Source organism: Nuphar pumila, chromosome 17, assembly GCF_984573655.1.
Source record: "Nuphar pumila chromosome 17, dmNupPumi1.hap1.1, whole genome shotgun sequence".
NCBI lineage: Eukaryota > Viridiplantae > Streptophyta > Magnoliopsida > Nymphaeales > Nymphaeaceae > Nuphar > Nuphar pumila.
This window is the reverse complement of record NC_143265.1, coordinates 27,494,675-27,634,888: the sequence shown is the minus strand read 5'-3', so window position 1 is coordinate 27,634,888 and position 140,214 is coordinate 27,494,675. Positions and strand designations below refer to the sequence as shown.

The window sequence follows — 140,214 nt, the reverse complement described above, 5'->3', positions numbered from 1 at the left end:
GTAACAAAGGGGCTATTTTCTTAGGTTAAATAATTGAAAATCAGTGGGAATCAAAAGGGTGACCCTTTAGTTTCCTAAAAAAAAATTCAAATCCATTTTAGGGCTAAATCCACATGAAAATTAGGCTCAAATAGGTCAAAACTAGCTTAGGATAGTTCTAAACATGTTTAGAAAGCCAAAAACTAGGATTGAACTGTGAAAATTGGCCGAAAAAGGGTCAGACTATTGTAAAAAAAAACTTTGGATGTCAACTTGTATAAAGTTATAATGTTTGAATTTAAATCTCATTTCTAGATTATATGATTTGTGTGAATATTTGAATTTAATGTATATACAATAAGTGAATTCCTAATTCTATAAATTTCTTAATGTATATGATTTGAATATACAATAGGTGATTTTTTTAATGTTATATATACAGTGATTTCTAGACGACATTTACACTTCATAGTGTGTGAATTAAAAGGCATTCATACAATGTGATGTGATGATAGGAAGGTCTGCACACAGTGATGTAAATATACTATATTATTTGTAGAATAGAGGACATTTGCACACTATGATGTGAGGATAAAGAGGTTTACATGATATTTATGTGAATGTATTTCATTATTTGTGTAAGATCGCGCACTTTTTTGTCCTTAGTCAATTCATGAGATTTTTGAAATTCGGCTAAGTCTGGTAGAAAAATTGTTTGAGGCTCGATTTTTAGACCAATGTCTTAGAATTTGGGTTTGACACAAGTCTCATCGACAAAGTCGAGGCGAGCCAATCGAAACGTAGTAAAGAGTTTTAATTTTGACTTTTAAATTCAAGCAAAATTTGAGCGAAATTCAGGTTATTTTTGGAAGAAATTCAAAATTTAGTATTCATGTAATATATTAGGATGTGTCTCAGAATTCTTTGCGCGATGGTATTTTACTTTTCTAAATTCAAGTTTCGGTTGGCCCAAAAATCACTTTTTTCTAAAATTTTAACAGTTTGTCGAAACGGATCCGAGATTGGATCAAACTAGATCCAAGGCCTATGATCCGATTTTTTATGGTTTCGGGTCCTATTTGGGTCCTACTTAAATCTGGTTTGGGTCCAAATTTGGATCCATTTTCGTTATGGGTTTGGGTTTAGATCTTGGATTCAGATCCAGATCCAAATCCATGCCCAATGTCTTCCCTAGCTTTAAATTCAATTTAAAGTTTTGTTTTGGGGTTAATTATGTTTATAAAGCCTCTAGGGTTAATTTGGCTATTTTTGGAAAGTTGTAAATAATTTTTATTAATTAAAAAATTAAAAATTAATTACATATTTGTTTAATTAATATCAATTCCGAAATTTAATTTCTAGGCTGAGTGGGACCCTCCAAAAGAGTCCCAATGCTTACCTAAAAGAGTTTAGGAAAGTTAAAATTGTTTTTTAAAGAAAAGGGTCAAATTAAGGAGTTTCAAAATTTTTGGAAACTAAGAGAGAGAGAGGGAGAGTTTCCACTTTTTTGGAAACTCTCTGTTAAGAGAGAGGGCTGGAGAAGGGGGAACGTCACCCCCTCTCCCACCCATTACTTAAAGGAAAAAAAACAATAAGGAAAGGAGAGAAAAGAAAGGGAGAGAGAAAGAGCGAGAGAATGAGAAGGAAGAAGAAGAGGTTGGAGGCTACTGTTGCTCAGCCAAGTTGCCTTCCACAACTCCTTTTCGTATTTTTCCTCGAAAGGTACAGGTACTTTTTCTTGAAACGGTTGAGAAATCAGGTGGATATGGATTTCATGCATTGTTCTTGATGGAAATCCATGGTGGAACAGTGGATCCATTATCCTACAATTTCATACGTCTATTTTTTTGTGTTTTCCCTTATTGTTTTTGTTCAAAAAAAAAATAACATATGTTTAATTTCATGGGTTCAACAGTTGGATGGCTACTCGGCTAACTGCCAGAGGCTGGCAGTGTAAGACAGGCCCAGCCGACCCAGTCGACTGGGTGCTGGCCTGTGACACGGGTAATACAAAAAAAAGTATATAATAATAAATATAAATAGTTTTTGATTTAACACTTATGTTGTTGTTTCCTGACAGCATACTGTGAACACCCCAAATTTTCCAAAAAATCTAAAAATTTCTTTTTTGCCCCTTGATCCCTTTTTTTGAATAAATCGAGTCAATTTTGATTCAAATTTTCCTTTATTTCTCGGATTCACTAAAATCCAGATCCAGTTTTTCTTTCTGACCTAATTTCTCATCCAAATCGGATATCCAGATCCAATTCTGATCCCGAATCTCTTATTATTCAACAAATTAAAAAATCAATTCTTTGAATTTTATTGGACGTTTTATCTGGATCCAACCATAATTTGAGATCCAAACCCAGTGTTTTCTAAAAATCTTGGATCCAGATCCATTTCGAGGTGCATTTTCTAAAATAAATCATGTTTTTCATAAAAACCTCATTTTAGAAAAATCTTAAAGTTTTAAAGCAAAATTTTTGTAAAAATATTTCAAAAAGCCTCGTTTGGATCCTATCTATAAAATCCCCATGTTTCCCATCTGCTTTTGGGGTTTTCTTCCAAAAATTCGAAAAATAAAATAAAAAAATATAGCTTACCCTTTGTCATAAATCCTCTTGTTCTAAATTGAAAGCCCCTTTTTGAAAAAACCCCTTTTCTAAAAACCTTTTTTTTTTAAATTCTGAAAAACGTGAGGGACTTCTTTCTAAATGGTCTTAACAGCCTTCCGTTATAAGAAGGAGCCGAAGGCTCCTCTCTCCTTCACCGTGTTTCACCCCTCCACCTTCTTCTTCTTCTTCTTTCGTCTCCTCTTTCTCTCTGCTCCCTTCTGAGTTACTGAAGAAGACTCCCCTTCTTCCCTCAGAGTTCCTGCTACAAAAGCCCGCTTCATCGACTGAAGCCGATCATCCCGGCAGAGGAACTACGGTAAGAGCCTCTCCCGCTGCTCTCTTCTTCCCCTCGGTTTTCTTTCATGAATTTCTGTCGTTTTATTCTTCCTTGTTTAAAATTAAGCATAATGGTAGAATCGATCTGTGTATGACAGTATCGGTCTACTCGTTGCCACATTAAAGGAACAATTAATTCCAATATATTTCTTTTCATCTTCTTCTGTATTTCACATTTTGTTACATTCCAATCCATGGTGGGCTCTATTTCAGATTTCCTTTCAGTATTTCAATTCATTGTTTGCATCAGAATTTAGTTCTATTTCTTTATTGCTTTTTTCTCTCTTTTTCCTTTTTCTTTCCTTTTGACAATCGGCTTACGCTTTAATGCTCAACTTTATGTTTACATTTTATTTTGGGGATTTTATCTACTAATGTTTTCTTATTGCTTTTCCTGTTAATCCTAACTATCTATCGCATTTTGATATCATTTCTTTTTTTTTCCTTTTTTTTCTCTTTCTTTTGTTCCACATCCATCGTTATATGGCATCACCTTCTGCTCCAGTTTTAGAATGAATGTTTTCAATTTAGCATCGTTGCTCATCTACTTTAATTTTAACTACATTCTTGCCTTTGGTATTTATTTATTTTTACAGATCTTTGATCATCTCAGACGTCTCTTACATTTTGGTTTCTCGTTTACCTTTGATTTTTGGTTTCAGATGACATTTGATTTATTCATTGTATCATGCTCAATTATATATATGTTACATGTAATTGTTCATTGCATTTGAGGCTGTCTTAGTTTGTCTTCTCGCTTGTTCTCATCCCTCATGTTTCTATGAATTTTATATTTATAATGCATCCTTTGTTTGCCATTATGTTTCTATTTCCTCACGGGTTTTTGTTTTGAATTAATCGTATCCTCCCTCTCATTTTGTCAACATTGGTTCAACATCATACGCTATTTTATTTTCACTTTGACATCTTCGGTTACAATCGTGCATCCATATGATTTAGTTTTTTGAATCCAGGCATTGCATCATAACTATGTGATCGTTCATATTTATGGTCTGTTCGTACTGACCCTGCATTGTATCATTCACCCTGATTGAGTTGTTTTACCTTTCGTTAGTCATGCCTCCATTTCTGGGTATAGAATGTTTACGGTTTGTATATTTTCATTTCCATCAACGATGCCATCAAAGCAGAGTCTGATTCAAATTCGATCTCTGTGGTATGTCTTGTATTACCTGCTACTGCCATGGTCCTACCCTATTTAACATTTTCACAACACACACCATCCCCCTGTAGCCCATCTCTATTTACTCAGTCCTCAGTTTTCTCTCTTTTAAGTTCATTTTATATGCACGGTAATGATCCATCCCCTTTGCATACCATGCATCCTATCTTCACCATCATGCCTTATACATCAGGCATCATCGATATATCCCTTATAACAATTCATTAAAATTTTCTATGACCATTTATGCATATTCCCTGTATCAACCAATGAATTTCCTGCTCATTGCTACATTCCCCTGCTGTAAATATACATTTCCTTCCCCTTTCATTTTCTGCTATCAACATTCATTGTGATTTGCTATGACATCTTACCCCATTCACTGTAATAGCCTGCTAAGATAAATATTCTTTTCTTTCTTTCTTTTTTTTGTGTGTAATATTATTTGTTTAGATCTAGTTATCTTTTTCCTATAATATTATTTGTTTAGATCCGGTTATCTTTTCCTGTAGTATTATTCGTTTAAATCTAGTTATCTTTCTCCTGTAATATTGTTTGTTTAAACCTAGTTATGAATCCTAGAAGTGCAGCAGAGTACCTATAAAATAGTTGATGGAATCTGATGCGTAGGCTAGCATGGTTCACCTAGGATGAATTAGTAGACTCATTTCACAGAAATTCTGGTGGATGACCTCGTGGGTGAATGAGCTTTAATATAAATTCTTTAGGGCAAGAACAGGATCAGACACAGGGTTCGATCAGAAGATCATGCAGAAGTTAAGTTGCCGAAGGCGGATCCAAAGAAGGTAATAAAAAAAAATGAAGGGTGGGGGAGATATTTGAGAAGGTTATATCCAAGTCCCTATTTTTTTTTTTAGTTTAGGGTATAGGAATGGTTGATCAAATATCTTGTAGAAAAGGAAGAAACTCAACTTAACTTCATTCAAGCTTCAGAAATTTTCTGTTGAACCTTGTTACCACTGGATGAAAGGTCAATCTCTTATAGCAATATATGTCCATTTTGAGGTTCACACCCACTGTATTCACCATGTTCCATCTATATTTAGCCGAATCCTTATGTTGTTCCAGTATATATTGCAGCAACAATACTGTTCTGCACTATATCCCTTCACATTGTACCAATGCCACCCATATTGCTAATACCAATTCCACCTCCTGCGAATTGCCAGTACCACCTAGCACTTGCATTTCTTTTATAAAAACCTCACACCTACAACCCATACCTTCAACTCATGGTTTCTCAGTTGAATTTCTGAATGATGGGATGACAACAGTAGGGAACAACATGCAATTAATGAATGGAGTTGTACACTCTGAGAGATTGTTTTGCTTAGGTAAATTCTCAGAAACCTCCATAGCAACAGTCTGATCACCCATGACAACAGGGTGATGGTTATGCATTTAGTGACACTGATATTTCTGGGTTTGGAATTCTTTTGAGATCTATAGAAAATGATCAAAATTCTCTCGGGCTCCAGTCTAATATAAAAGCAAACTCTATATTGCATCCTTAATCAGATCTGTAATCATTTTCACCCACCACTACAATATCTACTTCATACCTTTCATTTCCCTACACTGATATACACTCATATGCTCACCTGGACCTGCATCTCAACATTTCCATTACAATCCTGCCACCCATTTTGGGTTCCAACACCCTCTATACAACAACATAACCACATTCTCTCCTTATGATACCCTCCATTTACAGCAAAAACCTCATAGCCCATGAATGACCTTCCCTTGTTACACTGCAATATTGCATCTGTATTAGTTTTGCATTCCACTATTGTTATATCCACTTCATACCTATTTGTTGTCACACATCCATTTTTCCTGCGAAATCCACTATTCACCCATTTATACCTACCCTGTCACCTACAACTCTGCCTCCACCAGCACAATAGCTGCCCACTTCCAACCCATTCCAGCTACCAACAATACAGGGTATCTCCTTCATATCCACCTATGTATTAACTAACACCTTCCCTTGCCTCCACATCTGCCATCTGACGTCTCCAAACCATCCCGCTACATATCACTTGTGGCAACCTCCTGCACTCATTCACCGATGGCATTTATCCATTTGATCTGCACATACCTATTCCCTGCCCTATCCATTGCCACACTCCCATTTGTAACACATGACCACCATCATTCATTCACTGTTGCAACATCCAGCTGCAACCTGTGTGCTCCCTACAACCACCTACAACATACATATCATTTTTACCTCAGTTTACAACATATTTCTGTCACCCATTATAATATCATGTATAACCTACCATGTGCATTACCATACTTGTCTCTTCATTAAGATAGTATATGATACTTTATAATTCATCTTTTTTTTTTAGGATTTGATATATGCATTCAACAACCATTTTTTACCCCTAGCTTAGGATATCACATATTTTAGCATTCATTCCCTCAATAGTTTAGTTTATCACACTTACATTCCAATACATAGGCTTCTTCATCAAATGTGATACATCTCCATTAGCATGAATCATATGTATGAGTATCTCTTTGGTTGCATTTTCATTTCAAATGTGATATTTGGTGGAGTGCTTTCTACATACATCTTGAACTAACTTAATTTACATGGATTAAGTAGAAAGGTTATTTTTCTTCTTAGTTTAGGAATTTGGATTTCAATTCAATTTCAATGATGTAATAGCTAGACATCAATGAGAATGTTATATTTTAGTATTAGAATAGAATGTATGAGCATTGTAAATATCATAAATTGCTTGTTTCATACTATTCTTCTCTTATTTCTCAAAATCCATAATGGTGAAACATGAATGGCACGTGCACCATTCTAATAAAAGGTAATTAAATCCTAAGCAAATGATTCACATTGATGGCCATAGTCAAAATGTGAACAATGCTTAGGATTTTTATCTTTTATAGAATAACATTGGATCCCCACTGGATCTCTTTAAAAAAATCATCATATTTTCTAAAATTTTCTTCTTTTATCAGAGTTTAACTTGAAATTAACTTAAAACATATATCAATAGCTATAGTCAGAATATATTGAAAGTTAATTTCATTTTAAACTCTATAAAGGCACCAAAATGTATTTTATTCTTTATTTGAATTTAAATACAAATTATTTTATAATACATTTTATGACCATAGTCAAGAATATATTATATCTTCAATTTATTTTAATTCTCCTAAAGAATAAAATATACTTTTTAAATCCAATTTTTAAAATTCTTTAATTCATTTCATCATTTAGGATAGAATCACATCATATTTTCAAATTATTTCAAGTTATTTCCGAAGAATCCAAGTGATTTTGAGATAAACCTTCAAAATATCTTTTTCAAATCCTTTTTTAATCTCTATTTCTCAATTCAAATTCATATCTTTCAAATTCTATCTTAAAATTCTCATTCTTTTCACTCAAATTCTTTACTTTTCATCTTTAATTTCGAAAATTCATTTTCAAGTCTTGAAATTCAAATCGATTTTAAGATTCAATCAGGATCTCTGAAATCCAATCCCCTTTCAAAATTTCATCTGGATTTCTCAAATCCAAATCTGTCTTCATATTCCATCCTCATTTCAAGGTCCAAATCCATTTTTCAAAGTCCATTTTCAAATTCAATCAGGGTTTTTAAATTCAATTCCGTCTTCAAGCTCTATCTAGATTTCTTTAATCCAATTCAAATTTCAGATTCCATTTCCAAATTCAATTCTCAAATCTATTTTCAAAGTTTAAAATTCAATTTCAAAATTCATATTCAATCTCAATTTCAAATCCCATTCTTATTTTTAAATTTTATTTAAATCCTTATCTTCAATATTGAATCTTCCTTCTTCAAAAACAAGCTTAAAGCCATTTTCAAGTCTTTTGATCTCAGATATGACTCCAACTTCAGAATTTTGAGTTATCTGTCTCGAAACTCAAGTTTATTCTAAACTTCAAGTTTATATCCAAAAATTCAACTTTTCTAAGTCAATTCCAACCCTTTGAATCATTTCTTCAAGTATCTTCAAATCTATTTCAAAATGACTCAAAAAATTCTAAAAATTCTAAATTATTTTCTTAAAAGTATACATCTTTGCATTTGCATTGCACAAGCATGATTCTTTGTGCATTTTAGACTTAGAATAAATTCTTAGATAATATTTAAGCAAAGCAAAAGGCACAAGTTCGATCATTAGTTCGATTATCCCTGGTAAAGGCATCAGGAACGGTCGAACCTCGTACCGACGAGTGAATCCCGTCTCTTAGTTTTTCTGGCAAATTTCAAAAAACAGAGGCGAGTAATTTTCAAAATCTTTTCAAAAATTAAGGTCAAGTGAGACCTTCGCAAAAGAGTTTCTCTCTCTTCTTTCTTTTCTTTTCTCTTCTCTCTTCTTTTCTGCCTTTTATTTTCCCTTAAAAAAAGGAAATAGAGGTTAGAAAGGAAAAAGAGGAGGAAAAGAAAGAATGATACAAGAGGAAAAATTTTGCGATGATCACAGAAGTTGGCAACCGTGATGAAACCCGTCTTCGTCCAGGCAAATTTTTGCCTTTGCTTTGCATTGATATTGTCTAAGTCTTTATTCTACAAATGTCAGCTTCATTTTCATGCAAACCTTAGGATCCTAGACTTTGTCCTAGCTGACATAATGCATATAGGATTTAAGTATGGTTTGGTAGGACCATTTTGAGGAAAATTTCTTCATGCTCACTTAGACTTAGGTCTGAAATACAACTCTCCTCAACTCTAGGGATTGAATGCAAACAATGTATGCAAGTGTATGCTTCTCTTCATTTAAATTTTATCTCTTTAGGACTTGCATTAGAGCAATCTGATTTATTGCATGTTAAACATGTTTTCGAAAACATCCCTAACTATATTGTCCCGGTCTTCACGTTGTTGGACTGTCTCACTGAACCATAGTTCAGGAGAGAGCCTCACAACTGGACTACTTACTTGGGTAAACACCCCCCTACCACGTACTTAAGGGCCATAGTCTGAAGTATATCGGTAGGTGCTCAAGGATGTTGGAAAGCCATTACCTTAGAACCGGAGAAATATTTTTTTATGTCACGTACTTCGAGCTTCGGCTTGAGTATATTGGTGTACCTTGACTGGAATCAGATGATCTGAACCTTAGAGTTAGGATTAAAATCCTACAAGCCATTTCAAATATTGCACTTAGAGTTAGCTTTAGGTAGTGTTGTTTGTGCATCCTTGTTTGTACAACTGTAATTCTGTGATATTTATTATATTTCCTTATATTTTTCAAAGACCCTGAGTATGCTATTCAAAATCTCCTTTTTGTTTTCAAAATACAGGAGTATATTTTCGTTTCTTCTTCTGAATTCTTCAAATTCTTTTTTATCCTGCCTGCAATTCTTCAAGTTTTAAATCTTTGCCATCTATTTTTCAAAATTCTTTTTATCTTTCAATGTGTATTCTAAATTTTGTTCCTTACCCTATTTACAATAAAATCTCTTTTGTCAAGAGATGTCCTTTTCAAAAGTAGCATTTGTTCATATTCTAATTGTTTATTCTTTCTCATAGAAAAACAATGCGGTTGTCGCAAATTTTGGTGACAACTCAATCCCTCGTAATAAGATATTTTGTTGTCAGAATGTGATTTCTTCCTTTGCCAAAATTTCCTCCAAGGTCTTTTCTAAAATTCCCATTTTGCACTACAGAGAGCATTGGCATTGTCGATTGATTCAGGCAAGATCAAAGATCGCACCGCTCTAACCTCTCAGAATGGATTCTCAAAAGTTTGTCAAAGAGGGAGTTCAGGACAACAAGAATGAGATTGATCTCGCTATATATCGGTTATTCAAAAAGACGATGGTTGAGATATTATCTGAGCAAGTTGAAGTCAGTTTCGGAAAAGCTCCCACCGAAGAAGAGACACCTGTCACCTTCCCAATGAACAAACACAACAATAGCAGTGCAAGAAGTTCTAAAGCCAGTGGGGGCAGCAACCAAGGCAACCTGGGCAATCAAGGTAGCAACCTAGGAGAGTCTAAAGGCCAGAAGGGGAAATGTTGTGAAAGCCATGATGGACCTTTTCAATCTAGTCCTCAGCAAATGGGCAAGAAGCTGGATGGGCCAAAGTACAAAGATTGGAACAATGATCGAGATTTCACTCCTTTAGATGATCCACTCGACAAAGTTTTCGAATTCATGTTGTCAAACGGATCAGTCAGACTCCCAAAAGCCACCAGCCCTTTCACAATCATGGGAAAATTCAAAAACTAATTCTGCAGGTTCCATCGGGCAGCAGGTCATGATATTGATCATTGCTTTGTCTTCAAGAATATCGTTCAAGAGTGCCTTGATAAAAATCTCTTTGTTAAAAATGAAGAAGAAAAGTGTTCAGTCCCCCTAACCATGCATGCTCAGTCCAGCTCCCAGAAAGGGGTCAACACTCAGCAAAAATCATGCAAGCCAAAGAAGACAAAGCATGATAGTTGGGGTTATGATCGCGAGTTTACCCCTCTAGGTCAGTCAATCGAGGAGGTTTTCGGATACCTGCTTGTGAAAGATATGATCAAACCACCAAGGAGGGTTGATCCTTCTGTCACCATGGGGAAATGGAAAGATTGTTTCTGCAAATTCCTTCGAGCAAAGAGGCATGATACGGAACATTGCTTCGTCCTCAAAAATATTGTGCAGGACTATATTGATAAAGAGTTTTTGGTACCAGAAGAAGGACAGGAACAACATGCAGTCTTGATCGAGCCATTTCCGGACCACTCAAAGAATTGATCATGCCAAAGTTTTCTACTTTCGTCCATTTTTTGTCAATTATCTTGTAGGGGCAAGTTAGCCTTAGTCGGTTGCAATCTTTTGGTCATGTACTTGTAAATATTCAAGTTTTTGTTTTCAGTTTTTGCTTATCAATGAAATGTCAATTTTTTTCATATCTTTGGTGTTCAGTTTTTATTTCTTTCGCTATATTCGGGCATCTTTTATTGTTAAAATTACATTTACACTTCAAAAATCTTCTTTGCCATCAAATTCCTATTCTTTTCAGAATGAGGGACAATCCCGACATCATCCATGAGAAAAATGAAATTACCTATGAGGGTTTTTAAAAATCATGAAATTTTTTGCAAAATCTTCGTCATGATCACCAAAAGTTCAAAATTTTGGTCCAATCTTTTTCAAAATCAACCATCGCATTGATCTTCCTTTTCCAAAAATGGTCTCAAACCATTGCTTTCAAAAAATCGGCCCTCAAGTTGATCTCTCTTCAAAATCAACCGTGTTGATTCTTCTTCAAAGACCAGCTCTCGTGTTGATCATTCTTCAAAATCAACCTCGCAGTTGATCCTTTTCCTGAAAATGATTTTCTCATAAACATTCTCATCTCACTTTAAAGATCCTGTATGCAGGCAGGATCAGACAAACCCTTTTCCTCAATTTTTATCAAGTTTCCGTTTGCCAATCTTTATCAGTCTTATAAATTTTATCAATTTTTTGAATCTTTTTGATTTTTTATCAACTTTATTAATTTATCCTGACAATTTTTATTTTAACTACCCTTTTAGGTTAAGGGATAAACCTGATGCCTCTTTTTAATGAGGTATTCCTTTCCTTTTTTTATTTCCACAGGAAAATTATATAATAATAAAAAAAAATCTTATAAAGGAAGTTGTTGTTTTTGCTATGCAATAGGTTTTGACAGTGTACACAGGTCCAGATCGGACTTGTGCATACGCTGCCAGTCTCGGTATTGGATGAACCCAATATATATATATATATATATATATATATATACATGTAAACATAACAAATTTATTTAAGTTTTGTGCCATTCAGTTTTGACAACATACACAGGCCCGGACCGAGCCTGTGCACATGCTGTCAGACCCAACCAAGTGATTGGTCTGGTATGGAATGAAAAAAAAATTATTGTGCACATCCTATAAAGCATAAAATTTTATATATGAGCATTGTCTCAACGTGTGGGATGAACTATTTGATAAAACAACATATATTTATACAAATGCATATATGCACAGGGGCATGTTCAAAAGAGAAATACACATGACAATGTGTACATATGTTACTGGGCTGAGCTGGCTGTCAGACCAGCCGAGCCGGGCTCGGTTGGTCTAATAGGCCAAGCTCGAGTACCACGCGAGCCCAGCCGAGTGGTCGGCTGGGTGCGGGGCTGAACAGAACCAGTTGAGTGGTCGGTTGGGTGTGGATGTTCTTCAAAAAAATTTATATGGTATACAGTTGTATACACATATATTAAATTTTTCTTGGCAATCAAGCATGCTCATGTGATTCTGGACGGGCTGGGTTAGTCGGGCAATGTCGTGATGAAGTGAATGTTTTAACAGGTGGAATGCAAATTTATTATATGCAAAATTTTAATTTGACATATGCAGTGTTTTGGTTATGCAATAAATCATGTAAATTATGTGGTCATGCAAATACAGTGTGACTGATGTTTCATTTAACATGAACATGCATAATGAACGGGTTTGTTCACGTGCACACACGCTAAGGGAGTATGCATGGGCACAGATACATGTATATTGAAGTAAGAAATACACATGGCAAAGATGCATATGATTTGACAAATTACATGCTTATGAATGGCTTTGTTTTGCATGGATGGACATGCATTTGGCACATTGGTATGATGTTATGAATAACACATTACTTTGGTTTTGATATGTGATGCATCGATGGCCTAATGGATCAGCATCGGCCTGAAGAGCCATGGACTTGGTTGTTTTTTATATATATTTAATTACATCGCGTAAACCACACAAGTTGGTATTGCACACTACTACACTGTTCTTGTTGTCCTTGCGGGTTGGAGTCCCGTAAAGGTCCACACAGAGGTGGATGCGAGTTTTTATCTTTATTTTTGCACATGGTCTTGCAAAACTTAAACAATTGACTTTTAATAAAATATAATTATTAAGAACAGTGTAATATACGTTCTGGAATCTCCCGTCTGGAGAATGGAAATCTTAGAGTTTTGGTCTTGGGAAGACCGTGAGGATACAAAAACTCCGTGTGCTTTATTTTGTCCCCTGAACTCGATATTAAGGTTCCTTCTCCTGACCACGGTTTTGGAGAAAGTCCACCACTTTACCTGAAGGTGATGTGTTTTGACACAACTATTATTTTGGTATCAAGAAAGTGGCATATGTGGGCGTGGGGTGGCCCTTGTGTCCCCGACATTAGATGTGGATGTCTAATGTTCCGATGGTGATTCGGTCGAGAGCTAAGTTTGTAACTCAATAATAAAATACAAATTATGTGTTAAGCTACCCTGGAAACCTAACTTGACCTCGGAAATTATACTTATTTGGCGTATCCGCAGGCAATGATAATTAAAAAGAAGAACTTAAAGTTGTATGCATTTAATTGGGCATGCATATAAAAAAATGGAAACTTAAATAAAAGATAACAAAGGGATTCATGCATTACATAGAAATCATGTATTTTCTTGCTATGCATTAGATCATGCATATTTTAATTGTTCCCACAATAATTACATGATAGTGAATGTGTAATGTTTACTTTTTATTGCATGTTGAAGTTTTGTTAAATGCTACTGCTTTAATGTTTCTGCATGCTTAGCATTTATAACTGTTGCATAGAAAATTTCTTAAATGCTATAAAATGTTATGTTGCATTTCTCTCAAAATATTGCATGATATCTTATCTTAACCCCTTGTCTCACATGTTTTACTAAGAAGTAACTGTGCTCAGAATTTCGATTCTGACACCCTACTTTATTGGTTTTTTATAAAAACAAATGATTAGTGAAGTCGACAGCTACTGAGAGGGCACGAGGGCCACACTTAGTTTATGACAGCTCCACTAGTGGATAGAGTGGCTCTTTCTTTTTGTCTTTTAGTTCTACTGTTTTATTGTTTTTTTGTTTCAGTCAGTTACTACTTTAATTTCTGCTGAGTAGAGCATTGTCTATAGAATTGATTCTTGATTCATAAATAAAGTGGTTTCTTTTGGTTCTTGTGAATGATAATTATAAGTCCCTTTGTGGTGTTTGGTTATCAAGTTGGAATTAGAACTACAAGGACCCCGGGTCTCTAGGAAGTTTTTCGCACTAAAAAAAATCTGCATTTTTAAGGGGTATGAGTTGGGGTTGTTACAGGTTTGGTATCAGAACCACCACAAAAACTTACGATTTTATCATCTTTTAGTGTTAAATTTTTAGTTTTTGGTATGTGAGCCATGTCCTGAAGCGTCAACAAGTTGTGACTCATCCTCCAGAGCAGTCTTCTTCACTATTAAGGTTATTTTAATACTTTTATGTAAAGCATATGTGTTACGACAATGAATCCATACATGATACTTCAAGTACAAGGTTTTGATGATGAGCAAGTAGAATCAACTGCATTTCAGCTAAGGCTATGAAGAAATTGAAGAATTCGGTGAAGAATCTTTGAAGACTAGTGTGAAAATGTTTAATTCATTAAAACTCTTAGATTCTTGTAAGAGCCTTACTTAGAGTGCATATTTAGGTTGCATTTCACCTTAAAAGTCTTTAGAAAAAAAAACTTTTCTAAAAGAAACTCTTTTGAAAATCTTTTTAGAAAACTCTTTTCTTAAATTTTCATGTTTATTAGTCGACCAATAGACTTATCAGTCGACTAATCCTTTAGCGCCATTTTTTCTAAAAAATCATTCTTGTCAAATTAGTCGACCGAAGGTTTTATCAGTCGACTGGACAGAATGTCTGTTTTCTGGAAAATAAGCAGCAGTCGACTAATGGTTTTATCAGTCGACTGAACAGAACATGTGTTTTCTGAAAAATTTAGCAGCAGTCGACTAATGCTTTTTATCAGTCGACCGAAAAGAATGTTTGTTTTTCAGAAGTTTTTAGCAGCAGTCGACTAAAAGGTTTTTCAGTCTACTGATGATATTATCAGTCGACTAACTTTTCTCCAGTCGACTAAGTTTCAAAAGTTCAGTTTTTCAAACGGCTCGATTAACAGATCAGTCGACCGACGATAACTGTCAGTCTACTAATAACTAACTATTAGTCGACTAACTGATGTTTCAGTCGACTAATTTTGTCGTTTTCCTGAAACTTCAAAAAGGTGTGTCTTTTCTTTTTTCAAACGTTTTGATCGTTCGAAATGGACCATTTTGACACCCTTTCATACTCTCAACGTATAGAATCTTTTAACTATAAATATGAGTGCATTTTACACTCAAAAACAACAATTCAATCGATTTGAATCTTGCTTTTCACTCTTATTCAGTCAAGTATTGATTTTCTCACTCACGTGATATTTTCACTTCAGTTTTTCACTCAAATCACTTTGAGAGATAGTGAATTCGTGAGTAAAGTGTTTCAACAACCTCAAAAGCCAATTGCATCTCATTTGCATTCAAAAGGAAGGCTCATAGGTTGTATTATAAGTTGTTATTTCTTTTGTGTAAAAAGGACTCCTTGGTGTAAAGGAGTTGTTTGCTTTCAGTGGGATTGTTACTGAAAGTGGGACCGGTTATGGTCTGTGTGATCTTGTAGTTTACAAGGTTGATAGTAGAAAATCTCAAGCGGGTTTTGCTTGGGGACTGGATGTAGGTCGGGTTTGACCGAACCAGGATAAAATCTTGTGTTCTTTGTCTGTTTGCTTTGAGATTTGCAAAATCCTTCAATATTCCGCAGAAAGTTTTAAAAGCACTATTCACCCCCCCTCTATTGCTCGTTGCCTCGATCCTAGTGCACTTTCATTTGGTATTAGAGCACAGGTTTGCTATTACTTTGATTTGACCATCATCTAGCATGGCAACTACAACATCTCAGCACAAAGAAGGAAGCTCCTCTGTTCGACCTCCTCTCTTCGATGGAACAAACTATGGATACTGGAAAGTAAGAATGACAATATTCCTGTAATCCATGGATCTCGATATCTGGAGAGTTGTTTCAGAAAAGTACCAAACTCCATCAACTGATTTCAGCCGATGGACCGATGATGAAAAGAAGACTGCTTCACTTAATGCCAAGGCAATGAATGCCTTATATTGTGGCGTTGACAAGGTAGAGTTCAATCGCATCTCTCAATGCTCTATAGCAAATGAAATCTGGCATACTCTTCTCGTGACTCACGAAGGTACGTCAAAGGTAGAAGAATCTAATGAAGAAGTCGCCAACATGTGTTTTGTAGCACAAGAAGATTCGGTAAGTCAATCTGACTATGATGAGTTATTTGAAACATTTAATGATTTATATGCTAAATTTAAGAGTCTTAGTTCTAAAAATAAAGAGTTAAAAACTGAAAATTTAACTCTTGACTCTCAAAATAAAGTGTTACTTCAAAAAATAGAAGATCTCAAGAAGGAAAATTCTTGCCAAGCACTTGAGATAAAAGAAATTGGAGTTAGAACCAATCTCTTACAAAAAGAAATATCTAGTCTTAAAGAAAAGTCAAATGATCTTCTTTCTATAGTGACCAAATTCACAAATGGTCAAGAGAATCTAGAAAAACTTCTTGGTTCTCAAAGATGCTCGGTTAATAAAATCAGATTGGGATATAGCTTCTTTGATACTCAAAATAGACCAAACTATGTGGTGAAAAATCAAAAACATTATTCTCAACCTTTTGTTCATAAAACTAAATTTTCTAGTTCTAATAGAAATGCATCTAGAAATGATTATTCTAGAAATGTTTATAGAAAGAATATTTATTATCAAAGGAAACCAAAATCCAAATGGATATGGGTTCCTAAGACTAACTCTCATGGACCCGAAAATAGAAAGGGGTCAAATGCTCTGTTTTCTGATTTTGTTGTAGGTACACAACATAAGGAGCAAATGGATATTGGACAGCGGTTGTTCCAAACATATGACTGGAAGGCCGAAGTTATTTTCCACCCTCCAAAATAAGGATGGAAGAACCGTCACCGTTGGTGACAATAACAAGGGAAAAGTGATAGGTATTGGTAATATTGGTAATCCAAAATTTCCCTTGATAGAAAATGTTCTTTTAGTAGATGGTTTAATGCATAATTTAATATCTATTAGTCAATTATATGATAAAGGTTTTCATGTTTCTTTTGAAAATGATTTATGCTTAATTTCTGATTTTCAATCTAAAAAGATCATTTTTAAAGGTAAAAGAAAAAACAATGTGTATGAACTATATCTAGATGAATTACCCTATTTTAATGAAAAATGTCTTATTGTTTCAAATGAAATTCAATGGTTATGGCACAAGAGACTTGGACATGTTAATTTTAAAATTATTTCAAAATTATCCAAGAATGATCTTGTAAGAGGCCTACCTAGAATACCATATAAAAAGGATCACTTATGTGATGCTTGTCAAAAGGGTAAACAAATTAAGAGTTCTTTTAAAGCTAAAGATATAGTTTCAACAAAACGTCCTCTTGAACTTTTACATTTAGATCTATTTGGACCATCTAGAATTCAAAGTTTGAATGGTAGCAAAAATGATGCTTTTTCAGAATTTTCTAAACTTTGTAGAAAAATTACAAATGAAAAATCTATATCTATTATTAAAATTCGTAGTGATCATGGTGGTGAATTTGAAAATGAATCTTTTCTAAAGTTTTGTGATTTACATGGTATCTCTCACAACTTTGCTTTTCCTAGAGCGGCTCCACAAAATGGAGTTGTTGAAAGAAAGAATAGAACCTTGCAAGAATGTGCTAGAACCATGCATCAAGATAAAAATTTACCAAAATATTTTTGGGCTGAAGCAATTAATACAACATGTTATGTCTTAAATCGTGTTCTTATTCGACCAATTTTACATAAAACATGTTTTGAATTGTATTATGATCGTATACCAAAGATCTCATATTTCAAAATTTTTGGTAGTAAATGTTTCTTGTTAAATACCAAAGATAATCTTGATAAGTTTGATTCAAAATCAGATGAATCAATATTTCTTGGATATTCTTCTAGAAGTAAAGCATATCGTATTTTCAATAAAAGAACATCTTGTATTGAAGAATCTCTACATGTTGCATTTGATGAGAATTGTGAGCAGGTTATTTCTCTAAGCGAAGAAGAAGAAGCAATACTTCAAGAAGAACCCTTGATAGAGAGTACTTCTCAAGAAAATATTCCTCTTCAACCGGTTTGGAAAGAAGTTCCTAATCATCCACATGAACAAGTTATTGGTGAAATAAAGAGTGGTGTCCAAACTAGAAGGCAGTTAGAAAAATATATTGCAAATGTTGCTTTCATATCTAAATTAGAACCAAAGAATATCAATGAGGCATGTGATGATGAATTTTGGCTTTTAGCCATGTCTGAAGAACTTAACCAATTTACTAGGAATGATGTTTGGGATCTAGTTGATAGACCAAAGGATCATCCAGTAATTGGAACAAGATGGGTCTTCCAAAATAAGCTGGATGAAAATGGTGAAGTCATTCGTAACAAAGCAAGGCTAGTGGCACAAGGCTATAATCAAGAAGAAGGCATAGATTTTGATGAAACCTATGCACCAGTGGCTCGATTAGAGTCAATTCGTATGATGCTTGCTTTTGCTAGTTACATGAACTTCAAGTTATATCAAATTGATGTTAAGAGTGCATTCTTAAATGGACACATCAATGAAGAAGTTTATGTAGAGCAACCCCCAGGCTTTGAAAATGAGAAATATCCAGAAAAAGTCTATAAGTTGAAAAGAGCTCTGTATGGACTCAAACAAGCACCAAGAGCGTGGTATGAAAGACTACGAAATTTTCTAGAACAATCTGGTTTTTCCATTGGTCGGGTAGACTCCACTTTATTTATTAAACATTTTAATTCAGATATTCTTATTGTGCAAATTTATGTTGATGACATAATATTTGGTTCTACTAATGATTCTCTTTGTAAAGAATTTGCTAAGACTATGCAGGAAGAGTTTGAAATGAGCTTGATGGGCGAATTAAACTACTTTCTTGGACTTCAAATAAAGCAAACTGAAGAAGGAATCTTCATCAATCAGGCTAAGTATACAAAAGAACTTCTCAAGATATTTGGGATGGACTCATCGAAATCAAGAAGGAATCCTATAAGTACAACTACTTCTCTTGATAAAGATGAAAATGGTAAGAGTGTAGATACTAAGCTCTATAGAGGTATGATCGGATCTCTATTATACTTAACTGCTAGTCGACCTGATATTATGTTTAGTGTTTGTATGTGTGCAAGATTTCAAGCTAATCCAAAGGAATCTCATTTAACTACAGTAAAACAAATTCTTCGTTATTTGAAAGATACTTCAGATTTCGGTTTGTTTTACCCAAAATCATCTTCCTTTGATTTAGTTTCATATAGTGATGCAGATTTTGCAGGAAGTAAATCTGATCGCAAGAGTACTAGTGGAACTTGTCATTTCTTGGGAAATTCCTTAGTCTCTTGGTTTAGTAAAAAGCAAAATTCAGTATCACTCTCAACAACTGAAGCTGAATATATAGCGGCTAGTTTAGCATGTTCACAAGTACTTTGGATGAAACAAACCTTAAAAGATTTTGGTTTGAATTACTCCACAACAACTATTTATTGTGATAACACTAGTGCTATAAATCTTTCAAAAAATCCTATTTAGCACTCAAGAACTAAGCATATTGAAGTTAGACATCATTTTTTAAGAGATCATGTGTTAAAAGGAGATATTTCGTTAAATTTTATTTCTACTAAAGAACAACATGCCGATATCTTCACTAAACCTCTTAAAAATAAAGATTTTATGAGAATTAGGAGAGAACTAGGTATTTGCTCATTTTTGGATTTATAAAAATGCTGATTTTTGAACAAAATCTCAAAATCGCACTATATTAGTCGACCGATAAAATTCTAGTCGACTGGTGTTTTTATATTTTGGAATGTATCGCATCATATTAGTCGACCGATATAGTTCTAGTCGACTGATGATATTTTTTAAAAATAAGTCGCACTTTTTTAAGTCGACCGATAAAGTTTTAGTCGACTAAATTTTTTTTTAAAAAAAAAATTTAAGTGAAGGGACTCGACACCCCTTGGATTTGTTTTTAAACCTGTTTTTTTTTTTAAAAAAAAAAAGAGGCATCGTTTCACTTCGTACCTTTTTGTTTTTCTTAAAAACGAAACCCTTAAACCGAAAACCCCTCTTTCTTTTTTGCCTCTCTCTCTTCCGAAAAACCCTCGGAGTGTCGTTCGACTCCATCATCGCTGGGATTTTCTTACCGTAACAGGGAGACACCGGAATCTTCTGGCCGTGATCTTGAAACGCCGAAATCCTCTTGCAGTGACTGGCGCATCTTCAAAACACGCCGGAACTCTCTTGCCGTGTTTTAAAATAGAGATACGAGTTAAAAGTCTATTTCTGCTTATGCTATTTTTGCCCTTACTCTTTTTGATTCTGACAAAGGGGGAGAAAAAGATAAAGATAGCATTACTTTGAAATTGCAGGGAGATCTTGAGAAAAAGATGATAGCAATTACATTACAGGAGATCTTGCATGAGAAATGCAAAATTAAGAGAAAAAGAAAGCTTTGAATGAATGTATTTCTAAATGCATGAAAAAATGATGAATGAAAATGCAAACCAATCAATATGTGATATATGTGCTTTAAATGTGCTAACTTTTAATGTTTTGCAGCATATTGATAGGGGGAGTAAAATCTCCATCTATGCATCTAAAAAGTTTCATCTTTGATTAAGTTTGTCATCATCAAAAAGGGGGAGATTGTTACGACAATGAAGCCATACATGATACTTCAAGTACAAGGTTTTGATGATGAGCAAGTAGAATCAACTGCATTTCAGCTAAGGCTATAAAGAAATTGAAGAATTCGGTGAAGAATCCTTGAAGACTAGTGTGCAAATGTTTAATTCATTAAAAGTCTTAGATTCTTGTAAGAGCCTTACTTAGAGTGCATATTTAGGTTGCATTTCACCTTAAAAGTCTTTAGAAAAAAAAACTTTTCTAAAAGAAACTCTTTTGAAAATCTTTTTAGAAAACTCTTTTCTTAAATTTTCATGTTTATTAGTCGACCAATAGACTTATCAGTCGACTAATCCTTTAGCGCCATTTTTTCTAAAAAATCATTCTTGTCAAATTAGTCGACCGAAGGTTTTATCAGTCGACTGGACAGAATGTCTGTTTTCTGGAAAATAAGTAGCAGTCGACTAATGGTTTTATCAGTCGACTGAACAGAACATGTGTTTTCTGAAAAATTTAGCAGCAGTCGACTAATGCTTTTTATCAGTCGACCGAACAGAATATTTATTTTTCAGAAGTTTTTAGCAGCAGTCGACTAAAAGGTTTTTCAGTCTACTGATGATATTATCAGTCGACTAACTTTTCTCCAATCGACTAAGTTTCAAAAGTTCAGATTTTCAAACGGCTCGATTAACAGATCAGTCGACCGACGATAACTGTCAGTCTACTAATAACTAACTATTAGTCGACTAACTGATGTTTCAGTCGACTAATTTTTCCGTTTTCCTGAAACTTCAAAAAGGCGTGTCTTTTCTTTTTTCAAACGTTTTGATCGTTTGAAATGGACCGTTTTGACACCCTTGCATACTCTCAACGTATGGAATCTTTTAACTATAAATATGAGTGCATTTTACACTCAAAAACAATAATTCAATCGATTTGAATCTTGCTTTTCACTCTTATCCAGTCAAGTATTGATTTTCTCACTCACGTGATATTTTTACTTCAGTTTTTCACTCAAATCACTTTGAGAGATAGTGAATTCGTGAGTAGAGTGTTTCAACAACCTCAAAAGCCAATTGCATCTCATTTGCATTCAAAAGGAAGACTCATAGGTTGTATTGTAAGTTGTTATTTCTTTTGTGTAAAAAAAAGGACTCCTTGGTGTAAAGGAGTTGTTTGCTTTCAGTGGGATTGTTACTGAAAGTGGGACCGGTTATGGTTTGTGTGATCTTGTAGTTTACAATGTTGATAGTGGAAAATCTCAAGCGGGTTTTGCTTGGGGACTGGATGTAGGTCGGGTTTGACCGAACCAGGATAAAATCTTGTGTTCTTTGTGTGTTTGCTTTGAGATTTGCAAAATCCTTCAATATTCCGCAGAAAGTTTTAAAAGCACTATTCACCCCCCTCTAGTGCTTGTTGTCTCGATCCTAGTGCACTTTCAATATGAACTTTGTATGATTGATTGCATTCATAATTTAAATTTCTATTTAGTGTGAATTTAAAAGTCATAGTGTGATTGTATGAACGATTATTATTCGTGATCAACCCCAAGGGGGTAGGGTTTAACTTTGTGCAACAAATATGTGCATAGTAGATATCGTATTCATGCAAAGGTGCTTCATCTTCCACTAGTACTCCCACCAATCGGCAGGAGCAGAGAGATTTCATGATTAAAGCCATTCACACCCTGACTGAGACCATGACGACTTAGGCAACACAGATAGCACAGGCTCTGCAGGCGGCACAAGCAACTGCCCATGACCCTTTTATCGACGTTGTTTCGAACGCGGGCGGCATTTCCTTTGAAAGGTTCTTGAAGTTAGACCCACCAACTTTTGCAGGCAAGGCCGACCCAGAGGCAGCTAGAGCTGGGTCGAGGAGATCGAGAGAGAGTTTGATGTCCTACATGTTCCTGAGGACAAAAAGATACCTTTTGGCATGTATCGTCTGAAGGGCGATGCCAAGAAGTGGTGGGACAACCTACGAAGGGTGAAGTTCGTCGATATGGACGTGATTCCATGGGAGGTGTTCCGAGAGGAGTTCCTAGACACGTATTTTCTCTCTTACATCGAGAAGCAGATGCAACATAAGTTCCTCGACCTGACCCAGAGAAAAATGAGCCTGGTGGACTACACCACTAGATTTCGGAGCCTCGAGAGGTACTGCCTGAACCTATTCAAAAATGAGAATGCAAGGGCGATGAAGTATGTGTGTGGGCTGAAGGATGGGCTCTGGATACGAGTATTGGGAGGCCGACCCACTACACTGGTGGGCGCGATTGAGACTGCGGCGGTCCTGAATGAGGAATGGGAGAGGTTCAAGAGCGACTCGCAGAAGAAGGGTAGCAATGGGGGTAGTTCGGCTGGTGGTGCGAGGAAGAACCCACCCGCAGGTGGGAAGGAGCAAGGAGGCAAGAGGCAGCGAATCCAAGGGGGACGTTAGCAGGGACAACCTTAGTATGAGGAGTGACAACAGGAAAAGGCCCAGTCAGTATGTCACAAGTGCAGCAAGAACCATCCACTAGGTTTTTGCATGTTGCTTAAGGGGGTCTGCTATCAGTGCCAGCAGCCAAGGCACATTGCTACTTTCTGTCCAAACAAGATAGCGACTCAGGAAGGTCAGCAGTAGAAACAATCACCGCAGCAACAGTAGTGGCCTCAGCAGCAGGAAGATCAGTGAAGGACCAATGGCATAGTCTATGTCGTTACGACTTCTACGCAGAAGGATGAGACTGAACTGATCGAAGGTATCTTCTTGGTTACCGACCTTTAGGCACGTGTTATACTTGATTTTAGTACTACCCACACTTTTCAGACGTTCTAATTTCGGGGACAAAATTCTTTTAAGGGGTAGGGATGTAAGATCGCGTATTTTTTGTCCTTAGTCAATTCATGAGATTTTCAAAATTCAGCTGTCTGGTAGAAAAATCGTTTGAGGCTCAATTTTTAGACCAATGTCTTAGAGTTTGGGTTTGACACAAGTCTCATCGACAGGGTCAAGGTGAGCCAATCAAAACCTAGTAAAGAGTTTTAATTTATACTTTTAAATTCAAGCAAAATTCAAACAAAACCTGGGTTATTTTTTGACGAAATTTAGAATTTGGTAATCGTGTAATATATCATTGGATGTGTCTTGGAATTCTGAGCGCGGTGGTATTTTACTTTTCTAAATTCAAGTTCTGGTTGGCCCAAAAATCACATTTTTCTAAAATCTTAGCAGTTTGTCAAAACGTATCCGAGATTGGATCAGATTGGATCCAAGTCCTATGATCCAATTTTTTATGGTTTGGGGTCCTATTTGGGTCCTACTTAAATCTGGTTTGGGTCCAATTTTGGATCCAATTTCGTTATGGATATGGGATTGGATCTTGGATTCATATTTAGATCCAAATCCATGCCTGATGTCTTACCTAGCTTTAAATTCAATTTAAAGTTTTATTTTGGGGTTAATTATCTTTATAAAGCCTCTAGGATTAATTTGGTTATCTTTTGAAAAGTTGTAAATCATTTTTATTAATTAAATTTTTTTAAAATTAATTAAATGATTATTTAATTAATATCAATTCCAAAATTTAATTTATGGGCTGAGTGAGACTCTTTAAAAGAGTCCCTATGCTTACCGTAAAGAGTTTAGGAAAGTTAGAATTGTTATAAAAAAAAGGTCAAATTAAGGAGAGTCTTGGGGAGACTGTGAGGATACAAAAACTCTGTGTACTTTATTTTGTCTCATGAACCCGATATTGAGGTTTCTTCTTCTTGCCACAGTTTTAGGGAGAGTCTGTCACTTTACCTAGGGCTGGTATGTTTAGACACAAATGTTGTTTTGGTACCAAGAAAATGGCACATGTTTGCCACAGTTTTAGGGAGAGTCTGTCACTTTACCTAGGGCTGGTATGTTTAGACACAAATGTTGTTTTGGTACCAAGAAAATGGCACATGTGGGCGTGGGGTGTCCCTTGTGTCCCCGACATTAGATGTAGAGGTCTAATATTTCGAAGGTGATTCGATCGAGGGTTATATTTGTAACCTTATAATAAAATACAATTTGTGTGCTAAGCTACCTTGAGAACCTAACTTGACCTCAGGAATTATAACTGCTTGGTCTATCTGCAGGCAATGGTAATTAAAGAGGAACTTAAAGTTGTCCCCTGAACTCTTAGAGTTCTGGTCTTGGAAAGACCGTGAGGATACAAAAACTCCGTGTGCTTTATTTTGTCCCCTGAACTCGATATTGAGGTTCCTTCTCCTGACCACGGTTTTGGAGAAAGTCCACCACTTTACCTGGGTGTGATGTGTTTTGACACAACTATTATTTTGGTATCAAGAAAGTGGCATATGTGGGCGTGGGGTGTCCCTTGTGTCCCCTACATTAGATGTGAATGTCTAATGTTCCGATGGTGATTCGGTTGAGAGCTAAGTTTGTAACTCAGTAATAAAATACAAATTGTGTGCTAAGCTACCCTGAAAACCTAACTTGACCTCGGAGATTATACTTGTTTGGTGTATCCGCAGGCAATGATAATTAAAAAGAGGAACTTAAAGTTGTATGCATTTAATAGGGCATGCATATGAAAAAAAGAAACTTAAATGAAAGATAACAAAATAATTCATGCATTGCACATAAATCATGCATATTTTAATTATTCCCACAATCATTACATGATGGTGAGTGTGTAATGTTTATTTCTTATTGCATGTTGAAGTTTTGTTACTTGCTACTGCTTTAATGTTTCTGCATACTTAGCACTTATAAATGTTGCATGAAAAAATTCTTAAATGCTCTAAAATGTTATGTTGCATTTCCCTCAGAATATTGCATGATATTTTATCTTAAACCTTTGTCTTACTTGTTTCACTAAAAAGTAGTTGTACTCAGGATTTTGATTCTGACACCCTACTTTATTGGTTTTTCACAGGAACAGATGATCAGTGAAGTCGGCAGCTACTGGGAGGGCACGAGGGCCACACTTGGTTCTTGACAACTTCACTAGTGGAAAGAGTGACTCTTCCTTTTTGTCTTTTAGTTCTACTGTTCTTTTCAGTTTTTTTTGTTTCAGTCAATTGCTACTTTAATTTCTGTTGAGTAGAACATTGTCTTTGGGATTGATTCTTGATTCATAAATAAAGAGATTTGCTTTGGTTCTTGTGGATGATAATTGTAAGTCTCTTTATGGCGTTTGGCTATCCAGTTGGAATTGGTACTGTAAGGACCCAAGGTCTCTGAGAAGTTTTTCGCACTAAAAAAAAATCTGCATTTTCAAGGGGTATGAGTTGGGGTCCTTACAGGTTTGGTATCAAAGCCACCACAAAGACTTATGCCTTTATCATCTTTTAGTGTTAAATTTTAAGTTTTTGGTATGTGAGTCATGTCCTAAAGCGTCAACAAGTCGTGTCTCGTCCTCCACAGCAGTCTTCTTCACTGATAAGGTTATTTTAATACTTTTATTTAAAGCATATGAACTCTGTATGATTGATTGCAATTATAGTTTAAATTTTCATTTGGTGTGAGTTTAAAGTCTTACTGTGATTGTATGAACGATTATTGTTCGTGATCAACCCCAAGGGGGTAGGGTCAGTAAGGGTCTAATTTTGTGTGACAAATATGTGCATAGTAGATGTCGTATTCACGCAAAGGTGCTTCGTCTTCCACTAGTGCTCCTGCCAATTGACAGGAACAAAGATATTTCATGATGGAAGTCATTCACACCCTGACTGAGACCATGACGACTTAGGCGATGCAGACAACACAGGCTTTGTAGGCAGCACAGGCGACACAGGCTGCACAGGCAACTGCCTGTGACCCTCATGTCGACGTTGTTTTGAATGCTGGTTGCATTTCCTTTGAAAGGTTCTTAAAGTTAGACCCGCAACTTTTGTTGGCAAGGCCGACCAAGAGGCAGCCAAGAGCTGGGTCGAGGAGATCAAGAGAGCGTTTGATGTCTTACATGTACCCGAGGACAGGAAGACACCTTTTGGCACGTACCGTTTGAAGGGCGATGCCAAGAAGTGGTGGGACACCCTGCGAAGGGTGAAGTTCGCCGATAGAGATGTGATTCTGTGGGAGGTGTTCCGAGAGGAGTTCCTAGACACGTATTTTCTCTCTTACGCCAAGAGCAGATGCAACAGAAGTTCCTTGACCTGACCCAGAGAAACATGAGCCTGATGGACTACACCACTAGATTTCGGAGCCTCAAGAGGTACTGCCCAAACCTATTCAAAAATAAGAAGGCGAGAGCGATAAAGTATGTGCATGGGCTGAAGGATGGGCTCTAGGTATGAGTATTGGGAGGCCGACCCACTACACTGGCGGGCATGAATGAGACTGTGGCGGTCCTAAACGACAAATGGAAGAGGTTCAGGGGTGACTCGCAGAAGAAGGGTAGCAATGGGGGTAGTTCGGTTGGTGGTGCAAGGAAGAACCCACCCGCAGGTGGGAAGCTGTAGGGAGGCAAGAGGCAGCGGACCCAGGGGGACGTCAGCAGGGACAACCTCAGCATGAGAAGTGACAACAAGAAAAGGCTCAGTCAGTATGTTGCCAGTGTGGCAAAAACCATCCACTAGGTTTTTGCTCGTTGTTTAAGGGAGTCTGGTATCAGTGCCAGTAGCCAGAGCATATTGCTCCTTTCTGTCCAAACAAGCTAGTTGCTTAGGAAGGTCTGCAGTAGAAACAACCACCGCAGCAGTAACAGAGGCCTCAACAGCTACAAGGTCAGTGAAGGACCAATGGCAGAGTCTATGTCGTTACGACTTCTACGCAGGAGGATGAGACTGAACTGATCGAAGGTATCTTCTTGGTTACCGACCTTTAGGCTCGTGTTATACTTGATTTTTGTACTACCCACACTTTTTTTAGACGTTCTAATTTCGAGGAAGAAAATTTTTTAAGGGGTAAGGATGTAAGATCACGCATTTTTTGGTCCTTAGTCAATTCATGAGATTTTTGAAATTCGGCTGTCTGGTAGAAAAATCGTTTGAGGCTCGATTTTTAGACCAATATCTTAGAGTTTGGGTTTGACACAAGTCTCATCGACAAGTTCGAGACGAGCCAATCAAAACATAGTAAAGGATTTTAATTTCGATTGTTAAATTCAAGCAAAATTCTAGTGAAATTTAGGTTATTTTTGGGCAAAATTTGGAATTTGGTATTCGTGTAATATGTTGTTGGATGCGTCTCAAAATTCTGAGCGCGATGGTATTTTACTTTTCTAGATTCAAATTCTGGTTGGCCCAAAAATTATATTTTTCTAAAATTTTAGCAGTTTGTCGAAACAGATCCAGGATTGGATCAGACTGGATCCAATGCCTATGATCCAAATTTTTATGGTTTGGTGTCCTATTTGGGTCCTACTTAAATCTGGTTTGGGTCCAAATTTGGATACATTTTCGTTATGGGTATGGGTTTAGATCTTGGATTCAGATCTGGATCCAAATCCATGCCTAATGTCTTTCGTAGCTTTAAATTTAATTTAAAGTTTTATTTGGGGTTAATTATGTTTATAAAGCCACTATGGTTAATTTGGTCATTTTTGAAAGTTGTAAATATTTTTTATTAATTAAAAAAATTAAAAATTAATTACATAATTGTTTAATTAGTATCAATTCTGAAATTTAATTTCTGAGTTGAGTGGGACTCTCCAAAAGAGTCTCTATGCTTACCTAAAAGAGTTTAGGAAAGTTAGAATTGTTTAAAAAAAAAGGGTCAAATTAAGGAGTTCCAAAATTTTTGGAAACTAAGAGAGGGAGAATTTCCACCTTTTTGGAAACTCTCTCTCAAGAGAGAGGGTGGGAGAAGGGGGAATGTCACCCCCTCTCCCACCCATTACTTAACAAAAAAAAACAAGAAGGAAAGGAGAGAAAAGAAAGGGAGAGAGAAAGTCAGAGAGAGAGAGAGAAGGAGAAGGGAGAAGGAAGAAGGCGGAAGAAGAAGAGGTTGGAGGCCATTGTTGCTCAGCCAAGCTTCCTTCCAGCACCCCTTTTCGTATTTTTCCTCTAAAGGTACGTGTACTTTTTCTTGAAATGGATGAGAAATCGGGTGGATATGGATTCCATGCATTCTTCTTGATGAAAATCCATGGTGGAACAGTGGATCCACGATCCTACGATTTCATACAACTATTTTTTTATGTTTTCTTTTATTGTTTTTGTTCAAAAAAAAATAATATATGTTCAATTTCATGGGTTTAGCAGTTGGATGGCTGGCAGCCAGCCGAGTGTTACTCGGCTGACTGCCAAAGGCTGGCAGTGTGTGACAGGCCCAGCCGACCCAGTCAGCTGGGTGTTGTGCTCGTTTGGGGCAGCGCCATAGCAGGCCCAGTCGACCCAGTCGGCTGGGTGCTGGCCTGTGACACGGGTAATACAAAAAAAAAGTCTATAATAATAAATATAAATAGTTATTGATTTAACACTTATGTTGTTGTTTCCTTACAGCATACGCAGGCCCAAACTGGGTCTGTGTATATGTTGTTGGACCTAGCCGACTTGCTGGGCATGTTCTTTTCAAAGAAAAAAGGAAAATTTTCAAAGAAAAAAGGAAAATTATATAATAACAAAAAAAATCTTATAAAGGAAGTTGTTGTTTTTGCTGTGCAATAGGTTTTGACAGTGTACACAGGCCCAGATCGGACCTGTGCATATGCTGCCAGTCTCGGTATGGGATGAACCCAATATATATATATATATATATATATATATATATATATATATATATATATATATATATATATATATATATATATATATATATATATATATATATATATATATATATATATATACATGTAAACGTAACAAATTTATTTAAGTTTTGTGCCATTCAGTTTTGACAACATACACAGGCCCAGACCGAGCCTGTGCACATGTTGTCAGACCCAGCCAAGTGATTGGCCTGGTATGGAATGAAAAAAAAAAATTGTTGTGCACAACCTATAAAGCATAAAATTTTATATATGAGCATTGTCTCAACGTGTGGGATGAACTGTTTGATAAAACAACATATATTTATACAAATGCATATATGCACAGGGGCATGTTCAAAAGAGAAATACACATGACAATGTGTACATATGTTACTGGGCTGAGCTGGCTGTCAGACCAGCCGAGCCGGGCTCGGTTGGTCTGATAGGCCAAGCTCGAGTACCACGCGAGCCCAGCCGAGTGGTCGGTTGGGTGCGGGGCTGAACAGGCCTAGTCGAGTGGTCGGTTGGGTGTGGATGTTCTTCAAAAAATTTTATATGGTATACAGTTGTATACACATATACTAAATTTTTCTTGGCAATCAAGCATGCTCATGTGATTCTGGACGGGCTGGGTTAGCCGGGCAATGTCGTGATGAAGTGAGTGTTTTAACAGGTGGAATGCAAATTTATTATATGCAAAATTTTAATTTGACATATGCAGTGTTTTGGTTATGCAACAAATCATGTAAATTATGTGGTCATGCAAATACTATGTGATTGATGTTTCATTTAACATGAACATGCATAATGAACAGGTTTGTTCACGTGCACACACGCTCAAGGGAGTATGCATGGGCACATATACGTGTATATTGAAGTAAGAAATACACATGGCAAAGATGCATATGATTTGACAAATTACATGCTTATGAATGGCTTTGTTTTGCATGGATGCACATGCATTTGACACATTGGTATGGTGTTATGAATAACACATTACTTTGGTTTTGATATGTGATGCATCGATGGCCTAATGGATCATCATCGGCCTGAAGAGCCGTGGACTTGGTTGTTTTTTATATATATTTAATTACATCACTTAAACCACACAAGTTGGTATTGCACACTACTACACTGTTCTTGTTGTCCTTGCGGGCTGGAGTCCCGTAAGGGTCATCGCAGAGGTGGATGCGAGCTTTTATCTTTATTTTTGCATATGGTCTTGCAAAACTTAAACAATTGACTTTTAATAAAATATAATGATTAAGAACAATGTAATATACGTTCTGGAATCTCTCATCTGGAGAATGGAAATCTTAGTGTTCTGGTATTGGGAAGACCGTGAGAATACAAAAACTCTGTGTGCTTTATTTTGTCACATAAACCCGATATTCAGGTTTCTTTTCCTAGTCACGATTTTAGGGAGAGCCTGACACTTTACCTGGGAGTGGTGTATTTTGACACAGTTGTTATTTTGGTACCAAGAAAGTGACACATGTGGGGTGTCCCTTGTGTCATCGACATTAAATGTGAAGATCTAATATTTCAAAGGTGATTCGGTCGAGGACTAAGTTTGGAACCTTGTAATAAAATACAAATTGTGTGCTAAGCTACCCTGAGAACCTAACTTGACCTCAGAGATTGTACCTGTTTGGTGTATCCGCGGGCAATGATAATTAAAAAGAGGAACTTAAAGTTGTATGCATTTAATAGGGCGTGCATATGAAAAAAGGAAAATTTAAATTAAAGATAGGAAAAGGATTCATGTATTGCACAAAAATCATGCATTTTCCTGCTATGCATTAGATCATGCATTTTTCTGCTATGCATTAGATCATGCATATTTTAATTATTCCCACAATCATTACATGATGTTGAGTGTATAATGTTTACTTCTTATTGCATGTTGAAGTTTTGTTACTTGCTACTACTTTAATGTTTCTGCATACTTAGCACTTATAACCGTTGCATGAAAAAATTCTTAAATACTATAAAATATCATATTGCATTTTTTGCATAATATTGCATGATATCTTATCTTAACCCTTTGTCTCACCTCTTTCACTAAGAAGTAGTTGTGCTTAGGATTTTGATTTTGACAACCTACTTTATTGGTTTTTCACAGGAACAGATGACCAGTGAAGTCAGCAGCTACTGGGAGGGCACGTGGGCCACACTTGGTTCTTGACAGCTTCACTAGTGGACATAGTGGGTCTTTCTTTTTGTCTTTTAGTTCTACTGTTCTTTTTAGTTTTTTTGTTTCAATTAGTTGCTACTTTAATTTCTGTTGAGTAGAACATTGTCTCTGGAATTGATTTTTGATTCATAAATAAAGAAGTTTGCTTTGGTTCTTGTGGATGATAATTGTAAGTCTCTTTGTGGTGTTTGGCTATCCAGTTGAAATTATAAAATTGTTTTCTGTAGTATGTTGCATTATCCTGAAAAAAGATTATTAGTAAACAACTAACTATAACTTACATTAAAAGAATATATCAAAACAAGTCATATAAATATGTACTTGCATGAAATTAATTTTTTTATTTTTGTCCAAGTATTACATGTATAGTAGGATAAATATACCACAATCAAACTTGTAACAATCATATACCAAGTCTAGAATATATACATATACGAATTGAGTTAACAAACATATGCAAAGTAATTACCCATTTTCTTGTTGAGAAATAGCATTCATGAGATAGGTCATCTAATCAGTATAAGCATTGCAGCCAAACCACTCTGTAAAAAACTAACCTACAACCTAACATTAGACCTACTTAGCTGCATGAGAAAAATAAGAATATTATTAAGTAATGGTATCATACTAGATGTTTGATATTCTTATTTGCATGAGTAGTTGATTCAATATAATTGTACAACCTAAACTCCTCCACATTCATATCTATTTCTCAAACAACCTAGTGTTGATTATCCCAATTTAGAGGAATTAAGATCTACAACATAAATCGAGTTGAAGACGTATGCATGTAAAAAAATTTATGTATTCTAAACGTAAATGTAAATATGCAAAGTTATCCAACGGATACCTTGTCATATTCTTTGAAAGGATACAACAATTTGTGGCTCTCTAAGAAGGAACAAGCCCTATCTTGCATCGCTCTTGTCGACCATTTGATGTGAATAGTTGATGATAAGTAATTAGTTTCTATTAATTGGTAGCAAAATAGGACTATCACTTTATGTATGCACTGAGAAATAAGGGATAAGGTAAATGGTCTTTGGCAGCTCTTTTCCATCTGCTATGTTTTTTTGTGGATGTTTTTTTTATGGTAATATTGGGGTCTTTCTATAAATCTACGTAGATGCTACATAAAGTTATGTACGTGATACATTCATGTTACATTCATATGAATATACATATAAACTTAACAAATAAACAAGCAAAACTAACATTTATGTCCTTGCTCAACATAGTTTTCATGTACAAATCATGCTTGTTGGACTCTTCTTTTTGTTGTCGATCTTCCTCGTTCTCACAAACCTATTTTTAAAATCAATTAAAAATGAATATAAACATGTACATATCAACACCACTGGTCGTATACACACATAATGTGTTTCATTATACATGTTACCACAATTGGATTATTGCTTGGGGTAGAAATGGAGATGGGGGTTTGGTTTTTTTTTGCCATATTTATTATTGACATGTATACATCGTGAACTACCTAAGAAATACAAAGAAGACATAAGACATTCGAGCAGTTCATTAAAAAATTATAAATAAAAATATAAAAATAATTCATTCAACAACTCTTAACAAATACATATTTTGCAACAATAGGTACTCAAATATATCGTTATTTATGCTACCACTTGTTGTGTCCAACCTCACCACATACACTATATTTGTATTATACAACATCCATGTGTTTTGTTCTCCATCTCTTCACCTTAGGTTGCTCTGGTTTTTTAGTGACTTTTTGTTGATATACATGAATAAGAGTTTATAGAGCATTTTGTGGGACATTATCCACCACCAAAAGGAATAAAAATGTATTATATGGAGCTCGATACAATTAAATTCTGAAAAACTTATCGCAACAATCCTTTGGTAGCTTGCCCTCATACAAAATGCATGTGATCACATATTCACATGGAATCTCACTAATTTGTTACTCTTAATAAAAGCATAACTGCTTCTCAAGATCAATATTATAATTGTGAGATCTGTCAAAGGTTTTGTACCGATGTTAATGGAAATACACTACTTGCACACTTAGTTGTTATGCATTTCTTTTAAGTGTCGCTACTCTTTTATTTTACCTCAAGCACCACAATACCTGACATTTTCTGACTGATATTTTTTTCTCAAAAAGTTTCATTAGCATGAGACAAAGCATCTCAATAAGAGGCACTAGGGGTTTGTCATGTGTGAAAAGTACATAAATTGAAGCTTTTTGTTATATTAGACATTAAGCACCTATATCTTCTTACCAAAAAGTTATCGTTAGCCAAATGTTTTAGATCTACGTCGGTGGCAATATAATGATATGTAATTTCATTTTGCTCCTTAACTTTCGAAAGAAAATAATTACATTGTTGTCTTGTGGTTGCTTGAGTTACGCTCCACCAAAGTACACTAAGTGGTGAACCAAATTTCTTAGCAAAGTTCTCCATCAAGTTCTTAATGTAATATCCAACATGACATATAGGTCATGTGTGGGGGACAACATACTTTAGTCCTACATGCCTATTTGATATAACTGTCAATACTTCTCTATATGTAAACTTGTCAAAGTGTATGAGTTCTTCTTTTAGATGCTTAAAAAAACCATGCCAATAAATTCTTTAACTCCTTATATACAATTGCAAATGCTACTGGAAACATCTCACCACAATGATCAATATTATAGGCCAACAATAATATGCCCATGTGTTTTTCTTTTAGGATTGTGTTATCTACGATAATAACTGGAGTAAGGATGCACAACAAATCTAGTCGGCTCATGCTCATCTCGGTAAATCTTGGCTTAGGCTTGGCTCATCTTATAAATGTGCCAAGCTTGAACTAAGCTCTAAGGCTCGGCTGAGCAAATGAGCTGAGCTTAATCAGCCTACCAAGTTTTATAAGGATCGGCTCATATTTATATGTTATATAATATATATTAATTATATTAATATTGCTCCACCTATCCCTTCTCTCTCTCTCTCTCTCTCTTGAGTGCCATCCTCGCCCCTGTCCCACTTTCCCCTTTCTTGGTCTCTCTCTCTCTCTCTCTCTCTCTCTCTCTCTCTCTCTCTCTCTCTCTCTCTCTCTCTCTCTTCCCCTTTCCCCTTTCTCGCTTAGCTTCTCACTCCCTCTCTTCCATGATGAAGGCACGATGATGGAGGGTAGAGGAGTGTGATGATAGAGAAACATGGTTGAGGTGCTCTCTTTCTCTCTCTCTTGATCTTCCCTGTTGAGGGGAAGACTCTCTCTCTCTCTTTCTCATTCTTCTCGATTGAAAAGACAGAGGGGAAGACTCTCTCTTTCTCTCTCTTCCCCTCTTTCTTTTTCGTTCTTCCTGATTGAAGGGAGAGAGGGGGAAGGCTCTCTCTCTTCTTCTCTCTCCTTCTTGATCTTCCCGATTGAGGGGATACTGTGTGTGTGTCTGTTGAGCCACAGACTGGGCCTGGGTCAGCTCGATCCATTACACTTAGAAGTCAAAAGTGTGAAACATTGACCCGAGCTCGGCCTAGATGAGCTCAAGTCGATCCTATACATTTTTTTTGGCAAGCCAAGCTTGTACATGCCAAACTTGGCTCGAGCCTAGCTTGTGTGCATCCCTAATTTGGAGGGCACCCTTTAAAAAACCATCAATGCATGAACAAAATGATAAGAACATGTACTTAAATCAATCTTTCTTATTGATCTGAATATACCATGATGCTCCATGATTAGCCTTCATCAAATGATCCAAATAAGCGAGAAGCGATCTGAAAGACTCTTTGAATGAACCATATAGCTCTTCTATCATCCGTTCATGTCCACACATTGCTTGTGTGTAAGTAACCACTACACATTCCTTGCGACTGATGTCATTCATATTTTTCTTGAAGTCAACTTTGGGTTATTGTGCAGATGTTTGTAAATAACACCTGAAATCTACTTTAAAGATATATTTAGTAGAAGAGTGCCCAATAATCTTGCACATGTATGCTCACTTTTATATTTCTTCACTTGAAAGAACACTGCTTTGTACACCTTTGTGTAATGGATCTTTGAAAGGCAATCAACCATAGTGTGCAGGTTCTTTGTCACACATATAATAATGACTTTGTTACTACAACACTTCATAAATTTTGCTTTATAGTTATTCTTGATGCCATGATCTTTTAAAAGCTCACAGTAATGCTGAAGATTATTAAACCTTCAGTCGAAAACAATTTATCTATCATTTGAGCATGTTGTTGGCAACTATAAAGGTTCTCAATCATTAAGTTTTTCGTAATACAACTCATCATACAACTGAGATGCTTCTTCTTTAATGATTTTCAAATGCTATTCATTGTATAAGAATCTATTAAATGAAAACCTACTCAACCACATCTCATTAGTGTAAAAATATAAAACAGTTCTACTACCCAACAAATGCTCATATAGCTTATATAATATACCAAAGATTTGAGTTTACAATTGTCATTTATGCATAATTTTTATCCACTATTATTTGTCCCATGCCATCAGTGTCTTGGTCCGGCTTAGTCGACATGATATAGTCATTATCATCAATATCATCTAATTATTTATTGTCAACCTGCTACCACTAATTGATTATTCGATTACACAAACTAAATCAAAATTCATTGTATCTATCATTTCCTTTGCTTCTATGCATGCAATATTCCTGTATTTCAAAATTTCAAAATTAGTCATAAAAATAATACCTCCATCATCATACCTATATCTCAAGTATTAATTATAAAGTCCAATAACTTGTACCTAGTTATGTCATATGCTATGGAAGGATGCATGTCATCCAAATTACTATGATGAAGAACAATAGCATTGATTTTCTCATGTAGTTCTACATCCTCTCCAGTGATCTTCTTATCATGTACAACATCAAATTTTCATGAAAGGTCTTTATTACCTGCACATCAAACGTCTATATCCCTAATTGGTTTGAGCAACTGCATGCCTTCTATAAGCTTGAGCTCAATGTTTGAGACATCAATATCATTCATTGTTTAGGAAAATTGGATGTTCACCAAATGATAGATGGTTCCTGAGATAGATGCACTTTCTCCATATGATTTTTATCATTTTATTCATCAATAACTTTTTGTACATCACTTTCAATTACTTCTTGTTTAACTTTGCAAGCAACTAAGTAAACATTACTACTAAATAACATCGACTCTTTATTATCATTATCTAAAACATTTATCCATATATCTTAGGATACCTACTTTAGGATAATAATTATTGTGTTCTATGTGGGCCTAGGTTAGGTTTGAAGGCTTAGATGGGCTTGGTTAGGTCTAAGGTTAAGTCAAAAGTCAAATCGGGTAAATAGGCTTTAGGAAACTGATAGGTTTCAATAAAAATTTCGGTATGCCCAAACAGTGTGGAGAAAAAATCTCAAATTTAGAGAAATTATTCCAGACATCTTAAGAAAGACACATATCACTTTCCAAGGTCAGGCAATACCGGGACATGTTCATACAATTTTAGGAATGGGATATACACACAGGACAAGAGAAGGTCAAGCATGTTCTTGGTTGGGTTTAGGCTAGAGAAAGGGTTTGGTTTGACTTACCAGACTTGGGATAGGTTGGTTTGGGTCTACTCCAGGGTGAAAACTAGTTGAAAAGGGTATGGACTCCACAGAATGGTCTTGAGAATGCAGGGACTTCCTTTGGTTGGTGTAGTGCGCCTGTTGCAGGTGGACCATAGTTGTGGCCTTGGTCTACATCAATGAGCTTGACCACTGAGTTGGGTCAGTCACAAGCTCTGAAAAGAGATAAAAACATCCTTGGGAGAGAGAGATATGTGAGTTAGGGAAAGAAAAGAGAGAGAGGTTCACAATAATTTCCATTCATGCTTTTTAAATATATGGCCAAGCTTATATATAGGCTAATGTTTGCTTCTTAAAAACCACACATATATCAAGGAAAACATTAATTAAATAAAACTTGATTCAAATAAAACCTAAAACTAAGATAAAACCTAAATTCATTCTAAGATAAAACCTAGACTATCTCATAATATAGAGTCCTTTTGGTTTTCCAAGATTCACACTTACAAAGTGAACTTAAGAGGCTCTATAATTCCCATGGGGGAGCCTTCAAGAGGGCTACACATCCTTCTTAGAGACACTTAATGCTGGTGGGGGCGCCAAGGAGGTGGGGTCCACTAACTTTCAGGGTCTTTCTAGAAGGGATGTTCCACATGTGTGTCACGCTAATTTTAATGTTGAGATGAGGTTTCTTCCTAGGCATAGGTCCTACTTGGTAGAGGTGGCCACAATTCTGATGTGGTGTCTTAATGAAGGGTCCCACAGTTGGATGGAGCTTGGAGCTTAGATCTGGAGCAACACCAAATGGATCTGCTTCGAGTAATTGGTTTATTAGGTTTGGATTTGGGCTTGCAACACTCAGATCCACTTCAAGATCTTGGGACAATGGATGTTGATTGAGTTCCTCCACAATTGGGTATGCATCATCCCCTTCCCCTTAAAAATTGCCTAGTCCTCTAGGCATGGTCTCACCTCAAAGGTTGCAATCGAACCCCACGATTGAGCACACCCTCATATTCCTTGGCAGACTATCTTTCAACTTTTAGCACCACTCGACACCCATGTATTTTCCCACACACTAGTTGTCTGTGCATGTGAGCCTCTAGAGGCGGGAGCTCACTTTGTCGATGATGTATCCGAGGTTGGCTTCCACCTGGATCAAAGATAGTGAAGCATTTTATTCCAAACTCCAAGAGTTGGTTTCCATCCTGGGCAACTTCCAGTACCCAAGGGGTCACGCCTCCAAACCACCCCACTAAAAAGACTAGCTATGCATTGTGTAAATGCATCTTAAACAAAGCACCTCTCATTGTTTTCTCTAGTTTATAAACATGAGATGCCTTAGCAACAACCTCAACAAAAGTCTAACCATTAGTTGTAGTCCAAATTGTCATGTTCGGGTGTTGCACATAACGTGCAAAGGATGACTTATTTTGCAAGATTGGTTATGCTCAACTCTATTCACAATTTTCCCACTTTCTCATTATTGGAAACTTTGCACCAAGTGATATAGTTGAGCACATGTGAGGGGGGGGGGGGGGGGCTCTCATCATTCCCCTCTTCAATTTGTTGTAATTCACCATTATACAACTTGAAGAGGTTGGTGACAATATAGGGCACATGCAGACCAGTTGCATATGACAGTGCAATGTTGATGCTAAGAGCAACGGTTCTATGATAGGGTACACCTTCCCTAGCCAAACAAACCAAAGAGTGAAAGGTTGGATCGTTGAAGCCAGAACCCATGGAGCCATAATTTACTCTTGCCCTATATAAGGTAGTGTTTCTCATAGTTGTCTTCATATAGTCGGTGAAAACAAAAAAAGTTGTACAAGGTAAAGTTTCTCATGGCTATCTTCTGATCATGTACAACATCAATTATTTATGAAAGTTCTTTATTACCTATACATCAAACATCTATATCCCTAATTGGTTCATACAATTTCATGTCTTTCGCATGATTGAGCTCAATGTTTGAGATATCAATATCACTCATTGTTTGGGGCAATTGGATATTCGCCAAAGGATTGAGCTCAATAGATGATTCCTGAATCAACAATTTTTGGTACATCACATCCAACTACTTGTTTATCTTTGCGAACAACTAAGTAAACATCACCGCTAAATAACATTGACTCTGCATCATCATTGTCCAAAACATCTATCCATGTATCTTGTCTACCTACTTTAAGATAATAACTGTTGTGTTCCAGGTAGGCCTAGGTTAGGTTTGGGGGCTTAGATGGGCTTGCTTAGGTTTAAGGTTAAGTCAAAGGTCAAATCAAGTAAATAAGGTTCAGAAAAATGATAGGTTTCAGTAAAAAAAATTGGTATACCCAAACAGTGCAGAGAAAAAATTCCAAATTTGGATGGATGATTCTAGACATATTAAGAAAGGCACAGACCAATTTCCTAGGTCAGGCAATATTGAGACATGTCAGTACAGTTTTAAGAAAGGGATGGACACACAAGACAGGACAAGGTCAAATTAGGTTTGGTGACAGACACCCTCAGTTTGTAAAATTGATATCTCAATGCAGAGTTATGATAAAGTGAGGATTTTTTGAGGGCTCACACTAGTTATCCTAAAGAATCATGGGTCAAAATTTTAGACTTACAGGATTCATGACTTGGGTTGGTGATTTTTTAAAGTTAAGCTAAAATTAGAGTTTGATAGGTTTTCGGGTTAGGCAAAATTGGATCAAGTGGATTCTGGGTTGGGTTTGACTTACCAAACTTAGGCTAGGTTGGTAAGGGTCTAGACCTTGGTTGCGACCTTAGTCCACATCAATGAGCTTGACCACAAGGGTTTACCAATTGAGTTGGGTCAGGGACAAGCTAGAGAGAGAGATCCTTGAGGGAGACATGGATGTGAGTTAGGAAGAGAAAAGAGACAGAGGAAGAGAGATAGAGAGAGGTTCACATTAATTTCCATTCATGCTTTTCAAATACATGGCCAAGCTTATATATAGGCTAATATTGGCTTCTTAAAAGACACACATATGACAAAGACAACATTAATTAAATAAAACTTGATTCAAATAAAACCTAAATTCATTATTAGATAAAACCTAGTCTATCTCATAATATAGAGTCCTTTTGCTTTCCCAAGATTCACACTTAGAGAGGGAACTTAAGAGGCTGCATGACTCCCATGAGGGAGCCTTTAAGAGGGTTGCACATCCTTCTAGGAAGCACTTAATGCTGGTAAGGGTGCCAAGGAGGTGGGTGCACCTGCCTCCTACATTTTAGTCATTGCAAGGCCACCATTCATCATGGGAACAAGCATTAGGTGTAGTGCATAACGGGCATCGAAAATCTTACTTTGGAGGTCCTACATAAAGTCCTTCATAGGTTGGGGTTTCGAGCTCCCTGTAGAGCTCAAAGGCATGTTCTTGAGCATGGAAAAGTTGACGCCACTGGGGTTGCAACAATTTGCCACATCTCTATTGGGTTGCCGACCAGACGGGGTGTGCTCACGGTCTGATGTGCCTAGCCATTCTATTGGAAATGGTAACAGTGGTGCCACAGATTAAGCCACATTGATGCACGACTCAACCTCCTTTGTCTTCTTCTCAAGCGCAAAGGAAAGCGATGCCAAGAAAGGAGTCATTGTTGTTGACAGACATGTCAGTTAGATTTTACCTTGCGTGAGCCACTGAGCAGGGTTTAGGGCCTCCAAAGGCCATTGCCACATATGGCTTGTAGGGTTGCCATATGTGTCAAGGACTCTCACACACTACAAGATTGCATTTAAGCTACTTCCGGACGCCTTTCACTGATTTTCTCATCGTGTTGTGGCTTTGGTGTCAATTCATATGTCAAAATTTTGACACGCTTCTCAAGGACATATCCATCACTGGCAACAAGTCAGAGTTGCTTTCGTGCAACTTGGAGTTTTGTCGCATTTTCTGTAGTAGGTCCATCATTTGTTAGAAGCTTTCCATGAGTCCGAACATGAGGTTTCCCACACGAATCGGTTGGGGTTGCTCCTCTTCTTGGTAGTTTTGATTGCGAATGCGGAATTCATTTTTTAAAAAATTAAAGGATTGAGGATCGTTCACTCTGATACCATTTTTTATGTTTCAGATGGGCCTAGGTTAGGTTTGGGGCTTGAGTGGGCTAAGATAGGTCTAAGGTTAAGTCAAAGGTCAAATCGGGTAAACAAGGTTCAAGAAACTAACAGGTTTCGATAAAAAAATTGGTACTCCCAAATAGTGGAGAGAGAAAACCCCAAATTTGGAGGAATGATTTTAGACACCTTAGGAAGGCACAAAAAAAATCCAGGGTTAGGTGACACAACTACATGTCAGTATGGTTTTAATAATGTGATAGACATACATGACAGGACAAGGTCATATTGGGTTTAGGGACAGACACACCCGGTTTGTAAAATCGATATCTCAATACAGAGTCATAAAAAAAGTCAAGATTTTCATATGGTTTAAACTAGATATCCTAAGGAAGCTTGGGTCCAAATTTTAGACCCAAGGGATTCATGGTTTGGGCTGGACACATAGGACATTACAAGGTCATAATGAGTTTGGGAACAAACACACCTAGCTTGTAAAATTGATATCTCAATGTAGGGTTACAATAAAGTCGGTATTTTTGGAAGGCTCAAACTAGATAACCTAAAGAAATTTGGGTTCAAATTTTAGACCTAGGGGATTCACGATTTGGGTGGGTTGATTTTTGGAAGTTGGACTAAAATTAGGGCTTTATAAGATTCATGTTAGGTAGAATCGGGTCAAGCAAGTTTTGGGTCGTGTTTAGTCTAGAGAAAGGGTTTGATTTGACTTGCCATACTTAGGCTAGGTTGGTTTGAGTCTGCTACAGGGTCAAGGTTAGTTGGAAAGGGTGTGGGATCCACATAATGGTCTTGAAAACGCAGGGCCTTCTGCCAGTTGGGTGCAGTGCTCCTTTTGCAGGTGAACCTGGGTTGCGACCTTAGTCCATGTCAATGAGCTTGACCACAATGGTTTAGCTATTTAGTTGGGTCAAGGACAAGACTTGGAGAGAGAGAGAGGGACATGAGTTAGGGAGAGAGAAGAGAATAAGAGAGAGAGGTTCACTTTAATTTCCATTTATGCTTTTCAAATACATGGCCAAGCCTATATATAGACTAATGTTGGCATCTTAAAAGCCACACATATAAGAAGGATAACATTAATTAAATAAAACCTTATTCAAATAAAACCTAAAACTAAGTTAAAACCAAATTCTATTCTTACATAAAACCTAGACTATCTCATAATATAGTCTTTTTGGTTTCCCAAGATTCAAACTTAGATAGGGGACTTAGGAGGTTGCACGACTTTCATGGGGGAGCCATCAAGAGGGTTACACATTCTTTTTGGAGGCGCTTAATGCTGAGGGCACTAAGGAGGTAGGGCCCACTGGCTTTCAAGGTCTTTTGGGAAGGGATGTCCCACTTGTGGGTCCCACTCATTTTAATGTTGAGATGAGGTGGCATCCTAGGCATAGGTCTCACTTGGCTGAGGTGGTTGTAATGCTGATGTGGCATCCTAATAATGGATCCCACAACTGGATAGAGCTTAAAGCTTCGATATAGAGCAACACCAAATGGATCTGCTTCGAGTAATTGGTGTATCGGGTTTGGATTTGAACTTGCAATACTCAGACCCACTTCAGGATCTTGGGAAAACAAATGCGGATTGGGTTCCTCCATAATTGGGTTTGCATCAATAACTATAATGGAAGCTCAATAACTCTTATGTATATCCAGTTTTATGAGACATCAAAGCTATAAATTCTTTAAAGCTACCATTTTTGGAGACCAATGTGAATCTCCAAGTAGAGTAATCAATGATAAAGTAATGTACTTTAATTTTTTTCAAAAGTTATCATTAACTACCTACACCAACTACACAATATATCATCCATTTAATGAAAATAGCATGTGAGGAAAGGTTATTCATATACCCTTTATACATTCAATTAACAAAACTACCTACAACCACTTTGAAAACCAACTATCTACACTAACCACCTAACTCCTATTCAATTCTTGTGCACAAACAACCCAACCCCATCATACTAATTGAATGCATGTGGGCAGTCAACTCTGGCCTCATTACATCAAGACAAAACCATAAAATATTAAATAAAGGATAAGCAAACAAACATAAATCATCTACACCACCAACAAATATATATATATATATATATATATATATATATATATATATATATATATATATATATATATATATATATATGTGTGTGTGTGTGTGTGTGTGTGTGTGTGTGTGTGTGTGAAAAAACCTAAACATATTAAATCCCAAACAATAAATCTGGTGTCAAATATCAAAGAAAACACAGAAGAATATTCATAAAACATCCACAACAACCAAACAAACATACTACAAAGATATTAAATGATCGTATCTACAAAAAAAAAGTTCAAAATCAAATAAAACTATATATATTCTTTGCATGAAACTCACCTTTTGACCTACTGGAAAAAATGATGAGAAAGATATTACAACATCGTCAGAATAGAGTAAAAATATTTCATGAGAATCACAATAAGGGGAGAGAGAAAAGGGTTAGGTTTCTTTCCAGAAATAATTGAAAAAAATAACTTTATATATAAATAAGCAAGCATGTGAATGCACGCAAATTTGTATGCTAAAAATTTGTGCATGTCAACACATATTTGCAAATCTCATTGAAGAGAATTTCATCCAGGGAGATTCATGAGCACTCTTTGCAAAGGTCGTATATTATTTGCAAAAGTAGTATCATATTTACAATCTTCATATATGAGTGCGAATGTCAATGACATTTGCAAAAAATATATGTGAATGTCACCACGCATTTGCGGCCCTCCTTGAGGATCATTTACTTAAAGGAGATTCGCATGGTAACTCGCAAATGTCATACTATATATTAGGGGTGTCAACGGGCCTGGTTTACCCGAACTTGACCCGAACCAAACGCTATATGGTGCAGGCATGGTGATAAATAAGAAGATCCGATTAAGACCCACTCTGAACCTGAAGGTTTGATTAATACATGAACCTAGTAAAGTTTGTGAAATTTTATACCAAACCTAGACCCAACCCGAGTTTCAATTAAGACCGACAAATTTTCAATGTAAAAATGATAAAAAAAACAGTTTTTACCGAGTATGGTCTGGGTTTGGTTCATGTAGTTCTTATCAGGTTCGGGTATGGTTTTTCTTATAGTTGATCCATTTAAACCCGAGTCTGGACCCAATACCATACCCAAAAATCTAGTTCTACCTAGGTCTGAACCAAACCCGACCCATTGACAACCCTACTATATAAGCGAAGGTAGTATCTTTTTTGCAAAAATCGACCAAAGTGCAAAGGTCAAGGATATTTACAAACATTAATATGTGAATGTCACCACACATTTGTACACCTCCTTGAAGACCAATTACTTAAAAGAAATTTGCACGATAGCTCACAAATGTCATTTGTATATGCAAATTTTGTATGATATTTGCAAAGGTATGTACATTTCAATTACAAAAGTTCACAAATTTGGTTGTGCAAACTTTATGCAGTCTCCGAAATCACCGTGTGAATGTACTTTTTAGTGAAACGTTACAAGATTGAGACGTGTATATATATCGCACGAACCTCAAGATGTTTGCTCATGCAAAGAGTTTGCCAATTTGAGCATAGGGTGGATTTCAAAATTTTTAGGGCATTTCAAAAAACGTCATTTTTGTCATACAATAGGGTCATTTTCTACACACACACACGGTCATTTTCTACACACACACACACACACACACACACATATATATATATATATATATATATATATATATATATATATATATATATATATATATATATATATATATATATATATATATATATATATACAGACCCCTATCAATTGTACAATGATACCATTGAGATTTGAACTTGCAACATCCCAACACAAGGTGCACTAACTGCTCCTACCTGACCAGTGAAGCCCCTATTTTTTTTAAAGGAAAGATTCACCCAACACATTTCAACCTCATTTGTTTCATGCAACTTTCATGAAAAAGTGTTAAATTGGCAATCCTGATGTAATCATTTTCCACCAAAAATAAAATAAACATTAAATCATCAAGGTGAAAAAGTGTAAAGTTGGCATAAATAGGCTTCAGTTTTTACCATTACCTACCTGCCACTTTTTGTGTGTAAATCTTTCATATCTCTCCACTATAAAAGCTTTTGAAATTCATGCACAATTTCATCAAAAGCCTTTCCTTTACATGGGAATGAAACAAACAAAGCCAAGAATAGGTGATGAGTTATAGAAAGCAAAGCAAAGATTTCAATTTGGAAAATGTTTGCAGCACCGTCTAATGGCTACCTAAACAAAACACAAATTTGCATTAACAACAGATGCAACTCTACTAAATAGTGGCTCTAATTCAATCCCATCAAAAGCCTTGCTTCAAAGAAAGATTTACCCCACCTGTGAAATTCCCCGACAAATCCAAAATTTAATCTTCCATCTTCCGCTCTTAGTCAATGAATAGAATTGTCCAGAAATCTCACCAAACTATATTTGTGAAACCCGAATCAATAGACCCTTGGCTTGGAACCATAGTGACAATAAGAGTCAAGCTGCGGGCACACCAATTTGGTTTCCTAGATCTTTAATGTTCAATTTGATGGCATATTTATGCACCGCTTGACAACAAAACTTCCAAGTAAATTCGCCAGCTTAGGCATTACATGACAAATTTCATGTGGGAGTGGCATGTGAGGGCGCAGTTACTAGTATTTAGCAGCTCAACCAATAAATTCAGAAATTTTGGAATAGTATTTAAATTCCGATTTTTTTACGACTTACAATGCCTAGCAAAACCATACTCAAGCAGTACACTGTAGTACATTAAACCATGTAACGACATTCTCACACCAACTTAGCGACGGACCTTGAATATGCTGCAAACAGAATCATGAGATCAGAGGCAGATTTTGAGATCAATGAGCAAGTTACGGGCATGAACACCGACTGAAACGTTGTGCAACATAAAGCACAGAAAACCGTGGCATATGCCTTGAGAAAGATAACAACTCCTTGGCCTTTAGTATTAAAGACTGGTCCAACTATGTTCATGCTTTTTACAACCTGATCGTGAACTAAGATGGGAAATGATTCAAACACAAAACCAGTATATCTTAATGTGGAATCACTTGACCAGCCATAACATGTTCAGAGAAGGTACTTTTGGCTGTAGTGACCTGCTGTTTGAATTTAACTGATTTGCATGCTCCCCAACCAGCATCTATAGGTAGGGAAGCAATCAAAAAATTGGTTGGAGTTCCAACCCTGATCTGAACCAGATCCAACCCACATTGTAAAATCCATGCAATTTGTGTTGTATTTAGAACAGATATTTGGATTTTTTGAACACAAATATGATTAGGTCCAGGTTGGAATCCAATCTAACACGTCCTGTTTTACCCTTTCCATATGAATATCAACAGGTTTTACCCACTTTCAACAAATCCAGTATCAGCAGGGGCTCATATCAGATCTGAATCAAATCCAAATCCAACCCCCTGTTCAAAAAACAGATATAGTGTCAGGTCAAGTATGACCCAACCCATTTCCATCTCTATCAACGTGAGAGCATACCTTTTCCCTGAGGCATGATTTCTGAGGACGAAATAAACTACATGCCTACTAGGAATATTTGAACTAGGAACACTAGTTCAAATGAAAAATATTCAACCCCTGAAGAGGTAACATCATCTAAATTTCAGTGACCTAAAACTAAAGGCATAAAGAGAAAGTGATCTTTCCATTTATACTTATCAGATGTAGGCCAATAATGAAAATTACATCTTAGAATATTGGAGGAAAAAATACAGAATTTCCTCTACAAACGTTTGGAGGAAGTTTTACAATCAAATGATCAAACATCTTGGAAATAGGTTTTCATAGTTTATCTTATCCCTTGCTACTGTATTTGTGGTGATCGATTTCAGGGAAGCTATATTTAAAAAATTTCAAAGCCCACCAAGATTTGTTATTTGGTAAAAACCCATCAATAAATCATGACAGTATCATGGACATTCACAGTATTAGCTAATAATTAAGGATGACACAAACTTAATCTTGCATCTCTATAGCTTGTTGAGGAACTGGAAATACCGTGATAATTCAAAAATGAAAAAGAAATTAGGTGATGTAGACATGAGCAGATAGCTACTAAATCTTCACTCTCTTGTGGTGCCATGAAATGAATTATTAATATATTCTTGCAAGCAAACAGGTATGTTCTTCATAAGAAATGCAGAAAAGGCCAGCACTGAGGCATCAATTTCCACTTCCATTTGTTCATACACATAGAAAGCAGTAAATGTGAACACCAGACCTGAACCAGTTTTGCAAGAAATTAGGCTCGGAAAACTTTTTGTATAAATATATAATGATTACATGTGAACACTTACCTGCTCCAACCAAAGTCGAGAAAGACAACGAGAAAAGGACTTTTAGAAAGTATAGAGAGCCCATGACCTGTCATAAATAAAAACAACACCCCATGATTCAAATGGAAAGAGTTCAGAGTTCAATATGAATTCATATAGGAAAAATATATAGCATGATAGTATTGGTTTTACCTCTATAGTAGCCCAGTAAGAAAAATGAAGAAATCATCTATCCTTTTGTAGAAGATAAACATGACCATTTTTTCTAAATACTTTCTTGGTAAAGTTTTTGGTACCTACCGAGCATTGGACTTATAACAATTCAATGGACATCTGATCATCGTCTTGAGCTTAAAGTGCTTATTTGTCACTAAAAAATCAAATGTTCTTTGTAGTTCCCTTACAATTTCTAGACACCAAGTACTCAAATGGCAAAGTGTTAAGGACCCAAGATCCAAGATCTGTAACCGATAGGGCTGTATGTGTATCATGTGTTAATCTTGTTCAGTATGCTATTCTGTATGTTCATTAAGGGTATTCTGGTCATTTGGTCATCTGTACTGTATGTATTTTCAGATTTGTATAGGTGTATTTTTGTCAATATATATATATATATATATATATATATATATATATATATATATATATATATTGGAATGCAACAGTCGGTTGCACATGCAATCTAGTAGAAAACATCATTTTTTCACCTTTTTTGTAGATGTAACTTGTAGTCTGTGATCTAAAGTTTAGTAGAAAATTTTTGGATGTACAAAACCTGTTAGTGGCCTTTATTTCACCAGGTGTTGGCATAGGACCTCAAAAACCTGGAAGAAATCATGGTGGTTTTAGAGGAAGAGGACCTGATCTCCTTCTTACACCATTAGTGAGTTCCTAAATAATCATATGTCAAATGTGTCGTAGACAGGGAATTATTTCTATAAGTATTATTCTACATATTGTCTACTCAAGATGCAGCTCCTCCATGCTTTAGACCTCAAATGAGGTTGCCTTCTCAGCATGTGCAGCAGCCTACTCATCATATGCTGCAACCTAAACGTGTTTATATTAAGGTTATGCTAAAATACCCAATGAGATGAGCCTTTTCATATCGAATGTTAATAAATTCCACCCTCTTGGGTGTTGGAAGGAACCTTATCCTTGGATTGAAGCACCTTTTCCCATTTCATCTCTCTTCCCCTCTACCTTTCCTCTTCCCTCTCTCCCTTCTTAAGACCGGTCACAAACTAAGGTCCTAAAAATTCTAAGTATGCAACTTTTTTGTGTCGACTGAGTAGGGAGAGAAGACACTGGTTGCTGCACAAGGCTATGGGATCAAATATGAAACTTCTACCTCAACTCAATCTATCTTAATGCCGTGCTCTGTCACATTAGGATTTTGCATTTGTGCCCTTTTATTTTTCTGATCATAACCAATGCTTCTTTCATTACAGCAGGTTCCATCAAAAGCTATCTGAGTATTGCGGGTGACTTGTCTGGCTGTCAAGTGACAAACCCAAAATAAGGAGCATTGGTATAGCTGCCGCTAGCAGTTGGGGTTGAATATATGTTCTGGCCATCAGCATTTCTAGTAGAGTACAGAGGAATTGGGAGGTTGGAGAGCTGAGCTGGTGGGTGCTTCTTGAAATAGCACCTAGCAGCCCTCAGAGGCATCAAAAGCCCTGCTTGGCTAAATCGACCCTTCCAACAAAAGTGCTCAGACAGTTGAGCCCGTCATGCATAATGTTGCATGCACAATGGCGTTTCTTTGAACCATGATATAGCATCCCTTCCCCTATTAATGAGACCATATGTTGACTCCCTGGTAGACCACAATACAGCATTTTTCTCTGGCATTGAATCAGAAACCACCTTGGCTATGTCTATGTTCCAATATTTCACATACACATCAAAATCAGTAGTGCTAACTGCAACTTCCCCTTCAATACCTGTTCGGATCACGATACCAAGTGCCCATTTTCCTTGGTGTGGTGATGCAGGAAGGGTGCATGCTTCAAGAACACTGGCATGGTAGCTGAAGTGGGTCTCACATGACTCAAACTGCCTCTCTTTGAGGACATAGAGCACAGCATGGGCCTGCTGCAATGGGTGAATCTAGTGGTCAATGTGCTCCTGCTCTATACCTGAGTGATCTTAACAAGTTAACCATGATGACTTTGTAAGCTTCATCTTTCCACTTCAAATTGAGTAGCACCAAGGCCTCCACATGTCGCTCACTGTAAGCTAGATCAGATATATTGGAGTTCCATGAGATCTTGCCCCTCTCATGCACTTCATCACACACTTGGCATGAACTACCTCCAATAGAATTCAGTACATATCAGAATTCTATTGGTGTCAAACAGCCTGCTACGTTGCAACTATTTAGTGACCAACAACCAACCGAGTAGGTGCCCAATAGGGCCTCTTGCTGCTTAAGGTAGAAACAGGGCAGTGACATATTACAATAAACACATTGTTGGTGTGCTCCATGTAGCTCAGCAATTGGGTAACCAGGTTAGAACAGGACTCATTGGAAATTATACCTACATCAACCCTCACTTGGAACCAACCAAGAACCCTCTCATTGTTGCACCTGATAGAACACCTCTTGGAGGCAATAGGACACACACTTGGCATGCAACTTCGGCATCTCTACCTTTTACTTACAGATCCACAAAGGGTGTTATCGACTATCCTGTCAGATGCACACATACTCTTCAGAACCAGGGAACAGTGTTGCCTTCTGCATAACACATAGCCTAGAATAACACATTCTCTCTCAGCACTTATGAGTGTAATGTGGGTCTGCCTTTCTTCTAGAACCTCATTTGCATGAGGAAGACAGAAACTCCCAAAGGTTCCTCATTCGGTAACAAACTAGAATTGATGCCATGACTTGAACTAAAGGTTTCTGGTCTTGCCAAGTGGAGCCCCAAACCTCCTGGGTTGAAATCAACTAACGTTACATAGTTTGCTACTGCCACAACATCAAAGGATGCCATCCTAGTTCTATTGTCAACCTGACTGTGAAGCTGGTCAAAATTGCAGGGAACCTCCGGCTGTTTTGGGTGGTTTTTACCTTGATGCTGCTGTGAGGGTCTGAATATCGGTAAGAAGTATTGTTGACCAGTTATTGGTATGCCAGCCACTTTGTATCAAGTAGCCACAATCGGCGTCTTTCTAGGAACCACGCTAGATGCAGATGGAGTAGATCCGCTCAACCCAGAACAAGGCAGGTCATAGACCTAGTTGCAAACCGTTGAAGTTGTGCCGTGCTCGCAACCAGCATCTAGCATGCTGCTCAAGTGCAATACCAATGAACCGCACCTGAATCATCCATAGTCTCATCCTTCTTGGTCAGTGGTAGCTCATCCATTGGTTCTTGAATCTTCATTGATCAGGACATCATCTCCATGACTCTGAGGCAATCCATCAAGCATGTGGGAGTCATGACCTTCATGGAATAATTTGTGATTTCTGCAACCAAGGTATCAAGGCTCTCAAAGAGGGTGTCAATCTCTACTGCCTTCGACCCCTTAAGCAACCATTTCATCTCCTTCAAGGTGGAATCAATATCGTTTAGGCACATAGGCAACTTCCTTGAACTAAACTGGTTGCAGCCACCTCATTGAATATCTTGCACAAGCATGAGCTCAATTCATGGAGTGTGTCAATGAACTCACACCAATCTATGATCATTATTGCTAATCGCGATTTGTCCTCGCTTTGTACCAATTTTAGGCATCTATCTCCCACTCAATTCTAACAAGATAAAGAGCCACAAGGCCCACAACAAGATATGTCTAATGCAGAATATGGGATGTTTGATAATGAAGATGACTGATGTTATTTTGTATCTTTTGTCACAAAACTTGTGTAACGAAATTTATATTTAGTGGATTGTGATATTTATGTTCAGTTGAATGTTTAATAACACATCTATGTTTAATTACTCTTATTGCTTAAATTTATTTTGTTCTTGTATTCTGTAATTTTTTTTGAATTTTTTAGGATTTTTTAATTTCTTTTAGATTTTTTATTAAAAATGTGATTTTTTATTAAAAATGTGATTTTTTACAATAAGGTACATATCTTATTTTGAGCTCAGCTGATACGGGCTATGATGCGCTTTTTACAACCTTAGCTTGGAGGACGGTGAATATGAAAAAAGACTATTGGGTTGAGTTTGGCAGATTTTAGGGTCTTAAGGCAGATGACTTGAAGGATTGATACACTCAAGAGAGTGGTTCTGAATAATTCAGAACTGCTACGAGCTTTATTTGGTGCTTCTATTGTAAGAAGCTTGGTCACATGAAGAAGCCATGCCCTATATTGAGCAAAAAAAAAGTATGGGGCCTTCATAATCCCTTGTGTTGAAGATGCAGGAAAGCCTAAGAATACTTTGCCCATTGTGACCAGTGTGCATTGTATTCCTTCTGCAGGAGGCTTTTCAGATTCTTTGTCTATTGTTCAATCTAATACTTTAGAGGAGATTTATATTTTGTAGCATCAACGAGCAAGTCATATTTCTAGTTTCAGACTCCAGTATTTTGTTTCTTCTTATAGTTTTGGTGGTCTTAAAGTTTCTGTGTCAAATCATATGAAGGAGTGTAAGAGTAATAGGCTAGCAAAGAGTCATACCTTGCCCTTTGGGTCTAGGGAAATAGAGTCAGATAGAGCCTTTGATCTTGTTCATTCAGATATCGGGGTCCCTCACTAGTTTTGTCTAAAGGTGGTTCTGCCTATTTTGTCAGTTTTATTGATGATTCTATAAGAATTACTTAGATTTACTTTATGAAAAACAAAAGTGAATTATTTGAGATTTTCAAAAAGTTTGGTGCTATAATTAGAACTCAGTTTTCTGCTAGGGTTAGAATCCTTCGCTCAGATTAAAGGAGAGAATGTATTATGTATTTCAAAAAAAATGTAAGAGAAAGGGATTGTTCATCAAAAATCATGCCTGAGAAAAATGGAGTCGCAGAAAAGAAGAATAGACATATTCTAGAAACTATCGAGCCTCTCTTGTTTTCTAGTTATGTGCCTAAAATCTACTGAGCTGATGTTGTGTGTATGATAATCTGTTAGATTAATCACATGCCATCTGGAGTTCTTAAAGGTATCTCTCCCTATTAAAAATTGTAGGGTGTTGCACCCAATTAGAATTGTTGAGAAAATTTTGTTGCACTTGTTTTGTTTGATTACCTGAGCACTATAGAGATAAACTTTCACCTCAAGGTGTGAAATCTTGCTTCTTGGGTTTGTCTAATGGACACAAAGGTTATAAATGTTATGATTTGGTTGGAAAAAATATTTGGGTTTCTAGGCATCGGGTTTTTCATGAGCATACATCATATTCTTTTCGGCTTAAGGATGAGAAGGAGAGTGAAGTCGATTTTTCATTTTTGGTGTCATTTTCGGTAGAAGTGTTGATAGGAACAAACATTCAACTTGAGTCTCAAACTCCTGATAATAGGTTTGGCCAAACATATGATAGAAGATAAGAGGGTGTCCCTAGTATACCTTTCATACATCAAATTGAGCAGGAAGAAGCTAAGATTTTAGAAGCCAGTCCTGATTCTATTCTAGCTAATTATGAGCACATAGTACCAAATCCTACACCTTCCTCTCTTACTGAAATATGCCGTAGTTCTCGAAGGTAGGCCTTGGAGTGCACCACAAACATATTATACTCATGTCCCAATCCCCTAAGGGTCTCAGTGCATATGTCCTCATCAAATATGGGACTCTCAATGGCAGCTGGCTGGTCTGATATAAACTTAACCTTATTGAGGAAGTTGTGTGGGCTAGAATCACCTCTCTACAATGCCCCGAATTTTGCTTTCAAGTGGTATATCTTAGGTGTAGATATCTACTCGAAGCAGCTATGTAGAATCAGCCATACTCGCACACAGAAACTCCGGTGGGAATATGTAACAGTACTTCCTGGGACAAAGTGGCTGTAATAAAGGCAGCAACAGCCTAATCGCTCTTTCTCCAAGCTAAGAAATCTTGATTTCTGATTGACGAAGGCTCCCCTGGCTGATGAAAGGCACGATTTGTTTCTTCCAGGTAATGAAGTTATTCTCATTCAGCTTATCAGTGATCAGCTGACTGAGAAACAAAGAAGTGATGGGACTAGTTGAGGCCATGAGGAAGGAATTTGAGAACAAGATCTGAATAGAAGGGAGGCTGAAGCCAGAGACTGAGAATGGAACAAACTGAATCTGGAAACACTGCTGATTCCTGAGAATAGAAGGGTTTCTTTTCCTTTTTTTAAACAGGAATAGAACAGAGTCAGCAAGCCCCCCACCCCCTTTTTCTTTGAAAATCACGATCAGATCAGGTTTGTTGTGATATAGATAAGAAAGTAATGAGATTGAAAAAAGATAAAGAAAAAAAAGTTTAAAGGGAAAACAGGTTTGACGTGACCCCCTTTTTTTTTGGAATCACGCCTGGATCAGGATCTGATCTAACGTGATTTTTTTTTTATGAAATCACGCCTCGAGAAGAAAAGAAAGAATAAAGAAAGAAAGAAGGATGTTGAGAAAAGATTTTGGGAAGAAAGAGATTGAGAAGGAAGAGATTAAAACTAACCCGGAAAAGTCTGGAGCCTTGATCGAAATCAGCAGTCTTGATTCAATAGGGTTTTATCCTTGCCCTACTCTGATACCATGACAGAAATACGACTCTGGAATTTGTACCCTGCTACTTCATGTGAAAGAGAGAAGAGAAGAAAAGATTAGGCAGAAGAAGGGATGCTGCAAGGGTCGTGCCATCCTCTAGGCAGTGTTATTAAAAACGTGCCTCAAGGCGCAAAAAGTGTGCCTCACCTCAAGGCGAGGGCCTTTCTGCCTTGAGGCGCAAGTACAAGGCTTAAAGAGCCTGAGGCGTGCGCCTCATACGCCTTGAGGAGTACGCCTCATACGCCTTGAGGCGTATGCCTCGTGCGCCTCATACGCCTTGAGACCTACGCTTCGTGCGCCTCATACGCCTCGAGGCGTGCCTCAAGAAGAAGAAGAAGTTTCTCATCTTGTTAATGCTAATGTTAATTTTTATTTAATGAATGCTCATGTTTTATTTCTCAGATACTTACATAATTTTAGAAGAAGAAGAAGAAGAAATTTCGCATCTTGTTAATGCTAATGTTAATTTTTTATTTAATGAATGCTCATGTTTTATTTCTTAGATACATACATAGATCAAGTTGTTGCATTAATGTTATTTTTACACGTTAATCTCGTATTTTTTCAGTATTTGTTTGAGATTTTTTATTTCTTGTTAGTTGTTGCTTCATCAATAAAGAATTTTTTATTTATTTATAATTTTAGAAGAAGAAGAAGAAATTCTTCATCTTGTTAATGCTAATGTTAATTTTTTATTTAATGAATGCTCATGTTTTATTTCTTAGATACTTACATAGATCAAGTTGTTGCATTAATGTTATTTTTACATGTTATTCTCATATTTTTTCAGTATTTGTTTGAGATTTTTTATTTCTTGTTAGTTGTTGCTTCATCAATAAAGAATTTTTTATTTATTTATAATTTTAGAAGAAAAAAAATCAACTTTTTAATGCTAATGTTAATTTTTTATTTAATAAATGCTCATGTTTTATTTCTTAGATACTTACATAGATCAAGTTTTTTATTTAATAAATGCTCATGTTTTATTTCTTAGATACTTACATAGATCAAGTTGTTGCATTAATGTTATTTTTACATGTTAATCTCGTATTTTGTCAGTATTTGTTTGAGATTTTTTATTTCTTGTTAGTTGTTGCTTCATCAATAAATTTTTTTATTTATTTATAATTTTAGAAGAAGAAGAAGAAATTCCTCATCTTGTTAATGTTAATATTAATTTTTTATTTAATAAATGCTCATGTTTTATTTCTTAGATACTTACACAAATCAAGTTGTTAATGCTAATGTTAATTATGTTGACATGTCATCTCCATTAACAGATAATGCCTTCACATAAGAAATTATACATTTGATATTGTTAATGCTAATATGCATTTCATGGTTAATGTTAATTTTTTATTTAACGAATGCTCATGTTTTAACATACTTACATAGATCCAGTTGTTGCATTAATGTTATTTTTTTTACATGTTAATCTCATGTTTTTTCAATATTTATTTGAGATTTTCTATTTCTTGTTAGTTGTTGTTTCATCAATAAAGAATTTTTTATTTATTTATAATTTTAGATATTTTTTTATAGTTTTGTTTTAGGCTTACGCTTTACGCCTCGCCTCAGATTTTGGTCGAACGCCTCAACGCTTTTCACAACACTGACTCTAGGTCACGCCCAACATTATATAATAATGGTGGTGTACAAAAATGCCCCTGCACATAAAAGAAAATTACAGATATGAATTAATTTACAAATGTGACAAAAATACCCTCACACATTGATATATTCTTAATACATATTTTTAACAATATGGTGTGATGCTTTATAATGCAAACTCAGCTTATTTCAGTTTTGCAGATATTTAAGTTTTTAAACCTGCCAACTTGTTAAGAAAACTTGATAAGCCAGGATTATAGTGAACGGTCACCTTTCTGTAAAATTAAACCTGTGTTTTAATGTTTTATCAACAATTTTTATGAAAAATTCAGTTTGTTTTAATTTATTTTATTTTTTTATATTTAATTACATTTATTTTTAACAAGATTCTTAGATAAATGCACAATTTTTAAAAATTCAAAATATCCAGATAAAAGATGGCCTATAGTTTTTTTAAGCAATGTGTATATATATATATATATATATATATATATATATATCATAGCTGGCTCCTCTTATATAAGTTTTCTGGTTCTGCCCCTGCATGCCACTCAAGTTCTGTGAGGGTTGTAAAGTTCATTAGAAGATTTGTAATGTAAAATATTAACAAGACAAGTGCTAAAGCTGCTCATCACCTTCATAAAAGTAGTCCACTCATTTCCCTGGGCCATGTAACGCAACAAATGGATTCCTCTATTCCAATTGCTTGCTAACAGAACAAACAATGACTGGATTGTTGTAACTGAAACCTCAAAGCAAGAAGGCGTTATCTTTTGAACTGTGATGCCAAACCTGTTACAGTAAAAAATTCATTATGATGATTCAAAGGAATAGGTCTAAAAATCTCAAACTCAAAAGGTGAACTATGCCTAGCACACACATACTTTGAAAAATATAGCTTAAAGCTACAGATATGCAAAACTTTTTAAAGCATCAATGTGATTGACTGTTTATACCCAATAGTATGACAGACATCAATTTGATAGAGGATGCATGGGCTTTAAGCCCTTAATACATGAAGGAGATGGATGGCAGTAACACTACCTACATTGAGGAAGGGAGATAAGCATGGATGAGAAGGCCAATGAAAGCCAGTTGAAAAAGCTTGGCTGTAGATGAAATAAGAGTCCTTCCAGAAAGGAGAAACCAGTAAAATATAAAAAACAATGCAAGAATATGTATAAACGTCTTCTGCTCATCCCGCCATAATACTACGTCCGCAACTGCATCAGGAAAAAAAATGATTGCTCAAAAGCAAAGAACATGGGAAAAAAGAAGAGGTACTATGGACATTGCCACCTCACCTTCTCCACCACCAAGTAGTTTGTATGATTTTGATGGTTCAGAGAAATCTCGATGTTTTAACTGAGGCAAATCTGATACTAAAGGGGAGCATGGTTCAATAGTCAATGTGATACCTTCCTAGAACAACAGAAACAATAGCACAAGATGAAGAAAAAGTAAGAACTGCAACTTTTTAATTTTTAATTTGATGAAACATTTAAGATAAGCATCCATGAACTACATGAGTCAATACTATGAAACTTTGGGAAAGGGTGATTGAGTCTAGGTTGAGGAAGGTTGTCATGATATCGGAGAATCAATTTGGTTTTATGCCTGAAAGATCAACTATGGAAGCTATACATCTTCTTAGACAACTTATTGAGAGAAATAGAGAGAGGAACAAAGATTTGCATATGGTTTTTATTGATTTGGAGAAGGCATACGATAGAGTACCTAGGGACGTTCTCTGGTGGACAATGATGAAGAAAGGTGTTTCTCTCAAGTACATTAGTATAATTAAGGATATGTATGAAGGAGTAGTAACCAATGTCCGCACTTGTGGAGGGGTGACAATCAATTTTCCTATAACGGTTGGGTTACATCAAGGATCTGCTTTAAGTCATTTCCTATTTGCTATAGTGATGGATGAGCTTACGAGATCAATTCAAGAAAATGTACCGTGGTGTATGTTGTTTGTTGATGATAGAGTTGGGGTTAATGCTAAGTTAGAATTATGGAGACAGACATTGGAAGCAAGAGGTTTTAAGTTGAGTAAGAGTAAGACAGAATATATGGAATGTCGGTTTAGTAAGCAACGAAGTAGTGATGGGAGTGTAGTGAAGCTTGGTGAGCAAGAAATACCAGTGGATGATTTTTTCAAATATTTGGGATCTATCATTCAAAAGTATGGAGAAATTGATAGAGATGTAAATCATAGGATAAAGGTTGGGTGGATGAAATGGAAAAGTGCAACTGGAGTGTTGTGCGATCGTAGAATGCCATTGTGGTTGAAGGGAAAGTTTTATAGGATGACTATTAAGCCCGCTTTACTATATGGTACGGAATGTTGGGCTGTCAAGAGACATCATATTCAAAAAATGAGTGTAGCTGAGATGCGTATGCTTAGATGGATGTGTGGAAATACAATAAAAGATAAGATTCGGAATGAGGAGATACATAATAAGGTAGGCGTTGCACCCATTGAAAATAAGATGAGAGAGAATCGTTTATGGTGGTTTGGACATATTCGGCGAAGGCCTAATGATGCTCCAGTTAGAAGGATGGAGAAATGGGAAAATATATTAGTTAAAAGAGGTCGGGGTAGGCCTAGGAAGACTTGGATGGAGATGATAGGAAAGGATATGAATGCTTTGAACCTCACCGAGGACATGGCATTGGATAGAAATGATTGGAGAAGAAGGATTCATGTGGAAGACCCAGAATGATTTTCTTTGTTGGTTCATATCACCGACCCCAATTGTTTTGGGATGAAGGCGTAGTTGTTGTTGTTGTTGTTGTATCCATGAAATGCCCATCACCAGCTTTATTTTGTATTCCTGTCTATTTTTTCTTAGTAAACCTTTTTCTTGTACTGATTCATCAACTAATTGTCAAACACAAGATACCACCAGTCATGTTTCTCTATTAATTTTTCCTACAAATTCATCTTCCAAAAAGTAAGAGTCAACCATGTGAATTGTTCTTAGTTCTTACCTCCATGGTAACTATTGGTGAGTACCCGAGAAGCTTTTTTGCTTTGATACAATTGAAAGTTTTTGTGCAAGGTAGTTGATGAAAAGCTGAAAGAGAAAGACAGGAGGAACCGCTCATGTATCTAGCTAGCATGCAATCAAAATATTCAGCCAGCATGGTCATTAGCATTACAGGTTTAGCAGGGAGATGTATGCTGGGCCTGTAACAAATCATCAAAGTCAGCCAGAATGAAGCTTATGCAAGCTCATAGAACACCATTCAGTAAAGTAGCAATAATAAAATTAACAACCAACAACAAAAGTTTGCAACAATAAAAAATTCCACTCCAATTCAATGCCCATAAACTACGAAGAGGTTTCAGTGCTATATTTGAACACTACATTTACGGAATGTGTATCAGTATTTTAGTCTACCATTTGTATATAGGATTGTATGTAATGTTAATCATATGATGAAAATGATCACTCTTAACAAGTTGGGTTTCCAGGAAAGTCGCCATTTCCATCATCAAGATTAAACACATCCACATGGGTACAGATTCTTGATCTATATACGTTATAATAAAAGGACAGTGATACTAATTGGTAATTGATGAGAAAAATACCTAGATCAGATGGAAGAGGAAGCATGAAATATCAAAGTACAAGACAGAGACAACTACAGGGGGTTTTTGTAGTTGCCCAGATCACACGTATATTTTCTTTTCTTCCTTTTCTTTTCAGAAATTTCCAAATAAACCCATCTTTTACTCTATCGGAAAAACAAACCATGTATTTAAAAATAATATTTTAAGGCCATCTTTCTGAAGAAATAGACAAAGAAGCCTGAAGTTAATGTTACCAATAAAATGCATATGGAATGTTCACTCTATACCTGATATTTGAAAGTAGAACAATGTTTTCAAGAACGATGTTTTAGGGTCTCTCTTTTCAAAGAAATGATAAAGATTAGAAATCAATTTTACCATTAAGATGCATATGAAATGCCTATTCTACCCTTATTTCATGAAAGATTGTTTTACCCTTATGTTAGTATACAGCAAGGATAATTTGGCAAATTCACTATTGGTAGCTCACAGATAAACTATAACAACCCAAGTTAATCAGACTTAAGTCCATATTTGCTATTTCTTCAAAAGATGTCTCATAAAACATCACTTTTGAAAACATGGATCACTTTATAAAACACTGTAAAACTTAGTAGTCAAAAGCGCTAGTCGCGGCGCCTAGGCGCAAGCCCCCAGAAAGGCATAGTCGGTGCCTAGGCAGGACTAGTCGGCTTAGTTGGGACCAATAAAAAGACAAAATTAAATTACAATGCATTCTTAAAAATAATATAACATGCATATTCAACACAGTTTATGAAGCTAAACAACCAAAACTTTAAAAAAAAAAATCATGAATGAATCTAAATAATTAAAACATCATTACATTTATAACAGTCAACTTCATCTAAATGAATATTTGTTTAGTTGTGTCACCTACAGATAAATAAAAAAATAAAAACATTTAAAACACAATTATAAAAAACATAAAAATAAGAGAAAAAACTGAAGCACTTAAATATTTCAAAATACTGAAAAACAAAACATGATTATAATGTTTTTAAATATTATAAAAACAAATGTAAAATATTAACCTTGGTGTCTGATACGGTCCAAATTCTAGAGGACCTTGTTTCAGATCCATTGAAGACCCCGACCCAAACTCATTGGCCCAAATGTATCTAAGTATAGCGTACTTAGATCCATATGCAATATACCAAGCGATTTGAGTAGATCCAAGCATTAGTATGGAGCCAAATGTCGAAGACCCGAATCCAAGCTTCGAGGTCCAAGCAATTGATGAGGACCCATTCCTTGCAGATCTAAATCCAAGTTTTGTCCTTCAGAGAGGCCCACCACAAAGGTGCCACATCAACGTTTGCAGTATCCTGACCCATATAAGGCATTTGATTTTAGGCATTACTTCATTCTGCATTTGGGACCCGGAACTAGTTTGATGTTGAACAAAATAGAGCAAGAAAGAACCAGTCCTTTTTGGATGGACCCAGATCCAGGAGGCAATCAAGGACCAGCCAGCTATGTGGGGCTTGTTAAAATGTAATGTTGTTTATATATATATATATATATATATATATATATATATATATATATATATATATATATGGAGAGATACATTTACATATACATACACACATATATATATTCAAAACCCGATAAAGGGTATTTCGGTCATCTCTCATTTTTCACATATTCTCATTTGAGAATATGACTATATTTTTTTATTGCTTTTATTTTTTTTACCTTTTCTTTTTTCTTTTTTCTTTTTTCTTTTTTCTTTTTTCTTTTTTCTTTTTCCTTTTTTTGTTTTTTGTCTTTTGTAACATGGGGGGCCCTCAACATATACGTTGGAGCCCCCTCCAACGGTTATATCCAACGTATATGTTGGAGCCCCCCCCCACTCCTCCAACAATGTATATATAGGGGTGCTCCCCTTCTCATTTTTTTATGCTTTTGTAAAGCCCCTTTTGGAACCCAATATATTGAAGTTGATATTTTTTATGCTTTTGTGCATGTGTATCCGTGCCTTTGTGCACTTGTGAGAGTTCTCCTTTGTGCACACTTCGTGTTTCTAGCATTGTGTTGGACACAAAGTCTCATTTTATAGAGATTTTTACATGGTATCAGAGCAAGGTTGTTTGGAAAAAGAAAACCTTGTGGTTTCGCAATATCAAGTGCCTCGAAAAGCGTGCCTTCAACTTTTTTGTGATTGGCGTGAAGACTCTTATTCGTCCAATATTTTAGAAAATTACTACAATAAGTAAGATTTAAAATCTTATTGTGGTACGTATCCTTTTCTCGCATGTTACCTCTCTTATGGGTGAAAAAGACTCATTTCTCTCTTGGGTTTAAGCTTAATGGCTCCAGTTATCAGTATGGGCCATAAATATGGAAGCCCATATTAAAGAAAAAGAGCTTTGGGGTTACGTTCAAGGCTCAATTTCGGAATTGAAGCCTAAAATCACCTTGGTTGAAAGAGGGGAAATCAAAATTCTTGAGGGAGATGAATAAACCAAGGCTCTTGAAGAATATAGCAAAAAACACGAGTGGAAAATGAAGAACTTCAAAATCTTCTCATGGATCTTCTCCTCCGTTGAAACAAGAATCAATGCCAATATTATAAAATTTAAAAAAGCATCTCAAGCATGGGAGTACCTTGAAAATATGTACACTTCTAGGGACTTGTCCCATAAGTATTATCTCCAAAAGAGGGTGTTAACTCTTCTCCAAGGGAAAATGACTATAAGGGAGTATTTTGCCGAACTCTCTTCTATTTGGGATGAGCTTGCTATGCTCGAACCAAAGTGGAGTGGAAAGGCCATAAAGCTTCGTCATAAACAATTAGAAGAAAATCAATTTTTTAATTTTTTAAATGGGCTAAGGCCCAAGTTTGAGCAAATTAGATCTTCTCTTCTATCCTCCTTCACCTCTCATTCTCTACAAGACGTCATTACAAAATTAAGTGGAGAAGAAACTCGTATGGGCATTAGCAAGCAAAGTCCAAGTGTTCTTGCAATACCAACAAATCAAGAATAGTGTAATGGGGTGAATGTCGTTTCTAGACTCGGGAACAACTTGAGGACATATAAACCTCTTCATTTTAAAAATCAAAATCATGAATCCAATGGAGGACAAGGCGGAAGAAGGGACTATAGCAAAATTGTGTGTCACTTTTACAAAAAACCGAGACACATTAAATTGGTTTGTCCCAAATGGAAGAAATTATTGGCTATGGTGACCACATCCCAACCACAAAAAGAAAAAAGTATATCTACTTCCTCAAATGGAGCTCTCTCTAAATCAAATTATGGAAGCTCTTCAACCTCTTCTTAAAGGAGCCATTTCCGGTGCCGTCATATCTACTCCTTCCCCTCCAGGTAAAACTTTTTGGCTTTTAGACTCGGATGTTTCATTTCATATGTCTCCAAACATTTCTTCTCTTTCCGAATATTCTAAAAGTTTGTCACCATCTTTTGTTTCAACCGCGAATGGCACTTCTCTTAAAAATAAGGGGATTGGAAACTTTGAAACCCAAAAATTCTTTATTTTCAAAATTAGATTTATACCAAAATTAAATTTGAACTTACTTTCCGTCTCTCAACTCTCGGACCTTGGATGTGACATTTAATTCCCATCTAATAAGTGTTTAATACAGGATTACCGGTCCGGGAAGTTGATTGGGGAAGGCTCTAGAAAGGGAGACTTGTACTATGTGGACTCTCTTCAAATCCCTAAAACTCATTTTTGTAATGTGGTCCAACATAAAGACATAAATGTTTGACACAAAAGACTTGGTCATCCCAACATTACCAAGTTATCCTATTTGCATTTTATTAAAAATCTTTGTAAAAGTACTTTCTCTTGTAATGATTGTATTCTTGGAAAAATGAAAAGTATGCATTTTGAACAAAGATCTATGTTTACCACAAAACCTTTTGAAATTATTCATTCGGATGTTTGGGGACCGACACCCGTCATATCCAAGGAAGGTTTTGCCTATTATGTAATTTTTGTGAATGATTTTTCTCGATATTGTTGAATATATTTCCTTGAACATAAACATGAAGTTTTTTCATATTTTAAATCATATCTTATGATAATTAAGAATCAATTTAATAGTAATTTAAAGATATTTAGGACTAATTCATGAGGCGAATATCTTTCCAATGAATTTAAGAAATATCTTGAAGACTATGGTATTGTTCATCAAAGATCGTGTCCTAAGACCCCACAACAAAACGGGTTAGCTGAAAGGAAGCATAGGCATATCATTGAAACCACTAGAACTCTTCTTATATCCCAAAGCATTCCAAAAACTTTTTGGGCCGAGGCAGCTCTTGCACCTGTTTATCTTATTAATCGTCTTCCATCCAAAAATTTAGATAAAATTTCTTCTTTTGAGACTCTATATGGTAAAGAACCCGATTATAATAGATTGAGAATTTTTTGTTGTAAGTATTTTGTTCTTATAGATAAAAATGATAAAGTCTCACCAAAAGCCATTTCTTGTGCTTTTCTTGGCTATTCTGAAACCCAAAAAGGATTTCGATATTATGACACTAAAAATGATAAGTTATATGTCTCAAGAAATGTAACATTTTTAGAAAATGATAGTGGTTTTGAAAAGAATGAATCACACTTAGAAAATGCCGACTATTCCTTTTTATTTGATGATGATATCTCTAGTGATGATGAATTAACATATGATAGTGACAAAGAATTAGTTAAAAATAACAATGATTCTAATCATTCTACCTCTCAAGAAGAAAATATAACTAGAGACCCTATCACCTATACTCATAGAGATAGAAGTACTTTTAGAAGTGCTATTGAACAATACAGTGAACCTAGCGAATCTATCTACACACATGATACAAATCCTAGAAGAACCGAAAGAACTAGAAAAACTCCCTCTAGATTCGTTTCCTTTGATTCTTTCTCTCATAAATATCAGGGTTGTTTAAGTGTCATTCACTCATATTTTGAACAAAAAAACTTTGAAGAGGCCAAAAGATGTGTCGAATGGAGAGAAGCCATGGAGAGTGAACTCAAAGCGCTTAGAAAAGCTGACACTTGGGAATTTCAAACGTTTCTCAATGAAAAGAAAACTATAGGATGTTGATGGGTGTTCAAAGTCAAAACCAAGAGTGATGGATCTCTTGAGAGGTATAAAGATCGCTTAATAGCTAAAGGGTATAGTCAAGAATATGGAATTGACTATGAAGAGACATTTGCTCCAATAGCATGTATGGTTACTGTCAGATGTCTTATCACCATTGCTTCAATTAGAAAATGAAATATTTTTCAAATGGACGTCAAAAATGCCTTTTTAAAGAGATCTTAATGAAGAAGTCTATATGAATGCTCCACCTGGTATGAAAATTCCTAAAAAAAAAGTTATCCGCCTTTGTAAAGCTCTGTATGGTTTGAAATAAGCTCCCAAAGCTTGGCATGATAGGTTTAATAATGTAATGATAAAAAATGGTTTTACTTCATGTTGTACTGATATTGCATTATTTGTTAAGAAATCTGATACAGAGATTGTTATATTACTTTATATGTTGATGATATGTTAATAATAGGTGATGATACCAAAGGAATCAAGAGTATTAAATCTGTCTTGACTTCAAAATTTAAAATGTCAGGCTTAGGATTTCTGACATATTTTTGGGGAATTGAGGTTGTCTATTCTCACAGAGGTTGTTTTTTGTCTCAAACTAAACTTGCTTGTGAGATTCTTGACAGATCAGGAATCACAGATGACAAGGTCTGTGAAACTCCTGAAATAGTAGGTTCGAAGATGAAGATTGATGATGGGATTCTCCTAAAAGATCCCATACCTTACACGTAACTGGTTGGATCTTTAACATATCTCAATATTACGAGGCCTGACATCTCTCATGCAGTACATGTTGCTAGTCAATTTCAACATGCACCTACTACAGTTCATATGAGTGTCATTCTCCGCATCATCAGATACATAAAGGGTACAGTAAACAAAATGGTATTTCTATCTTCTTCTTCTAAATTGAATTTAATTGCTTATACTGACTCTGATTGGGGAGGTGACCCGAATAACCGTTACTCCACCACTGGTTTTTGCATCGTTTTAGGAGAATCTTTAATTTCTTGGAAATGCAAGAAACAACAAAAGGTCTCACTTTCATCCATAGAAGCCGAATATAGAGCCATGGCATTTACTACCATAAAGATCGTTTGGATTTGCAGTTTGCTGAAAGATATGAATATTCAAGTTCAAGGGCCCACAAAACTGCGTTGTGATAATAAAAGTGCAATCTACATTGTTAAAAATCATACATTTCATGAGCGCACGAAGCATATTGAGATGAACTCCCACTATGTTTATGAAGAATACTTAAGAAGAACCATAGACCTTCCATATGTTACATCAGAATACCAACTGGCAGACTTCTTCACCAAAGCTTTGTGCTCTCCAAAATTTAACTTCCTTCTTGGCAAACTTTCGGTTATGTCACCCTAAGTTTGAAGGGGGTGTTAAAATGTAATATTGTTTATATATATATATATATATATATATATATATATATATATATATATATATATATATATATATATTCAAAACCCGATAAAGGGTATTTCAGTCATCTCTCATTTTGCGCATATTCTCATTTGAGAATATGACTATTTTTTTATTTCTTTTACCTTTTCTTTTTCCTTTTTTTGTTTTTTGTCTTTTATAACATGGGGGGGCCCTCAACATATACGTTGGAGCCCCGTCCAATGGTTATATTTATAATCGTTGGAGGAGCCCCCCCACTCCTCCAACAATGTATATATAGGGGTGCTCCCCTTCTCATTTTTTTATGCTTTTGTAAAGCCCCTTTTGGGACCCAATATATTGAAGTTGATATTTTTTATGCTTTTGTGCATGTGTATCCGTGCCTTTGTGCACTTGTGAGAGTTCTCCTTTGTGCCTTTGTGCACACTTCGTGTTTCTAGCATTGTGTTTGTACACAAAGTCTCATTTTATAGAGATTTTTACAGGGCCCACTTGAGAGGTCGACCTCCCCCCTTGAGAGGAGCCTTGGTTGATGTAAGAAGAAAGTAAAGAGGGGCTGGAAATTGGTGTCCCTAATTTTGGCTCAATAAAGTCTTACCTATTCTTGGGTAAGGGCTTGGAAGGTGTTACCTAGTTTCTATGTCACAGGGATTCGGCTAGCAGGGTGCCGCACCCGCGTCGACGCGACTCGACGCGGGTGCGTGTGCGGGTGCGGCACCGGGTGCGGTCAACCCTATCCTGGGTGCGTTGACCGCACCCAGGATCATTTAAGTCCATTCTTGTTTTGGATTTTTTTTTAAAAAAAAAAAATTGCCCAAATGGGCTGCGAGATTTTTTAAAAAAAAAGTAATGCTGACATCTGACAACAGCTGTCTGTCAGCTGCTGACAGCAGCTATCAGCTGACAGACTGACCCCCTTTTTTATATAAATATATATATATATATATATATATTACATTTTTGCCCCTGCTGCACCCCCGCACCCGGGTTTTTTGGAAGTGCCGAATCCCCGCACCATGTGTTCAAGAAGTCTTTCTCTTCTTTTAGATTGCTTTTAAATTGTGTTGGGAACTTGTGGAGAGGTGTGAATACCTTCTCGACAACCTATATATAGTCATTGTAAGGAGCTTTGAGATCAAGAAATGGAATTGCTTTTGCCTCGCTCCTCTCTTAAAATTCTCTCTCTCTCTCTCTCTCTCTCTCTCTCTCTCTCTCTCTCTCTCTCTCTCTCTCTCTCTCTCCTTGGCCCCTAGGCCCTCTCTAACGTTGCACCCTCTCTGCAACCTTGTTGCATCAAGTTCAGACCCTCCTTGGTCTGTCTCTTGGTACTTGGCCCAGGCCAAGTGAAAGGTGAACCTGAGTTCGGTTGTGGCCGAACCTCTATTGCACCATCTTGCATCCAAACGATGCTCCATCAGACCTGTAGCAGACCTCCCCAAGGACCCCATATGAGTCCTAGTAAGTTGGACCATCCTTAGCCTTAGCCCAAACCCACGTTTGCAACCCCTAGACTCAAATCAGTTCCAAAACCCAACCTATTCTACATGCTGTGAAATGAAGAATTTGACCCAACTTCCCATAGTCAAATCTCCCTAACCTGGCCTCATTTACCTCTCAAATTTTAACCAAAGCTTCCCCTACGTGTCCCAAGCTACCCTCCAAAAATCAGCCTCAGATCATACCCCAGTAGTGAGATATTAATTTTCTACTAGAACCTACTAGGCCTAAAACCCAGTCATGTCACCCATTCTGAATTCCCTGATCCCAAGCCCATTCTCTCAAACCTGAATGAGTTTGGCTCTGCAATTTTTACAAAATCTTCCCTCACATGTCTAGAAGCTTCACCTAAAAAATCAGTCATTTTTGTTCAACCAATTAGGAGAAATCACCTTTTTCCTAAAACCTGTCAGACCCAAACAAAGCATGTTTTGACCTACCCGACCTAACCCAAACTCATTGTGGGCCCACTAGGAACGTAAGAGTGCCCCTCCTCCAACCTAGGTACTTGTTGTTGCGTGCCTGGTCCTATGTTCAAATTTTTGGGCAAGGAGTAGGCACAGTTAGGTCAAGGTCAAGGTCAACTCGGGTAGACAGGGTATGTGTTTCTGACAAGGTTTGGGAGGAAAATCAGAATACCTAAACAATGTTAAGATATAGTTAATATATATATATGTAAACCGAAATATCTCTTAGGGGTATTCCTGTCTTTTCACCAAATAGGCATCAGCCCCTAATGGGCTGACATTTTATCTTTTTGCTTTTGTATTGCGGTATGTGCGGGCAAGATATTCAACGACTTATTCCATTATCCTAAAGAAATTCAGTAAATTCATTTGATAGATACTCTCCCCCACCATCACATTGGAAATGTTGGATTTGATATGAGAATTGATTACAAACTAAGGCACAAAATGAGCGAAAAAGCTTCAACACTTCAAATTTGTGTTTCATAAAGTATATCCAAGTATATATCTGGAATAACTATCGATAAAAGTGACATAATAGCAGTTGCCCAATAAAAAAGATTGTGGGGCAGATCCCCAAACATCAGAATAAACAATTTAAAAAGGCACAGAAGCTCTTTTATTTATTGAGTAAAATGGAAGAACATGATTCTTACATAAATGGCAACTGAAACAAAGAGAAATATCAGACTCAATACTCAAACTAGACTCTGGAACAAGTCCACTAGACACAAGTCTCTCAATGAATGAACGATTACAATGACCCAAATGACGATGCCAGATTTCTAGCTTATTACACTGAGACAAACTAAAACAATCTTTAAATGACACTGGCTGAATTGGCTGTGGATTTATTGAAGCAGCATGAGCAGAAGGAGACTCCTTGAGGACATACATATTGTTAAATTATATACCTAATCATTCAATGTAATATATATATTTTATATATATAAAGTAATACATATACATATATTAATATATATGTATATGTATCTACTTATTATATATATAAAATATATATTTCTGTTTTGTTTAGCCGTAGGGGTAGAATAGTCTTTTTCTTCATTTTACGCACATTCAATTTATGAATGTGATTGTAATTTATTTTCGTTTTTCTTTTTCTTTTATTTTTTGTTTTTTGTTTTACTTTATGTAAAGTACCTTGGGGGGGCCACTAACATAGACGTTGGGCCCTCTCCAACGGTCACATTTGTGACCGTTGGAGGGGCTCCAACGTCTATGAGTGGAGCCCCTCCAAGGCCCCTCATGTGTTCTTATAAATAGGGGTTTCACCCCTTTGTATTTTTTAATGGCTTTGAGTCAAAGCCCAAGTTCTCAATAAATCAATTCCATTGTTTTTATGCCTTTGTGCATTTGTGAGTTATTTGTGAGTTGTGCCTTTGTGCACAAGTGTTCTTAAGTGTTCTTATTGTGCATTCGTGGTGGGTTTATTATCAAGAATATTAAGATCTTGATCCTAGTATCTTGGTGGAGATACTTTTACATGGTATCAAAGCCTCGTTGAAAAAGGAGGATAGAGCATCCCGCCACTTGTGAAGTACCTCGGTAATCGTGCCCTCAAGTAAGTGAAGTTTTGAAGTATATCATCTTCTTCGGGCGATATTTTAGAAGCAACTTTTGTCAAGAAAAGTTGGAAAAACTCTTAAGGAACACATTATTTTCTATCATCTTACCTCTCTAATGGGTGAAAAAGACTCCCACTTCTCTCTTGGGTTTAAACTTAGTGGTTCAAACTATCATGTTTGGGCCGGCAATATGGAAGCACATATCAAAGGGAAAGGCCTTTGGGGATGTTGAGAATAGGTGGTTTTAATTAGAGTTATCTTTCATTAAGGTGTTTTTTGTACTTTAGTTCTTTATAATGGGGCAGTATTGTAATTAGGTCTTTAAGCCTCTCTCTATTTAACATAGAGAGAAGCCCTAATCGTATTATGAGTTCTGAGGTTTTCTTTGCAGCCGTCTCTCTCTCTTCTCTCTCTTTCTCTCTTCTCTCTCTCTCTTCTCTATTTCTAGGGTTCAGGCCATCGTCTACATGGTATCAAAGCTGTACCGATCGTGGGAGCGTGATCGAGCGTGATCGTGGGAGCGTGATCGTGGGAGCGTGATCGAGTCTGATCAAGGCTCGATCGATCGTGGAGGCCATCAGATCGTGGACGCCACCAGATCTGTCAACAGATCTAATGAGTAAAAAGAAAAATACCTAATCAGGTCAGCGATAAAAATTTTTTTTTGGATCAGTTGACAGATCTGATCACGCAGTTGGTCGTGGATGCTTGCTGTGAGTTCGCAGCTTCTTGTCGTGGATGCTTGATGTGAGTTTGCAGCTTCTTGTTTTTATCATTTCATGACTGCCTACTGTCTCGGTTTCGTGGCTACCTGTTGGGAGTTGATTGTTGTTGGTATAATATACACTGAACATGTTGTGAGATATTGCTATAGTTGTTGTTGGGAGTCTGATTACTGTTGGTGATTTTGCATATGGTTGGGGGCCTGTTTTGTGTATCTTGATACCGTGGTTGTGTGGAGTTTGATTGGTGCTAGTACTCTTTGCACTGAAAATGTTTTGTGTATCTTGATATCGTGGCTGTGTGGAGTTTGATTGGTGCTGGTACTCTTTGCACTGAAAATGTTTTGTGTATCTTGATATCGTGGCTGTGTGGAGTTTGATTGGTGATATCGTGGCTGTGTGGAGTTTGATTGGTGCTGGTACTTCCTGCTTATTTTTTTTCCTCCAGCAATCCAACTCTTAGTGGTGTTGCTCGGGAAAAATTAATGACGTATTGTCAAACTGTATATGTCTGGGGAGCTGCCCCTGTTATGAAAAATTTTTCTGCATATGCAGAAGTCGTGTTAGTTGTGAATCACTGAAGTGCTAATTATCTGTCTGCTTGTGGGCTGCTGCTCACTACTGTAGTGGGGTTTTTTTTTATTATTGTTCGTAAGTGAACAACTGCTGGTTGGAATATCAGTTGGCGTGTGGGTATAACACGCGGGGTTTTTTCTTTTTGGATAGTGTGGAGACTGTCCAGTTTTTTTTCCTGCAGTATGGCTGAAACTTCGAAAGGTGATTCAAAATTGGAACAGATGGGAGAATATAAGGCATTTGCCAATCCCTTTTCGTACGGCTCGTCTGTGAGGTTAAATGAAACCAACTATGCCAGGTGGTCCAGAACATTTATGATGTCGGTATCTGGGCATCGTAGAAAACATATCTTGTTGGAAGATGGACCCACTGAAAAGGTGGGAAAATATGTTACTTGGGATGAAGATAATGACATAGTCATGTCATGGATTATGAATAGTGTCGAACCCCATATTGCAGATGGTTTAATTTATTATAATACCGCCAAACAGATGTGGGACAATCTTCGAGATACATACTCACAAGAAACTAATGTGAGTCATATCCTACAAGTCGAACAGGAAATATACAATTTACAGCAGGGAGATCAAACCTTGGCCCAGTACTATGCCTCCGTAAAAGCTGCTTTTGAAAGACTTAATGCTCACAGACCTCTCTGTTGTTCGAAACAAAAGGATCATCAAGAACAAACTATGGTTGCTAGGTTTCTTACAGGTTTATCTTCAGAATTTTCTGTTGCAAAAGTCCAAATGTTGACTGGGTCGGATGTGCCTACTCTTGCTGAGGCATATAACCGTCTAAGCAGACTTGCTATATCTCTTCCACATTCTCAGCCTGTGACTTAGTCTTCTGCCTTAGTTGTCTCATCTGGTTATGGACGTGGAAATCTTCAGAACATCAGAGGACGAGGTCGCGGGCGAGGTGTGGGAGGCAGAGGAAAGCTTCAATGTACATTCTGTGGAAAATCTGGACATTTAGAAGATCGTTGCTGGGATAAGCATGGCCGACCAACCTCATCTTCATCAAAGTCATATACTCCTAGGGTTAATACTACTTCTCTCGAGGCAACAAAGGCACAAGACAATATTTCTGCAAGTGACAGTAGTATAACCCTCAGTCGTGCTGAATATGATGAGCTGATAGCTCTTCGTCCTTTGAGCTCTACCTCTCCTGTTGCTGGTGTTGCCTATTCAACCGGAAATCTTCTTCATCCGACTGACAGTAAGTGGATTATTAATTCTGGTGCATCCAGGCATTTATGTGGAAATTCACTTGTTTTTTCAGATCTGAAGGATATTAAGGCTCAGCTTAGAGTCTCATTAGCCGATGGGAGTACCTCCCCGGTTGTTGGTCGGGGAAATATTTCTATATCCTCCTCATTACAGTTGAAAAATGCTCTTCATGCCCCAAAATTTCCTCAGAGTTTACTTTCTGTGAGTTGTCTTGTAAAAGAACAAAACTGTAGAGTAATATTTGATCCAATGGGTTGTCATTTTCAGGATTTGCTGACGGGGAAGAAGATTGGTGGCGGCTATGAAGAAAATGGAATCTACTACTTACATCATCCAATGGGTACTGTGCATGCAGCAATGGACCATTCATTTAGTCCTGTTCAGTGGCATCGTCGTCTTGGTCATCCTTCATTGTCAAAGCTTCGTTCGGTCTTTCCTCAGATTCCCTCCACCACATCATTTCAGTGTGAAGCATGTCAGCTGGGCAAGCATCATCGAAGTTCGTTCCCTTCGAGTCAGAGTCAGTCTAGTAATAAAGTCTTTGAACTTCTTCATGCAGATGTATGGGGTCCTAGTAAGATTCCTACTAGGACTCAGTGTCGATACTATCTAGTTATTGTTGATGATTTCTCTAAGTTATCATGGGTGTTTTTAATAAAGGAACGATCTGATGTTCCAAATATTATCAAATCTTTAATTCTTGAAATAAAGACTCAGTTTGAATCGAGTGTCAAGATTGTTCGCACTGATAATGCTCTCGAGTTTAAATCAAAAAGTCTGTTACAATTTTACCATGATAGTGGCATCCAACCCCAAACTTCCTGTGCCTATTCATCTCAACAAAATGGGGTGGCTGAGCGAAAACATCGTCACCTACTTGATATTGCCAGGACCATTATGATCCAATCAAATGTTCCTGCGTTATACTGGGGAGATGCAATTACAACTGCTTGCTATCTGATCAACCGCATGCCTTCCTCTTCTGTGGGTGATCAAATTCCAATTCATATCCTAAAACCCAATACCCCTCTTTTCTCCCTCTCGCCCAAAGTGTTTGGATGTGTTTGCTTTGTACACAAACTTGGCCCTGACCGTGATAAATTAGCTGCTCAAGCTACAAAGTGCATATTTATAGGTTATCTCAAAAATCAAAAGGGATATCGATGTTATGATCCTACTTCTCGCCGAGAGTATGTCAGTGCGGATGTGTCTTTCTTGGAATCCACTCCATATTACTCTAATACTGGTTCCCCGCTGCAGGTTGATCCAACTGAGTCTTGCCCATTACCTATACCCCCTTTTCCCTTGGAATTCGTGCCCTCATTCACGAACCACACTTCATCCTCTTCCAGATTTCATAATCCTCCATTGGTATATGTGCGTAGAGATCCACCTCCTCAAGTGCCTCCATCTTCTTTCCCTGAGGTAAGTTCTACTGACAATAATGATCTTCATGATGATGATAACAGGCCGATTGCTCTACGAAAGGGGACACGACAATGTACTTTATATCCCATGTCTCGTTTTGTCTCTGAAGCCCGAATTGGAAATCAGATGAAATCTTTTATTTCAGCTTTATCTGCTGAAGTTATTCCTCGGAACTATCAGCAGGCCGAGATTCATACTCACTGGAAGAGGGCTATGCAAGAAGAAATGGATGCCTTACTATCTCAGCATACTTGGGACCTAGTTGATTCCCCTGCAGATGCTGACATTGTTGGATGCAAATGGGTATATACGATAAAGTACAAATCTGATGGTTCCATTGAACGGTACAAGGCCAGATTAGTAGCCAAAGGGTATACTCAGACATATGGTATTGATTTCTTTGAAACTTTTTCTCCTGTTGCACGAATGGGTACCATTCGTCTTGTTCTCTCAGTAGCTGTGCAGCATGGTTGGAGCCTGTCTCAATTAGATGTGAAAAATGCATTTCTATATAGGGACCTATCTGAAACTGTTTACATGCAACAACCTCCAGGATTCGAGGTTGAGGGGGAGTGTCAGAAGGTGTGTAGATTGAAAAAGGCAATTTATGGCTTGAAACAAAGTCCTCGTGCATGGTTTCAGAAGTTGTTTGAAGTAATGTCAGGTTTTGGCTTTAATAGGTCAGCAGCAGATCATACACTATTCATAAAGAAAACTAGCTCTGGCATAGTTGTTATGGTGGTATATGTGGATGACATCATTCTTACAGGTGATGATGTGAAAGCTATTGAAGCCACAAAGGCTCATCTTCACAAACACTTTGTTACAAAAGACCTTGGTTCACTCAGGTATTTTCTGGGTATAGAAGTTGCCAGGAGCCGTGAAGGGATGGTCTTGTCTCAACGAAAGTATGTTCTTGACTTATTAAAGGAAACAGGAATGTTGGGAGCTAAACCAGCAAATATTCCCATGGACCATAAAGTTCAGTTGTTTGAAGAAGGGTCAAAACTGGTTGATAGCAAAAGTTATCGCTCCCTAGTTGGGAAACTACTGTATGTAACTGTGACCAGGCCAGATATTGCTTTAGCTGTGAGTAAAGTCAGTCAGTTTATGGACAAACCTACTGAGGTACACTGGAATGCAGCTATTATGATTCTCAGATATCTAAAATCTTCTTCTGGAAAGGGGTTATTGTTCAAGAAAGGTGGACCTCTGGATATAGTGGCCTATTCTGATGCTGACTATGCAGGATCTGTAGTAGATAGAAAATCTACCACAGGATTTTGTGTGTTCCTGGGAGACAACTTAATCTCTTGGAGAAGTAAGAAGCAAAATGTGGTTTCGAGGTCTAGTGCAGAATCAGAATATCGGGCAATGGCCCAAACAGCTGCTGAATTGATGTGGGTTCGTACTGTGCTTCTTGATCTCCAGGTGAAGGTTTCTTCTCCCATGACCATGATGTGCGATAACAAAGCTGCAACATATATAGCGAACAATCCTGTATTTCATGAGAGAACAAAGCACATTGAGGTTGATTGCCACTATGTAAGGGATATGGTTCAAGCGGGTCATATCACTACCCAATATCTAAAGTCGGAAGACCAAGTTGCAGATATGTTCACAAAACCTCTTGCCAGACCAAATTTTTTAAAATGTTGTGACAAGCTGAGCATGATCGATATCTATGCTCCAACTTGAGGGGGAGTGTTGAGAATAGGTGGTTTTAATTAGAGTTATCTTTCATTAAGGTGTTTTTTGTACTTTAGTTCTTTATAATGGGGCAGTATTGTAATTAGGTCTTTAAGCCTCTCTCTATTTAACATAGAGAGAGGCCCTAATCGTATTATGAGTTCTGAGGTTTTCTTTGCAGCCGTCTCTCTCTCTTTCTCTCTTCTCTCTCTCTCTTCTCTATTTCTAGGGTTCAGGCCATCGTCTACAGGGGATACGTTCAAGGTTCCATATCGGAACCCGAACCCAAACTTTCTATCATAGAGAAAGGGGATATTAAGATCCTTGAAGGTGAAGATAGACAAAAGGCTCTTGAAGAATATTCAAAAAAACATGATGAGTGGGAAATGAAGAACTTCAAAATTTTATCTTGGATTTTTTCATCCGTGGAAACCAAGATCAATGCCAACATCATTAAATTTAAAAGGGCCTCCGATGCGTGGTTGTACCTTGAGAAAATGTATACTTCAAGGGACCTATCTCACAAATATTATCTCCAAAAGAAAGCTTTGACTCTTCAACAAAATGATTTGTCGATTCGGGAATATTTTGCCGAATTATCATCTATTTGGGACGAACTTGCTATGCTCGAACCAAAATGGAGCGGAGAAGCTATTGAATTAAGACACAAGCAACTAGAGGAAGATCGTTTTTTTTATTTTTTAAATGGCCTTAGACCCGAATTTGAGCAAATTCGGTCCTCTCTCTTATCCGCTTTCACATCCCCTTCTATTGAAGATGTCATCACCAAGCTAAGTGGTGAGGAAACGCGTATGGGGATTAGTAAAAATAATCTGAGTATTCTTGCTACTCCTTCTCAAAGTGATTATGAAGGGGTTAATGTCGTGTCAAGACCCGGAAATAACTTGAAAACCTACAAACCTCCACATTTCAAGAATCAAGGGCAGGGAGGAAATAATGGATATGGGAAGAGAGACTATAGCAAATTAACTTGTCATTTTTGTAAAGAACCGGGGCATATCAAACCCTTTTGTCCTAAATGGAAGAAATTTCTTGCCGCGGCTTTAGCATCCCAATCAGAAGAACGACCTTCGTCATCAAATGAGTCTCTTTCGCTTCAACAAATTGTAGATGCTCTTCAACCTATTCTCAAAGGAGGCATTTCTGGAGCCGCCATGTCATCCTCATCCTCTCTCGGTAAGTCATCTTGGCTCCTTGATTCCGGTGCCTCATTTCATATGACTCCAAGTCCTTGTTTTCTCACTAATTATTCTAAAAATTCCCTTCCATCTTTTGTCTCAACGGCGGATGGAACACCTCTTGAAATTAAAGGAATGGGCAATTTTGAAAAACAAGACTTCTTTATCCCAAAAATTAGTCTTATACCCAAATTAAACTTAAATTTACTTTCCGTCTCTCAACTCTCGGACCATGGTTGCGATATAAGGTTTTCTTCTAATAAATGTTGGATACAGGATCGCCAGTCCGGGAAGTTGATTGGGGAAGGCTCTAGGAGAGGCGACCTCTACTATGTCGATTTTCTTAAAATTCCCAAGGATCAATTTTGTAATGTTGTTCAAAACAAAGATATTCATGTATGGCATAAGAGATTGGGTCATCCCAACATTGTTAAAATCTCTTATTTGCCCTTTATTAAGCATCTTTGTAATGAAAATTTTGTTTGTAATGAATGTATTCTTGGAAAAATGAAAAGTCTACCTTTTCCTCAAAGATCTATGTTTACAACAAGACCTTTTGAAATTGTTCACTCCGATGTATGGGGTCCGGCTCCGGTGATCTCTAAGGGAGGTTTCTCATACTATGTTATCTATGTGGATGATTTCACTAGGTTTAGTTGGATATATTTTCTTAAACATAAACATGAAGTCTTCTCAACTTTTAAAACATTTCATATGATGGTTTTAAATCAATTCAATGGAAAGTTAAAAATTCTTAGAACCGATTCGGGTGGCGAATATCTTTCCAATGAATTCAAAAGTTATCTTGAAAATTATGGAATTCTCCATCAAAAGTCTTGTCCTAAAACTCCCCAACAAAATGGGTTGGCGGAACGAAAACATAGGCATATTATTGAAACAACACGAACTTTGCTCATTTCACAAAATGTTCCAAAGAAACTTTGGGCAGAGGCCGCCCTTACTTCTGTCTATCTCATAAACAGACTCCCATCTAAAAACTTGAACAAAATTTCCCCATTTGAAAAATTATATGAAAAAGAACTTGATTATAGCAGGTTAAGGGTTTTTGGATGTAAATGTTTTGTCCTTACTGATAAAAATGACAAACTCTCTCCTAAGGCCATTCCTTGTGCCTTTCTTGGTTATTCTGAAACTCATAAAGGTTTTCGCTGTTATGATGTTAAGAGTAATAAACTATATGTTTCCAAAAATGTAAGTTTTTTGGAAAATGTTAGTGGTTTCGAAAAACTTGAAACCAATGACGAGAATATAGACTATTCTTTTCTGTTTGATTTATTAACTGAAGATGATGATACTAGTGATGATGAAACAAATCAAAATGACTTGAATAATAATGAAACTCATTCTGATCAACACATCAATGAAGAACATAGAGATCCTATAACCTACTCTCATAGAGATAGGAATACTTTTAGAAGTGCTCTCGAAAGATATGATAGTGAGTCTACTCCTTCAAGTGAAGGAAATCTTCGTAGGACCGAAAGATCAAGAAGACCCCCTTCTAGGTTCATCTCATATGAGTCCTTTTCACCAAAATATAGAGCCTGTCTAAGCGTCATTCACTCATACATAGAACCTAGGGATTTCGAGGAAGCACGAAAATGCCCGGAATGGATAATCGCTATGAATAATGAACTTGAAGCCCTAAAGAAAGCAAAGACCTGGGAGTTTCAAGACCTTCCTAAAGACAAGAAAGCAATTGGGTGTAGATGGGTGTTTAAAGTCAAAACTAAGAGTGATGGGTCTCTTGAGAGATATAAGGTCCGCTTAGTTGCAAAAGGATATGGTCAAAAATATGGGATTGATTATGAGGAGACTTTTGCCCCCGTTGCCCGGATGGTCACCGTCCGATGTCTTATAACCGTTGCTTCAATCAATAAATGGAACATCTATCAGATGGATGTTAAGAATGCCTTTTTAAACGGAGATCTAAACGAAGAAGTATATATGGATGCTCCTCCTAGAATGGAGTATCCTAAAGGAAAAGTGTTTCGTCTTCGGAAAGCACTCTATGGTTTGAAACAAGCTCCCAAGGCTTGGTATGATAGGTTTAACTCCGTTATGTTAGAAAATAATTTCTCTTCCTGCTTTACTGATACTGCTTTGTTTGTTAGAAAATCTAATGCAGGGATTGTTATCCTACTACTTTATGTGGATGACATGCTTATAACTGGGAGCGATTCTAAAGGGATTAAAAGCATAAAATCCATTTTAAAGGATAAGTTTGAAATGTCTGACTTAGGCTTCTTAACTTATTTTTTGGGTATTGAGGTAGCTTACTCTCATAGAGGATATTTTCTTTCTCAAACTAAGCTTGCATCCGAGATTATTGACAGGTCAGGTATTACAGATGATAAAGTTTGTGAAACTCCTGCTATAGTAGGAGATAAAATGAAGATTGATGATGGTGTTCCTCTCTCTGATCCTACTCCCTACAGGCAACTAGTAGGATCGTTGATGTACCTAAGTATCACCAGACCAGATATCTCACATGCGGTGCATACGGCAAGTCAATTTCAGCATGCACCAACTTCTGTTCACATGGGTGCTATCTTACGTGTCGTAAGATATCTAAAGCACACTATTAATAAGGGAGTTTTTCTGTCTTCTTCTTCTGAGTTAAGATTAATTGCTTATACTGACTCTGATTGGGGAGGTGACCCAAATAACCGTCACCCCACCACTGGTTTTTGTGTATTCTTAGGTGACTCATTAATCTCATGGAGATGTAAGAAGCAGCAAAAGGTGTCTCTATCATCAACTGAAGCGGAATATCGTGCCATGGCAACTACTACCATGGAAATGGTTTGGATTCATCAGTTGTTGGAAGACATGGGGATCACTATTGAAGGGCCTACTAAGCTTTGCTGTGACAACAAAAGTGCGATTTATATTGCTAAGAATCACACTTTTCATGAGCGGACCAAGCACATAGAGATGGATTGTCACTACGTTCGGGAAGCATACCTTAAAGGAATCATTGACCTTCCATATGTCACGTCCGAATATCAATTGGCGGACTTCTTCACTAAAGCCTTGTGTGCTCCGCGTTTCAACTTTCTTCTTAGCAAACTCTCGGTCATCCAGCCCTAGGTTTGAGGGGGGGGTGTTAAATTATATACCTAATCATTCAATGTAATATATATATTTTATATATATAAAGTAATACATATACATATATTAATATATATGTATATGTATCTACTTATTATATATATAAAATATATATTTCTGTTTTGTTTAGCCGTAGGGGTAGAATAGTCTTTTTCTTCATTTTACGCACATTCAATTTATGAATGTGATTGTAATTTATTTTCGTTTTTCTTTTTCTTTTATTTTTTGTTTTTTGTTTTACTTTATGTAAAGTACCTTGGGGGGGCCACTAACATAGACGTTGGGCCCTCTCCAACGGTCACATTTGTGACCGTTGGAGGGGCTCCAACGTCTATGAGTGGGGCCCCTCCAAGGCCCCTCATGTGTTCTTATAAATAGGGGTTTCACCCCTTTGTATTTTTTAATGGCTTTGAGTCAAAGCCCAAGTTCTCAATAAATCGATTCCATTGTTTTTATGCCTTTGTGCATTTGTGAGTTGTGCCTTTGTGCACAAGTGTTCTTAAGTGGTCTTATTGTGCATTCGTGGTGGGTTTATTATCAAGAATATTAAGATCTTGATCCTAGTATCTTGGTGGAGATACTTTTACACATATTTCCCTACCGTTCTCCTTTAACGAGCATCTTTTTCGTGAGAAGATCCTTGACATATACAGAATGAGTAAATTCGACAGAAGAATTATTATCATCGACAAGTTTAGAAACAGAAACAATATTTTTAACAATACTGGGTGAGTGATAAACATCAGATAAAAGAAGTGAAGAATTGGGGAGTGGAAGAAAAATGTTTCCCCCATGAGAGATAGGGAGGAGGGCACCATCTCCAATTTTAATACTAAATTTACCACGATAAGGAATGGGTTGTGAAATCTTACCAACATCACATGTGCAGCAGCCCCAGAGTCAATGTACCAAGTCCCCTGCTCAGTTTGCTTGAAACCTACATTCATCCCTTGATTATCCTCTAGTAGAAGGCCCAGCACCATTAAAAATCTGCCTCTATTTTGCGGATTATGCCAGCGATTTGCCTTAATGTGCCCCTTTTTATTACACAAAAAACACGTTGGTATCTGTCTATAAGATTGGTTCCCTGGGAATGAGTTGGGTGACATGTTAGGCGTGGAAAGTAATCCACAACCTCCTTGATTACCTCTTCCTTGTCCCCGTCCACCTTGAAAGCCTCCACGTCCACGTCCTGCCACCATGCCTGTGACAAGAACCTCATGATTGCTGGAATTTAAAGTCAACTCCTCACCTCTAATAGTAACTTCATACTGCAGTAGTTTCACGTGCATATCATCAAAGTTAGGCAATGAAGGAAGGCATAAAAGAGAAGTGACCAACATGTGATAGTCAGATCCAAGACCATTCGGTGTCTGTTGAACTTTCTCTTTGTCTGGAATAACACATCCCACTATCGCTAATTGGTCTGTGATGCTCTTGACTTTGTTCATGTATTTTGTAACCGATAAATTCTCTTTCTTCAAGAGTTGAAACTCTCTCTTTAAATGAAGAATCCTAGCCTCGAAAATTTGTGAATAGGTCTGCGCTAGTATATGCCACAGTTTCTAGCTGAACATTCATCTGGAATGGCCACTAATACCTCTTGAGAAAGTGTAGAGGTAATGTAAGCCACAACCCCCTGATCTTTTCTTTTCCATGTTGTAAACTCTGGATTGCAAACTAGTTTATTAGAAACCTCCCCTTTATCATCTTGCTCTTCCTGCAGGATGAACTCGGAAGGTGCATGAATTGTTCCAACGAGGTGACCAGAGAGGTCCAAACTACGAATTAAAGGCAAAACGTGCCTCTTCCAGGTCCAGAAATTGGAGTTATTTAATTTCTCAGATATGAGTTGACCAAAGAAACTGGATGGAAGTGATGGGGAATCCATGATGAAAAGGAACGAGTTGACTAAAGAGAAGAATGAGAAAACATGAGTTGATGAAAAAGAAAAGATTGATTAAAAGAGAGAGATAAGAGGAAAAAAAACTTTGGTTCAGTTGCTCAGCAATTCAATGACCCAGCAACACAGACAGACCTGCCTGGCCCTTTCTTTTTTTTTGCGGACAATCTTGATATAGTTCTTTAGAAATGCTTTGCAGTATCAACTTGTGCTTTGAGTTTTAGAAATATCATATCTAATCCAACAATATAGGTAAGAAAAAGAACAAATATGTTTTAATCTGGTTTAAAAAAAATCAGATGTAAAACAAGAGCAGAAGAGTGATCAGGGTTTAGAAAACTGATCGGATATGATCAGATTCAATTTTGACGTTGTGAAAGGAGAGAAAAATTGATTTGCTGCAATCAAATCTAATTCAATCTGCCTTCAGACGATAAGATCTCATCTGAATGATCAGATCCGACGTTAGGGAAGAGATTGGGTGGCGATCGAGATTCAAAAGAAACAAATATGATAAGATATGATCAGATTTGATTTGCCACTTCTGGAAGAAAAGGGAAAATCAGGCTAACGTGACCTGAATCGATATTGGGAAGAAAAAAAATGGAAAATAAAGAGTATGACAATTCTGATCAGACACAATCAGATTCAAATTGACGTTGAGAGGAGAAAAAATGACTGAAAAGAAAATGACCCAATATGATCAAATCGAATTTTTTTAAGAAATGAAAATAATAGAATCTGATTTAGAACAAGAGAAGAAAAAAGAGAAACTTGACCTGATCGTTAGACTTCGACCCGCTCTGATACCATATCAGAAATCACGCACTTGTATGTTCGGTTCTTCTATATCACTACTGGAAGGGAGAGAAGAGAGGAGGTAGCAACGAGTAGCACGATTCTCAATCAATTAGAATTGTGCCCTATTCCTTGATATATATATTGTACACTGATCGAATCGGGTTTGTGATTCTTCAGTCCAGACCCGATATTTCAGATATTATCTATCATGTGAGGATATAAGTATACGGGTCCAGATCTGGACCCGTATGTACATATACAATCTTAATAGGTTCAACTGGGGAAGGCCAGGGTTTCACGTTTTGGCTTGGGGAAGATAAGACTGTCAGAGACTCAGTATTGAGTATGCCAGATTGAGGTGGGCCTTGGCTGCAGCCTTGGTACACCGAAGTGAGCAAACCCCATAGAGATTAACACACCAAATGAGAGAAGGGACTAGCCCTTGAGAGAGAAAGACAAATCAAGGGTTAGGGACTCGTGAGAAGAGAGAAAGAGATAAAGAGAGAGAGAGAAACGATTTTAGAGAGAGAGTGATGTTAAATTATGTAATCAAACTTGTAATTTCGTATATATATTTTATATATATAAGGTAATACATATACATATATATAATATATGTATATGTATTTACCAATTATATATATAAAATATATATAGTCATAGTAAGGGTAGTTTAGGAATTTTACACATATTCTTTTTCAAGAATATGTTTTTTTTGTATTTTCTTTTTTCTTTTTCTTTTTGTATTTTTGCTTTTTGCATTTAATGCATTGTACATGCATTGGGAGGGGCCCAACCCACTAGTCGTTGGACCCCTCCAACGGTCACATTTGTGACCGTTGGAGGGGCTCCAACGACTATGTGGAGCCCCTCCCAAGGCCTCCTCCAAGCCCTATTTATATGGGCAGCTCCTCTTGTATTTCTTCAAGGGATTTGGGATTATAGCCCAACCTCTTTAGTGTTTATGAAACTTATGGGTGCAAGTGCACATTTGTGATTCGGTGTGTTGTGTTTGTTGTGCACAAGTGTTCTTGGGTGTGTATGTTCACACATTTATTCTTAAGGTTGTTGTGTTATCGACTAAAGTATCTTGTTGAAGATACTTTTACATGGTATCAGAGCCTCGTTGAAGAAGAAGAATTGTGACTCGCCTTCTTTTGCATTCCTCGGGAAGCGTGCCTTCAAGTTTTTTGAAATCAAAGAGGATCATCTTCTTCGAGCAATATTTTAGGAGCTTCTTTTGTCAAGAAAGACGCAAAAAGTAATTAAGGTACATACTATCTCTTGCTTTCTTTCCTCTCTAATGGGCGAAAAAGGCTCCCATTTCTCTCTTGGGTTTAAGCTTAATGGCTAAAACTATCATGTTTGGGCCGGTAATATGGAAGCCCATATTAAAGGAAAGGGGCTTTGGGGTTACGTTTATGGATCCATACCGGAACCGGAACCCAAAATTACCATTGTTGAAGGAGGTGATATTAAGATTCTTGAAGGGGATGAAAGACAAAAGGCCCTTGAAGAGTATTCTAAGAAACATGATGATTGGAAAATGAAGAACTTCAAGATATTATCTTGGATTTTCTCATCCGTTGAGACCAAGATAAATGCCAACATCATCAAATTTAAAAGGGCTTCCGAAGCTTGGGTATATCTTGAGAAAATGTACACCTCAAGAGATCTATCCCACAAGTACTTTCTTCAAAAGAGGGCTTTGACTCTCCAACAAAATGACATGACCATTCGGGAGTACTTTGCCGAATTATCCTCTATTTGGGACGAGCTCGCAATCCTTGAACCTAAATGGAGTGGTGAGGCTATCGAGTTAAGGCACAAACAACTTGAAGAAGACCGGTTCTTCAATTTTTTAAATGGCCTTAGACCCGAATTTGAACAAGTTCGGTCCTCTCTTCTCTCCGCCTTCACATCCCCCTCACTCGAAGATGTTATCACCAAGCTAAGTGGTGAAGAAACCCGTATGGGGATTGGCAAAAATAACCCTAGCATTCTTGTTACTTCTTCTACTCAAGAAGATGGTGAAATGGCTAATGCCGTGTCAAGACCGGGAAATAACATGAGGACCTATAGACATTTCAAGAATCAAGGTCAAGGAGGAAATGATCGGTATGGCAAAAGAGACTATAGCAAAGTAACTTGCTATCATTGTAAAGAACCCGGACATATCAAACCCTTGTGTCCTAAATGGAAGAAATTGATTGCAACGGCTATGGCATCTCAAGTTGAAGAAAGACCCCCTTTATCAAGTGAGTCTCTTTCTCTTCAACAAATCGTGGAAGCCCTACAACCTCTTCTCAAGGGAGGTACTTCCGGAGCCGCTATGTCATCCTCTTCCCCCGGTAAGACATCCTGGCTTTTAGATTCCGGGGCATCATTTCACATGACCCCTAGTTATTGCACTCTTTCAAATTTTTCTAAAAGTGCTTTTCCATCCTTTGTATCAACCGCGGACGGTACATCTCTTGAGATTAAAGGAATAGGTAATTTTGAAAAACAAGACTTCTTTGTTCCAAAAATTCGTTTTATCCCAAACCTTAACCTAAATCTTCTTTCTGTTTCCCAACTCTCGGACCATGGTTGCGATATAAAATTTTCTTCTAATAAATGTTGGATACAGGATCGCCAGTCCGGGAGATTGATTGGGGAAGGCTCTAGAAGAGGAGACCTCTACTACGTAGATTTTCTTCAAGTTCCCAAGAGTCAATTTTGCAACGTCGTCCAAAACAAAGACATTCATGTATGGCATAAGAGATTGGGTCATCCCAATATTGTTAAAATCTCGTACTTGCCTTTTGTTAAACATCTTTGTAAAAGTGACTTTTTGTGTAATGAATGCATTCTTGGGAAAATGAAATGTTTGCCCTTTCCTCAAAGATCCATGTTTACGACAAAACCATTTGAAATTGTCCATTCCGATGTATGGGGACCGGCTCCGGTAATGTCTAAAGGAGGTTTTTCATATTATGTAATCTTTGTGGATGACTATACTAGGTTTTGTTGGATCTATTTCCTTAAACATAAACATGAAGTTTTTTCAACCTTTAAAAATTTTCATATGATGATTTCAAATCAATTCAATGGATGTTTAAAAATTTTTAGGTCTGACTCTGGAGGAGAATACCTCTCAAATGAATTTAAGGGTTATCTTGAAAATTTTGGAATTCTTCACCAAAAATCATGTCCAAAAACCCCTCAACAAAATGGGTTAGCCGAACGAAAACACAGGCACATCATTGAAACAACTAGGACTTTGCTCATTTCTCAAAACATTCCAAAAAATCTTTGGGCTGAGGCAGCTCTTACCTCTGTCTATCTCATAAACCGACTTCCATCGAAAAATTTAAACAAAATTTCTCCCTTTGAAAAACTGTATGATAAAGAACCTGATTATAGCAGGTTAAGGGTCTTTGGGTGTAAGTGTTTTGTTCTTACTGATAAGAATGACAAACTTTCTCCAAAGGCCATTCCTTGTGCCTTTCTTGGCTATTCTGAAACCCAAAAGGGGTTTCGTTGTTATGATATCAAAAGTGATAAGTTGTATGTTTCCAGGAACGTGAGTTTTTTTGAAAATGTTAGTGGATTTGAAAGTTGTGACCCCCATAATGAAAATATGGATTACTCTTTTTTATTTGATTTACTGAATAAGGACAATGATACTAGTGATAATGAGTCAGATCAAGGTAACCCAAATGAACTTGAAACCGAGGAAAACATCTCCTTGTCTCCTTCGTCACATCAACCTATTAAATTACCTAGAGACCCTATCACCTACTCTCATAGAGATCAAAACAACTTTAGGAGTGCTCTTGACAGATATAATGATGCCAGTTCCAGTGCCTCTCAGAATGAAGTGATCCCTCGTAGAACTGAGAGAAGTAGAAGGCCTCCTTCTAGGTTCATTTCCTATTACTCTTTCTCACCAAGATATAGAGCCTGCCTTAGTGCCATCCACTCTTATATAGAACCTAAAAATTTTGAAAAAGCACGTAAATGCCCTGAATGGATTAATGCCATGGACAATGAACTTGAGGCTCTGAGAAGAGCCAAAACCTGGGAATTCCAAAATCTTCCTAAAGGCAAGAAAACAATAGGGTGCAGATGGGTTTTCAAAGTAAAAACTAAAAGTGATGGATCCCTTGAAAGGTATAAAGCTCGCTTGGTTGCAAAAGGATATAGTCAAGAATATGGTATTGACTATGAAGAAATTTTTGCTCCTGTAGCTCGTATGGTCACTGTTCGATGTCTTATAACCGTTGCCTCTATCAACAAATGGAACATCTATCAAATGGATGTGAAAAATGCCTTTTTAAATGGCGATTTAAGCGAAGAAGTCTACATGGATGCTCCTCCTGGAATGGAGACTCCTAAAGGAAAGGTGCTTCGTCTTCAGAAAGCACTCTATGGCCTAAAACAAGCTCCCAAGGCTTGGTATGATAGATTTAACTCTGTTATGATTGAGAATGGTTTTTCCTCTTGTTTTACTGACACTGCTCTATTTGTTAGAAAATCCAATGCAGGGATTGTTATTTTACTTCTGTATGTTGATGACATGCTCATCACTGGGAGTGATTCTAACGGGGTTAAAAGTATAAAATCTATCTTAAAAGATAAATTTGAAATGTCAGACTTGGGTTTTTTAACTTATTTTTTGGGAATTGAAGTGGCATACTCTCTTCGAGGATATTTCTTATCTCAAACTAAGCTTGCTTCTGAGATCATTGACAGGTCAGGTATTACAGATGAGAAGCTGTGTGAAACTCCTGCGGTAGTAGGAGCAAAGATGAAAATTGATGATGGAGTTCCCCTATTGGATCCTACACCTTATAGACAGCTTGTAGGGTCCCTGATGTATCTGAGTATTACCAGACCAGATATATCCCATGCAGTCCATACTGCAAGTCAATTTCAGCATGCGCCTACATCTGTTCACATGAGTGTCATCTTACGGGTCGTAAGATACATAAAGGGTACTCTAAATAAGGGAGTTTTTCTGTCCTCTTCCTCTGATTTAAAATTGATTGCTTATACTGACTCAGATTGGGGAGGTGACCCAAATAACCGTCACTCCACCACTGGTTTTTGTGTGTTCTTAGGAGACTCACTAATTTCGTGGAGATGCAAGAAGCAACAAAAGGTGTCGCTCTCCTCAACTGAAGCTGAATATCGTGCCATGGCCACTACTACCATGGAGATTGTTTGGATTCACCAACTGCTAGAAGACATGGGGATCAAAATTGAAGGACCCACCAAGCTATGCTGCGACAACAAAAGTGCAATCTACATTGCAAAGAACCACACCTTTCATGAGCGGACAAAACACATCGAAATGGACTGTCACTATGTTCGTGAAGCATATCTCCGAGGAGTTATCGACCTTCCTTATGTCACGTCCGAATATCAGTTGGCCGATTTCTTTACTAAAGCCCTGTGCGCTCCGCGGTTCAACTTCCTTCTTGGCAAACTATCGGTCATCTTGCCCTAAGTTTGAGGGGGGGTGTTAAATTATGTAATCAAACTTGTAATTTCGTATATATATTTTATATATATAAGGTAATACATATACATATATATAATATATGTATATGTATTTACCAATTATATATATAAAATATATATAGTCATAGTAAGGGTAGTTTAGGAATTTTACACATTCTTTTTCAAGAATATGTTTTTTTTGTATTTTCTTTTTTCTTTTTATTTTTGTATTTTTGCTTTTTGCATTTAATGCATTGTACATGCATTGGGAGGGGCCCAACCCACTAGTCGTTGGACCCCTCCAACGGTCACATTTGTGACCGTTGGAGGGGCTCCAACGACTATGTGGAGCCCCTCCCAAGGCCTCCTCCAAGCCCTATTTATATGGGCAGCTCCTCTTGTATTTCTTCAAGGGATTTGGGATTATAGCCCAACCTCTTTAGTGTTTATGAAACTTATGGGTGCAAGTGCACATTTGTGATTCGGTGTGTTGTGTTTGTTGTGCACAAGTGTTCTTGGGTGTGTATGTTCACACATTTATTCTTAAGGTTGTTGTGTTATCGACTAAAGTATCTTGTTGAAGATACTTTTACAAGTGAGAAGGAATTCATAATTCATTCATATTCTTCATGCTCTTCACAAGCTAAAACAAGGCTTTTATATATCGGCCAATAAGGGCACATAATGCCTTCACAAGTTACAAAACATAAAATAAATAAAATCCTAAATCTAGATAAATCTAAATAAGCTAAGACTAATTCTAGTTAAACCTTGAACACTTGGGCTATTTTTGGTTAAGCCTTATTTGGACCAAGCCAAAAATATATTCTTCTCCAAAATTAGTCCTCCTTGGACTTTCATTTTCCTTTTTTACAGAGGCACTTAAGACCCCTAAAATGACTTCCATGGTGTTCTAAAATTAGGTGGGGCGCCAATGAGGTGGGTCCCACTGAGTCTTCATGCCTAGAATTAGGAGGGGGCATCCCATGGGTGGGCCCCACAAGTTCCAGCCATAGTTGGCAAACCTGGCAAGTTGACTTGGGAATAGCCCGAGTTGACCTAGATCAGACCCCAATTGGGTCATGATTTAGGACTGCAGATCAAACCCATTAAATAAAAAATTTTATCATGTATTTTATTTTTTTAATGCATAATTCTTATATAAAGTCACTTGTGAAAAATCTAATATTGTTCATCGAAAAATGTTAATAATCATGGATAATTATATGTTTTTGTAACTTAGCGATTGATATATTAGCTTGAAGTTTAGTTATTTCCATGTCTTCTTCATGTGCTTACTCTATAAAATATAGAGTCCTGACTCATCAGAGTCACCAAGTCAACCCGCTGACTCGGTGACCCAGTAGGGGTCCGATCCGAGCCTGAGTCACGAGTTTGCCAACTATGGTCCCAGCACTTGGAGCATCAGAACTGGATTTGAGTCTTCAAGAATTGGATCCACATCACTTGCCTAAACACCTAGGCGGTAGACTTGTGCCTAGGTAGCTTAGGCAGCCTTGTCGCGAGCTTAGGTGGGATTTTAACTTCATGGCTGTAAAAGATGCATCCTTTTATGGAAAGTTTCCTTTACTTTTTTATTATTTCATTTCAAAACAAAGTTATTCCAGATGTTCCTGCAATAAACTCTGAACCAGAGTTACCGGAAGTGCCTAGGCAAAAAGGGAAGCGCTCTTCCCCGAAGCGCGCTTCGGAAGCGCGAAACGTCGCGCTTCCGAAGCGTGAGGGGAAGCGTCCCCCTTTTTTGGGAAGCACGCTTCCCTTTTATGGGAAGCGCTTCCCCCACGTTTCCCCCACGCTTCCCCCTCGCTTCCCCATTTTTTCCATTTTTTCGCTTCCCCCTCGCTTCCGGTTCGCTTCCTAGGTCGCTTCCGGTTCGCTTCCGAGACGGTTCGGAATTTTCTTCTAAGTGGTCCCACGCTTCCCCGCTTCCTAAATTTTTGAAAGTGCCTCGCTTCCCGCTCCCGCTCCCGCTTCCTCGACTGGTAACTCTGCTCTGAACTCATAGAAAAGTTGGCACAGTATGCTTTTTGCATTATTTTCCCCCACAATCATTCTTCTTATTCCTTGCTTAGACAACAGTTACCAGACCCAGAAAAACTTGAATGCATTTAATAATGCCAAATAAGAATCATGGAGAACTCACTGACTGCAGCCAACCAAATTTTCTTACCTATCACCTCCTCCTCTACCTTCAGCAGAGAAAGCGTGATAACATGTTTGCACTCCATTTCATTCATGCTAATCTTATTTATTGCTCACTCTATTCTGCCTATGGATGCACATTTCTTTTGTTACTTGACTAATTATTGTAGAAGCATATGCCGAAAACAAATGGCCTAATGCAGACATTTTCATAATTTACCTTTCATAACCTAAGCCTTCTAATACAAGAGCAATGAATTGCCAAAGTCTCATTGGTTCATCATTGGTTATGAAAAAGGCCTGAAAAATAAGTAAACAACCAAAACAATATTATGATCATTCGGTTTGCAAAAAATAGCACTATGAGAACTAAAAATATTGCTTACTACCTTTCCAGCCACATGAGTTGTGTCAGACCTCAGAGCTTGTTCAGCACAGATATGGGCATGGGCAACATTATCAACATATGTGAAATCCCACTTATTTTCACCATTCCCAATAATATACTGAGATAAGAACTTAAAAGTTACTTCACAGGAACTATATGAAATTCATATGATGGATTGCAATTGGGAACATATATGAAAGAGTCAGGAAATATCATTAAATTGAAAGCAGAAGACAGAGAAACTTTTAAGATGTTTCACAAGGGAGAAGAAGCGTATTTGCTCAGAAGCAGCAGCACCCACCCCACCACACACACACACACACACGAATGAAACACACAGACATGCATGCAGACACGTACACAGATATAGGCACAGGCATGCATGCACACGCACAGACACAAGCATGTGTGTACAATGCAAATACGCATGTATGCAAACAAACTAAATAAACAAACAAAAAAATCTATAGAGAGCTGAACAAACACATTACTATGAGTTTTACATAAAAATGCTTCACACCCATCTCCCTGTGAAAGCATTTTACTATGATTTTGATCCAGTAAGAAAGGCTCCTCCCATCACTCCTGGGAGTCTCTCTCTCTCTCTCTCTCTCTCTCTCTCTCTCTCTCTCTCTCTCTCTCTCTCTCTCTCTCTCTCAGACACACACACCAGGAGATGCCCGTTTTCCTCTCCCACTAGCCAAAAGGTGACAGGGCATCTTCTATGCTAGAATTCAAGGGTCCATCTCTCGTCATGAAGGCTATTGGTCAACATTTGAGGGCACCCATTTCACATAATGCTATGCTAAGGGGTTGTGACTAGTGAGGCTGGTAATTTAACTTTCAGGTTTTTGGGGAAGGGTGTGCTGTGAGGAGTAGCAGCAATAATAACACTGATGCAATTGGTGAAGATAATGGTGCTACTGATGGTGGTTTTGATGGGGGTGGACTGCATATCTCATACAAGTGGCTTTCCTGTGTTTAACAAACATTAAAAAGCATTTTCCTACCCCACGAAACAAACACAAAATGTAGCTTTCCTATTAAACAAACATGTGATGATTGCCTTTCTTTTCTCATGCCTGAAACAAATGGGCTCTTAGTCCTTACTCATACAATAAGAAAAAAAAAATCAAGACAACCTCCTAACTGATGGCTTGGCAGCTTCAAAAACCATTGTGACATCAAATAATTTCAAAGGCATGAAGAACATGCATCTTCAACATGACATAACCTGGCAAAATACTCATTTTTAAATCAACTAAATACATTAGTAGAACAGAATATTTATACAATATCACAGTCAAGATCATTTGTTTCTAATACAGGTAAAACAAAAGTAATTATCAACAACCTTCCATTTTGGCATAGGGATGTAAATGGTTCCGATTCGGATCGGATGTGGCCAATACCATATTCGAGTAATCAGATGTTGGCTAAACGGATTCGGATTTGGATGGTGAAAAGTTCATACCAGATCCACTTTTTTTACATGTAAACGGATTCGGATATCTGTCAAATTTGGATATTTGTTGGATTCAGTCGCAAAAAAAAAAACCATATTCGTATGGATTTGGCTTGCCAAAATGCAACTAAATGGAATCGGATTCGGTTGGATATCGGATAAAATCCGATTCACTAGCATCCCTCTACACGAATCACAATTTTCTTTTTCCTTTGTTTTTTAAGGTACAATCACAAATTCCTTCTTGCAACTTGCAAACAGTTTTTAGCCACTACAAAGTTTAAGGACAAAAAACAAAATCATGAAAAAATTGTAAGATGCACCATTTACAGAAATATGTATCCATAACAGCCAAGAAAACTAGAACTGGTTAAGAATTTAAATTTCAAGAGGATCTTTTACCAGTTACCACTAGCTGACATGTTAAAAACTAAAAAGCACTTACTAGTAAAAGACAATAACATAATAACTGATGATAAAAGTACCACATAAGCAAACAAAAGCACAGCTTTCCTAGATGACACCAAGCAATAGCTTAGGAAAAACAAAGATACCTTAGATCGGCCAGCTTTTGCTTCATTCACAATAAATGGAAGAAGGTACGGATCTCCATGTCCAAAGACATTGCTTGGACGCAGTGCACATGTCACTAGGCGTTCAGTATCATTTGCATGCAAGACCAGTGACTCTGCCTGAGCCTTTAAATCATTATGCATCTCTTCAAACTGTAAATATTGAGTATATTCAAAACCTAGACAAATTTCTAAAGACCAATAAAGAGAAACAAAAGATAATTGAATGCATAAATATGGATTAATTAGATGCTCCTGGAATGGAGGCATACTCTCGAAGCATATGGCAAGTGCTCATCCCCATTATCTATTTCATGTATACCATCAAACACCACATCTGCTGAACTGTTGTATATAAGCCGTTTTACTTTGCATTCTCTACAAGCACTAATGACATTCTTTGTACCTGAATAGGCAGTGACATGCATTTACTGAACATTAGGCCTAAAATCGTTAACAAGCAGTCTCATTCTACATGTTAGTTCCAGTTGAAATGCACATACCTTGAACAATGAGTTTATACTGAGACAGAAAATCATTGGAAGATGAGACCAATATATCCATGTGAAATACAATAGATGATCCTTCAAATGCTGCAAATTTTTTTGTCAGGAATTAGGTCTTTCAACAATCACTTTCAGATGCACTACAAATATATGTGACGAATAATCCACAGAGAAGTGAAAGATGATCATGTAACAGTTAAAAGCTAACTGCATGAAGTGGCACATCATAGAAAAAAATAATACTGCAAGAAAATGAAAAAACTTATTCAGAACCAAAAAATTGTACAAAAAAAAGAAAATAAATGTTTTAAGACAATGAGGATAACCATTTCAGTTTCTAAGAAATTACCACTTATAACAGTTTGGAGGTTTCAGGTAGAAAAACACATGCTAAGATGCACAGGCAGTAGCAACTTAACAAGTAAAGAAGATAAGAAGATAAGATTATGAAATATAGACCAGACAACCACTTCAATTGTTTATAAGTTACAAGATCTATCAACCCTTTCAATTGAAATTGAAATGGAAAAGTATGTAATATCATAGTTACTAAAAGCTCCTAAAAAACTCAGAAGCCTGCTTCCTGGGAAGCTTGCTTCAGAACAATAAAAGCATGTGTTTCTTTCATTTTTCAAAAATCTATGTGAAGTGCACGCCTCCCAATATGAAATAAAAAGTTTGCAGATGTTGAAAATGCACATATGTTAGAATAATCAATTTTCTTTTTTAAAGATGCATTCAACTAAAATCACAATTTTTATCTACCTTTTTTTTAATCCAAATCCTTACTACATCACAATTCTTATGCTTCATGCTTCTTGCATTATTAAGGCATTTTCTAAGGGCTCATATATTGTGTATAATATAGATAGTTATGGACTTACCTAGTGTTTGCATGCCACCAGTGTGTAATGCCATTTCATTACACTAAAAATGGCAGTTGAAAGTGCAGTAGGATCGAGGCAACGAGCACTAGAGCGGGGGTGAATAGTGCTTCTTAAAAAATCGTCTGCGGAATATTAACAGATTTTGCAATTTGAAAAGCAAATACACAAAGAACACAGTAATTTATCCTGGTTCGGTCTTTCCTGACCTACATCCAGTCCCCAAGCAAAACCCGCTTGAGATTTCCACTATCAACCTTGTGTAACTACAAGATCATACAGACCAAATCCGGTCTCACTTCCAGTAACACGCCTACTGAAAGCAAACAACTCCTTTAAACCAAGGAGTTCTTCCTTTTACAGAAAAATAAGTAACAACTTACAATACAACCTATGAGTCTTTCTTTTGAATGCAAATGAGATGCAATTGGCTTTTGAGGTTGTTGAAATACTCTACTCACGAATTCACTATCTCTCAAAGAAATTTGAGTGAAAAACTGAAGTGAAAAATATCAAGTGAGTGAGAAAATAAATACTTGAATGAATAGGAGTGAAAAGCAAGAAGTAATTCAATTGGATTTCATTGTTTTTGAGTGTAGAATGCACTCATATTTATAGTTAAAAGATTTCAAACTCTGAGGGTATGAAAGGGTGTCAAAACAATCCATTTTGAACGATCGAAACGTTTGAAAAACGAAAAGACACACCTTTTTGAAGTTTCAGGAAAAACGGCAAAATTAGTTGACTAGAACAGTAGTTAGTCAACTAATAGTTAGTTATTAGTATACTGACAATTATCGTCGGTCGACTGATCTGTTAATCGAGCCGTTTGAAAATCTGAACTTTTGAAACTTAGTCGACTAGAGATAAAATTAGTCGACTGATAATATCATCAGTAGACTAAAAAACATTTCAGTCGACTGCGGCTAAAATCTTCAGAAAAACATACATTATGTCTGGTCGACTGATAAAAGCCTTAGTCGACTGCTGCTAAATTTTCAAAAAACACATGTTCTGTCCAGTCGACTGCTGCTAATTTTCTAGAAAACAGACATTCTGTCCAGTCGACTGATAAAACCTTCGGTCGACTAATTTGACAAAAATGACTTTAGAAAATATGGCGCGAAAGGATTAGTCGACTGGTGAGTCTATTGGTCGACTAATAAACACGAAAATTTAAGAAAAGAGTTTTCTAAAAAGATTTTCATGAGGGGTTCTTTTAGAAAAGTTTTTCTAAAGACTTTTTTAGGTGAAATGTAATCTAAATATGCACTCTAAGTAAGGTTCTTACAAGAATCTAAGACTTTTAATGAATTAAACATTTGCACACTAGTCTTCAAAGATTCTTCATCGAATTCTTCAATGTCTTCATTGTCTTAACTGAAATGCAGTTGATTTCACTTGCTCATCATCAAGACCTTGTACTTGAAGTATCATGTACAGCTTTATTGTCGTAACAATCTCCCCATTTTTAATGATGACAAACTTAATCAAAGATGAAGCATTTAGATGCATAGATGGAGATTTTATTCCCCCTATCAATATGCTGCAAAACATTAAAAGTTAGCACATTTAAAGCACATACATCACATATTGATTGGTTTGTATTTCCATTCATCATTACTTCATGCATTTAAAAACTTTTTGTAACGACCCCAATCCAGACCCTTTAAAAATGCGGAATATTTTTTTTTTCTAAGAGTTGCGGAAACCTTCCCAGAGATCTGGGGTCTTCACAGTTCCACTTTCCATTGGATAGCCCAACCACCACAAACGAAGTTGCAATCATCATCCATATCAACCAACTAAAATTCTTTTATTAATGAGTAAGAAAATTTCAAAGATACAGTTTTATTCAACTGGAAATAAAGCGACAACTGGAAAGAAGCAAGAAGATGTAAGACAAAAGAAAGAGTCACTATGTCCTCTGCTGAAGCTGACAAGCGCAAGTATGACTCTCATCCATCCCCAGTAGCCAGTCCAGCCTCACAGTTCACCATGTCCTGTGAAAAACCAACAAAGTAGGGTGTCAGAACCGAAATTCTGAGCACAGCTACTTCTAAAGAAACCAGGTGAGAGAAAGAACATGGATAAGATTTCATGCAGTCATTTGAGTGAGTGCAAATATAAAATTTGCAACATTCAAATATCCATAACTACCAATAATTGCATATACTCACCAGTCAAGAACAGTAAAGCAGTGTCATATATCAATAATTAAATAATCAAACCTTTCAGCATGATTTCACAAAGTAAATCATATGCTACCACCAAATGATGTCATGATATCAAGAATGATTCAAACATGTATGATCTAATGCATAACAGAAAAATGCATGATTATGTGCAATGCATGATTTCTTCTGTTATCTTTCATTTAAGTTTCATCTTTCCATATGCATGCCCTATTAAATGCACACATCTTTAAGTTCCTCTTTTTAATTACCGTGGCCCGCGGATACACCAAACGGGTACAAACCCCGAGGTCAAGTAGGTTCCCAGGGTAGCTTAACACACAATTTGTATTTTATTACTGGGTTCCAACTTAGCCCTCGACCGATATCAGGAAACAACACCATCCATCGGAACATTAGACTTCCACATCTAATGTCGGGGACACAAGGGACACCCCACGCCCACAAGTGCCACTTCCTTGGTACAATAACAATAGTTGTGTCAAACACACCACTCCCGGGTAAAGTGGCAAACTCTCCCTAAAACCGTGGTCAGGAGAAAGAACCTCAATATCGGGTCCAGGGAACCAAATTACAGCACACGGAGTTTTTGTATCCTCACAGTCTCCCCAAAACCGGATATCCAAGATTCTCATACTCCAGATGAGATATCCCAGAATGTATATTACACTGTTCTTATTCTTTTTATTAAAGTTAATTCTTTTAAGTTTGCAACACCATATGCAAAAGTAAAGTGAAAAATCCGCATCCTCCCTTACGGGGACCCATTCGGGACTCCAGCCCGTATAAACCACTAGAACAGTGTGCCAAACCATCTTATGTGGTTTAAGTGATGCATTTAAAAATACAAATAAAAGAAAACCAAACCAACGGCTCTTCAGGCCGATGATGGTCCCATTTAGGCCATCAGTGCATCACATAATAAAACCAAATTAATGTTTCATTTATAACACTAGGCCAAAGTGCCAAAAGCATGTGCACTTATGAAAATCATAAACCCAAATATATATATATGCATGTCATTACTCATTCATATGCATTTCCACTATGTGAGTGTTACCTACATCACATATGGGCATTAACCAAATCCATGGTTTCTTTAAGTGTATGAGTGTACATGTACCATTTCAAGAAGAATTATCAATAACTGAATCATGCTCACATTCTTATCATGTATACACCTGTACCAAAGCAATACATTTTAACAAAAATCAACTATTTCCCATGTTACAAATTCTACAGCACAAACACCGATGCCCCAGTACCTTTAAACCCGTAAGCACACAACCATTAAGTTTAGATTTATCTTTAGATTTATCTTTAGATTTATCTTTAGATTTATCTTTAGATTTATCTTTAGATTTATCTTTCAATGTGCATAAATTATCAGCTCCAAATACCCACCTCGGGTATCTAATCCATATTGTCCATTCGGCAAGGCATGTGTCTAAATTTCTCATAAGCAATTAGAGAATTACAGCCCATTGATTCCTTAGAGTGTATGTCGTACCGATTACAAAAGTTTTTAAGAGCATGGTTATATACCCCTTCCTCAATACCCACACATATTCCAGAATTTACACATTTAAGCAGTCACAAACTATTTCAGAATGCAAGTATTTTACTAGGCAACTAATCTTTCAAGCGTACGGCTCATTCATACATTTGAAACAGTAAGACATGCATCATAGCAGGGTTTTGAATACAAGAGAAATGTAGTACAATATGCATTTGATTACCCAATACCATGTGCAGTTAATTTCAGAAACTTTTCTTCTTACAGTCTTAATAAATCCCTGACCTAAATGAATATATATATTTACATAGTTCTTTAACCATTACGTACAGGATTGTAAACACCCCAAATTTTCACCCCCATCCAGTGTTTGTCCATTTCATAAGTCATTACAGATCATTGCATGTATTCTGCATAGCATTGCATGTCATTGCATCTCATTTTCGAGATCCAGCACTCCTATTTCAAAACATTCAATCCAAATTTGAATTTTAAAGCTTTATTTCAAAATCAATTTCAAAACCTGGGTTTTTATTCAATACTCTGTCATTTTCCAACCCCAGGACTTTATATTTCGAAATATTTCCTCAGAAAACATTCTGGATTCATTTCAAATTCAAATTTTAATCGATTTCAATTCACAGATGAGACCCATTGAGGTGGTGTCGCTTCTGAATTCCTCTATTCATCAAATTTCTCAAATTTTTTAAAGTTTCAGTCCGATCAGGACTCTGTTTCAGAGTCCTAATCCGGTCAGGAGTCTGGTTTTTAAGTCTGTTTTACTTCCATTTTCAGTCTTTTTCGATTATTTTCAAAATTTAGGTCATTTTACATAGTCCAGTTAGTTCAGGATTCTATTTTAAAGTTCGGTTGAGTTAGGAGTCTAACTCTGACTGTGTTTTCTGACTTATTTCATCATTTCTTGATAAAATCTTTTGAAAATTCTTTCATTTGGCTTTTAAAATCTAAAATCTCAGAGTCCTAAGAGTTCATGACTCTAACCCGGAGTTCCAGTTCGCTTGAGACCCTATTTTCAAAGATTTTGAATTTCAAATATCGATTTTAACCCCTTTTCAAAGCCATTTTCAGTGTTTATTTCAAAATTTCTAAAACTCGATGTGGGCCCATTCAGTTGGCACCATATCCAGAGGAATTCTAATTCAGTTAGAACCCTATGCCATTTCAAAAATCCTAATTTTAAGATTACTTTTGAAAATCCTTTTGAAAATCCTTTTGAAAACTCCTTCAATTTCAAGTTTTAAAATCATCTTTTTGTAAAAACTCAAGTAGGGCCCACTCGGGGTGGTGCCATATTCGAGTCAGTCAGGGCTAGACTAGGGTTAGTTGATGTCTTGGTTAGTGTTAGAGGTTTAGAAGAGTCAAAACCATTTTTAAAAACTCATTTTTGAAAGTTAGTTTTTAAAACTAGTGTTTTTAAAGGTTTTTAAAGGTGTTTTAAAAACCCAATGTGAGAAAATGCCAAGTGGCACCACATTTGGGGATTTTCTAGGTTTAGCTAGGGGCTAATTAGGACTTAATTAGGATAATCTAGGCTAGGGTTAGTTAGGTAAACTCACACCAAAATCGCCCCCCTTAGAGAGTCCAAGATTTTCAAAAGTGTTAAAATTTAAACCTAATTTTTTTATTATAAATAGATGCATAAGGGGGGTCGATTTTTCCCATCTCTCTCCTATTGGATTCTTGGAGCTTCTCTCTCCTCTTCAGCCCTTCCTCCATTGCAGCAACCTCAAGGTAATTATTTTCTTTAATTTTTAGTTTTTATTTAATATTTTCCATTGTTTTAAGCATGATTTAGCCATTGGCACCATCACCTTCATGGATTAAACCATGGATTCAACCTCAAGAACCATCAAGAATCAGCAAGAACGATCCAAGAAGGTGATCTAACCCTGTTTTGGATGATTTACAGGGATTTTAATCCATTAGAATTGATTTTAATATGATTCTTTACATTATTAACCAATAAAATATATGATTTACCCTTTTAATGGGTTAAATCTATGTTTTAAAGGTGATGTCAAATTCCAGCCATTGATTCCCTGTTTTTATTTTATTTTCATGGTTTATTCATGTTTGTTTTACGTTCTACAGCATAGAAATAATTTTTATTTGCTGTTTTATGGTTTATTTTATTGATTTACATTAGTTAATGCATGGTTTTCCAAGTTTCTTAAATTTCTGTGTGTTTTAGGTTTAGAACAGTAAAGATAATGTTATTTCGAATTGAATTACTCATTGTTTATTTCTGATTTTTTTATATGTGATGCATGCATGAGTTATTGAGTTACTGTAGAAAAATCAGAGGTTTTGGATCTCGGGAACCCTGTCAAAAAAATCAGACATCAAATCGGGTTTTTAAAGCTTTAAAATCGTGGTTAAAATCAAGAAGGTAACTTGTTGTTATGATATTTCTCTCATCTTATATCCGATTTTAAATCTGTAAAGTGCTATGGATTCACATTGAGTAGATCTGTCTTCTGTGAAATTTTCGAATTTTTTGATCACTGTTTAGTATTTTTCCCCTTTCAGAGAATCTGTTTTTAAATTTAAAACTCGTTAGGGTTTACCAAAACCCTAATCAGACTTGTGTTAGTCATAAATCCCAAACCACAAATCCAATTTTAGATCTGTAAAAAGTGAGTATTGTTATTTTTCTGTCTACTGTTCACCACTAAAATTTCAGATTTAAAATCGGATCTCGGGAACCCTGTCAAAAAAATCAGACATCAAATCGGGTTTTTAAAGCTTTAAAATCGTGGTTAAAATCAAGAAGGTAACTTGTTGTTATGATATTTCTCTCATCTTATATCCGATTTTAAATCTGTAAAGTGCTATGGATTCACATTGAGTAGATCTGTCTTCTGTGAAATTTTCGAATTTTTTGATCACTGTTTAGTATTTTTCCCCTTTCAGAGAATCTGTTTTTAAATTTAAAACTCGTTAGGGTTTACCAAAACCCTAATCAGACTTGTGTTAGTCATAAATCCCAAACCACAAATCCAATTTTAGATCTGTAAAAAGTGAGTATTGTTATTTTTCTGTCTACTGTTCACCACTAAAATTTCAGATATTTTTGTTTAGGATTGCTATTTATGCCTGTATTTTCAATCTGAAGTAGTCGTTTTAATCCCTGTTAAAAGTGATATATTTTAGCGCAGATTGCCGGAACGGTTTCTCCCTAACCGGAGATGCTTTTTCCGATCTGTAAATTGGGAAATCTCTGTTTTCCTTCCTAGTTAGTCTCTGTAAAATTTCATAAATTTCCAGGGAGATTTGACCCCTGATTCGGGTCTTGGACTGAGAATGGTTGGTGAACTAGGTCAAAAATAGCATATTTTTAGGGTTTAATGCAATTTTCGGATTAATTTAATGTCAAAAAAATATTTTTATAATTCTAATTTGATATTAGGGTTATAACAAGTGTAGGTACCGAATTTGATGAATTTTGGAATCCATTTGATGTCTGAATTAATATAATTGCAAAACATGGCACCCGAAGAATTCCAAAACACTGCAAAAATCACAAAATTTGTGATATTTTTGGATTTTCGTGCATAAGCATATATTTTTAGGGTTTAATCATGTTCATAATCATATTAGGATGCTTTAGGTTTAATTTTGTGCTCATTTGATTTCATTTAGTGCATAAAACCTAAGTTTTTACCAAAATCTATTTCTAAAAACCCTGATTTCAAGGCCATAGTCTTGCTATCGGGGGCAATTTGGTCATTTGACCTAAATTTCGAAATCCCTAACCCTAATTTTCATATTTTTAAGCATGTCACATCATATTTAGCTTAGTTTATTCCATTCAAATTTCAAAACTTGCATTTTATCAAAATATCTTTCTAAAAACCCTAATTTCAAGGTCATAGTCTTGTTATTAGGGGTATTTTGGTCATTTTGACACCAATTTCAAAATTTCATATCTTCTCCTCCTTATTTATTCAATTTTATTTCATACTTTATCATTTTGATTTAAGGGAATCATGGCAAAAAGGCTTATATCTAGCAAAATCCCACAATTTCCTGATATTGTTGGATAAATCTAGAAAAGCTAACATATTTTCATTAACCAAGTTTTCTAGTTTTGCAGGTACATTGAAGACTTTATTTTTCATGTATTTAAATTTCAATAGTGATGTAATTTGTAATTAAACTTTGGAATAAGAATTTACATTTTCTGCTTAGCTTAGGTCGCATTGCATATAGTTTATTTTTATAATTTTAATGTGTGATGGATGATGATTCATGCATATTTTTACAAATTCACCATGGTCTACACGAATGGCACGTGCACTAGCTTCTATGAAGTTTATAAACTTGGTAAAATTTGTATTTATGGCCATAGTCAGAATACGAATGATACTTAGATTTATGATCTTCACATTAGCCACATTCAGCCTACACTCTGAGGCTAACTTCAAAATGCACTGCATTTCTCAAAAATACAAAAAGTATTTCTCAATTCCTCAAATCCATTCATTTCATGCATTTGCCAATTCCAATCTCAATTCAAAGAAGTTCATTTTCTCAAAATCTCCCAAGTCTTATAGCAAAATCGATTTTCCCAAAAGCATTGAATTTCAAAGAATATTTCAAGTGTTTCTCAAGTTCATAAACTTAATTTTCCAAAGTTATGCAGTCAATTTCAAAGTTTGAAGTTAGAATCTTTCTAAGTCTTATTCAAAAGAATATGGATTTGCCAATGATATTTCAAATATTTCCCAAGTTCCAAATTCAAATTCCCTAAGTTAGAATTTCAATTTCCAAGTTTGAATTCAGAGAAACCAAGTCTCTCATAATCGATTTTCACCAAATGTCAAGGATTCCTCAAAATCGATTTTTATTTCTCTCAGAAGTATATTTGAAATCCCAATTCACGATTTTCCAAGATTTACATTTCAATCGTTCAAAGCAAACATCATGTTTTCAAATGTGCATTTTCTGAAAATTTATAGCACATGCCTGATTCTTTGTGCATTTAGAAATTAGAATATGATTTAGACAAGTTGAATAGAGTAGAGCATAAGATTGATCCTTGGTTCAATTACCCCTGTTAAAGGTGGCAGGAACGGTTGAACCTCGTACCGACAGGCGAGTCCCATTCTACGGAATTTTCCCGCATTTTAAAAACGGAGGCGAGTTATTTTCAAAATCTTTTTCAAAGGTCAGTTTGATTTGCAAAAGTTAAAAATTTTTTGCGATGATAACAAGGATATCGCTACTTTCCAGCTACATTGATCATGGAATAATTAGGAGACTCATACTGGGCATAAGCCTGATTAGGACATATATATATTTTTTTTCAAAGCTAACAGGAACATCATTTAAGATTTCATTTGCTCAACAAAATTACAATACACCCGAAGCATAAGGTAGTGTAAAGGTAAAGAGTTCTGACTTAATTTCCTTAGATAGATATAGATGGCCATGATTCATTCGGCCAGAATAGGTGATTCTTTCTAGTACTACATGCTGATTTTATACACCTAACCTATTATGAACAGAGATCTGTACATGCGTACCGACCCTCGTTACCTCAACTAAAAACCCCATAACCATGTTGAATTAATTTCCAGCACTTTATTTCTTAACAGAGAATATCATAATATTATGATTAAAACCAAGAATTCGTTCTCGGATAATATAGCTGCCAAGTTTTCTTCCAAGTCTACCGAGAATCCCCACATCGTTAGATTTGGGGTTTTCTTGCATATCCCCCTTTTTGCAGAAAAAAAAAATCGAGATTTGTATACCCCTTTCACAATGGAAATCCGAAACCCCCAAATCATAGATTTGGGGTTTTAGGTTTAGGGTTGACATAAACCCCAAATCCTTCCCTCAAACCCACGCATGGAATCGAACCCATGTTCGATCCCTAACCCGAAATCCAAGAAGCACCGTACCTTTTTGGAGCTTTTCCGGCGATCCTTCCGGTGATCGGAGGTTGGAAACGCGAAACAGGACCGACTGGCGTCGCTTCTTGTTGTTGCCGTGACAGGGGAGCTCGTCGTGGCCTGTGGGTTGCCGCAGTTCACCGACGACTTCCAAATCCACCGGCGCGCACACACCGACTGAGAGAGAGAGAGAGACGAGGGAGAGAGATGGGGGACTGAGTGGAGAGAGAGGCGAGGGAGAGAGAACCCCTAACTCCCCTCCTCCTTTTATCGGCCCCCTCCATGCCGAGATGGGGGGGAGGTCGGTTACGCCCTGCGTAACCCCCCCCCCCCCTTTCCCCCTTTCCCCCTTTCCTTTCTGTTACGCACTATCGAGCAACCCTTATCGGGTTGCCCTTTTCTTTTAAGAGGGTTGTTACCTGGGGTGGGGCTCGGGTCCGAACCCGAGACCCGTAACCCGGCCCCAAGTCAACATGGATCCACAAGTTGGATCCAAATGGATACAACTGTGGATCCTCGGATAAATTTTAAAAACTTAAAAATTTTATTTATTTTGAATTTCACATTATACATAAAATTTTTAACCCCCATCAATATGGATCCGCAAGTTGGATCCAAGTGGATCCAACTGTGGATCCTCGAATTCGCTTAATATATATGTACATATATATATATATATATATGTATATTTCTATTTTATTACCAATATTAATATTATTTTAATATAACTCTATTATTTAAGCATAAATACCCCTCTATGGGTCTTGGATCCGAAACTGGATCCCAGGCCCAAATCACCCATATATCATAATATATTTAAAATAAATGCTTAAAATTATGGTTATTACACTTTTTCATAAATGCAATTTTCAATGCTTTCTTGTTCTCTTAATTTCGCATTTCTAATGCAAGATCTCCTGCAATTTCAATGTAATGCTATCTTTTATCTTTTTCTACCCCTTTGACATAATAAAAAAGAGTAAGGGCAGAAATAGCATAAGCAAAATGTAAATACATGTTTAAAATATTACAACCCATAAAGTATCAAAATTTAGTAAAGACAGAACATAAAGATCAGAAAAGTGAGTTGAGCAAGTCCTTGATTGAAGTAATCTCTTTCTGAATCAAAGATAGTTGTTGAGTCACATCTTCACGAAAAGTGCGTTGATGTAGCTCCAATGCTTCCAGTCGCTGCAAGACTTCATCATTGTCTTGACTTGTAGAAAATTTCTTTCTTTTTGCATGAGATGAAGGTGTCGCAGAAGGTGAAGGTTCAGAAATTGATGGTTCAGTAGGATCAGATGGTTCAGTTTGATCAACATTTAAAGGAGGCAGATATTTAATTTTCATTCTTTTAAAAATAGTTTGATCAAAGAACTGTTTTTGCTCAATATATTTTTCATTTGTTAAAGGAACTTTGAAATGTCTAAAAATACGAGTTAGAAGACATCCATAAGGAAGAAATGGTTTTTGTTTCCACAAATTTGTAAAATACACATTGGCCCAATTTACAGAAATATTTCCAAATAAAACATAAAGAGTCGTAGATAGATCTGTGGAATAATAATCAAAAGAACCAGTTTTAGGTAGAACATTGTGGGCAAAGATTCGTCCAGCAATGCGTGCACGAGTTTGAAGATTAGTATTTTTGAAAGGAGGGCAGTGAGGTGCACCTGAAAGAAGAATTTGTTCAAAAATTCTCTCATCATTCAGTTCAACAGTGTTGAAAAGAATGTCTGAAGATGGAATTTCTAGAATTTCTCCAAGTAGTTTGGAATCAAACTTGATTTCAACATCACGAACAAGAGAGGACAGAACTCCAGTTTCATGATCAATATGTAAATTTGTATAAAACAAGTGAATCAGAAAAGGATAGTGAAGGGTATCTGTACAGGCATCAAAAAGATGTGAAATTCCTGGAAATAATTCTCTTATTTTGTAACGAGAAAACAGGTGAAACAGTACATTTCGGCCTGGTAAAATAGGTAGTGTAGAAATCGATCCAAATGTATCATATAAAAGAGGATTTCGGAGTAATCTGAGAGAAAATCCATGTCTTGAAGAAGGTGTAGGAGGAGAAGAACCTAAACCTTTTGCAGATGCAGACTTCGAACGAGGCATGGTTAAAAAAAATTTACCAAAAAAAAATTTGGCTTCCAAACAACGTCCGGCAGAAGGAAAATGTTGTTCGGCGTTGTGAAACAGAAACAAAGGAAGATACGGTGGCTGACGGCGAGTGTGAAGGCTGCCACAAGGAGATTTCGGCAATGGCTGAAGATACACCGTCACGGCAAGAGTGTTCCGGCGTGATTTGAAGATGTGCCAGTTACTGCAAGAGGATTCTGGCGTTTCCCGGTCACGGCCAGAAGATTCCGGCGTCTCCCTGTCACAGCAAGAAAATCTTGGCGAGGATAGGATCAAACGGCACTCTGAGGGTTTTTCGGAAGAGAGAAAGGAAAGAGAGAGATAGAGGGTTTTCGTTTTAAGGGTTTCGTTTTTAAGAAAAACGAAAAGGTGTGAAAAATAAAATGAAATGATGCCTTTTTTTAAAAAAAAAAAATGGGTGTTAAAAAACCAAGGGGTATCGGGACCCTTCAGTTAAAATTTTAAAAAAAAAATTTAGTCGACTAAAACTTTATCGGTCGACTAAGAATGTGCGACTCATTCTAAACATCAGTCGACTAGAAATATATCGGTTGACTAATATGGTGTGATTCATTCTAAAATTTTAAAGCATCAGTCGACTAAAATTTTATTGGTCGACTAATATAATGTTATTTTTAGATTTTGTTCAAAAATCAGCATTTTTATAAATCCAAAAACGAGCAAATACCTAGTTCTCTCCTAATTCTCATAAAATCTTCATTTTTAAGAGGTTTAGTGAAGATATCGGCATGTTGTTCTTTAGTGGAAATAAAATTTAACGAAATATCTCCTTTTAACACATGATCTCTTAAGAAATGATGTCCAACTTCAATATGCTTAGTTCTTAAGTACTGAACAGGATTTTTAGAAAGATTTATAGTACTAGTGTTATCACAATAAATAATTGTCGTGGAGTAATTCAAACCAAAATCTTTTAAGGTCTGTTTTATCCATAGTACTTGTGAACACGCTAAACTAGCTGTTATATATTCTGCTTCAGTTGTTGAGAGTGACACTGAATTTTGCTTTTTACTAAACCAAGAGACTAAGGAATTTCCTAAGAAATGACAAGTTCCACTAGTCCTCTTACGATCAGATTTACTTCCCGCAAAATTTGCATCACTATATGAAACTAAATCAAAGGAAGATGATTTTGGGTAAAACAAACCTAAATCTGAAGTATATTTCAAATATCGAAGAATTTGTTTTACTGCAATTAAATGAGATTCATTTGGATTAGCTTTAAATCTTGCACACATACAAACACTAAACATAATATCAGGTCGACTAGCAGTTAAGTATAATAGAGATTCGATCATACCTCTGTAGAGCTTAGTATCTACACTTTTACCATTTTCATCTTTATCAAGAGAAGTAGTTATACTCATAGGATTCTTTCTTGATTTCGATGAGTCCATCCCAAATCTCTTGAGAAGTTCTTTTGTATACTTATCCTGATTGATGAATATTCCTTCTTCAGTTTGCTTTATTTGAAGTCCAAGAAAGTAGTTTAATTCGCCCATCAAGCTCATTTCAAACTCTTCATGCATAGCTTTAGCAAATTCTTTACAAAGAGAATCATCAGTAGAACCAAATATTATGTCATCAACATAAATTTGCACAATAAGAATATCTGAATTAAGATTTTTAATAAATAAAGTGGAGTCTACCCGACCAATGGAAAACCAGATTGTTCTAGAAAATTTCGTAGTCTTTCATACCACGCTCTTGGTGCTTGTTTAAGTCCGTACAAAGCTCTTTTTAATTTGTAGACTTTTTCTGGATATTTCTCATTTTCAAAGCCTGGAGGTTGCTCTACATAAACTTCTTCATTGATGTGTCTATTTAAGAATGCACTCTTAACATCAATTTGATATAACTTGAAGTTCATGTAACTAGCAAAAGAAAGCATCATTCGAATTGACTTTAATCGAGCCATTGGTGCATAGGTTTCATCAAAATTTATGCCTTCTTCTTGATTATAGCCTTGTGCTACTAGCCTTGCTTTGTTACGAATGACTTCACCATTTTCGTCCAGCTTATTTCGGAAGACCCATCTTATTCCAATTACCGGATGATCCTTTGGTCTATCAACTAGATCCCAAACATCATTCCTAGTAAATTGGTTAAGTTCTTCAGACATGGCCAAAAGCCAAAATTCATCATCACAAGCCTCAATGATATTCTTTGGTTCTATTTTAGATATGAAAGCAACATTTGCAATATATTTTTCTAATTGCCTTCTAGTTTGAACACCACTTTTTATTTGTCCAATAACTTGCTCATGTGGATGATTAGGAACTTCTTTCCAAACCGGTTGAAGAGGAATATTTTCTTGAGAAGTACTCTCTATCAAGGGTTCTTCTTGAAGTATTACTTCTTCTCCTTCGCTTAGAGGTATAACCTACTCACAATTCTCATCAAATGCAACATGTAAAGATTCTTCAATGCAAGATGTTCTTTTATTGAAAATACGATAAGCTTTACTTTTAGAAGAATATCCAAGAAATATTGATTCATCTGATTTTGAATCAAACTTATCAAGATTATCTTTGGTATTTAACAAGAAACATTTACTACCAAAAATTTTGAAATATAAGATCTTTGGTATACGATCATAATACAATCCAAAACATGTTTTATGTAAGATTGGTCGAATAAGAACACGGTTTAAAACATAACATGTTGTATTTATTGCTTCAGCCCAAAAGTATTTTGGTAAATTTTTATCTTGAAGCATAGTTCTAGCACATTCTTGCAAAGTTCTATTCTTTCTTTCAACAACTCCATTTTGTAGAGCCGCTCTAGGAAAAGCAAAGTTGTGAGATATACCATGTAAATCACAAAACTTTAGAAAAGATTCATTTTCAAATTCACCACCATGATCACTACGAATTTTAATTATAGATGTAGATTTTTCATGTGTAATTCTTCTACAAAGTTTGGAAAATTCAGAAAAAGCATCATTTTTGCTTTTTAGAAAAATCACCCATGTAAATCGAGAATAATCATCTACTATAACAAAAACATACTTGCTACCATTCAAACTTTGAATTCTAGATGGACCAAATAGATCTAAATATAAAAGTTCAAGAGGACGTTTTGTTGAAACTATATCAAAAAAGAACTCTTGATTTGTTTACCCCTTTGGCAAGCATCACATAAGTGATCTTTCTTATATGGTATTCTAGGTAGGCCTCTTACAAGATCATTCTTGGATAACTTGGAAATAATTTTAAAGTTAACATGTCCAAGTCTCTTGTGCCATAACCATTGAATTTCATTTGAAACAATAAGACATTTTTCATTAAAAGTGGGCAACTCATCTAGATATAGTTCATATTCTTTTACCTTTAAAAATGATCTTTTTAGATTGAAAATAAAAAATTAAGCATAAATCATTTTCAAAAGAAACATGAAAACCTTTATCACATAATTGACTAATAGATAATAAATTATGCATTAAACCATCTACTAAAAGAACATTTTCTATCAAGGGAAATTTTGGATTACCAATATTACCAATACCTATTACTTTTCCCTTGTTATTGTCACCAAAGGTGACGGTTCCTCCATCCTTATTTTGGAGGGTGGAAAATAACTCCGGCCTTCCAGTCATATGTTTGGAACAACCGGTGTCCAATATCCATTTGCTCCTTATTTTGTATACCTACAACAAAATTAGAAGAGAAAGCATTTGACCCCTTTCTATTTTCGGGTCCATGAGAGTTAGTCTTAGGAACCCATATCCATTTGGATTTTGGTTTCCTTTGATAATAAATATTCTTTCTATAAAAAGATTTAGCATTTCTAGAATAATCATGTCTAGGCTTATAAGCATTATAAGTTTCATGATTAGATACATTTCTAGAAAATTTAGCTCTTTGAACAAATGGTTAAGAATATTGACTTTGATTTTTCACCACATAGTTTGGTCTACTTTGAGTATCAAAGAAGCTATATCCCAATCCGGTTTTATAAAACGTGCATCTTTGAGAACCAAGAAGTCTTTATAGATTCTTTTTTCCATTTGTGAATTTGGTTACAATAGAAAGAAGATCATTTGATTTTTCTTTTAGACTAATTATTTCTTTTTGTAAAAGATTGGTTCTAATTCCAATTTCTTTTATCTCAAAAGCTTGGCAAGAGTTTTCCTTATTGAGATCTTCTATCTCTTGAAGTAACACTTTGTTTTGAGAGTCAAGAGTTAAATTTTCAGTTTTTAACTCCTTGTTTTTAGAACTTAGACTTTTAAATTTAGCATATAAATCATTAAATACTTCTAATAACTCATCATAGTCGAATTGACTTACCGAATCTTCTTGTGCTACAAAGCACATGTTGGTGACTTCTTCATTTAATTCTTCATCGGAAAAGGAGTCACTATCATCCCAACATGCTTGAAATGCCTTTTTCTTCTTGAATTGGTCCTTGGGATTGATTTTGAGAAGAGGACAATCTTTCTTGATATGTCCCGCCTTTTTGCAGTTAAAGCACTTGACTTCATTTGGATTGGAAAAATCCGCTTTCTTTACCTTTCTTTGAAATCTTCCCTTTTTTATGAATCTTCTGAATTGCCTTGTAATGAGGGCAATATCTTCATCTTCATCTTCTTCTGAATTTTCTGAGTCAGATGTAGCCTTAAAAGCAAGAGATTTCTTCTTAGGCTCTTCTTCTTGTCTGTCTTGAAGTTGGACCTCATATGTCATAAGGTTACCAACCAAATCTTCAAAAGTGAGAGTGTTAAGATCATTTGTTTCTTCAATAGCAGTGGTTTTTCTCTCTCATTCAGGAGTTAAACACCTTAGGATCTTTCTGACTAAATCCACTTGTGAATATTCTTTTCCAAGGGATTTCAGAGTGTTAGTTATATCGGTCATTCTTGTTACCATGTCCGATATAGATTCATTTTGCTTCATTTTAAACAATTCAAATTTATGAAATAAAGAAGCAATTTTGGATTCATTTACCTTTGACGTACCTTCGTGAGTCACGAGAAGAGTATGCCAGATTTCATTTGTTGTAGAGCATTGAGAAATGCGATTAAACTCTACCTTGTCAACGTCACAATATAATGCATTCATTGCCTTGGCATTTTGTGAAACAGACTTCTTTTCTTCATCGGTCCATCGGCTGAAATCAGTTGATGAAGTTTGGTATTTATCTGAAACAACAATCCAAATATCGAGATTCATGGATTGCAAGAATATTGTCATTCTCACTTTCCAATATCCATAGTTTGTTCCGTCAAAGAGATGAGGACGAACAGAGGAGCATCCTTCTTTGTGCTGAGATGTTGTAGTTGTCATGCTAGATGATGATCAAATCAAAATAATAGCAAACCTACTCTGATACCAAATGAAAGTGTAGTATGATCGAGGCAACGAGCACTAGAGAGGGGGGGTGAATAGTGCTTTTTAAAAAATCGTCTGCGGAATATTAACAGATTTTGCAATTTGAAAAGCAATCACACAAAGAACACAGTAATTTATCCTGGTTCGATCTTTCTCGACCTACATCCAGTCCCCAAGCAAAACCCGCTTGAGATTTCCACTATCAATCTTGTGTAACTACAAGATCATACAGACCAAATCCGGTCCCACTTTCAGTAACACGCCTACTGAAAGCAAACAACTCCTTTAAACCAAGGATTCCTTCCTTTTACAGAAAAATAAGTAACAACTTACAATACAACCTATGAGCTTTTCTTTTGAATGCAAATGAGATGCAATTGGCTTTTGAGGTTGTTGAAATACTCTACTCACGAATTCACTATCTCTCAAAGAAATTTGAGTGAAAAACTGAAGTGAAAAATATCAAGTGAGTGAAAAAATAAATACTTAAATGAATAGGAGTGAAAAGCAAGAAGTAATTCAATTGGATTTCATTGTTTTTTAGTGTAGAATGCACTCATATTTATAGTTAAAAGATTTCATACGTTGAGGGTATGAAAGGATGTCAAAATAGTCCATTTTGAACGATCAAAACGTTTGAAAAACGAAAAGACACGCCTTTTTGAAGTTTCAGGAAAAACGGCAAAATTAATCGACTGGAACAGTAGTTAGTCGACTAATAGTTAGTTATCAGTAGACTAACAGTTATCGTCGGTCGACTAATCTGTTAATCGAGCCGTTTGAAAATCTGAACTTTTGAAACTTAGTCGACTAGAGATAAAATTAGTCGACTGATAATATCATCAGTAGACTGAAAAACCTTTCAGTCGACTGCTGCTAAAATCTTCTGAAAAACATACATTATGTCTAGTCGACTGATAAAAGTCTTAGTCGACTGCTGCTAAATTTTCAGAAAACACATGTTCTGTGCAGTCAACTGATAAAACCATTAGTCGACTGCTGCTAATTTTCCAGAAAACAGACATTTTTGTCCAGTCGACTGATAAAACCTTCGGTCGACTAATTTGACAAAAATGACTTTTTAGAAAATATGGCGTGAAAGGATTAGTCGACTAGTGAGTCTATTGGTCGACTAATAAACACGGAAATTTAAGAAAAGAGTTTTCTAAAAAGATTTTCATGAGGGGTTCTTTTAAAAAAGTTTTTCTAAAGACTTTTTAGGTGAAATGCAATCTAAATATGCACTCTAAGTAAGGCGCTTACAAGAATCTAAGACTTTTAATGAATTAAACATTTGCACACTAGTCTTCAAAGATTCTTCATCGAATTCTTCAATGTCTTCATTGTCTTAACTGAAATGCAGTTGATTTCACTTGCTCATCATCAAAACCTTGTACTTGAAGTATCATGTACGGCTTTATTGTCGTAACAGCAGTTTCATAACAACCAGTGTTATTAAAAACGCGCCTCAAGGCGCAAAAAGCGCGCCTCGCCTCAAGGCGAGGGGCTTTATGCTTTGAAGCGCAAGGGTAAAGCGCAAAACCCCCGAGGCATGCGCCTCATAGGCCTTGAGGCGCACGCCTCATAGGCCTTGAGGCGCGCCTCAGGAAGAGGCGTATACGCCTCAATGCATTTGTTCAAATGAGGGTCAAAGCCCTCATTTGACCAAAAGTTAGGGCTTAAATAAACCGCCGTGACTCTAATGAGGGTGAAAACCCTCATTTTTTCTTACGCCTCTTTCTGTCTGGTTTTTTTTTCTCACAACAGTCACACTCTCTCGGCTCTCACAGCATTGTCTCTCTTGTGGTGGAGCCCCAAAACAGGTATGTTGTAACGACCCCAATCCAGACCCTTTAAAAATGCGGAATATTTTTTTTTCTAAGAGTTGCGGAAACCTTCCCAGAGATCTGGGGTCCTCACAGTTTCACTTTCCATTGGATAGCCTAACCACCACAAATGAAGTTGTAACTATCATCCATATCAACCAACTAAAACTCTTTTATTAATGAGTAAGAAAATTTCAAAGACAAGGTTTTCTTGAACTGAAAGTAAAGTAACAATTGCAGAAATTAAAAGAACTAAAAGACAAAAGAAAGAGCCACTATGTCCTCTACTGAAGCTGACAAGCCCAAGTATAACTCATCAATCCCCAGATGCATGTCCAACTTCACTGTTCACCATTTCCTGTGAAAAAAAAACAAAGTAGGGTGTCGGAACCGAAATTCTTAGCACAGCTACTTCTAAAGAAACCAGGTGAGAGAAAGAACATGGATAAGATTTCATGCAGTCATTTGAGTGAGTGCAGATATAAAATTTTCAACATTCAAATTATCCATAACTACCAATAATTGCATATACCCATCAGTCAAGAACAGTAAAACAGTACATATATCAGGAACTAAATAATTAAACCTTGCAGCATGATTTCAAGAAGTAAATCATATGCTACTACCAAATCATGTCATGATATCAAGAGTGATTCAAACATGTATGATCTAATGCATAACAGAAAAATGCATGATTATGTGCAAAGCATGATTTCTTCTGTTATCTTTCATTTAAGTTTCATCTTTCCATATGCATGCCCTATTAGATGCACACATCCTTAAGTTCCTCTTTTTAATTACAGTGGCCCGCGGATACACCAAACGGGTACAAACGCCGAGGTCAAGTAGGTTCCCAGGGTAGCTTAACATACAATTTGTAATTTATTACTAGGTTTTAACTTAGCCCTCGACCGATATCAGGAAACAGCACCGTTCATCGGAACATTAGACCTCCACATCTAATGCCGGGGACACAAAGGACACCCCACGCCCACAAGTGTCACTTCCTTAGTACCATAAAATCACAGTTGTGACTAACACACCACTCCCGGGTAAAGTGGCGGACTCGCCCTAAAACCGTGGTCAGGAGAAGAACCTCAATATCGGATTCAGGGGCAACAACGCATACGGAGTTTTTGTATCCTCACAGTCTCCCCAAGATCGGATATCTAAGATTCTCATACTCCAGATGAGATATCCCAGAATGTATATTACACTGTTCTTATTCATTATATTTTTAATTAAGTCAATTTCTTTAAGTTTGCCACACATATGCAAAAGTAAAGTGAAACCCCGCATCCTCCCTTGCAGGGACCCATTCGGGACTCCAGCCCGTATAAACCAGTAGAACAGTGTAGTAATGTGTCAAACCATCTTATGTGTTTCAAGTGATGCATTAAAAACATAAGTAACAGAAAACCAAACCCACGGCTCTCCAGGCCGATGATGGTCCAATTAAGCCATTGATGCATCACATCACAAAACCAAAATAGTGTTTCATTTATAACACTAAGCCAAAATGTCAAAAGCATATATATTCATGCAAATATAAACTCAAACATATGCATGGCATAATTCATTCATATGCATTTTCAACATGTGTGTGTTACCTACATCACATATGAGCATTAACCAAATCTATGTCTTCCTTTGAGTGTGTGAGTGTTCATGCACTACTTCACCTAATAAGTCAAGCGTACATGCTTACAACACTATCAATAACCGATCCATGATCACATTCATGATTTGACAACCCGTAGAGTGATATACTAAGATAACACTCCACATATTCACTGGGCAGAAGTGTAAGTTTCTGCATATGCTAGAGAAGTTGGTCGGGCTTACCAATCCCGAAATCCCATCCTTCTAGCTAAACAAAATATATAGTAAATTCAGTCCAGCCGACTACATATCAACCAATCACACTGAAATGCCATAGATTTTTAGGAAAGAAAAATACAGTTTGTATAATACCAGGGGCCGATGCCACAAAATGAATACACTCAGCTAAAGCAATAATTAAGATCCCTAATAATGTTAGATCTCTTTTTTTTTCATCAAGAATGTTTTTCCAAAACCGACTACTCATGGGAAACCCAAATCCAGTGTCTACCGAACACCCTAAGGTTTCAAACCTTGATCATTCATGTGATTCACAGGAATTTATTCTTAAAGTGTTCATGCTTTAATCTATGATATACAACTACGAAGATTTCACAGGATGATTTATACCCAAATTATGAATTTAAAACAGAATGGAACCTGTGATACATTTAACTCAACATCGATCTAGCATTTTATTATCTTAAACAGGTTGTTTAATTTAGAGGGTACACAATGCAGTTCCCAACAACCTGATTTGTAGTTTAAGTTCATCTTAAGAATCTGACTCTTATCATCATGAATATACCATCTCAAGGCACAAATGAAATTATTATATAAGACCAGAAATTTTAGATAAAGCCTGTCATGATAACAATTTCAAAATATAAGACTCTTAAGTTGTGGAAGCACCCACCCAATGCTTGGGCAGGACACTTTCCGAACCGGCTACCAGTCTGAAAATCTAAAATTTCTGAATGTAAGATCAGCAGTGTCATACCCGGTTTGAGCTTACACCATAGTTTTTATTCAGCTAGTAAGGTCTATGATTCAGAACAGTACCCAGACATCTGTAGACAGGGGGGGTCCCCTGCTAATCCTCATAACATTAAAATGAACAACATCTAAAGTGCATTATGTAAATGTTTTAGATTTAAAGCATGCAGAATGTATACTTAAAATATTTCAGGAACATAGGCTTAAGAGTGTCACTCTAGATCCCCAACTATCACCATTGCTCTCATGAACTGCAAATGAAACTAAGAGTTATTTTGATACAACTCATAACTGGTTGAGTCCAACCCTCAATACCTTAACACAACTCAGAAAAATCAGACTTCAGCAGACCCATGATAAAAGTGACACTTCACAGCCCTGAAGTTATGGTGAACTGAGCTGCTGATATGAGACTTTATCATACATACACAAAATTTAACCCAACTGTTGCAACTTAGTATAAAGCCCATGATCAAGACTACTGTAATCAAATGAAAACTGTAAAAAGATACTACACATAAAATAACTTAACGTTCATGGTTTTAATTCTATCAACATCCATGTACAGGAGAATCAAATTTATTTTACGAGAATCGTGTTTACCCCAAAATCGACAGATCAAACCCTAGATTAGGCTAATCAGGTGCTTCCATACTGATTCCCTAAATTAATACATGCCAAACCAAAAATCGGTGTAGAGCACGCATGTAAAATCAAGGATTTACATTGACAAGTTAAACCCTTATTGTTGTCCGAGTTAGGGCTTCCCCTATAACCCCTCACACGGAAAGATTTGAAACCCCCAATTCACCGATTTGGGGTTTTAGGTTTAGGGCTGATGTAAACCCCAAATCCTACCCTCAAACCCCCAGATGGAATCGAACCTATGTTCGATCCCTCACCCGAAATCCAAGAAGCACCGTACCTTTTTGAAGCTTTTCCGGCGATCGGAGGCTGCCGTGGCGGGAGTACCGAGCTGTTGTTAGCAGTGGCCTTCGATGGTGGCTGGTGGCCAAAGCTCCACTCACGGTTGTGACAGACAAAGCCCCTTGCTGGTTGTCGCAGCTTGCCGACGACCTCCTTTCCTCCGGCGCGCGCACACAGACAGAGAGAGGGACGGGGAGAGATGGGGGAAGAGAGAGATCGACTGAGTGAAGAGGGAAAACCCCTCTCCACTCCTCCTTTTATCGGCCCACCGAACCCTTTTCGCAAGTTGCAGGGTTGGTTACGCCCTGCGTAACCTTCTGTTACAGATTCTTGAAAACAAGAATCGTGCCCTAGGCACGATTCCTATTTTAACGCCCCTCCCCTCTTTTAAAAATTGAACTCGGGTCCGGGTCTGAGCCCGTGACCCGCGATACAGGATCCATTTCAAAACTGGTTCTGGTTCGCCCCTGCACAGCGGATCCTCAGTTGGATCCGGGTGGATCCAACTATGGGTTCGACCCCTATATACTAAAATTCATTTATTTTTCTTCTTATAAATACTATTAATTATTTATTTAATTAAAAATTACTATTATAAGTATAATTTGACGCCCCTTTGTGGGTTATTTATGGATTCTTTTATGGATCCGATAATGGATCCGAGGCCCAAATTTAGAAAAACACCTGTTATTTTCAAATAAATTTGAATAAATAATTATCAAAATTGAGGTCATTACATCCCTACCCCCTTAAAAGAATTTCATCCACGAAATTAGAATGTACTAAATGTGAGTAGTACTAAAATCAATTATCACACGAGTACTATGTCACAGGGATTCGGCTAGCAGGGTGCCGCACCCGCGTCGACGCGACTCGATGCGGGTGCGGGTGCGTGTGCGAGTGCGGCACCGGGTGCGGTCAACCCTATCCTGGGTGCGTTGACCGCACCCAAGATCATTTAAGTCCATTCTTGTTTTGGATTTTTTTTTTTTTTTAAAAATTGCCCAAATGGGCTGCGAAATTTTTTTAAAAAAAAGTAATGCTGACAGCTGACAGCAGCTGTCTGTCAGCTGCTGACCCCCTTTATATATATATATATATATATATATATATATATATATATATATATATATATATATATATATATATATATATATATATATATTTTACATTTTTGCCCCTACCGCACCCCCGCACCCGGGTTTTTTGGAAGTGCTGAATCCCCGCACCCGCACCCGCACCCGCACCCATGTGACATAGCACGAGTACTAACGATTGACAACTAAGAAGATACCTTAGACCAGATGAGTCTGATCGTCCTGAGTAGAAGTCGTAATGGCATAAACTCTCCCGTTAGTCTTCCGCTGACCCTGTTGCGGTTGAGGTATTTATTGTTGCTGCTACAGTTGTTGTTCTACCTGAGCTGCTGGCTTGTTCGGACAAAAAAGAGCAATGTGCCCTGGTTGTTGACACTGAAAGCAATTTCCTTTTAACAACGGGCAAAAACCTAGTGGATGGTTCTTGCCGCACCTACGACATGTTGGCGGGGCCTTTTCTTGCTGTTGCCCATTATAGGTCCGCTGTTTCTTGCCACCCTGAGTCTTTCCGCCTGTAGGTGGGTCCTTCCTCTTTCCGCCCGAAGCATCCCCTCCATTTGTGTCTCCCTTTTGTGATACGTTCCTAGACCTCTCCGAGTCCTTGGTCAGAACAGTGGCTGACTCGATAGCATCGGCCAAGGTAGGAGGTCGACCTGTCAGGACACGAGTTCGCAACCCATCCTTTAATCCGTGCACGAACTTTGACGCCCTAGCCTTCTCATTGTTGAAGAGGTTCGGACAATACTTCTCGAGACTCCGAAACTTGGTAGTGTAATCTACCAGACTCATGGTTTCTTGAGTCAGATCAAGGAACTCCCGTTGCATCTGTTCCTCGGCGTACGCAGGGAAATATGTGTCCAGAAACTCTTCCCTGAACGTCTCCTAGAGGATCTCGTCCCAATCGGCGTACTTCACCCTTCGCAGGGTGTCCCACCACTTCCCTTCAGACGGTACGTGCCAAAAGATGTTTTCCTGTCCTCAGGAACAGACAGGACATCGAACACTCGTTCCAACTCCTCAACCCAGTTCTCCGCTGCCTCTGGGTTTGTCTCTCCTGAAAAAGTTGGCGGATCCAACTTCAGGAACTTTTCGAAGAAAACGCCACCCGCGTTTGAAACAACATTGACAGGAGGGTCACGAGCTGCTGCTTGTGCGGCTGCCTGCGCAGCTGCCTGCACAGCTGCCTGCACAGCTGCCTGCGCAGCCTGGGCCGCTTGCGCCGTTTGTGCAGCCTGTGCCGCCTGGAGGTTCTGGGTCGCTTGCAGCGCCTGCGCTGTTTGTGTTGCCTGAGCCGTCATGGTCTCCGTCAAGGTGTGAATGGCTTCCATCATAAAGTCTCTTTGTTCTTGCCAGTTCGCGGGAGCAGCAGCAGAGGACGAAGCACCTCTATGGGTATAATGCGACATCTACAACGCACATCCTTTCTACAAATTAGACTCTTACTTATCCTATCCCCTTAGGGTTGATCACGAACAATAATCGTTCACGTAATCATACCAAGACTTATTAAGTTCATACCAATAGAATATTAAACTATAATTGCAATCAATCATACAAAGTTCACATACTTTAAGTAAAAGTATTAAATAACCTTACCAGTGAAAAGGACTGCTCTGGAGGACGAGTCACACTTGTCAAAGCTTCAGGACAGGGCTCATAAAAAATTTAATGCTCAAAAGATGATAAAATTGCAAGTCTTTGTGGTGGGCTCTGATACCAAACCTGTAACGACCCCAATCCAGACCCTTTAAAAATGCGGAATATTTTTTTTTCTAAGAGTTGCGGAAACCTTCCCAGAGATCTGGGGTACTCACAGTTCCACTTTTCATTGGATAGCCAACCACCACAAACGAAGTTGCAATTATCATTCATATCAACCAACTAAAACGCTTTTATTAATGAGTAAGAAAATTTCAAAGACAAGGTTTTCTTCAACTGAAAGTAAAGTAACAATTGTAGAAATTAAAAGAACTAAAAGACAAAAGAAAGAGCCACTATGTCCTCTACTGAAGTTGACAAGCCCAAGTATAACTCATCAATCCCCATATGCATGTCCAACTTCACTGTTCACCATTTCCTGTGAAAAAAAAACAAAGTAGGGTGTCAGAACCGAAATTCTAAGCACAGCTACTTTTAAAGAAACCAGGTGAGAGAAAGAACATGGATAAGATTTCATGCAGTCATTTGAGTGAGTGCAGATATAAAATTTTCAACATTCAAATTATCCATAACTACCAATAATTGCATATACCCATCAGTCAAGAACAGTAAAACAGTACATATATCAGGAACTAAATAATTAAACCTTGCAGCATGATTTCAAGAAGTAAATCATATGCTACTACCAAATCATGTCATGATATCAAGAGTGATTGAAACATGCATGATCTAATGCATAACAGAAAAATGCATGATTATGTGCAATGCATGATTTCTTCTGTTATCTTTCATTTAAGTTTCATCTTTCCATATGCATGCCCTATTAGATGCACACATCCTTAAGTTCCTCTTTTTAATTATAGTGGCCCGCGGATACACCAAACAGGTACAAACCCCGAGGTCAAGTAGGTTCTGTAATGAAAAGAGGCGGAAGCACCAATAGAGCAAAAGGGTCACTCTTTAAGAGTGACTACTAGAGCCAAGAACACAAACACCGAATGTGCACACACAAAACTCTCAAATATAGAAAATGACTAAAAGTCATAAGTTGGATTTATTGAAGAAAAGAAGAGAAGGGTGTAAAAACCCATACATACAAGAGGGGAAGACCTCCTCTATTTATAGAGGAGGGAAGCACTAAAAGGAACCACAAGGGGGGCTCCCTTGTAGTCGTTGGGAGCCCCAACGGTCAGAAATCTGACCGTTGGAGCCCCAACGACTACAAGTGTGGGACCCCCTTGTGGTCATTACAAAAAGGAAAAATAAAGAAAAAAGAAAAAGGAAAAATAAAGAAAAAAGAAAAAGGAAAAAGGGGAAAAAAGAAAAATAAAAAAAGGAAGGAAAAAGATACATATGTGGTTTTACAAGAATACCCCTATCAGGTATTTATCTAAATGAGAAATAGTATATATATACATATATGTATATATATACTTATATATATACGGATGTATATATATATAAGTATATATATATATATTTTAACACGCCCCCTCAAACTTTACGGGGAGAAGACCGAAAGTTTGCTAAGGAGGAACATAAATCGTGGAGTTGGAAGCGCTTTGGTGAAGAAGTCAGCTAGCTGATATTCTGAAGTAACATATGGTAATGAGATAGTCCCTCTGAGATATTCGTCTCGAACATAATGGCAATCCATCTCGATATGCTTTGTCCGTTCATGAAAGGTGTGATTGCTGGCAACGTATATCGCACTTTTGTTATCACAACAGAGCTTGGTAGGAGTGGAAATGAGGACGCCCATGTCAGCAAGGAGACTTTTGAGCCATACGATTTCCATAGTTGTCATCGCCATAGCCCGATACTCAGCTTCAGTAGATGATAAGGAGACCTTCTGTTGCTTCTTGCATCTCCACGAGATGAGGGATTCACCTAAAAAAATACAAAGACCCGTAATTGAGATACGATCATTGAGATTGCCTCCCCTGTCAGCATCAGTAAAAGCAGTCAATTCAAGAGATGAGGAAGAGGATAAGAAGAGTCCCTTTGAGATGGTATTTTTGATATATCGCACAATTCTCATTACGGCCGCCATATGAACCGTGGTAGGTGCGTGCTGGAACTGGCTCGCTGCATGAACCGCATGGGCTATGTCAGGACGGGTGATGGATAGATAGGTGAGGGATCCAATTAATTGACGGTAGGGAGTTGGATCTTCAAGAAGAACACCATCTTCAAGTCTAAGTTTCGCATTGATAACTTCGGGAGTCTCAACTTTCTTTTCATCAGATATTCCTGATTTGGTACAAATTTCAGCAGCTAACTTCATCTGAGATAAGATGTATCCACGTTCGGAATAAGCCACTTCAATTCCTAAAAAATATCGCAAATAACCAAGGTCAGACATATCAAAGGTATCTTTTAGCATAGACTTAACATCATTTACTCCCTTTTTGTCATTCCCAATAATGATCATATCATCAACATACAGCAGAAGCACAATAATGGAGTCACTTGTTCTTTTCACAAAAAGAGCAGTGTCAGTATAACAAGAAGAAAATCCTAAATTTATTAATACGTTACTAAACCTATCATACCAAGCTTTAGGTGCTTGCTTAAGACCATATAAAGCCTTTTTTAATTTCAAAATTTTTCCATTTAAATCCATACCCGAAGGTGGTTCCATATACACTTCTTCATTTAAATTACCATTCAAAAAGGCATTTTTGACATCAAGTTGAAAGATTGGCCATTTTTTAACTGCGGCTATAGCAATAAGAGCTCAAACACTAGTCATTCGAGCAACGGAGGCAAAGGTTTCATCATAATCTACCCCATACTCTTGGGCATATCCTTTGGCTACCAACCTAGCCTTATACCTTTCCAATGAACCATCACTCTTAGTTTTTACTTTAAAAACCCATCTACATCCGAAGGGTTTCTTGCCATTGGGAGGATCAATGATTTCCCAAGTTTGTGCCTTTTTAAGAGCATTAAGTTCAAGTTGCATAGCTTCATTCCAATGATCATATTGCTTAGCATCATTGTAATGAGATGGTTCATGAAAAGAGTGAAGAGCAAGTAGGCATGCTCGAAAGTTAGGCGAAAAAGAATCATAAGAAACAAATCTATTTGGTATTTTGGAAATCCGATTTGATCTTCTTTGAGAAGTCTCTTCAGTGAACTCATTTTGGGAAAAATTTTCAAGGGCACAAGGAGGATTCCTTTCATTCCTTCTAGAGTAGACTTGAATTTGTCTTGAAACATTTTCTTCTAAGTTTTGATCATCGTTTGGATGTTCAACAAGATCTTCACTAAGAGATTCATTAGGATCAATATGATCATCTATGATGTTTTCTTTAGGCAATAAGTCAAATAAGAATGAATAATCAATATTTTCATTCGGTTGGTGCGAAAAACCACTTTCCTCTTCAAGGAATGTGACATCTTTAGAGATATAAAGCTTGTTTTTAAGTATGTCAAAACATCGATACCCTTTTTGTTTTTCGCCATATCCCAAAAAAATACATTCAATAGCTCTAGGGGAAAGTTTATCATTCTTGTGAGTTAAAACAAAACATTTACATCCAAAAAATTCTTAGTCTTTTGTAATCGGGAGACATATTGTAAAGTTTTTCAAATGGAGAAAGATTTTTCAAAGAGGACGAAGGGGTTCTATTGATAAGATATGTAGAGGTTAGAACCGCTTCGGCCCAAAAGGATTTTGGAATGTTTCTTGAGATTAATAACGTTCTTGTAGTCTCTATTATGTGCCTATGCTTTCTTTCCGCAAGTCCATTTTGTTGCGGAGTGTTGGGACAAGAACGTTGGTGGAAAATTCCATTTTCTTTCAAATAGTTTTGAAAATCATTGGACATATATTCGCCTCCCGAATCGGATCTAAGAATAGATAAATTTCCCAAAAATTGGTTTTTGACCATTGCATGAAATTCTTTAAAGAAGGAGAAAACTTCGGATTTGCGACTTAGGAAGTAAATCCACGTGAATCGAGTAAAATCATCAATAAATACCACATAATACGAAAAACCTCCTTTAGACAAAATAGGGGAAGGTCCCCACACATCGGAATGAATAAGTTCAAATGGCCGAGTGGTAAAGTAACTTCTTTGTGGAAATGAAATAGCTTTAGATTTCCCAAAAATGCAATCTTTACAAGTCATGTAATTGTCTTTACAAGTATTGTTCAAAAACGGAAAAAGAGACATTTTTACAAAATTTGGATGGCCAAGTCTCTCATGCCATATTCCAATACTTTTGTCTTTTACAAGATTGCATGATGCCTTAGATGGGAGAGTCAAAAAATCCATAAAGTAGAGGTCACCCCTTCTATGGCCTTGCCCAATCAGCTTCCCTGACTGGAGATCCTGCACGGTGCAATCCTTAGGTGAGAAAGAGACTTGGCATCCATGATCGGTGATTTGAGATACGGAAAAAAGATTTAAATTTATTTTAGGAACGATTCTTACTTTAGGAACAAAGAAGTTTTTGAAATCAAGAGATCCAATACTTTCAATTTTTAGTGATGTACCATCGGCCGTTGAAACACAAGAAGATATAGGTTCGGAAAAAATATTTGAAAGAGAATTTTTATGAGATGTCATATGAAAAGAAGCACCGGAGTCTAGTATCCACATACCTGGAGGAGATGAAGAGTAGGCAATGGCGGCCCCGGATGTTGAAGGAGAAGTCTTGAGAAGATGTTGGAGAACTTCGGAGATGTGATTTAGAGTTTCTTTGATATCTCCTTCTTTGGTACTTTCTTCCTTCTTTGGAGAAGTTTCCCCAACCATGGCAACTTTTCCTTTGAGTTTTGGACAAGCCGGTCTAATGTGACCCAGTTCATTACAATAATGGCATATTATTCCCCTTCTAGGCCCATTGATATTTTTGTTAAAGTGGGGAGGTCTATATGCTTTAACATTTGATCCGGGCCTATTAACGGCCAAAACCTCATCATTCCTAATGCTCAAGCCAAGTCGAGTTTCTTCTTGACATACTTCGGCAAGAGCATCTTCAATAGGTAGGGCTTTGCTTCTATGGAGAAGAGATGCCCTAACTTGTTCAAATTCTGGGCGAAGTCCATGAAGGAATTGAAAAAAGTGCTCATTTTCAATTTGTTCCCTTCTCAGTTCAATATCTTGTGGAGCAACCCATTTGGGCTCAAGAAGGGCAAGTTCATCCCAAAGAGGGGTTAGAGAGCTAAAATAGTCTCGAACACTCATATCCATTTGTTTAGTGGAACGGATTTTTTCTTGACAAAAGAATTGTCGAGCAAGATCCTTTTGGGTATACATACCCTTAAGAAAAAACCAAGCCTCATTGGCCCTTCTAAACTTGGCAATATTAGCACAATTTTTTAGATCTACATTGTTCATAAACCATGCCAAAATTTTGGCATGGTTACTTTCCCAATCCTCGATTTTGGATTGATGTTCATTAATGGCTTTGATGCGATCATCGCCATCTAAAGCCTTTTCAACTTCATTTTCAATTTTGGTAAGAACAAGAGAGGGTTCGGGAGTAGTTCTCATAACAAAGCCCCAAAGTTTCTTACCTCTTAGATGATTTTCCATAGCGGAGGCCCACATGAGATAATTGGACCCATTTAGCTTGAAAGAAAGCTCCACTTTAGAGTCACGTTCCATCGGGACCAAATATTCTTTTTTTCTTCAAAACTTTGAGAGGCACGCTTTCCAAGATGACAAAAGAATAGCCCAATCACCAACCGAGCTCTGATACCATGTAATGAAAAGAGGCGGAAGCACCAATAGAGCAAAAGGGTCACTCTTTAAGAGTGACTATTAGAGCCAAGAACACAAACACCGAATGTGCACACACAAAACTCTCAAATATAGAAAATGACTAAAAGTCATAAGTTGGATTTATTGAAGAAAAGAAGAGAAGGGTGTAAAAACCCATACATACAAGAGGGGAAGACCTCCTCTATTTATAGAGGAGGGAAGCACTAAAAGGAACCACAAGGAGGGCTCCCTTGTAGTCGTTGGGAGCCCCAACGGTCAGAAATCTGACCGTTGGAGCCCCAACGACTACAAGTGTGGGGCCCCCTTGTGGTCATTACAAAAAGAAAAAATAAAGAAAAAAGAAAAAGGAAAAAGGAGAAAAAAGGAAGGAAAAAGATACATATGTGGTTTTACAAGAATACCCCTATCGAGTATTTATCTAAATGAGAAATAGTATATATATACATATATGTATATATATACTTATATATATACGGATGTATATATATATATAAGTATATATATATATATTTTAACAGGTTCCCAGGGTAGCTTAACACACAATTTGTATTTTATTACTGGGTTGCAACTTAGCCCTCGACCGATATCAGGAAACAGCACCATTCATCGGAACATTAGACCTCCACATCTAATGTCGGGGACACAAGGGACACCCCACGCCCACAAGTGCCACTTCCTTGGTACCATAAAATCACAGTTGTGACTAACACACCACTCCCGGGTAAAGTGGCGGACTCGCCCTAAAACCGTGGTCAGGAGAAGAACCTCAATATCGGGTTCAGGGGCAACAACGCACACGGAGTTTTTGTATCCTCACAGTCTCCCCAAGATCGGATATCTAAGATTCTCATACTCCAGATGAGATATCCCAGAATGTATATTACACTGTTCTTATTCATTATATTTTTAATTAAGTCAATTTCTTTAAGTTTGCCACACATATGCAAAAGTAAAGTGAAACCCCGCATCCTCCCTTGCAGGGACCCATTCGGGACTCCAGCCCGTATAAACCAGTAGAACAGTGTAGTAATGTGTCAAACCATCTTATGTGTTTCAAGTGATGCATTAAAAACATAAGTAACAGAAAACCAAACCCACGGCTCTCCAGGCCGATGATGGTCCAATTAAGCCATTGATGCATCACATCACAAAACCAAAATAGTGTTTCATTTATAACACTAAGCCAAAATGTCAAAAGCATATATATTCATGCAAATATAAACTCAAACATATGCATGGCATAATTCATTCATATGCATTTTCAACATGTGTGTGTTACCTACATCACATATGAGCATTAACCAAATCTATGTCTTCCTTTGAGTGTGTGAGTGTTCATGCACTACTTCACCTAATAAGTCAAGCGTACATGCTTACAACACTATCAATAACCGATCCATGATCACATTCATGATTTGACAACCCGTAGAGTGATATACTAAGATAACACTCCACATATTCACTGGGCAGAAGTGTAAGTTTCTGCATATGCTAGAGAAGTTGGTCGGGCTTACCAATCCCGAAATCCCATCCTTCTAGCTAAACAAAATATATAGTAAATTCAGTCCAGCCGACTACATATCAACCAATCACACTGAAATGCCATAGATTTTTAGGAAAGAAAAATACAGTTTGTATAATACCAGGGGCCAATGCCACAAAATGAATACATTCAGCTAAAGCAATAATGAAGATCCCTAATAATGTTAGATCTCTTTTTTTTTCCTCAAGAATGGTTTTCCAAAACCGACTACTCATGGGAAACCCAAATCCAGTGTCTACCGAACACCCTAAGGTTTCAAACCTTGATCATTCATGTGATTCACAGGAATTTATTCTTAAAGTGTTCATGCTTTAATCCATGATATACAACTACGAAGATTTCACAGGATGATTTATACCCAAATTCTGAATTTAAAACAGAATGGAACATGTGATACATTTAACTCAACATCGATCTAGCATCTTATTATCTTAAACAGGTTGTTTAATTTAGAGGGTACACAATGCAGTTCCCAACAACCTGATTTGTAGTTCAAGTTCATCTTAAGAATCTGACTCTTATCATCATGAATATACCATCTCAAGACACAAATGAAATTATTATATAAGACCAGAAATTTTAGATAAAGCCTGTCATGATAACAATTTCAAAATATAAGACTCTTAAGTTGTGGAAGCACCCACCCAATGCTTGGGCAGGACACTTTCCGAACGGGCTACCAGTCTGAAAATCTAAAATTTCTGAATGTAAGATCAGCAGTGTCATACCCGGTTTGAGCTTACACCATAGTTTTTATTCAGCTAGTAAGGTCTATGATTCAGAACAGTACCCAGACATCTGTTGACAGGGGGGGTCTCCTGCTAATCCTCATAACATTAAAATGAACAACATCTAAAGTGCATTATGTAAATGTTTTAGATTTAAAGCATGCAGAATGTATACTTAAAATATTTCAGGAACATAGGCTTAAGAGTGTCACTCTAGATCCCCAACTATCACCATTGCTCTCATGAACTGCAAATGAAACTAAGAGTTATTTTGATACAACTCATAACTGGTTGAGTCCAACCCTCAATACCTTAACACAACTCAGAAAAATCATAGACTTCAGCAGACCCATGATAAAAATGACACTTCACAGCCCTGAAGTTATGGTGAACCGAGCTGCTGATATGAGACTTTATCATACATACACAAAATTTAACCCAACTGTTGCAACTTAGTATAAAGCCCATGATCAATACTACTGTAATCAAATGAAAACTGTAAAAAGATACTACACATAAAATAACTTAACGTTCATGGTTTTAATTCTATCAACATCCATGTACAAGAGAATCAAATTTACTTTACGAGAATCGTGTTTACCCTAAAATCGACAGATCAAACCCTAGATTAGGCTAATCAGGTGCTTCCATACTGATTCCCTAAATTAATACACGCCAAACCAAAAATCGGTGTAGAGCACGCATGTAAAATCAAGGATTTACATTGACAAGTTAAACCCTTATTGTTGTCCGAGTTAGGGCTTCCCCTATAACCCCTCACACGGAAAGATCTGAAACCCCCAATTCACCGATTTGGGGTTTTAGGTTTAGGGCTGATGTAAACCCCAAATCCTACCCTCAAACCCCCAAATGGAATCGAACCTATGTTCGATCCCTCACCCGAAATCCAAGAAGCACCGTACCTTTTTGAAGCTTTTCCGGCGATCGGAGGCTGTCGTGGCGGGAGTACCGAGCTGTTGTTAGCCGTGGCCTTCGATGGTGGCTGGTGGCCAAAGCTCCACTCACGGTTGTGACAGACAAAGCCCCTTGCTGGTTGTCGCAGCTTGCCGACGACCTCCTTTCCTCCGGCGCGCGCACACAGACAGAGAGAGGGACGGGGAGAGATGGGGGAAGAGAGAGATCGACTGAGTGAAGAGGGAAAACCCCTCTCCACTCCTCCTTTTATCGGCCCACCGAACCCTTTTCGCAAGTTGCAGGGTTGGTTACGCCCTGCGTAACCTTCTGTTACAGATTCTTGAAAACAAGAATCGTGCCCTAGGCACGATTCCTATTTTAACGCCCCTCCCCTCTTTTAAAAATTGAACTCGGGTCCGGGTCTGAGCCCGTGACCCGCGATACAGGATCCATTTCAAAACTGGTTCTGGTTCGCCCCTGCACAGCGGATCCTCAGTTGGATCCGGGTGGATCCAACTATGGGTTCGACCCCTATATACTAAAATTCATTTATTTTTCTTCTTATAAATACTATTAATTATTTATTTAATTAAAAATTACTATTATAAGTATAATTTGACGCCCCTTTGTGGGTTATTTATGGATTCTTTTATGGATCCGATAATGGATCCGAGGCCCAAATTTAGAAAAACACCTGTTATTTTCAAATAAATTTGAATAAATAATTATCAAAATTGAGGTCATTACATATGCTCTCTCTCATCTCTAGTTTTTTTTTCTTTCTCTCTCAATTTTTCTCACACAGCCTCATTTTTTCTTCTCACGCAGCCTTTCTCTCATTTTTTTCTCACACGCAGTCTCCTTCTCTCTCATTTTTTTAACACGCCTGTGTAACTGTGCATGTGTGTGTGTAACATTTATATCTAAAGTTGTACATAGGAGGGAATGGAGTCTCACTGTTATGCTCGGTTTTAATGCAGATCACTTGTTTAAATGGATTTGTCAGACCTTATAAGTATACAAAAAGAATGTAGCACATCCCAAATTACCTTGTCTACCCCATGCTATAAGTTGCATTAAGTTTTAAATATTTAAGATGAACACCCCATCTTTTCAAGGGCAAATTTCTCCAGAAACTTTGGGTACTATAGACCACGTAAAGTTGATGAGGTCCATAGCTTAATTTGTAGTGATAAGTTCGAAAACCAACATCGTGTATTTTTTGGAGCACAGATTGGTTATATCATCCTCAAGGATCAGTGAATTCTGGTGTTGAGCTGAATTTGAAACAGCGTACACATACTGCCAATGAATTTACAGTGTCCCCATTGACCGCTCTGGCATCAACCCAAGAAGAATCAATTTAATCACCAAGTTAGTCTTTATCAGCTGGTAATGGCAAGACGTTCTAATGTGTTTAAGATACAGCTCACCTTAACAAAATTCCTTGCATCGAAAAAGTGAAATCAGAAAGGTCATTTGCAAATGTCCTCAGATACCTGAAAATCCCGTTAATAAAAGTTGATGTACCTTATCCAGGCCAATTGGGTAGACTGTTATACCTGTTTGCAAACCCAGTGTAGGGAATGCTAGAAACTTACTGGAGGTAATTGCTACAACTTGAGGGGCTTAAGTCCACCCATGCAACACACAAAGCTCCAGTTGAGTGCTACCGGAAGAATTTCAAGGATGACCAAAACATGAAAGACACATTTGGGTATATTATCTGAGATTAGAGAACTTAGCGACTTTGAAATGATATTCACACAATTGATCACAAATATATTTACACAAACACCACATCTACTTCACTGTCTTGCTCATCTAAGTAATCGAACTTTCTTGAAGTACAACCAACAGCAGTTTTGCATCAACAAGAATACACGACCCTGACCCTTTCCCTTTACCCACTCAGGGTCCAAAGAAACAACAAAAATAAAAAGGAAAGAATTAGTAAACTTGGACAAAAAACAGCAGTTGTTGCTTCATTAATAAAGCATTTCTTATTTATTTATAATTTTAGATAATTTTTATAGTTTTTTTAAGTTTTAATAAAAAAAATGAGGCTTACGCTCTGCGCCTCGAGGCTTACGCCTCGCCTCAAATTTTGGCGGAGCGCCTCGCTACGCCTCAACGCTTTTCACAACACTGATAACAACAATATTATAACCTGCCTGCTTGGCAAACTAGAACTATGCTAATATATCAAGCAGTGCTCCTTCCTTATAAAGTTAAAAAATGAATAACAAACCAAGGAGAAACTTATGCAAACTTTACTTGCAATTTGATTGTAGGACAAACAAGTACAAAAAATCAGAGGCCCTATTCTGTGTAATTGTCCTGTTTATTACCATTTTGTATGAATATTGTGCCTTTCCTAAAAACATCCCTCAACATTAGACACATTCAACTGATGGTGATTACCCCCAAGTACTAGCATCTTAAACCTGTCACACACCCTTTTCAGTTTAGAAGAGTCAGGCTACAGAAATGGTCAGACAAACTCTATTTCTAGTTTGTGAAAATTGGTTAAAATATTAGTTTAATTGGTGAACATGCCCTTTTGAAAATGAAAAAAAAAAATCACTCCAATGGCTCAACATGATCAGAGCCTCCTAAAAACAGACAAGCATGCCCACAAATGTGCCAGCAACTAACACTACCTTGAGTCATGCCTGATGCAATAATTCATCTTCCTTTCACTAGTACTTCTATTGACATCAGTTTTTGGAATTAAAACATATATGGAAGCATGACAGGGACACTTCCTAGACTGATGAGTCAGACAAAGCCAGCCCTGTGTCAGACATGATAAGCAATGCAGGAACACGCATATTCATAAACATCATGTCCAGCCAAGACATATAGTAAGTTCAAGCCTGATAGTCACACCTCCCAGTTGCACATTTCAGGCAAATATAAGAGGATCGTTCCAACACCACAAAAGGACACAAAGGGCAAGGCCATCAATTGGATTTACCCAATCCACATCTAATATACGGATTACACCCATTGTGTGTGAGTGTGTGTGTATCCGATCACTTACATTGTACCACTTGAAACAGCACCATAATGATGCCCATTCAGGTTGACACATCAGAAAGATATTGGCATCCATTCTTAAAACTTTTGAGCCATGCTAAGAGGAAAGCGATTAAGTACATCTCACATCTAGTTCATTTAGTTTGAAGGTGCTACTGATCTGTCGCCCTCTTGAAAGTTAGGAAATCAGAGAGACTTGAGAGTATTCCATGCAACTCACAAGGAAGCAGTAAAGCAGCAGAGTTACAACAGATTTGGAGGTTGTGAAATTGTCTCCTTTTTGTTGGTCTGTACTTATTGAGGACCAGCACCACCTATTCCAATATTCTCTTACCTTTGTTAAGTTTACTTGTATTTTTTGCACATTATTTGGCTTTTCTGTCTACAAAAATTGACCATATCTTTTAGTCTTCTTCCAAACCCAAACTTGATAATGGAAAGCTTGCTGCAATTCTAGCATCCATGACACTCAACATTACTTTAGTGTGAACCATCACTTTCTTGAATTCTAGAAAAATCCCAATGATATTACCATTGCTTAGAAAATCAAAATGGATCTTGCTATGGTTAGATTCTAGGATTACATTGCAAAGGTTCCATTATTGTGATATTCATTTATGAGATTTTGTCTGTTATCATACCATTTGGTGGATTTTGTATTCAAATGTATCAATTTCTACTTTGGTTTATGTTTCATTACTGTTATCACAATTTAGCAAGATTCAACTTAAGGTCTTTGTGATAACACCAAGATTCAACGTTGTTGGTAACTCTGTTATTAACGACCTCAACAATCATTAACCCATTAAAAAGATTAATATTTTCATCTTTAAAACCCTTCAAATACATCACATAATTACACTGAACCTCCATTCAGTATGTCTTCCATATTTCCAGTATTTAACATACGCTAATTTGTCACTAATTTGTCAAATACATGTCGACGAAAGATTTGTCCTTAACTCCTTTACCTTTGTTTGATGAAGTGCCAAAAATCTGGTTCTCGGGAAATTTTTGGCAACGGGAAGCCTCACAATCATGTGAAATTTTTTGTTGCACTAGGGAAATCACATCGGCATATATAAAAAATTCTAAAAAAAAATAGGAAATATCTTGAAAGTGTCGGTTTTTTTGTAGTATATCAGCTTTGAGTATATCCTGATAAAATCGTGATATTTTCAACACGTCTCAGGCATATGCTACATAGGTTTGATGTTAAGTTCCCATCAGAAATTAGCAACTATGACTAGGACCAGTCACACTATTCAAACTTCAAACTAGAGATCATTAAGCACTTTGAAGTTCATAACCCCATTATCTTAAAGACAAATAATTATGACATAATCTCACCAAACGGCATTTAGAAAGCTTAAATTGTCCTAGAAATTCGAATTATGTGCCACCCACCACATTATTCTCAGAAAGCCAATAATCGCCCACAAAACCATTTAATAGAACCAACAAAAGCACAAGCAAGATCGTCCAAATTAGCCTGTTTCGATAATTCTAGAAATTCAATAGGACAAAATGGACGCTTCCCAAAATTTCACTTCTTCATCACCTCTAGAGAAGGAGCTAGAGCATCATTCTCGACTTAATTGAGATCAAACTCATGATCCTCCATTTTCCAAAACTCAAACAAGATCATCCAAACTAGCTGAATTCAAAAGATCAAAAAATCCAGGAGGGAAAAACGCTCATTTACCGAAATGTGGCTTCTCCATCGCTTTCAAACAAAAGGACTAGGGCAACATTTCGTCCGAATTTCATTACTCTCATTAGATCATGATCCTACCATTTTCCACAATTCAAACAGGAAAAAGAGAAGAAAAGAAAAACAAGAAAAGGACGAGGGGATCGAGATTGAAATCCCGACCTCTGACGAGCTGAGATTTGTGGCCAACGTCGACCGGGAAATACAAAGCGGCGCCGGAGAGGAGCGCGCGAGAGAGGTCAGAGTCCTCCTCGTCGCGATCGAGGACCAAGGACGGCCCGGCATCAGCGATCCTGACCGTCCACCGGCCGGATCGGAGGAACCTGACGACGAGCGACTTCCCGACGAAGCAACGACCTCCGAGAACCACGCATGTCAGCACCTCCGAGCGGTTTCCAGCCAATCCCCCTACGGTCGCCACCATCTCTGAGCGGTTTTCTGCTTCCATCATTCTTTCCTCTCACCGGCCGGCGGAGAGGGAGAGGGAGAGGTTTATGTATACATTCGGGGAGTACTGGCGCGAAGAAGTTGCCCACTGTAAAAGCTTTTTTTTTACAAATCTATAAAGCCTCGATTGCCCTTCCTCTTTCATATTATGACCTTTATTTCCCTTTGGTTGTGTCACTTAACGTTGTATTTAAAGGACAAGCCCCTGACGTGCACCATGCTTAAAAAAATGAGCTCTCATTCTCAAAAAATGACCAGTCCGGTTCCCATAAGTCGAGGGGACTGAACCGGTTCAGGTCAGGGTCTGACCCGTGCTGGGTAAGTTTCTATTTGACTCGTGCGTCAGACCCGGCCGGTTCTGACCTGCTGGTCAGGCTCATTTTGGGTGCACTTAATTCGAGACTGACCCGTATCGGTCTCATTTAAATCACTGATTGGATCCAGCCCGATTCCTTGGGCTGAGTCGGCCATATGGTTTGAGCTTTTGTGCAGAGGCTGATTCGGCTATTCGGTTGCAAGCCGATTCGATTTTCAGCCGATCAAACTTGAGATGGTTTGGCATTCAACCAGTTGAACCGTATGAGGTCGTTTTAAGGGATGGAGGGTCTGATGACCCGGTTTAGACTCGTTCAGTTTAGGGGCTGAACTGAGTCAGTTGCAATTTGTGTGGATCAGGCCTGGTCAAGACCTGATCCATTGTGCATCTTGCAATCGGGTCACTCGATCCGGGCCAGACCAGTTATGAAACTGCACCCAGTTGCAATGCGCCTGGTCTAACCCGAACCAGGTTAGACCTGCCTTGGACCCATAGGTGAGTCTGGCCAAGCTCGATTGGTCGAACCCTAGCACTATGCCTTAAAAAAAAAAGAGAGACTGAAGATTATAAGGCTATTTGGCGTGCATTATAGGTCACTTTGGTGGGCCTATTTTTTTTTACTTTTTAGCCCATGCACTTCAGTGATTATGCTTGATTATATTTATATGTATGTAATGACATATTTAAACATTGGTATTATTTTTCTGGGTCCAATACTCTAAATTGAATCAATATATTGTCAAAGTAACCTCTTTTATGTAAATTAGTTTATTTTGGAATATTGTGATGTATATATGTTTGTGGTTCATGCGAATGGTGATCGGCTCAAATGAAGATTACTATTTGGCCGAACCTAAATATATACTTTCAATAATAAATATGGGACAGTTATTTAGTTTTCTATGTGAATAACATGTCGGTCTAAAGAAAGGCTCGTTGTTTAACATGACCGATTGTCTATGTTTTGATTATTATATTGAGAGTACCACTTACAAGTTAACACTTTTGTCTAAAGACTAAGTATTAATATTGTGTTGGGTATCTTGTGATGGGGTTCACAACTATTTAAATATGTTATTTTATATTATTACATGTGAGAAATATATGTTAATCGTGAGCTTGTTTGTTCTTTATTTAATTAATACATCTGCTTCTATAATATTAATTTTATCCCTATTTTGAACGGCTTAAATTTTAAGAACTGAAAAGAGAATGTTATGATTATTCTTGGATGCATTGATTTGGATCTTGCACTACGAGAAGATTAACCCCTTACTCTTATGGATATGAGTCCTACTAAGGATAAAAATAACTTCGAGCGGTGGGATCGATCTAATCACATGAGTCTTATGATCATGAAACGTGCAATTCCTGAATCTCTCAGGGGCACTATGTTCGAAGAGGTAAATGTCAAACATTTCCTTGAAGAAATTAAAAAATATTTTGTGAAAAACGAAAAAGCTGAGACAAGTACTATTCTTTCGAGTTTTGTCTCAATGAGGTATAAGAGCAAAGAAAATATTTGGAAGTACATCATGGAGATGTCCCATCTTGCCTCAAAACTCAAGGCACTAAGGTTAGAGTTGTCAAAGGACTTACTCATGCACTTGATTTTGATATCCCTTCTTGTACAATATAGTCAATTTAAGGTCAGTTACAACTGCTAGAAGAAAAAATGAACTTTTAATGAGCTCATTTCACATTGTGTGTAAGAAGAGAATAGGATGAAGCAAGAGAAGACTAAGATTACTCATTTGTCAGTACCCTCTAAGAACTGGTTTAAGAAAAAAAAAGGACTAAGGAAGCTGCAGTTGATCCTCAATCGCAAAAGAAATATAAAAGACATCAAAACCCAAAGTCTAGTTTTTTTGTTTGCAAAGGGGAGGGTCACATGAAGGATTGTACCAAGTATCATGCTTGGCATGAGAAGAAAGGTACACTCCTTACTTTGATTTATTCTGAAGTTAATTTGACTTATGTGCCCGAACACACTTGGTAGATGAATGTTAGTGCTATCACTCACATAAGTGTGTCTATGCAGGGTTGCTTAAGTTGTCGACCGCCAATTGATGCTGAAAGATTCATAAGATTCATCTATGTGGGCGATGGCAAAACAGTTGAAGTTGAGGCAATAGGGACATTTAGGTTGCTTTTAAAGACTAAAACTTATTTAGATTTAAAAGAAGCATTTATTATGTCATCTTTTAAGTGAAATTTAGTTTTTATTTTTATTTTAGACAAATGTGGTTATTTTTGTTTATTTGGAAATAACAAATTTGAATTATTTCTTGACTCAAATCTTATTGAGACCGGTTCTTTATCTACGGTTGATAACCTTTATTTGCTTGATATTGTTGTCTTATTTAATGAAACCTTGCAATTAAGTTTTTGTGGTAAAAAAAAATAACAAATAAGAATTATGCTTTATTATGGGATAAGCACTTAGGTCATATTTTTAAACAAAGAATTGAAAGGCTTGTGTCGAGTGAGATTATTGATTCTCTTAATTTCACTGACTTTCAGATTTGTGTTGAGTGTATAAAAGGAAAACGCACAAACATAAGAAAATTAGGTGCCGAAAGAAGAATTGACGTCTTTAAATTAATCCATACAAATATTTGTAGACCCTTACCTACAACTTCTTAGAATGGTCAACAATATTTTATTATGTTCATAGATGACTATTCTCGTTATGGGTACCTATATTTAATTCATAAAAAGTCTCAGACCCTAGATGTGTTCAAATCGTTTAAGGCCGAAGTTGAAAACCAACTTGACAAAAGAATTAAGGTCGTTAGATCTGATCGTAGTGGTGAGTACTATAGCAGATATAATGGATCAGGTGAACAACGTCCAAGGACTTTTGCTAAATTCCTAGAAGAATGTGAAATTGTCCCTCAGTATACCATGAAAGGCACTTCTAGCATGAATGATGTTGTTGAAAGACGAAACAGGACTCTTAAGGATATGATCAGGAGTATGATTTCTCATTCTACCTTACCAGAGTCCCTCTAGGGAGAAACATTAAAGACTGTAGCTTATGTTTTGAACATGATACCCTCTAAAGCAGTAACCGAGACCCCATATGAATTATGAATAGGTCGAAAGTCTAGTATAAAACATTTTCATATTTGGGATGTCTAGCTGAGGCTAGGCTCTACAAGTCATATAAAAAGAAACTGGATTCCAAAACGGTTATGTGCTATTTTGTTGGGTATTTTTGAAAGGTCCAGGGGCTATAAGTTGAATAAGTCATTTTTTAAAATGAGAAACGTTTGTTTCTTTGTGAGTGCTGAGTTTGAGGGGAGTGATAAAGTAAAAGACATTACTTTTGAAAAAAAATCTCTTTCTTTTGCTACAGTTGTGGATCATAATGATCAGATTTTCATTCCTGACATTATTCTTACAAATTCAGATCAAGGTAATGCTTTAGATCTCCCTATCCAAAATTAAGCTTTTACTCTTAGAGTTCAAACTCAACAACCTCAAGAATGAGTGCCATTAAAGAAATCCACTATAGAGAGAAAAATGGTAATTTTATATGATTATATTGTTTTTTTGCAAGAACATGAGGGTCCATCAAGCCACACAAAGTTTTAACTCTCAAAAGTGGATTGAAGAAATGCATAAGGAAATTAAATTCATGAGAGACAATGACATGTGTGATCTTGTCCCATTACCTGAAGGTGTGAAACCCGTTGGTTGCAAATAGATATTTAAAACAAAAAAAAATCAAAGGGTAATGTGAAAAGATATAAGGCTCATCTTGTTGCAAAAGAGTTTACTCAAAGGGAAGGCATTGACTACACAAAGACTTTCTCTCTGATTTTTATGAAATACTCTTTTAGGATTATGATGGCACTTGTGTCTCATTATGACTTAGAGTTGCATCAAATGGATGTTAAGACTGCATTCCTTAATGAAGACATCGATGAGACAATATACATGGTCCAACCAGAATATTTTATCTCAGGCGATGCCAAAAAAATGGTTTACAAACTAAAGAAATCCATCTATGGACTTAAGCAAGCTTTCCATTAGTGGTATCATAAATTTTATCAAGTTGTCATCTCGTTTGGTTTTGAGATTAATGTAGTTGATGATTGCATATACCATAAGTTCAGTGAGAGTAAATTAATTTTCCTGGTCTTGTAAGTAGATGACATATTGCTTGCCAACAATGATATAGACATACTACATGAAACCAAAAGATTTCTGACAAAGAAATTTGAAATAAAAGATTTTGAGGATGCCTTTTTTGTATTAGAGATCCAAATACATCGAGACCGTTCTTGGAGTATTCTTGGATTATCACAAAAAAGCTATATCGAAAGGATTCTTGAAAGATAAAGCATGAAGGATTAAAAACCAGAGGATACTCTTGTTGCTAAAGGATAAATGTTTTGTCTCGCTCAGTGCCGCAAACACCACTCTGAAATTAAGGTTATGGAACATATTTTTTATGCCACTTTGGGGAGTCTTATGTATGCTCAGGTATATACGTGTCCGGATTTAGTGTACATTGTTGGGATGTTGGGCAGATATTTTAGTAACTCAGGTATGGATCATTGGAAAATAGCGAAACATGTTATATGGTATTTATAGAGAAGAAAAGGTTACATGCTCACATACAAGAAGTCAGATTAGTTGGAGATCATTGGGTATTCTGATTTTGACTTTGTGGAATGTCAAGATAGTCACATATTCATGTTTGAGTATGTCTGTCTGTTAGCTGGGGGAGCTATTTCCTGGAGGAGTGCCAAGCAGACACTCATTGCTTCTTCCTCTGTGGCAGCAGAATTCATAGCTTGTTATGAAGCATTCAACCATGAGATATGACTACGTAATTTTATCACAGGACTGCAAATTTTGGATAATGTTGAGTGACCACTAAAGTTATTTTATGACAACAATTCAACAGTGCTATATTCCAACAACAACAGGAGTTCATCGAAGTCATTAAGTTTCTTGTTGTTAAAGAAAGAGTGCAGAATGGTCAGATATCGATAGAACATATTGGCACAAACTCCATGATTGCGGATTAGCTTACTAAAGATTTGTCACCCAAGGTCTTTCACGAGCATACTACTCGCATGGGTGTTTTATCATTTTAGGATTTGTTGGTTTAGTGGGAGTTTGTATTTGGATGTTCTATGATATAATAAAGTTCCTTTTGCCACTTTGGTATCAAGTTAAAGTTTCAGTTTCATTCTATACTCACTATGTTGTGATCTCACTAAAGTTTTCAGGAAGGACCAATATCCATATCAGAATTGTTTTCAGGAGGTTCCTTTTAGTTTTCAGTGGATTTAAAATCCAACACAGAGAGGTCAGACAGATGAATCCATATCAAAATTGTTGATTGAACTTCATGTTTTATTGGCATACCCACGGGTTAGTGACAAGGGTTCGACCGTGCACTCGCTATAAACCTTTGCGTGCGATGTGCCTCAACAGCTTCGTCGAGCTTACAAATATGAGCTCTAAAGGTGGAGAAAGAAATCCCCTTCATTCTTTCCCACTAAGCTTTGAGGCCTTCGATTATGAACCGAAAGTCCATCTGCTTCTCTGTGAGGTTGTCGCACTATGGGCTCCAAGAGTTGATTATACCTGCTTACCAAAATCTGCACATGTGGGCGAGTGTTGCTCTGGTTTATAAAGAGAAACATAGACAAGGAGTCCATGATATGTAGTCAGTGAAGTGTCACCTACGTCCACAATACTCCATTCAAAACGTTGTGGAGGTTTTTCACTATTAAAATAGTTACCAAAATGGTTACATGGTCTATCGACTTTTCTTAGTCAATTATCATTATCCATTCAGTTACATATGATAAGAATATCAACTAATTCTTTAGCTAAGTTGCTATTATTATCTTCAATAACTTGACTCTCTTGAACTCTGTTATCTTCAGTAACTTGACCCTCTTGAACTTTGTTATTATCCCCAATAACGTTGGCCTCTTGAGCTGGAACGATATCCCCAATAACGTTGGCCTCTTAAGTTGGAGCAATAAACTCAAGCTTATCAAGTTTATCATTTAGAGTAGGATTATGATAACCTGGTGTTAAGGTTAATAACTCGGGCTTATCGAGTTTACCATTTGGAGCAGGATTATCGTGACATGATGTTAAGCTGATAAACTTGAGTTTATTATTTGGAGCAAGATTATCTTCTTCGATAAACTCAAGTTTATCATTTAGAGGAGGATTATCTTCTTTGTTAATAGTCTTCCTCAAACTGGTTGCGGGCAAAGCAGAGAGACCCAGTTTGACTCGTAGATCAAGAAAGTGAGTGCGCAGAAGAAGTTTGGTAAAGATGTCAGCAATTTGTTTGAAGGAGGTCACATAACGAGTGATTAGAGTAACCGACACAACTTTTTCATGGACAAAGTGATAATCAATTTCAACATGCTTTATGCGAGAATGAAACACAAGCTTGATTATAGTCTGAAGAGCTGAAGTATTGTCACAAAAAAGAATAGGTGGTTGATGAAGAAATAGTGCAAAATCACATAAAAAAATTTTGAGCTACATAAGTTCAACCATGGTTGATGTCATGGATTTGTATTATGCTTCAAAGCTCAACCTTGTAACAGTAAGTTGCTTTTTGGCACTCTAGGAAATGCAATTTTTACCCAAAAAACATGCAAAAACCATAGGTAGAGCACCAGGTAATAGGGCAACCTGCCCAATCAACATCAGAGAATGCATGTAACGACAAGGAGGTATAAGAGAGTAGATGGATGTCATGGTCAATAATGCCATGAACATAACGAAGAAT

General features: G+C 36.9%; 2 protein-coding genes across 2 annotated transcripts; both read right to left on the bottom strand.

Moving 5' to 3' along the window:
* Window positions 1–47,218: 47,218 nt before the first annotated feature.
* On the bottom strand, window positions 47,219–56,643 carry LOC149811824 (3beta-hydroxysteroid-dehydrogenase/decarboxylase-like). Its single transcript, XM_089992718.1, has 3 exons — window positions 56,582–56,643; window positions 47,674–47,740; window positions 47,219–47,597 (listed from the first exon to the last, which is right to left on the bottom strand). The coding sequence occupies exons 1-3, from the start codon at window positions 56,615–56,617 to the stop codon at window positions 47,440–47,442; spliced, it is 261 nt and encodes an 86-aa protein (XP_089848844.1). The 5' UTR covers window positions 56,618–56,643; the 3' UTR covers window positions 47,219–47,439.
* A 45-nt stretch (window positions 56,644–56,688) lies between these two features.
* On the bottom strand, window positions 56,689–133,205 carry LOC149811823 (3beta-hydroxysteroid-dehydrogenase/decarboxylase-like). The gene is made up of 10 exons (XM_089992717.1): window positions 132,830–133,205; window positions 92,860–92,949; window positions 92,629–92,762; window positions 92,339–92,509; window positions 90,321–90,437; window positions 90,152–90,231; window positions 58,944–59,142; window positions 57,251–57,368; window positions 56,991–57,169; window positions 56,689–56,738 (listed from the first exon to the last, which is right to left on the bottom strand). Exons 1-9 carry the CDS (start codon window positions 133,116–133,118, stop codon window positions 56,991–56,993), a joined length of 1,377 nt encoding a protein of 458 aa, XP_089848843.1. The 5' UTR covers window positions 133,119–133,205; the 3' UTR covers window positions 56,689–56,738.
* Between the last annotated feature and the right edge of the window lie 7,009 nt (window positions 133,206–140,214).

Coding starts and splice junctions, on each gene's coding strand:
- LOC149811824 (XM_089992718.1), bottom strand. CDS start 56,617: ATGGCCCAGGGAAATGAGTGGACTACTTTTATGAAG. Junction 47,741..56,581: donor AGTGGACTACTTTTATGAAG/GTGATGAGCAGC, acceptor TATTTATGACAG/GTCATGGGCTCTCTATACTT. Junction 47,598..47,673: donor CTCGACTTTGGTTGGAGCAG/GTAAGTGTTCAC, acceptor AAACTGGTTCAG/GTCTGGTGTTCACATTTACT.
- LOC149811823 (XM_089992717.1), bottom strand. CDS start 133,118: ATGATGGAAGCAGAAAACCGCTCAGAGATGGTGGCGACCGTAGGGGGA. Junction 92,763..92,859: donor GTATAAACTCATTGTTCAAG/GTATGTGCATTT, acceptor CTGCCTATTCAG/GTACAAAGAATGTCATTAGT. Junction 57,369..58,943: donor CACCAATAGTTACCATGGAG/GTAAGAACTAAG, acceptor CTGTTGTTCTAG/GAAGGTATCACATTGACTAT.